This window comes from Grampus griseus, assembly GCF_964374135.1.
Source record: "Grampus griseus genome assembly, chromosome: 4".
Classification (NCBI taxonomy): domain Eukaryota; kingdom Metazoa; phylum Chordata; class Mammalia; order Artiodactyla; family Delphinidae; genus Grampus; species Grampus griseus.
This window is the reverse complement of record NC_138997.1, coordinates 56,745,141-56,889,319: the sequence shown is the minus strand read 5'-3', so window position 1 is coordinate 56,889,319 and position 144,179 is coordinate 56,745,141.

The following is a 144,179-nucleotide window of genomic DNA, read 5'->3' as shown; positions in this document are numbered from 1 at the left end:
AGCCACAGGCCTACACTCACACACTGAAGCAGCCGTTTGGTACGATGGGACCTTGGCTCCTGGACACCAGACTTACGTGGAGTCCATCTGAATCCCACGAAGGGACTTCTCGGTCTACTTTTCATGCATTCAAACACACGCACCCAAACAAACTCTACTTCTTCGAATAGCTGCCTAAATGGATACGAGAATAGTGGTGAGAAACGGTTGCTTTGCAGTTTTGGCAAGTAGTAGCAAGAGCCTGGAAAGACCAGGACGGGTGAGTGTCGTTAGCGTACGTGTTCGGATTCATGGGCGGGTTACCGTAAGGCTTCGGGTAAGTGTGTGGGCTAGGGTGAGGCTGAGGGGACGGGGACTGTGGAGGGTCCAGGTCAGGGCACGACAGAGCTGGAGGGTTCGAGGCCCTGTCGGGGGACGGGGACTGTGGAGGGTGCAGGTCAGGGCACGACAGAGGTGGAGGGTTCGAGGCCCTGTCGGGGGACGGGGACTGTGCAGGGTGCAGGTCAGGGCACGACAGAGGTGGAGGGTTCGAGGCCCTGTCACGGGACGGCTTAGGACTGGGAACGGGGACTGTGGAGGGTGCAGGGTAGGGCACGACGACAACGGGACAGGGTTACGGTCCAGGTTACGGATAAGGCTTAGTGTGAGGGTGGGTGTACGGTCGGTGAAGGGTTCTGCTTAGGGAAGAGAGATGGTTTCGGGTCCAGGTACAGGTTAGGAGTAGTTCAAGGATCAGGGTCCGGGTTAGGGTCCGGGTTAGTGTACAGATTAGGATTAGGGTACGGTTTGGGTACGAGTTAGGGGAAGGGCTTTTGGGTGGGTTTAGGGTTCAGGCACAGGTAAGGTTTCGGGTCCAGGTACGGGTACGACAACGAGTTAGGCGACGGGTACGGGAATGGGTACGCTTGCTTCAGGGTACGTGTTAGTTAGGGTACAGATGAGTGTTCGTGTCTGGGTTAGCGTAAGGTTGAGGGTTCTGCTTAGGATTAGGGAACAGGGACGGTTCAGTGGACAGTTTAGGGTCCAACAAGGGATTTGGGCTAGGGGACGGGTTAGGGTCTGGGGTAGTATTAAGTCTATTGGTTAGGGTAAGGCCTAGGGTTAGCGTTAGGGTACGAAAACGGAGTACGGTGAGGGTAAGTGTTTGTTTGTTAGTGGAGGGTTTCGGCTTAGGGGACGGGTTAGGGTCCGACAATGTGTCAGGTGTAGGGTACTGTCAGACTACGGGTTACTGTTAGCTAGTGTACGAATTCGTATTAGGGTACGTGTTAGTGGACGGCTGAGGAGTATGTGACATGTTAGGGTAAGGGTTAGGAGTAGGGTTAGGGAACGGGTATGGGGTAGGGTCCAGGTTCGGGGACGTTTTAGGCTACGGGTTAGGGTTAGTGTGTGGGTTAGGATGAGGGTTACGGTTAGGGAATGGGTACGGTTGAAGGTACAGATTAGGATCCAAGTTAGGGGAAGGGTTAGGGGATGGGTTAGTGTGAGTGTACGGGTTAGGAGTAGGGTATGGTTCGGGGAAGGGGAAGGGTTAGAGTTAGGGGACGTGTTAGGGTACGGGTTCGGGATCAGGCTTGCTTTAGGGTACATGTTAGTGTTAGTGTATGAATTAGGGTTAGGGTAAGGGTTCTGCTTAGGGTTAGGGTTAGGGTAAGGGAACGGGTATGGGGTAGGGTCCAGGTTCGGGTACGACAATGGGTTAGGCTTACGTTGCGTTTTAGGGTACGGGTTCGGGTAGGGTTGAGGGTACAGCTCAGGGTATGACAACGGGTTAGGGGACGTGTTTGTTTGTTAGGGGACGGCTTAGTGTTAGTTAGTGTACGGGAGAGGACGAGAGTAGGGGGTTAGCGTACGGTTTGGGCGGGGGGGCGGCCCTTTGCTGAACATGCAAAGAACACATTGAAATCACACTTTGGGCCTCGTGTTCTCTTCCAGGTGTGTGACCGACCAGAGTGCACTTTCAACTGAAGCTAAAGAAGAAATGTCCAAACTGTATCCTACTGCCCGGAGGGCTCGCCTGAAAGCAGGAGGCGATTTCCCTTACCTGTGCAGCAGTGCAGACGTGAATCTCTATGTACAGGTAGGTCCTAGGCTGGATCCCAGAGCACTTTGCACACAGAATCTGGTGGGAAACAGAAAGGGTTTTCTGATTTTCTGGTCGTCGAGGAAGAGAACTACAGAATTCTCTGTAGGAATGAAGCATTGACTTGATCAAGTGCTCCACATTAGGAGCTCACAGGAGAATTCAAGCATATGAGAGCCACCTGAGGGACTCTATGCCCACTATCCCTTTTCTAAGAGCCACAGGCCTACACTCACACACTGAAGCAGCCGTTTGGTACGATGGGACCTTGGCTCCTGGACACCAGACTTACGTGGAGTCCATCTGAATCCCACGAAGGGACTTCTCGGTCTACTTTTCATGCATTCAAACACACGCACCCAAACAAACTCTACTTCTTCGAATAGCTGCCTAAATGGATACGAGAATAGTGGTGAGAAACGGTTGCTTTGCAGTTTTGGCAAGTAGTAGCAAGAGCCTGGAAAGACCAGGACGGGTGAGTGTCGTTAGCGTACGTGTTCGGATTCATGGGCGGGTTACCGTAAGGCTTCGGGTAAGTGTGTGGGCTAGGGTGAGGCTGAGGGGACGGGGACTGTGGAGGGTCCAGGTCAGGGCACGACAGAGCTGGAGGGTTCGAGGCCCTGTCGGGGGACGGGGACTGTGGAGGGTGCAGGTCAGGGCACGACAGAGGTGGAGGGTTCGAGGCCCTGTCGGGGGACGGGGACTGTGCAGGGTGCAGGTCAGGGCACGACAGAGGTGGAGGGTTCGAGGCCCTGTCACGGGACGGCTTAGGACTGGGAACGGGGACTGTGGAGGGTGCAGGGTAGGGCACGACGACAACGGGACAGGGTTACGGTCCAGGTTACGGATAAGGCTTAGTGTGAGGGTGGGTGTACGGTCGGTGAAGGGTTCTGCTTAGGGAAGAGAGATGGTTTCGGGTCCAGGTACAGGTTAGGAGTAGTTCAAGGATCAGGGTCCGGGTTAGGGTCCGGGTTAGTGTACAGATTAGGATTAGGGTACGGTTTGGGTACGAGTTAGGGGAAGGGCTTTTGGGTGGGTTTAGGGTTCAGGCACAGGTAAGGTTTCGGGTCCAGGTACGGGTACGACAACGAGTTAGGCGACGGGTACGGGAATGGGTACGCTTGCTTCAGGGTACGTGTTAGTTAGGGTACAGATGAGTGTTCGTGTCTGGGTTAGCGTAAGGTTGAGGGTTCTGCTTAGGATTAGGGAACAGGGACGGTTCAGTGGACAGTTTAGGGTCCAACAAGGGATTTGGGCTAGGGGACGGGTTAGGGTCTGGGGTAGTATTAAGTCTATTGGTTAGGGTAAGGCCTAGGGTTAGCGTTAGGGTACGAAAACGGAGTACGGTGAGGGTAAGTGTTTGTTTGTTAGTGGAGGGTTTCGGCTTAGGGGACGGGTTAGGGTCCGACAATGTGTCAGGTGTAGGGTACTGTCAGACTACGGGTTACTGTTAGCTAGTGTACGAATTCGTATTAGGGTACGTGTTAGTGGACGGCTGAGGAGTATGTGACATGTTAGGGTAAGGGTTAGGAGTAGGGTTAGGGAACGGGTATGGGGTAGGGTCCAGGTTCGGGGACGTTTTAGGCTACGGGTTAGGGTTAGTGTGTGGGTTAGGATGAGGGTTACGGTTAGGGAATGGGTACGGTTGAAGGTACAGATTAGGATCCAAGTTAGGGGAAGGGTTAGGGGATGGGTTAGTGTGAGTGTACGGGTTAGGAGTAGGGTATGGTTCGGGGAAGGGGAAGGGTTAGAGTTAGGGGACGTGTTAGGGTACGGGTTCGGGATCAGGCTTGCTTTAGGGTACATGTTAGTGTTAGTGTATGAATTAGGGTTAGGGTAAGGGTTCTGCTTAGGGTTAGGGTTAGGGTAAGGGAACGGGTATGGGGTAGGGTCCAGGTTCGGGTACGACAATGGGTTAGGCTTACGTTGCGTTTTAGGGTACGGGTTCGGGTAGGGTTGAGGGTACAGCTCAGGGTATGACAACGGGTTAGGGGACGTGTTTGTTTGTTAGGGGACGGCTTAGTGTTAGTTAGTGTACGGGAGAGGACGAGAGTAGGGGGTTAGCGTACGGTTTGGGCGGGGGGGCGGCCCTTTGCTGAACATGCAAAGAACACATTGAAATCACACTTTGGGCCTCGTGTTCTCTTCCAGGTGTGTGACCGACCAGAGTGCACTTTCAACTGAAGCTAAAGAAGAAATGTCCAAACTGTATCCTACTGCCCGGAGGGCTCGCCTGAAAGCAGGAGGCGATTTCCCTTACCTGTGCAGCAGTGCAGACGTGAATCTCTATGTACAGGTAGGTCCTAGGCTGGATCCCAGAGCACTTTGCACACAGAATCTGGTGGGAAACAGAAAGGGTTTTCTGATTTTCTGGTCGTCGAGGAAGAGAACTACAGAATTCTCTGTAGGAATGAAGCATTGACTTGATCAAGTGCTCCACATTAGGAGCTCACAGGAGAATTCAAGCATATGAGAGCCACCTGAGGGACTCTATGCCCACTATCCCTTTTCTAAGAGCCACAGGCCTACACTCACACACTGAAGCAGCCGTTTGGTACGATGGGACCTTGGCTCCTGGACACCAGACTTACGTGGAGTCCATCTGAATCCCACGAAGGGACTTCTCGGTCTACTTTTCATGCATTCAAACACACGCACCCAAACAAACTCTACTTCTTCGAATAGCTGCCTAAATGGATACGAGAATAGTGGTGAGAAACGGTTGCTTTGCAGTTTTGGCAAGTAGTAGCAAGAGCCTGGAAAGACCAGGACGGGTGAGTGTCGTTAGCGTACGTGTTCGGATTCATGGGCGGGTTACCGTAAGGCTTCGGGTAAGTGTGTGGGCTAGGGTGAGGCTGAGGGGACGGGGACTGTGGAGGGTCCAGGTCAGGGCACGACAGAGCTGGAGGGTTCGAGGCCCTGTCGGGGGACGGGGACTGTGGAGGGTGCAGGTCAGGGCACGACAGAGGTGGAGGGTTCGAGGCCCTGTCGGGGGACGGGGACTGTGCAGGGTGCAGGTCAGGGCACGACAGAGGTGGAGGGTTCGAGGCCCTGTCACGGGACGGCTTAGGACTGGGAACGGGGACTGTGGAGGGTGCAGGGTAGGGCACGACGACAACGGGACAGGGTTACGGTCCAGGTTACGGGTAAGGCTTAGTGTGAGGGTGGGTGTACGGTCGGTGAAGGGTTCTGCTTAGGGAAGAGAGATGGTTTCGGGTCCAGGTACAGGTTAGGAGTAGTTCAAGGATCAGGGTCCGGGTTAGGGTCCGGGTTAGTGTACAGATTAGGATTAGGGTACGGTTTGGGTACGAGTTAGGGGAAGGGCTTTTGGGTGGGTTTAGGGTTCAGGCACAGGTAAGGTTTCGGGTCCAGGTACGGGTACGACAACGAGTTAGGCGACGGGTACGGGAATGGGTACGCTTGCTTCAGGGTACGTGTTAGTTAGGGTACAGATGAGTGTTCGTGTCTGGGTTAGCGTAAGGTTGAGGGTTCTGCTTAGGATTAGGGAACAGGGACGGTTCAGTGGACAGTTTAGGGTCCAACAAGGGATTTGGGCTAGGGGACGGGTTAGGGTCTGGGGTAGTATTAAGTCTATTGGTTAGGGTAAGGCCTAGGGTTAGCGTTAGGGTACGAAAACGGAGTACGGTGAGGGTAAGTGTTTGTTTGTTAGTGGAGGGTTTCGGCTTAGGGGACGGGTTAGGGTCCGACAATGTGTCAGGTGTAGGGTACTGTCAGACTACGGGTTACTGTTAGCTAGTGTACGAATTCGTATTAGGGTACGTGTTAGTGGACGGCTGAGGAGTATGTGACATGTTAGGGTAAGGGTTAGGAGTAGGGTTAGGGAACGGGTATGGGGTAGGGTCCAGGTTCGGGGACGTTTTAGGCTACGGGTTAGGGTTAGTGTGTGGGTTAGGATGAGGGTTACGGTTAGGGAATGGGTACGGTTGAAGGTACAGATTAGGATCCAAGTTAGGGGAAGGGTTAGGGGATGGGTTAGTGTGAGTGTACGGGTTAGGAGTAGGGTATGGTTCGGGGAAGGGGAAGGGTTAGAGTTAGGGGACGTGTTAGGGTACGGGTTCGGGATCAGGCTTGCTTTAGGGTACATGTTAGTGTTTGTTAGTGTATGAATTAGGGTTAGGGTAAGGGTTCTGCTTAGGGTTAGGGTTAGGGTAAGGGAACGGGTATGGGGTAGGGTCCAGGTTCGGGTACGACAATGGGTTAGGCTTACGTTGCGTTTTAGGGTACGGGTTCGGGTAGGGTTGAGGGTACAGCTCAGGGTATGACAACGGGTTAGGGGACGTGTTTGTTTGTTAGGGGACGGCTTAGTGTTAGTTAGTGTACGGGAGAGGACGAGAGTAGGGGGTTAGCGTACGGTTTGGGCGGGGGGGCGGCCCTTTGCTGAACATGCAAAGAACACATTGAAATCACACTTTGGGCCTCGTGTTCTCTTCCAGGTGTGTGACCGACCAGAGTGCACTTTCAACTGAAGCTAAAGAAGAAATGTCCAAACTGTATCCTACTGCCCGGAGGGCTCGCCTGAAAGCAGGAGGCGATTTCCCTTACCTGTGCAGCAGTGCAGACGTGAATCTCTATGTACAGGTAGGTCCTAGGCTGGATCCCAGAGCACTTTGCACACAGAATCTGGTGGGAAACAGAAAGGGTTTTCTGATTTTCTGGTCGTCGAGGAAGAGAACTACAGAATTCTCTGTAGGAATGAAGCATTGACTTGATCAAGTGCTCCACATTAGGAGCTCACAGGAGAATTCAAGCATATGAGAGCCACCTGAGGGACTCTATGCCCACTATCCCTTTTCTAAGAGCCACAGGCCTACACTCACACACTGAAGCAGCCGTTTGGTACGATGGGACCTTGGCTCCTGGACACCAGACTTACGTGGAGTCCATCTGAATCCCACGAAGGGACTTCTCGGTCTACTTTTCATGCATTCAAACACACGCACCCAAACAAACTCTACTTCTTCGAATAGCTGCCTAAATGGATACGAGAATAGTGGTGAGAAACGGTTGCTTTGCAGTTTTGGCAAGTAGTAGCAAGAGCCTGGAAAGACCAGGACGGGTGAGTGTCGTTAGCGTACGTGTTCGGATTCATGGGCGGGTTACCGTAAGGCTTCGGGTAAGTGTGTGGGCTAGGGTGAGGCTGAGGGGACGGGGACTGTGGAGGGTCCAGGTCAGGGCACGACAGAGCTGGAGGGTTCGAGGCCCTGTCGGGGGACGGGGACTGTGGAGGGTGCAGGTCAGGGCACGACAGAGGTGGAGGGTTCGAGGCCCTGTCGGGGGACGGGGACTGTGCAGGGTGCAGGTCAGGGCACGACAGAGGTGGAGGGTTCGAGGCCCTGTCACGGGACGGCTTAGGACTGGGAACGGGGACTGTGGAGGGTGCAGGGTAGGGCACGACGACAACGGGACAGGGTTACGGTCCAGGTTACGGATAAGGCTTAGTGTGAGGGTGGGTGTACGGTCGGTGAAGGGTTCTGCTTAGGGAAGAGAGATGGTTTCGGGTCCAGGTACAGGTTAGGAGTAGTTCAAGGATCAGGGTCCGGGTTAGGGTCCGGGTTAGTGTACAGATTAGGATTAGGGTACGGTTTGGGTACGAGTTAGGGGAAGGGCTTTTGGGTGGGTTTAGGGTTCAGGCACAGGTAAGGTTTCGGGTCCAGGTACGGGTACGACAACGAGTTAGGCGACGGGTACGGGAATGGGTACGCTTGCTTCAGGGTACGTGTTAGTTAGGGTACAGATGAGTGTTCGTGTCTGGGTTAGCGTAAGGTTGAGGGTTCTGCTTAGGATTAGGGAACAGGGACGGTTCAGTGGACAGTTTAGGGTCCAACAAGGGATTTGGGCTAGGGGACGGGTTAGGGTCTGGGGTAGTATTAAGTCTATTGGTTAGGGTAAGGCCTAGGGTTAGCGTTAGGGTACGAAAACGGAGTACGGTGAGGGTAAGTGTTTGTTTGTTAGTGGAGGGTTTCGGCTTAGGGGACGGGTTAGGGTCCGACAATGTGTCAGGTGTAGGGTACTGTCAGACTACGGGTTACTGTTAGCTAGTGTACGAATTCGTATTAGGGTACGTGTTAGTGGACGGCTGAGGAGTATGTGACATGTTAGGGTAAGGGTTAGGAGTAGGGTTAGGGAACGGGTATGGGGTAGGGTCCAGGTTCGGGGACGTTTTAGGCTACGGGTTAGGGTTAGTGTGTGGGTTAGGATGAGGGTTACGGTTAGGGAATGGGTACGGTTGAAGGTACAGATTAGGATCCAAGTTAGGGGAAGGGTTAGGGGATGGGTTAGTGTGAGTGTACGGGTTAGGAGTAGGGTATGGTTCGGGGAAGGGGAAGGGTTAGAGTTAGGGGACGTGTTAGGGTACGGGTTCGGGATCAGGCTTGCTTTAGGGTACATGTTAGTGTTTGTTAGTGTATGAATTAGGGTTAGGGTAAGGGTTCTGCTTAGGGTTAGGGTTAGGGTAAGGGAACGGGTATGGGGTAGGGTCCAGGTTCGGGTACGACAATGGGTTAGGCTTACGTTGCGTTTTAGGGTACGGGTTCGGGTAGGGTTGAGGGTACAGCTCAGGGTATGACAACGGGTTAGGGGACGTGTTTGTTTGTTAGGGGACGGCTTAGTGTTAGTTAGTGTACGGGAGAGGACGAGAGTAGGGGGTTAGCGTACGGTTTGGGCGGGGGGGCGGCCCTTTGCTGAACATGCAAAGAACACATTGAAATCACACTTTGGGCCTCGTGTTCTCTTCCAGGTGTGTGACCGACCAGAGTGCACTTTCAACTGAAGCTAAAGAAGAAATGTCCAAACTGTATCCTACTGCCCGGAGGGCTCGCCTGAAAGCAGGAGGCGATTTCCCTTACCTGTGCAGCAGTGCAGACGTGAATCTCTATGTACAGGTAGGTCCTAGGCTGGATCCCAGAGCACTTTGCACACAGAATCTGGTGGGAAACAGAAAGGGTTTTCTGATTTTCTGGTCGTCGAGGAAGAGAACTACAGAATTCTCTGTAGGAATGAAGCATTGACTTGATCAAGTGCTCCACATTAGGAGCTCACAGGAGAATTCAAGCATATGAGAGCCACCTGAGGGACTCTATGCCCACTATCCCTTTTCTAAGAGCCACAGGCCTACACTCACACACTGAAGCAGCCGTTTGGTACGATGGGACCTTGGCTCCTGGACACCAGACTTACGTGGAGTCCATCTGAATCCCACGAAGGGACTTCTCGGTCTACTTTTCATGCATTCAAACACACGCACCCAAACAAACTCTACTTCTTCGAATAGCTGCCTAAATGGATACGAGAATAGTGGTGAGAAACGGTTGCTTTGCAGTTTTGGCAAGTAGTAGCAAGAGCCTGGAAAGACCAGGACGGGTGAGTGTCGTTAGCGTACGTGTTCGGATTCATGGGCGGGTTACCGTAAGGCTTCGGGTAAGTGTGTGGGCTAGGGTGAGGCTGAGGGGACGGGGACTGTGGAGGGTCCAGGTCAGGGCACGACAGAGCTGGAGGGTTCGAGGCCCTGTCGGGGGACGGGGACTGTGGAGGGTGCAGGTCAGGGCACGACAGAGGTGGAGGGTTCGAGGCCCTGTCGGGGGACGGGGACTGTGCAGGGTGCAGGTCAGGGCACGACAGAGGTGGAGGGTTCGAGGCCCTGTCACGGGACGGCTTAGGACTGGGAACGGGGACTGTGGAGGGTGCAGGGTAGGGCACGACGACAACGGGACAGGGTTACGGTCCAGGTTACGGATAAGGCTTAGTGTGAGGGTGGGTGTACGGTCGGTGAAGGGTTCTGCTTAGGGAAGAGAGATGGTTTCGGGTCCAGGTACAGGTTAGGAGTAGTTCAAGGATCAGGGTCCGGGTTAGGGTCCGGGTTAGTGTACAGATTAGGATTAGGGTACGGTTTGGGTACGAGTTAGGGGAAGGGCTTTTGGGTGGGTTTAGGGTTCAGGCACAGGTAAGGTTTCGGGTCCAGGTACGGGTACGACAACGAGTTAGGCGACGGGTACGGGAATGGGTACGCTTGCTTCAGGGTACGTGTTAGTTAGGGTACAGATGAGTGTTCGTGTCTGGGTTAGCGTAAGGTTGAGGGTTCTGCTTAGGATTAGGGAACAGGGACGGTTCAGTGGACAGTTTAGGGTCCAACAAGGGATTTGGGCTAGGGGACGGGTTAGGGTCTGGGGTAGTATTAAGTCTATTGGTTAGGGTAAGGCCTAGGGTTAGCGTTAGGGTACGAAAACGGAGTACGGTGAGGGTAAGTGTTTGTTTGTTAGTGGAGGGTTTCGGCTTAGGGGACGGGTTAGGGTCCGACAATGTGTCAGGTGTAGGGTACTGTCAGACTACGGGTTACTGTTAGCTAGTGTACGAATTCGTATTAGGGTACGTGTTAGTGGACGGCTGAGGAGTATGTGACATGTTAGGGTAAGGGTTAGGAGTAGGGTTAGGGAACGGGTATGGGGTAGGGTCCAGGTTCGGGGACGTTTTAGGCTACGGGTTAGGGTTAGTGTGTGGGTTAGGATGAGGGTTACGGTTAGGGAATGGGTACGGTTGAAGGTACAGATTAGGATCCAAGTTAGGGGAAGGGTTAGGGGATGGGTTAGTGTGAGTGTACGGGTTAGGAGTAGGGTATGGTTCGGGGAAGGGGAAGGGTTAGAGTTAGGGGACGTGTTAGGGTACGGGTTCGGGATCAGGCTTGCTTTAGGGTACATGTTAGTGTTTGTTAGTGTATGAATTAGGGTTAGGGTAAGGGTTCTGCTTAGGGTTAGGGTTAGGGTAAGGGAACGGGTATGGGGTAGGGTCCAGGTTCGGGTACGACAATGGGTTAGGCTTACGTTGCGTTTTAGGGTACGGGTTCGGGTAGGGTTGAGGGTACAGCTCAGGGTATGACAACGGGTTAGGGGACGTGTTTGTTTGTTAGGGGACGGCTTAGTGTTAGTTAGTGTACGGGAGAGGACGAGAGTAGGGGGTTAGCGTACGGTTTGGGCGGGGGGGCGGCCCTTTGCTGAACATGCAAAGAACACATTGAAATCACACTTTGGGCCTCGTGTTCTCTTCCAGGTGTGTGACCGACCAGAGTGCACTTTCAACTGAAGCTAAAGAAGAAATGTCCAAACTGTATCCTACTGCCCGGAGGGCTCGCCTGAAAGCAGGAGGCGATTTCCCTTACCTGTGCAGCAGTGCAGACGTGAATCTCTATGTACAGGTAGGTCCTAGGCTGGATCCCAGAGCACTTTGCACACAGAATCTGGTGGGAAACAGAAAGGGTTTTCTGATTTTCTGGTCGTCGAGGAAGAGAACTACAGAATTCTCTGTAGGAATGAAGCATTGACTTGATCAAGTGCTCCACATTAGGAGCTCACAGGAGAATTCAAGCATATGAGAGCCACCTGAGGGACTCTATGCCCACTATCCCTTTTCTAAGAGCCACAGGCCTACACTCACACACTGAAGCAGCCGTTTGGTACGATGGGACCTTGGCTCCTGGACACCAGACTTACGTGGAGTCCATCTGAATCCCACGAAGGGACTTCTCGGTCTACTTTTCATGCATTCAAACACACGCACCCAAACAAACTCTACTTCTTCGAATAGCTGCCTAAATGGATACGAGAATAGTGGTGAGAAACGGTTGCTTTGCAGTTTTGGCAAGTAGTAGCAAGAGCCTGGAAAGACCAGGACGGGTGAGTGTCGTTAGCGTACGTGTTCGGATTCATGGGCGGGTTACCGTAAGGCTTCGGGTAAGTGTGTGGGCTAGGGTGAGGCTGAGGGGACGGGGACTGTGGAGGGTCCAGGTCAGGGCACGACAGAGCTGGAGGGTTCGAGGCCCTGTCGGGGGACGGGGACTGTGGAGGGTGCAGGTCAGGGCACGACAGAGGTGGAGGGTTCGAGGCCCTGTCGGGGGACGGGGACTGTGCAGGGTGCAGGTCAGGGCACGACAGAGGTGGAGGGTTCGAGGCCCTGTCGGGGGACTGCATAGGATTGTTCTCACTAATGAGAACAGAATGGAGACACCTTTACAAGGTAAACATTTTGCTACCATATGATCCAACAGGCCCTCTCCTGGACCTATAACCGAAGAAGACATAGTTGAAAGACACAGGCAGGCAAATGTGCATTTCAGCAGTGTTACAATAACCAAGACATGGAAGCAACCAAAAAATCCATCAACAGGTGAGTGGACAAAGAAAAACTGGTCCACGTACAGATGGAATATTAGCCAAGGAATAAAATGACACAATGCCATTTGCATCACCACAGATGAGTCTAGAAGTAATCACGCAACTTGTAGTAAGTCAGAAAGCGAAAGACACGTATCCTATGATATCACTTATAGGTGTTACCTAAAAATTGATACCAGTGAAGATATTTCCACAGGGAAAGGCAATCACAGATTCATTAAACAAACTTATGGTTCACCAATGGAAAGATGTGAGGATTGCATACATTAGGACGTCAGAGTTAACAGAGATCTACAAACAAACACAGGTGAAGTATATAATCACCAAAGACCTACTGAATACCAAGAGAAGACTACTCAACATTGTGTCATAACCTAAAATGGGAAAAGGATCCAAAGAAGAAAAGAGATATGTATATGTGAAAAACAACCACATCTTGCACACCTAAAACAAGCAAACATTGTAATCACACTTGCTGTGATAAACAATGAAAATTAAATTTAAAAAAAGAACAATATTTAGTGAGATATAAACATAAGGGGCTTTTTCCTGGCCCATTCCATTCTAATTTGCAACCTAGAACAGGACTTCCATGGAGGCTCTGTTTCCCTAGTAACCAGATTTGGTTAATGAGAACTGCTACCGCCTTGTGGCCGTTTCACACAACAGCAGCTCTAACTGCAGCTGTAATGGTTACTTGATAGTCAAAATAATTGCAGGCCTGTAAATGACACCTGTCCTCAAAATAATCCTTCGGTCGTAAATCGAGCAAAAATCTTAAAAGTCATCCATATTTCAAAACGACAATTTCAAGAGACATATTTTATGCACATTTTATATTCTGTCTCTTTTTTTTGTTATAGAAAAAGGCATGGAAAACCGCTCAACGTCAGGAATTCATAAAGCCATGCAAATCCAGTCTAGAAACACGTTCACCTCACAGCCGTCAGAAGGATCATCAGCAAAAAAGTCTACATAGTATAAATGCTGAAGGGGTTTTAGAGAACTGTGTACCCTCTAGCTGCTGATGGGATGTAACCTGGTAACAGCCAGTACAGAGAACAAAATGGAGGTGTGTTTAAAGGTAAATGTTGAGCTACTATGTGATCAGGTAGCCCCACTGATGGGCCTATCCACTCAGTAAAGCTGAACCAAAAAGACACAGGCTGGGAATCCTTCACTGCAGCAACATGTACCATAGCCAAGAGCTGGAAGAAACCAAAATGTCCATCAACAGAAAAATGCACCAAGAAGAAGTGGTCCATGTACACAATGGAATATTAGCCATGGAAAAGCATGGAAGAGTGCCATTGGCACCACCATAGAAGGATCTAGAGATATTCACCCTACCTGAAGTAAGAAAGAAACCGAAAGACAGATATCCTATTACATCACTTATAGGTGTTACCTAAAAATAGATACCCATGAAATAATTTCCAAGAGAAGGACACTCATAGATTCAGAAAACCGAATTATGTTTAACCAAATGGAAAGGTGTAAGGAATGTATGAATTAGGATATGGGGGTTAACAGACATGTACTAATATATATGAAATATATAATCACAAAATACCTATGGAATACCAAGAGAGGTCTTCTCAACATTCTGTAATAACCTACATGGGAAAGGATCCAAAGATGAATAGATCTATACATAGATATAATGAAGCAGATTCTGTTCAGCTGGAACACACACAACAGTTTTCTGAAATTTGCTCTTTTAATTAATAAAAATTAAATTTAAAAAAAGCAAGCAAGTATTTTATGCAGATATAAGCTCTTGGGCATTTGCCCTGACACATTCCACTCTAAATTGCAGCCTAGAAATACGATTTCCAGGAAAGATCTCTTGCCCAAAAACCCAGAATTGGAAACGTAGGAATGCTGTCGCCTTGTGCCATTTCCCGCAAGAGTGGCTTTAAAACCACAGGTAACCATCACTTAACATTCACAAGGACTCACTCTGGGCTGTAAAGCACACCTGCCATCAAAACTTGTGCTGAGATATGGAATGGCCAAAAAAATTCAAACCTGGCAAAATTTTCAAGGAGATAGTATGAAGAGGTAAGTTTTACTCACTATTTTTCAAATAAAAAAAGATAATGGATAAAAGCTCAACATCAGGAATTATTAGACTCATGCAAATCTAGCCTACAAAAAGGTTTCAACTCACGCAACTCAACTACCATCAGCCAACAGTCTACAAACAATAAACGCTGAAGGTGTTTTAGAGAACTGTGTATCCTCTAGCTGCTTGTGAGATGTAAAGTGGTAAGATCCGGTAATGAGAACAGAAAGGAGGTGCGTTTAAAAGTAAAAATTGAGATGTCATTCGATCCAACACGCCCACCACTGGGCCTATCACCGAAGCGCCGAATCGAGAAGACACACACTGACAAACCTCCACTGAAGTAATACTGAAAATAGCCAGGACATGGAAGCAGCAAAAATGTCAGTTGACAGATGAATGGACAAAGAAGAAGTGGTACATGTACCTAATGGAAGATTAGCCTTCAAAAAAATGAACAATGTCATTTTCATGACTGCAAGTGGGTCTAGAAATAATCATATTATGTGAAGTCAAAAGTGTATGATATGTATCCTATCATGTAATTTATAGATGTTATCTTAAGATTCCTACCAATGAACATATTTCCAAAGGAAAAGACACTCAGAAACGTATAAAACAAACTAATGGTTAACCAAAATGAAAGGTGAGAGGATGAGTAAATTAGGATTATGGGGTTAACATACATACACTAATATATGTTATAAGCATATAAACTTATAATATATAAAATATACAAATTATATAATCATTAATATATATAAATTATATAATCACCAAACACCTACCAAATACCAAGGGAGCTCTACTCAACACTCTATAATAACCTACATGGTAACAGGAGCCAATGATGAACAGATATATGTATGAAAAATTGATCCTAATTGGTACATCCAGAGAATCACAACACTCTAATAAAATTTACTCCAACAGGGGCTTCCCTAGTGACGCAGTGGTTGAGAATCTGCCTGCCAATGCAGGGGACATGGATTCGAGGCCTGGTCTGGGAGGATCCCACATGCCGTGGAGCAACTATGCTCATGAGCCACAACTACTGAGCTTGCATGTCTGCAGCCTGTGCTCCACAACAAGAGAGGCCACAATAGTGAGAGGCCCACGGACCTCGATGAAGAGTGCTCCCTGCTTGCTGCAACTAGAGAAAGCCCTCTCACAGAAATGAAGACGCAACGCAGCCAAAAATAAGTAAGTAAGAATCTTAAAACCTATGGATTTAAATGTCTCCGTAAGTGAATCAAGCGTGTGTACAGTGGCATAAGCGCAGCAGTGAAAATCAGCTAAATCCCATTATAAAAATAAATTTCTTAAACAAAACACAATGACAGTGAATTAGACAGCAATTCTTAAATAATTCACTCAGGGCTTGTGATGTAACCTGGATTTACCACATCTACTCCCAGAGCTGGGTGACACATAAGGCTGGACACTTGGGGCTCATAGGATTGGTGAGGTTCGGTGAGCAAATGCAGACCCTTTGAAGTCATATTTCATGGTACCCATTCCATGTGTCCAAACTCTCCAGGTTTAAGGGATTCTTCTTTCCACTAAAACATGCATAGGGAACCCACAGTATGGTCCATGGTGTGAATGGGAAACGTTCTTAATGCATCTCAGTTTTCATACCCTGGTACTCGGGTTCAATATTCCAGACGCTTTACTAACACTCTCACCACTGGGAGAGTAAGCGCCTTTAACATCCTGTTAGGCCCAGTTTGCAATTTCTGCGGAAGATCAAAAGGAATAGGGAGAACAAATGAGAGACTAGCTGGAGGTGTCTGGACGGATAAATTTAAAACTCATTTCCCACCAGGAAGTGGAATTAACCAAAGGCTCAGCGTGCCATGCCAGAACCAGATTAGGGATTGAAGCAATCCTGCGGTGTTGTGGCCAGCTCACAAGAAAGCGAGTTGAAGAAAGGAGCTCAGTGGCACTGTAATTCACAAACCTGCAGAGTTATAAATGACAGCTATCGTCCAAAAATATATTGAAGTAAGGCTGCCAAGAGGACTTGAAAGCGGGGCAGAATTGCAGGAAACTGATTTCAGGAGGTAGACTGGAATTGCATATAAAGCATAGGAAAAGAGGCAGAATGTCCACAATGATGCACTTGGCCAAAAAAGGCGTCTGCGTTTTTTCCTGAATATATTCAAGAAAAAACTCATACGCCCTTTTTGGCCAAGCACGCAAGCTTGCAAAGGAAATCTGCACTACAATGAAGTCTCACTGCCCCCCGGTCAAAAGGGACATCTGAAAAAAGTGTAAAATCCAGAAAGGCAGGACAGGCCATGGAGAACTGGGAGCCTTGTTATGCTGATGGACGGAATGTAAATTGCCAACAGCCACTCTGGAGAAGTGTATGGTGTTTCCTGAAACATCTAAAAAACAAAGCAACAGAGCCTAGGGCACTTCCACTTATGGTCCTATAGCTTAGGGAAATTAAAATCAAAACGACACAGCCACCACAAAGTTTGGGATGGTTCTGTTAACAAGAACCTCATTTACCGTACAAGTTCAATATCACAGAAAGCGAAAAATGGATAAAGAATTTGTGGTACTTACGTACAATGCAATATCACTCAGCAATGAAATCTATGTCATCAGGTCCGTAGCAGCATAATGAGTGGATTCAGGTACGATGATTCTAAGTGAAATAAGTCACACAGAAAAAGAAACATCATAAGATATCACCAATACACGGAATGGAAACTTGGCTACACAGGAACTGAATTACAAAACAGAACAGGGTCTCAAATGTAGAAAACCAACTTATGCTTTCTTAAGGGGAAAGGTTAGTTGGGGTGCTGCATAAAACCAGAGATTGAAATTAGCACAGATACCGCTCCATAAGCCAAATATGTAATAGACAAGAGCTACTCCTTGCTCAACGAAGTGGACTCAACACCCCATATTAAACATCTAAGAATATACCTGACTAGTAAGAATCTTAAAACCTATGGATTTATATGTCTCCGAAAGAGAATCAAGTGTGTATACAGCGGCATAAACGGAGCAGTGACAGGACTGGTGAGGTTCGGTGAGCAAATGCAGATCCTTAGAAGTCATATTGCATGGTACCCATTCCATAGGTCTCAACTCTCCAGGTTTAAGGGATTCTTCCTTCAGCTAAAACATGCATGTGGAACCCAGAGTATGATCCACCATGTGATCGGGAAACGTGTTCAAATGTGTCTCAGTTTTTGTCCCCTGGTAGTTGGGTGCAACATTCCAGACGCTTTACTAAAACTCTCCCGACTTGGAGAGTCAGTGCCTTTAACCTCCTGTTTGGCCCAGTTTGCAATTTCTTCATAAGATGAATAGGAATAGGGAGAACAAATGAGAGACTAGCTGGAGGTGTCTGGACGTGCAAATTTAACTCTCATTTCCCACCAGGAAGAGGAATTAACCAAGGCTCAGTGTGCCATGTCGGAAACACACTAGGGCCTGAAGCAATCCTGCGGTGTTGCGGCCAGCTCACAAGAAAGCGAGTTGAAGAAAGGAGCTCAGGGGCACTGTAATTCACAAACCTGCAGAGTTATAAATGACAGCTATCGTCCAAAAATATATTGAAGTAAGGCTGCCAAGAGGACTTGAAAGCGGGGCAGAATTGCAGGAAACTGATTTCAGGAGGTAGACTGGAATTGCATATAAAGCATAGGAAAAGAGGCAGAATGTCCACAATGATGCACTTGGCCAAAAAGGGCGTATGCGTTTTTTCCTCAATATATTCAGGAAAAAACGCATACGCCCTTTTTGGCCAACCAAGCAAGCTTGCAAAGGAAATCTGCACTACAATGAAGTCTCACTGCCCCCCGGTCAAAAGGGCCATCTGAAAAAAGTGTAAAATCCAGAAAGGCAGGACAGGCCATGGAGAACTGGGAGCCTTGTTATGCTGATGGGCAGAATGTAAATTGCCAACAGCCACTCTGGAGAAGTGTATGGTGTTTCCTGAAACATCTAAAAAACAAAGCAACAGAGCCTAGGGCACTTCCACTTATGGTCCTATAGCTTAGGGAAATTAAAATCAAAACGACACAGCCACCTCAAAGTTTGGGCCGGCTCTGCTAACAAGAAACTCGTTTACGGTACAAGTTTAATATCGCAGAAAGGGAAAAATGGATAAAGAAGTTGTGGTACTTACGTACAATGCAATATCACTCAGCAATGAAATCTATGTCATCAGGCCTGTAGCAGCATAATGAGTGGATTCAGGTATGATGATTCTAAGTGAAATAAGTCACACAGAAAAAGAAATATCATAAGATTTCACCAATACACGGAATGTATACTTGGCTACACAGGAAGTGAATTACAAAACAGAACAGGGTCTCAAATGTAGAAAACCAACTTATGCTTGCTTAAGGGGAAAGGTGAGTTGGGTGCTGCATAAAACCAGAGATTGAAATTAGCACAGATACCGTTCCATAAGCCAAATATGTAATAGACAAGAGCTACTCCTTGCTCAACGAAGTGGACTCAACACCCCATATTAAACGCCTAAGAATATACCTGACTAGTAAGAATCTTAAAACTTATGGATTTATATGTCTCCGAAAGAGAATCAAGCATGTGTACAGCGGCATAAATGCAGCAGTGATAGGATTGGTGAGCAAATGCAGACCCTTTGAAGTCATATTGCATGGTACCCATTCCATGGGTCTCAACTCTCCAGGTTTAAGGGATACTTCTTTCAGCTAAAACATGCATGTGGAACCCAGAGTATGATCCACCGAGTCCTCGGGAAACGTGTTCAAATCTGTCTCAGTTTTCGTCCCCTGGTACTAGGGTGCAACATTCCAGATGCTTTACTAACACTCTCCCCACTTGGAGAGTCAGTGCCTTTAACCTCCTGTTTGGCCCAGTTTGCAATTTCTGCGGAAAATGTAGAGGAATAGGGAGAACCAATGAGAGACTAGCTGGAGGTGTCTGGATGGGCAAATTTAACTCTCATTTCCCACCAGGAAGAGGAATTAACCAAAGGCTCAGTGTGACGTGCTGGAACAGATTACAGCCTGAAGCAATCCTGCGGTGTTGCGGGCAGCTCACAAGAAAGCGAGTTGAAGAAAGGAGCTCAGGGGCACTGTAATTCACAAACCTGCGGAGTTATAAATGACAGCTATCATCCAAAATTATACTGAAGTAAGGCTGCCAAGAGGACTTGAATGTGGGGCAGAATTGCTGGCAACCGATTTCAGAAGGTACACGGGAGTCGCTCTTAAAGCATAGGAAAAGAGACAGAACTTGGAAAATAATGCACTTGGCAAAAAAGGGCATATGTGTTTTATCCAGAGCTCTCATAACCGAGGGGAGGAGATTCCCAGCAGGCTCCAACTGCCACCTGAGGGTTCACATTGCCAAGGCAACGTGAGCAAGCTAGGCAGCAGTTACCTCACAGCAGAGGTCCCACCTCACAGAAGGGTGAGAAACCCAGCCAACATCAGACTCTCACCAGAGGGCCCACATCACCAAGGGGATGGGAACCAGGCAGGAGTGTCTTCACACCAGTGTGGTCACATCATCGAAAGGTGAGGTACTCAGCACATGTGTCCTCAAACCGGAGGACCCACATCACCAAGGGCCTCGGGGTGAGGCAGGCAGGAGTGGCCTCACAACACTGGGCCCATAGAATAAAAAAGTGAGGAATCCAGCAGTTGGAACCTCCCAGCAGGCGGCCCAGAGCACCGAGGCTATGGGATTCAGGCCACAGTGAACTCACAGAAGAGGGCCCATGTCATGAAACTGAGCAACCCAGCCATTGGGACCTCAGAGCAGGAGGCCCACATCCCCATGGGGATGGAAATCTGGTAGGAGTGTCCTTGCACCACTGAGAACGTATCAGAAAATTTTGGGCGACCAGCAGTTAGGGCCTGACGCCAGAGGACCCTCATCACCAAGGGAAGGAGGCTCCCAGCAGGCTCCAACTGCCACCAGAGGGCTGACGTCACCAAGGCGATGTGTGCCAACCAGGCACGAATGACCTCACAGCAGAGGGCCCACCTCAGAGAAGTGTGACGAACCCAGTCAGGATCAGACTCGCACCAGAGGGCCCACATCACCAAATGGATTGGAACCAGGCAGGAGTGTCCTCACATGAGTAGGGCCACATCATCTAAAGGTGAGGAACCCAGAACATGTGGCTTCAAACCATAGGACACCCATCACCAAGGGGCTGGGAGTGAGGCAGGCAGGAGGAGCCTCATAACAGAGGGCCCAAAAATAAGAAAGGTGAGGAATCCAGCAGTTGGAACCTCCCAGCAGGCAGCCCAGAGCACAGAGGCTAGGGGATCCAGGCTGGAGTGAACTAACACCAGACAGCCCACATCATGAAACTGTGAGCAACCCAGACATTGGGACCTCAGAGCAGAAGGCCCACATCCCCATGGTGATGGGAACATGACAGGAGTGTCCTGGCATCACTGGGCTCACATCACAAAACGTGGGGTGCTCAGAAGTTAGGGCCTGACGCTAGAGGGTACTCATCACCTAGGGGAGGAGGCTCCCAGCAGGCTCCAGCTACCACCAGAGGGCCAACGTCGCCAAGGCGATGTGTGCCATCCCGGCAGGAGTGACCTCACAGCAGAGGGCCCACCTCACAGAAGGGTGAGTAACACAGCCAGGATCAGACTCTCACCAGAGGGCCCACATCACCAAGGGGATGGGAACCAGGCAGGAGTGTCCCCACACCAGTGGGACAACATCATCGAAAGGTGAGGATCCCAGCACATGTAGCCTCAAACCAGAGGAACCACATCACCAAGGGGTTCGGAATGAGGCTGACAGGACCGGCCTCACAACACAGGGTCCATAGAATATAAAAGTTGAGGAATCCAGCAGTTGGAAACTCCCAGCAAGTGGCCCAGAGAACCGAGGCTATGGGATCCAGGCCACAGTGAACTCACAGCAGAGGGCCCACATCATGAACCTGTGAGCAGCCCAGCCGTTGGGACCTCAGAACAGAAGGCCCACATCCCCATTGGGATGGGAACCTGGCAGGAGTGGCTTCGCACCACTTAGCACATATCAGAAAATGTTAGGAGCCCAGCAGTTAGGGCCTGACGCCAGGGGGCCCTCCTAACTGAGGGGAGAAGACTCCCAGCAGGTTCCAACTGCCAACAGAGGGCCCACGTCTACAAGGTGGCATGCGCCAGCCAGGCAGTAGTGACCTCACAGCAGAGGGCCTATCTCACAGAAGGGTGAGGAACCGAGGCAGGATGAGACTCTTGCCAGAGGGCCCACAACACCAAGGGGATGGGAACCAGTCAGGACTGTCCTCCCACCTGTGGGGCCACATTATCGAAAGGTGAGGAACCCAGCACATGTGGCCTCATATCAGAGGACATACATCACAAAGGGAATGGGAGTGAGGCAGGAAGGAGGATCCTCACAACAGTGGGCCTAAAAAATTAAAAACGTGAGCAATCCAGTAGTTGGAACCTCCCAGCAGGGGGCCGAGAGCACAGAAGCTATGGGATGCAGGCAGGAGTGAACTAACACCAGAGAGCCCACATCATGAAACTGTGAGCAACCCAGGCGTTGGGACCTCAGAGCAGAAAACCCACATCTCCATGGGGATGGGAACCTAACAGGAGTGTCCTGGCATCACTGGGCTCACATCAGAAAACGTGGGGAGCCCAGCAGTTAGGGCCTGATGCTAGAGGGCCGTCATCACCGAGGGCAGGAGGCTCCCAGCAGGTTCCATGTGCCAACAGAGGGCCCACATCGCCAAGGTGATGTGTGCAAGTCAGGCAGGATTGACCTCACAGCAGAGGGCCTACCTCACAGAAGAGTGAGGAACCCAGCCAGGATAAGACTGTCACCAGAAGGCCCACATCACCAAGGGGATGGGAACCAGGCAGGAGTGTCCTCACACAAGTGGGGCCACATCATCGAAAGGTGAGGAACCCAGCACATGTGGCCTCAAACCAGAAGACCCACATCATGAAGGGGTTGCGAGTGAGGCAGGCAGGAGGAGCATCACAACACAGGACCCATAGAATACAAAAGTTGAGGAATCGAGCAGTTGGAACCTCCCAGCAGGCGGCCAAGAGCACAGAGGCTATGGGATCCAGGCCACAGTGAACTAACACCAGAGAGCCCACATCATGAAATTGTGATCAACCCAGCCGTTGGAACCTCAGAGCAGAAGGCCCACATCCCCATGGAGATGGGAACCTAAGAGGAGTTCCCGAGCATCACTGGGCTCACTAAGAAAAGTTGGGGAGCCCAGCAGTTAGGGCCTGACATCAGAGGGCCCTCATCACAGAGGTGAGGAGGCTCCCAGCAGGGTCCAAGTGCCACCAGAGGGCTCATGTCAACAAGGCGAGGTGAGCAAGCCAGGCAAGAGTTACCTGATAGTAGAGGGCCCATCTCACATATGGGTGAGGAACCCAGCCAGGATCAGACTCTCACCAGAGGGCCCACATCACAAAGGGGATGGGAACCAGTCAGGATTATCCTCACACCAGTGGGGCCTCATGCTTTTAAGGTGAGGAACCCAGCACATGTCCTCAAACCAGAGGACCCACATCACCAAGGGCCTTGGAGTGAGGCAGGCAGGAGTAGCCTCACAACACAGGGCAAATAATGTAAAAAACGTGAGGATTCCTGCATTTAGTCCTTCCAGCAGGCGGCCCAGAACACCGAGGCTATGGGATCCAGGCCAGAGTGAACTCACAGCAGAGGGCCCACATCATAAAACTGTGAGCAACCCAGGCGTTGGGACCTCAGCACAGAAGGCCCACATCCCCATGGGAATGGGAACCTGGCTGGAGTGTCCTCGCACCACTGGGCGCACATCAGAAAATGTGGGGAGCCCACCATTTAGGGCCTGACGCCAGAGGGCCATCATCACCGAGAGGAGGAGGCACCCTGCATGCTCCAACTGCCACCAGAGGGCTCACGTCTCCAAGTTGACGTATGCCAGCCAGGCAGGAGTGACCTCACAGCAGAGGGTCTACCTCACAGAACGTTGAGGAACCCAGCCAGGATTAGACTCTCACCAGAGGGCCCACCTCACCAAGGGGATGGGAACCAGGCAGGAGTGTCCTCACACGAGTGGGGCCACATCATCGAAAGGTGAGGAACGCAGCACATGTGGCCTCAAGCCATAGGACAGTCATCACCAAGGGGCTGGCAGTGAGGCAGGCAGGAGGAGCCTCACAACAGAGGGCACATAGAATAAAAAAGTTGAGGAATCCAGCAGTTGGAACCTCCCAGCAGGCGGCTCAGAGCACCGATGATAAGGGATCCTTGCCGGAGTGAACTCACAGCAGAGGGCCCACATCATGGTACTGTGAGCAAGCCAGCCGTTTTGACCTCAGAGCAGAAGGCCCATATCCCCATGGGGATGGGAACCTGGCAAGAGTGTCCTCACTCACTTGGCGCACATCAGAAAATGTGGGGAGCCCAGCAGTTATGGCCTAAGGCAAGAGGGCCCTCATCACCGAGGGGAGGAGGATCCCAGTACACTCCAACTGCCACCAGAGGGCCCACGTCGCCAAGGTGACGTGTGCCAGACAGGCATGATTGACCTCACAGCAGAGGGCCCACCTCACAGAAGGGTGAGGAACCCAGCCAGGATCAGACTCTCACCTGAGGGCCCACATCAGCAAGGGGATGGGAACCAGTCCGGACTGTCTTCCCTCCAGTGGGGCCACATCATCGAAAGGTGCGGAACCCAGCACATGTGGCCTCAAATCAGAGGACACATATCACAAAGGGAATGGGAGTGAGGCAGGCAGGAGTAGCCTAAAAACAGAGGGCCCAAAGAATAAGAAAGGTGAGGAATCCAGCAGTTGGAACCTCCCAGCAGGCGGCCGAGAGCACAGAAGCTATGGGATGCAGGCAGGAGTGAACTAACAGCAGAGAGCCCACATCATGAAACTGTGAGCAACCCAGGCGTTGGGACCTCAGAGCAGAAGGCCCACATCCCAATGGGGATGTGAACCTGGATGGAGTGTCCTCGCACCACTGGGCGCACATCACAAAATGTGGGGAGCCCAGCAGTTAGGGCCTGACGCCAGAAGGCCCTCATCACCGAGGGGAGGAGGCTCCCAGCAGGCTCCAAGTGCCACCAGAGGGCTCATGTCCACAAGGCGAGGTGAGCAAGCCAGGCAGGAGTGACCTCACAACAGACGGCCCACCTCACAGATGGGTGAGGAACCCAGCCAGGATCAGACTCTCAACAGAGGGCCCACATCACCAAGGGGATGTGAACCAGGCAGGAGTCTCCTACGACCATTGGTCCCACATCATCGAAAGGTGAGGAACCCAGCACATGTGACCTCAAACCAGACAACACACATCACGAAGGGGCTGGGAGTGAGGCAGGCAGGAGAATCCTCACAACAGAGGGCCCAAAAAATTAAAAAAGTGAGGAATCCAGCAGTTGGAACCTCCCAGCAGGCGGCCAAGAGCACAGAGGCTATGGGATCCAGGCCTCTGTGAACTAACACCAGAGAGCCCACATCATGAAAATGTGAACAACCCAGCCGTTGGGACCTCAGAGCAGAAGGCCCACATCCCCATGGAGATGGGATCCTAAGAGGAGTGCCAAAGCATCACTGGGCTCACTAAGAAAAGTTGGTGAGCCCAGCAGTTAGGGCCTGACGCAAGAGGGCTCTCATCACCGGGGGGAGGAGATTCCCAGCACGCTCCAACTGCCACCACACGGCTGACTTCACCAAGGCCATGTGTGCCAGCCATGCAGGAGTGACCTATCAGCAGAGGGTCTTCCTCACAGAAGGGTGAGGAACACAGCCAGGAACAGACTCTCACCAGGGGGTCCACATAACCACGTGGATGAGAACCAGGCAGGAGTGTCCTCACACTAGTGGGGCCACATCATTGAAAGGTGAGGAACCCAGCAAAGGTGGCCACAAATCAGAGGACCCACATCACCAAGGGGTTGAGAGTGAGGTAGGTGTCTGGACGGGCATATTTAACACTCATTTCCCACCAGGAAGAGGAATTAACCAAAGGCTCAGCGTGCCATGCCGGAACCACACTAGGGCCTGAAGCAATCCTGCGGTGTTGCGGCCAGCTCACAAGAAAGCGAGTTGAAGAAAGGAGCTCAGGGGCACTGTCATTCACAAACCTGCAGAGTTATAAATGACAGCTATCGTCCAAAAATATATTGAAGTAAGGCTGCCAAGAGGACTTGAAAGCGGGGCAGAATTGCAGGAAACCGATTTCAGGAGGTAGACTGGAATTGCATGTAAAGCATAGCAAAAGAGGCAGAAAGTCCACAATGATGCACTTGGCCAAAAAGGGCGTATGCGTTTTTTCCTGAATATATTCAGGAAAAAACGCATACGCCCTTTTTGGCCAACCAAGCAAGCTTGCAAAGGAAATCTGCACTACAATGAAGTCTCACTGCCCCCCAGTCAAAAGGGCCCTCTGAAAAAAGTGTAAAATCCAGAAAGGCAGGACAGGCCATGGAGAACTGGGAGCCTTGTTATGCTCATGGGCGGGATGTAAATTGCCAACAGCCACTCTGGAGAAGTGTATGGTGTTTCCTGAAACATCTAAAAAACAAAGCAACAGAGCCTAGGGCAATTCCACTTATGGTCCTATAGCTTAGGGAAATTAAAATCAAAAAGACACAGCCACCCCAAAGTTTGGGATGGCTCTGTTTACAAGAACCTCGTTTACGGTACAAGTTCAATATCGCAGAAAGCGAAAATTGGATAAAGAAGTTGTGGTACTTACGTACAATGCAATATCACTCAGCAATGAAATCTATGTCATCAGGCCCGTAGCAGCATAACGAGTGGATTCAGGTACGATGATTCTAAGTGAAATAAGTCACAGAGAAAAAGAAACATCATAAGATATCACTACTACACAGAATGTAAACTTGGCTACACAGGAACTGAATTACAAAACAGAACAGGGTCTCAAATGTAGAAAACCAACTTATGCTTCCTTAAGGGGAAAGGTGAGTTGGGGTGCTGCATAAAACCAGAGATTGAAATTAGCACAGATACCGTTCCATAAGCCAAATATGTAATAGACAAGAGCTACTCCTTGCTCAACGAAGTGGACTCAACACCCCATATTAAACGCCTAAGAATATACCTGACTAGTAAGAATCTTAAAACCTATGGATATAAATGTCTCCGAAAGAGAATCAAGCGTGTGTACAGCGGCATAAACACAGCAGTGATAGGATTGGTGAGGTTCGGTGAGCAAATGCAGACCCTTTGAAGTCATATTGCATGGTACCCATTCCATGGGTCTCAACTCTCCAGGTTTAAGGGATTCTTCCTTCAGCTAAAACATGCAGGTGGAACCCAGAGTATGATCCACCGTGTGATCGGGAAACGTGTTCAAAGGTGTCTCAGTTTTCGTCCCCTGGTACTCGGGTGCAACATTCCAGACGCTTTACTAACACTCTCTCCACTTGCAGAGTCAGTGCCTTTAACCTCCTGTTTGGCCCAGTTTGCAATTTCTGCGGAAAATGAACAGGAATAGGGAGAACCAATGAGAGACTAGCTGGAGGTGTCTGGACGGGCAAATTTAACTCTCATTTCCCACCAGGAAGACGAATGAACCAAAGGCTCCGCGTGCCATGCTGGGACCAGATTAGGACCTGAAGAGATCCTGCAGTTTTGCAGCCAGCTCACAAGAAAGCGAGGCACTGTAATTACAGGGGCACTGTAATTCACAAACCTGCAGAGTTATAAATGACAGCTATCATCCAAAATTATACTGAAGTAAGGCTGCGAAGAGGACTTGAATGCGGGGCAGAACTGCTGGAAACCGATTTCAGAAGGTACACGGGAGTCGCTGTTAAAGTATATGAAAAGAGACAGAACTTGGAAGATAATGCACTTGGCAAAAAAGGGCATATGTGTTTTATCCAGAGCTCTCATAACCGAGGGGAGGAGATTCACAGCAGGCCCCAACTGCCACCTGAGTGCTCACGTTGCCAAGGCAACGTGAGCAACCCAGGCATGAGTTACCTCACAGCAGAGGTCCCACCTCACAGAAGGGTGAGAAACCCAGCCAACATCAGACTCTCACCAGAGGGCCCACATCACCAAGGGGATGGGAACCAGGCAGGAGTGTCTTCACACCAGTGGGGCCACATCAGCGAAAGGTGACGTACTCAGCACATGTGTCCTCAAACCAGAGGACCCACATCGCCAAGGGCCTCGGAGTGAGACAGGCAGGAGTAGCCTCACAACACTGGGCCCATAGAATAAAAAAGTGAGGAATCCAGCAGTTGGAACCTCCCAGCAGGCGGCCCAGAGCACCGAGGGTATGGGATCCAGGCCACAGTGAACTCACAGAAGAGGGCCCATGTCATGAAACTGAGCAACCCAGCCATTGGGACCTCAGAGCAGGAGGCCCACATCCCCATGGGGATATAAATCTGGTAGGAGTGTCCTCGCACCACTGAGAACGTGTCAGAAAATTTTGGGAGACCTGCAGTTAGGGCCTGACGCCAGAGGACCCTCATCACCAAGGGAAGGAGGCTCCCAGCAGGCTCCAACAGCCACCAGAGGGCTGACGTCACCAAGGCGATGTGTGCCAACCAGGCACGAATGACCTCACAGCAGAGGGCCCACCTCAGAGAAGTGTGACGAACCCAGTCAGGATCAGACTCGCACCAGAGGGCCCACATCACCAAATGGATTGGAACCAGGCAGGAGTGTCCTCACATGAGTAGGGCCACATCATCTAAAGGTGAGGAACCCAGAACATGTGGCTTCAAACCATAGGACACCCATCACCAAGGGGCTGGGAGTGAGGCAGGCAGGAGGAGCCTCGCAACAGAGGGCCCAAAAATAAGAAAGGTGAGTAATCCAGCAGTTGGAACCTCCCAGCAGGCGGCCCAGAACACAGAGGCTAGGGGATCCAAGCCAGAGTGAACTAACACCAGACAGCCCACATCATGAAACAGTGAGCAACCCAGACATTGGGACCTCAGAGCAGAAGGCCCACATCCCCATGGTGATGGGAACATGACAGGAGTGTCCTGGCATCACTGGGCTCACATCACAAAACGTGGGGTGCTCAGAAGTTAGGGCCTGACGCTAGAGGGCACTCATCACCAAGGGGAGGAGGCTCCCAGCAGGCTCCAGCTGCCACCAGAGGACCAACATCACCAAGGCGATGTGTGCCAGCCTGGCAGGAGTGACCTCACAGCAGAAGGCCCACCTCACAGAAGGGTGAGGAACACAGCCAGGATCAGACTCTCACCAGAGGGCCCACATCGCCAAGGGGATGGGAACCAGGCAGGAGTGTCCCCACACCAGTGGGACAACATCATCGAAAGGTGAGGATTCCAGCACATGTAGCCTCAAACCAGAGGAACCACATCACCAAGAGGTTCGGAATGAGGCTGGCAGGACTGGCCTCACAACACAGGGTCCATAGAATATAAAAGTTGAGGAATCCAGCAGTTGGAACCTCCCAGCAAGTGGACCAGAACACCGAGGCTATGGGATCCAGGCCACAGTGAACTCACAGCAGAGGGCCCACATCATGAACCTGTGAGCAGCCCAGCCGTTGGGACCTCAGAACAGAAGGCCCACATCCCCATTGGGATGGGAACCTGGCAGGAGTGGCTTCGCACCACTTAGCACATATCAGAAAATGTTAGGAGCCCAGCAGTTAGGGCCCGACGCCAGGGGGCCCTCATAACTGAGGGGAGGAGACTCCCAGCAGGTTCCAACTGCCAACAGAGGGCCCACGTCTACAAGGTGGCATGCGCCAGCCAGGCAGTAGTGACCTCACAGCAGAGGGCCTATCTCACAGAAGGGTGAGGAACCGAGGTAGGATGAGACTCTTGCCAGAGGGCCCACAACACCAAGGGGATGGGAACCAGTCAGGACTGTCCTCCTACCAGTGGGGCCACATCATCGAAAGGTGGAGAACCCAGCACATGCGGCCTCATATCAGAGGAGATATATCACAAAGGGGATGGGAGTGAGGCAGGTAGGAGTAGCCTAAAAACAGAGGGCCCAAAGAATAAAAAAGGTGAGGAATCCAGCATTTGGAACCTCCCAGCAGGCGGCCGAGAGCACAGAAGCTATGGGATGCAGGCAGGAGTGAACTAACACCAGAGAGCCCACATCATGAAACTGTGAGCCACCCAGGCGTTGGGACCTCAGAGCAGAAAGTCCACATCCCCATGGGGATGGGAACCTGACAGGAGTGTCCTGGCATCACTGGGCTCACATCAGAAAACGTGGGGAGCCCAGCAGTTAGGGCCTGATCCTAGAGGGCCGTCATCACCGAGGGCAGGAGGCTCCCAGCAGGTTCCATGTGCCAACAGAGGGCCCACGTCGCCAAGGTGATGTGTGCAAGTCAGGCAGGATTGACCTCACAACAGAGGGTCTACCTCACAGAAGAGTGAGGAACCCAGCCAGGATAAGACTGTCACCAGAAGGCCCACATCACCAAGGGGATGGGAACCAGGCAGGAGTGTCCTCACACCAGTGGGGCCACATCATTGAAAGTTGCGGAACCCAGCACATGTGGCCTCAAACCAGAGGACCCACATCAAGAAGGTGTTGCGAGTGAGGCAGGCAGGAGGAGCATCGCAACACAGTGCCCATAGAATACAAAAGTTGAGGAATCGAGCAGTTGGAACCTTCCAGCAGGTGGCCCAGAGCACAGAGGCTATGGCATCCAGGCCAGAGTGAACTAACAGCAGAGAGCCCACATCATGAAACTGTGAACAACCCAGCCGTTGGGACCTCAGAGCAGAAGGCCCACATCCCAATGGGGATGTGAACCTGGATGGAGTGTCTTCGAACCACTGGGCGCACATCACAAAAGGTGGGGAAACCAGCGGTTAGGGCCTGACGCCAGAGGGCCCTCATCACTGAGGGGAGGAGACTCCCAGCAGGCTCCAAGTGCCACCAGAGGGCTCATGTCCACAAGACGAGGTGAGCAAGCCAGGCAGGAGTGACCTCACAGCAGACGGCCCACCTCACAGAAGGGTGAGGAACCCAGCCAGGATCAGACTCTCAACAGAGGGCCCACATCACCAAGGGGATGTGAACCAGGCAGGAGTCTCCTAAGACCATTGGTCCCACATCATCGAAAGGTGAGGAACCCAGCACATGTGGCCTCAAACCAGAGGACACACATCACGAAAGGGCTGGGAGTGAGGCAGGCAGGAGGATCCTCACAACAGAGGGCCTAAAAAATTAAAGAAGTGAGGAATCCAGCCGTTGGAACCTCCCAGCAGGCGGCCCAGAGCACAGAGGCTATGGGATCCAGGCCACAGTGAACTAACACCAGAGAGCCCACATCATGAAACTGTGATCAACCCAGCCGTTGGAACCTCAGAGCAGAAGGCCCACATCCCCATGGAGATGGGAACCTAAGAGGAGTGCCCGAGCATCACTGGGCTCACTAAGAAAAGTTGGGGAGCCCAGCAGTTAGGGCCTGACGTCAGAGGGCCCTCATCACAGAGGTGAGGAGGCTCCCAGCAGGGTCCAAGTGCCACCAGAGGGCTCATGTCAACAAGGCGAGGTGAGCAAGCCAGGCAAGAGTTACCTGATAGTAGAGGGCCCACCTCACAGAAGGGTGAGGAACCCAGCCAGGATCAGACTCTCACCAGAGGGCCCACAGCACCAAGGGGATGTGAACCAGACAGGAGTCTCCTAAGACCATTGGTCCCACATCATCGAAAGGTGAGGAACCCAGCACATGTGACCTCAAACCAGAGGACACACATCACGAAGGGGCTGGGAGTGAGGCAGGCAGGAGGATCCTCACAACAGAGGGCCTAAAAAATTAAAAAAGTGAGGAATCCAGCAGTTGGAACCTCCCAGCAGCCGGCCAAGAGCACAGAGGCTATGGGATCCAGGCCTCTGTGAACTAACACCAGAGAGCCCACATCATGAAAATGTGAACAACCCAGCCGTTGGGACCTGAGAGCAGAAGGCCCACATCCCCATGGAGATGGGGTCCTAAGAGGAGTGCCCAAGCATCATTGGGCTCACTAAGAAAAGTTGGTGAGCCCAGCAGTTAGGGCCTGACGCAAGAGGTCCCTCATCACAGGGGGCAGGAGATTCCCAGCACGCTCCAACTGCCACCACACAGCTGACTTCACCAAGGCAATGTGTGCCAGCAATGCAGGAGTGACCTATCAGCAGAGGGTCTCCCTCACAGAAGGGTGAGGAACACAGCCAGGAACAGACTCTCACCAGGGTGTCCACATAACCACGTGGATGAGAACCAGGCAGGAGTGTCCTCACACTAGTGGGGCCACATCATCGAAAGGTGAGGAACCCAGCAAAGGTGGCCACAAACCAGAGGACCCACATCACCAAGGGGTTGAGAGTGAGGTAGGTGTCTGGACGGGCATATTTAACACTCATTTCCCACCAGGAAGGGGAATTAACCAAAGGCTCAGCATGCCCTGCCAGAAGCAGATTAGGGCCTGAAGCAGTCTTGTGGGTTTGCGGCCAGCTCAAAAGAAAACGAGTTGAAGAAAGGAGCTCAGGGGCCCTGTAATTCACAAACCTGCAGAGTTATAAATGACAGATAATGTCCAAAAATATACTGAAGTAAGGCTGCGAAGAGGACTTGAAAGCGGGGCAGAATTTCAGGAAACCGATTTCAGGAGGTAGACTGGATTTACATTTAAAGCATAGGAAAAGAGGCAGAACATCGACAATGATGCACGTGACAAAAAAGGGCATATGAGTTTGTTCCTGAATATATTCAGGAAAAAACACATACGCCCTTTTTGGCAAATCAAGCAAGCTTGCAATGGAAATCCGAACTACTATGAAGTGTCACTTCCCCCCGGTCTAAAGGGCCATCTGAAAAAAGTGTAAAATCCAGAAAGGCAAGACAGGCCATGGGGAAAAAGGAGCCTTGTTATGCTGATGGGCGGGATGTAAATTGCCAACAGCCACTCTGGAGAAGTGTATGGTGTTTCCTGATACATCTGAAAAACAAAGCAACAGAGTCTAGGGCATTTCCACTTATGGTCCTATAGCTTAGGGAAATTAAAATCAAAAAGACACAGCCACCCCAAAATTTGGGATGGCTCTGTTTACAGGAACCTCTTCTACGGTACAAGTTAAATATCCCAGAGAACAAATAATTGATAAAGAAGTTGCGGTACTTACGTACAACAGAATACCACTCAGCAATGAAACCTGTGTCACCAGGCCTGTACCAGCATAATGAGTGGATTGAGGCACGATGATTCTAAGTGAAATAAGTCACACAGAAAAAGAAACATCATAAGATATCACTAATGCACGGAATGTAAACTTGGCTACACAGGAACTGAATTACAAAACAGAACAGGGTCTCAAATGTAGAAAACCAACTTATGCTTGCTTAAGGGGAAAGGTGAGTTGGGGTGCTGCATAAAACCAGAGTTTGAAATTAGCAGAGATACCGTTCCATAAGCCAAATATGTAATAGACAAGACCTACCCCTTGCTCAACGAAATGGACTCAACAATGAGGTATCATCTCACACCTGTTAGAATGGGCATCATCTGAAAATCTACAAACAACAAATGCTGGAAAGGGTGTGGAGAAAAGGAAGCCTCTTCCACTATTGTTGGGAATATAAATTGATACAGTCACTATGGAGAACAATATGGAGTTTCTTAAGAAACTAATAATAGAATTACCATATGATACAGCAATCCCAGTACTGGACATATACCCAGACAAAACCATAAATCAAAAAGAGACATTCACCGCAATGTTCATTGCATCACTATTTACAATATCGAGGTAATGGAAGCAACCTAAATGCCCACAGACAGACGAATGCATAAAGATGTGGTACATATATAAAATGGAATATTACTAAGCCATGAAAGGAATGAAATTGGGTCATTTGTAGAGACGTCGATGGATCTAGAGACTGTCATACAGAGTGAAGTAAGTCAGAAAGAGAAAAACAAATCTTGTATATTCATGCATATATGTGGAACCTAGAAAAACTGTACAGATTAACCGTTTTGCAAGGCATAAATAGAGCAACAGATGTAGACAACAATCGTATGGACAACAAGGGGGGAAAGCTCTTGGGGGGGGTGGTGGTGGGAGGAGTTGAGAGATTGGGATTGGCATGTAAACATTTATATGTATAAAATAGATAACCAATAAGAACCTGCTGTATAAAAATATAAAATAAAATTCAAAATTAAAAAGAAATAAAATTTAAAAAACAAAACAGAAAAAACAATTATTCCCTTCACATACATGTATTTATATGAATAAATTATTTCCATGCTTATATCTGTAAATACAAAGAAGAGGAATAAATTCTACCTCGAACCAAAAACGAAAACGAGAAAAAAAAAAAACAGAACCCACCAGTTACTCAGAGGAAAACCGTATCAGGGCACTTGCTCCAGTTGTAAACAATTCTGAAGTTGGTCAGTGGTGGGGAATCGTCTCCCATTCAGCCAGCAGCCCCCACACAACAAGCGTCCTCATTGCAAAGCTGGGGCACCGTGCCGAGGCATCTGTGAGTGAACGTGAGCTGAGCCCCAGGCCAGTTGCTGCTGAACTGTTCCCACCCTTCCCAGGTAAAACACCTGAATATATACAAGGACTTGAAAGCCTAGAGGAAGGGCCATGGAGCCACATGAGTGACAGCATGCCAGCTGACTTGGTGCCTGCAGGCCAGCCAGGATGGCCCTGGCCCTGGGTGCTCTTCTGGAAGATTTCCATTTCCCTGCCTGAGATACCCGTCCTGTCCCTGCCCCCACTGCTTTTTTCCTTCCTCACCTCTGCCCAGGGAGAAATTCCAGCAGCAGGTATGGGTGACACATCCTCTTCTTTAGCAGGTGGCAGCCTGGCAACTGCTGCAGAAAGTCCAGCAGAGCCCCACTCACACTGGGCCACCCACAAAGCCGTGGCCTCTCACTCCCTCCCACCAGCCCAGCCCCGAGACTGCTGACAGGGCAGAGAAAATGGCGTCAGGCACAGCTGCAGGGGCTCTTGCTGCCTGGAGTGGTATTTATATTGATCTCAACCCAGGCACACCTGGGGAGGGCTGGCCTGCACGGTAAGGCTGCCCAGGTCAGCCAATCATCACCCCTCAGGGGCTCACAGTTGCAGAAAATGGAACTTGCTGAACCGGCCAGGTCCAAGGAACAGGTGTGGGCTCCAGAGAGTCAGGATAGACAAGGGGCTGCAGCTTTGGCTTGTTTTCTAATCATTTTATCTGGCCCATGAGTGGGAGACAACTTCAAGAAAAGCCTCTCCTAATGAGAGGAACCCAGGAGGCAGGGAGAGGAGGGGTGGGTGGTGGTTGGAGACAGAGGCCTGGTGCCCCGGGTGCAGTGGAAGTCTCTGGAAGACCAGGTGGAGGGAGGCCACACAGAGTGATGCCCAGGGTCACAGACCTGTCGGAGCTGCTGTTTGTTAGTTCAAGTCCTGCTCTGAAGTGCTCTGTGTCAGCTCTGAGCGACAGGTGAGATGGGGGTGCTCTTCAGTGAGGGCTATGTGCATGGTTCCTGTGTGCCCAGCCCTGCCACGGTACCTGCAAGGGTAGCTCTGTATCCTGGGAGAGGCCTGACCACGAGAGCCCCGTGGGCTGGGTTGGGGGTGGGGTACCTGCCCAGGAGAGCTCCATATCCTGGGATTGGCCTGACCACAAGAGCCCCATGGGCTGCTGGGGACCTGGTAAAGGATGTCAGGACAGTCAGTGAAGCCACCGAGGATATACCTCCAGTTGCTCCTAATTCCTACACCCTGCTGGTCATTCTACCAACCACCAGGACATGGTATTCTGTATTAGTCTCAATGATGCCTTCTTTTGTATTCCATTAGTCCCAGAGTCACAAGAAATTTTGGCTTGTGAGTGGCAGGACTCAACATACAACTAAAACAATACTTCCGGGCCGTCTTGCCCCAAGGGTTCAAACATTCCCACACCATCTTTGGGGAAAGCTTAGCTAAAGACTGAAAAGTTCTACCTCTGGAAAAGGAAACCCTCCTTCAATATGCAGACGACATTCTGATCGCCAGCCCTACTAAGGAGGCCTCTGAACTACCAAGCCAATAAAGGATAGAAGTTGTCCAAGAAAAAGCTCAAATATCACAGACTGCGGTGACCTGCCTGGGCTTCATTCTCACAGAAGGTCGGAGAAGTCCATCCCAGGAAAGGGAAGAAACCATTTGCAGCCTTACCCCTTTCTAAAACTAGAAGACAGCTTAGGGGTTCCTGGGGAGGCCAGGGTTTGCTGCTTCTGGATCCCTAACTACAGTCTACTAGTTGGGCCTCTATATGAAACACTGAAAGGAAAAGATGATGATCCTTTTGAACAGAATCCAGAAGTGGCCTTTCAAGAATGGAAAGAGCAGTCAATTCAGACCCTTGCCCTGGAACTCCCTAATTGAGCTAAACCCTTTGACCTTTCCATTCCCGGTGAAAGGTGAATCGCCATTGGAGAATTAGTGCAAAAACTGGGACCACTTGAAATGGAACAACGCAAGAATGCCATCCAGGTAGGATAAACTACAGTCACCAAGGGGCTTGGCCCACTGCCACATCTCGCCAAGATACTGGCAGTATCTAAAAACCTGGAAATCAGCAGCCCAAAAGGCCACCTCCCTCCTAAGGGAAAAGGACCCCACGTGGTGATCCTAATCACCAACCATGCCCTGAAGTTGCAGGGTTCGCTCCATGGGCACACTGACCTCGAGTGAGGAGGCCCTCCAACTCCAACATCCAGAGAGATAACCGGGGGCAACAGGGCACCATGACGACTCGTGTGAACATCACTTGACCTGGAGTTTCTCTCATAAAACAACAATAGTGTGTCCCGAAGGAGTAGACTACTGCTTGCAGGACTTACTGCACCCGGAGGGGAGCTAATAATCTTGGCGGGGGAAACGTATATCACACTGTCACCATAGAAAAGCCTACAGACACCGTGATGATGGTGGCCAATAAGACCGGCTGGACTCCTGTTTACTTCAAAAGGCTGTTGACTCAGTGGCCATCATGGTCCTTGATCACCACTGACCCTGGACTGTCTGGGAGTTGAGCGGGCAGGGCTCTGACACCTGGTGCTGTTTTTACGTTAATTCAGGGGCCTAATTGAAGAAAGAGCAGACTACTGGTCAGAGCATCTAGGCTGGCAGAAACGGTCAGCCTAAGGTGGCCGAACAAATGTGGGGCGGGGTGAAACCAGCCCCCACAGCGTCTCTGCACATCTCTTTCCTGGACCCTTAAAGGTCATTAGAATCTATAACACTTCCAATGCTGGTGCTCAGGCGGACGAGCAGGGAGGCAGGGGTCCTGGGGCCAATCAACGTCACCTGGAGGCTGCTGGGGAGAAGTTCTGACCCTCGTCCCCTGGTATGAGGGCTCCCAACTCAGCACTCAGCAGTTACAGAAGAAGGGTCTGCACCCTCAGCACTCCAAGAATGAGGAACGGGACAAAAGGCAGAGGAGGGGTTTGTCCCCAGCAAAGCCCATTAAAAATCCCTGGGAGATAAAAATAGAATCTGGGCAATAAAGTCAAGTCTGACCTTTTTTATCCTTTGTGCTTTGTCTAATTTCACGTGCTCCTAGGGTCCCGCATGCAGAGGTTCCACACTCGGCACTTCAGACCAGATTTCCTAGTGCAGAATGGCTGGGTCGACACCTCAGCTCCTGGGGCCCAGTAAAGACTCCGAGATATAGAGCCTGAGCTGCAGCCAACCCGGCCCTCGAGTGCTCCGCCCCCTCCCTCCCACTGACTCTGACAGGATCTCTACACAGCAGCCCAGCCCACAGCCCATGGGGTAGTGCATGCTCTCACCTCTCCATTCTCTGTTTAAAATATAAAGTTTCCTTTGCTTGTGAACCAAACTCAGTCTCGATCTGTTGGCCCCAATGACACTGGGCAGGGGGACACTTGTTGGGGTCCACTCTGGAGGATCAGTAACAGAAATTGAGACTATTGTAACTTCAATGAACAGATGTGTGAGCCAAACTGTAGTTAACATAGAACAGTTTATAAGGCTCGGGTAAAATAAGATGTTTCTAACACTTCCATTTGATATTTCCATCACTTTATTATAAGCAAGTTCAGTGAAAAGGTTTGTCTTATTTGTCAGGTCAATATTAGAGAAATGAAGTGATTTCTTTCCAAGGATGTACATCTAATAATCTTGGTTAAAGCTTCAATCTTGTTTTAAATGCTTTTCCATTGAAAATGATACCTCTCTTTCAGCTCCCCCATTTCTGAGAAGTATAAAATCTTATAATTTATTATTACCAAAGGGGAAAGGTGGGAGGAGGGATAAATTAACAGTTTGGAATTAACACATACACACTGCTATGTATAAAATAGATCATCAACAAGAAACTACTGTATAGCAGAGGGAACTACACTCAATATTTTGCAATAACCTATAAGGGGAAATAATCGGAAAAAGAATAGATATTTTTATTGACATCATCTATCAATGACAGTTAAAGTGTAACCTAAGGGAAGCTGGTGGTGAGTGCTTCTGACCCTGAAGATTTCAATCATCTAAAGTTTGGACTCTGCCTACTCCCCAAGGCCCTTAATGAACATATGTGTAGCCGTAGCTTAAAAAATTCCCCAGTTTGGGTTTCGGGGAGACACTGATTTTGAAAAAGCCCTGGTGTTCTCCTTACATGAATGGGACTCTTCCTACTGCTAAAACATGTCTGTCACACCCAGAGGATGGTATACCGTCTGATCGGGAAGAGTTTGGAAAAGGCATCTCATCTCCTCATCTCCTGGTGCTCGGGTTCACACCTCCAGCGTCTTTACTAACAGTCTCCCCACTTGGAGATGTCAGCACTGTCAACATCCTGTTGCGTACAGTTTGGAATTTGTCCAGAGGATGAAGTGGAAGGATGAGGAACAATGAGAGACAAGTCCTAGTTGTTCAGACAGGCACATGTCACTCTAATTTCCAATCAGGAAGACGAATTGACCAAAGGCTAGGGTTACCCATGGAAACAGTATAGGGCTTGAGGAAATCCCACTGCTTTGTGGCCAGTTCCCATAAACACAAGTTGAACAATGGAACTCAGGGGTAGTAAAATTCACGAAACTGCAGAGTTGAAAATATCTATCACTTTAAAATGTCTTGAGGAAAGTCAGAGAAAAGGATTGGTAAGCAAGGGAGAATGGCAGGAAAGGGATTTGAGGAGGTAGAAAGGACTCGCCATTAAGCACAAGAAAAGGGGCTGAACATTGCCAACATTGCAGTTGGCCAAAAAGGCTGTATGCGTTTTTTTCTGTATGTATTCAAGAAAAGGGCATACACTTTTTTAGCCAACCAAACAGGTGGGCACTGGAAATCAATACTACAAAAGATATCACTTCGCATCAGTCAGAAGAGCCATCCTCATAAAGTGTAAACACCAGAAATGCAGGACAGGGCAAGGAGAAGAGGGAGCCCTGTGAGGCTTATAGTGGAAATGTATATTGCCAACGGCCATTCTGGAGAAGTGTATTGTGTTTACTAAAGCATCTAAGAAATGAGCTACAGAGCATAGGGCACTTGCACTCATGGGCGTATGTCTTGGGAAAAACAAAAATCGAGAGGACACAGGCACCCCAATGTTTACTGCCTCTCTGTTTAAAAGATCCTCGACTAGGATATAACTTAAATGTCTCTGGAGGGAAAAAATGGATAGAGATGTGGTACTTATGTAGAGTGGAATATTACTCAGCCTGGAAATCAATGAAATATGGCCAGTTGTAACAACTCCGGAGGAGTTACGTATGATCATTCTAAGTGACATAATTCAAAAAGAAAAAGACACATATCATAAGATATCACTTAAAGGTGGAATCCAAAATGTCTACACATGAAATAAATTACAAAACAAAAACATAGTCAAATATGTAGAAAACACGTGTAAGGCTGCTAAACGCGAAAGGTGGGGAGGGGTGAGGCATCATCCAGTAGGTTGAAATTAGCAAAGATATCATTCCAAATACCAAACTGATAATCAATAAGGCCTACACGGTAGCTAAAAGAACTGCACTCAGCACACTCAAGTCACCGGAAAAGAATATCTATGACTGGTAAGAATCTGAAAAAGAATTTATTGATGTCTCTCTGTATGTGAATCAAGTGGATGTACAGCAGCAAGAAACAGAGCTTTGAAAATCAGCTGTAACCAATATAGTAATAAATTGAAAAAAATAAACGACAGAGAGAAAGAGAAAACCTCTTACAACTTTTCCTCAGGGACGGTGATGCAACATGGATTGAACACATCTAGACCCACAGCAGGATGAGACATAAGGCTGGAAACTGTTCGTGCTAAGAGAAATGTGAGGTTGGGTGAGGAAATGCACACCCTTTAAAGTAATACGACCTGGTACCCATTCAATGGGTCCCAAATCTGCAGGTTCAAGGGATCTTCCTACAGCTAAAACATGCATGGAAAACCCAGAGGACTGTACACCATGTGATCGGGAGATGTGTCTAAAATGCACCTCATTTATCCTCTCCTGGTGCTCCTGTTCATCATTCCAGCCACGTTACTTAGAATCTCCCCACTTAGAGAATCAGCACATTTAAACTTCTGTTTCACACATTTTGCAAATTGTGAGGAGGATGAACGGGAAGAGGGGGAACCAATGAGAGAATAGTTGTAGGGGTTTGGACGGGCATATGTCACTCTAATTTCCCATTAAGAATAAGAATTAAAAAAAGGCTCAGCCCGCCTTGCCAGAGCCAAAATAGGGCCTGAAGCAATCCTGCGGCTTTGAGTCCAGCTCACAAAAGAGCAACTTAAAAAATGGAGCTCAGGGTCACTGCAATTCAAAAACCTGCAGAGTTATAAATGAAAACTAACATCCAAAACTATGTTGAGGTAAGGCAAAGAAGAGGATCTGAATGCAAGACAGAATTGCAAGAAACAGATTTCAAGAGATAGATTGGACTCGTCTTTAAAGCACATGAAAAGCGGCAGAATTTCGACAATGATGCAGTTGGCCCAAAAGGGAGTATGCATTTTTTCCTGAATATATCCAGGAAAAAACGCATACGCACTTTATGGGCAACCAAGCAAACAAGCAATGCAAATGTGCACAACAAAGAAGTCTCATTTCCCACCGGTCAAAAGGGCCATCCGAAAAAATTGTAAAAACCAGAAATGCAGGACAGGCCATGGAGAACATGGAGCCTTTATACGCTGATGGACAGTGTGTGAACTGCCGAGAGCCACTCTGGAGAAGTGTATGGTGGTTCCTAAATCATCTAAAAAACAGAGCTACAGAGCATAGGGCACTTCCAATCATGGAAGTATATCTAGGGAAGTCTAAAAATCAACAAGACACAAGCACACCACAGTTTAGGGCTACTCTGTTTACAAGAACCTCAACTTCAGTACACCTTAAATATCCCAGGAAAGAGAACAATGGATAAAGAAAATGTGGTACTTATGTACAATGGAATATCTCTTCACCATGAAATCAATGTAATAAGGCTAGTAGAAGGATAAAGAGTGGATTTAGGTCCGATAATACTACTTGAAATAAGTCAAACAGAAAAAGAAACATATCATAAGATATCACTTATAGAGGGAGGATAAATATGGCTGCACAAAAAATGAATTACAAAACAGAACAGTGTCTCACATTTAGAAAACACACTTATGTCAGCTTAAGGGGAAAGGAGAGGTGGGGTGATGCATAAAACCAGAGTTTGAAATTAGCACAGATACCGTTCAATAAACCAAATAGGTATTAGACAAGATCTACACCTTGCTCAATGAACTGGCCTCAACACACCCTATACACCGCAGAGAAATATATCTGAGTAATAAGAATCTTAAAACCCATGTATTGATATATCTCCATAAGGGAATCAAGTGTGTGCAGAGCGGCCAAACACAGCAGTGAAAATGAGCTAAACCCCATTATAGAAATAAATTTTAAAACCAAAACACAGAAACAATGAAAGAGAGAAAAATTCTTACAAAATTCGCTCAGGGGCTGTGATGCAACCTGGAATGACCACATATAAACCCACAGCTGGATAAGACATAAGGCTGGACACTTGGGGCTGAGAGGATTGGTGAGCTTTGGTGAGCAACTGCCGAAAGTTTAATGCAATACTACATGCTACTCATTCCAAGGGTCCCAACACTCCAGGTTGAAGGGAATCTTCCTACAGCTAAACCATGCATGGGAAATCCAGCGGATGGTATACCATATGATCGGGAAAGGTTTCTAAAACGCACCTCATTTTCCTCTCCTGGGGCTCCGGATCAACATTCCAGCCACTTTACTAATAACATCCCCACATGGAGAGTCAATGCCTTTAAGTTCCGGTATCGCACAGTCTGCAGTTAGTGCGGAGGATGAATGGGAATAGGGGGAACCAGTGAGAAAATAGCTGTAGCGGTTTCAATGGGCACATGTCACTCTAATTTCACAACAGGAAGAAGAATTAACCAAAGGCAGAGCAAGGCACCCCAGAAGAAAAACAGGGCCTGAAGAAATCCTGTGGATATGAGGCAAGATCACAAAAATAAGAGCTGAAAAATGGAGCTAAGGGCCACTGCAATTCAAAAACCTGCAGAGTTATAAAGGCCAATTATTTTCCAAAAGTATATTGAGGTAAGGCTATGAAGAGGCACTGACAGCAAGGCAGAATTGTAGAAAACCGATTTCAAGAGGTAGACTAGAATTGCATTGACAACATATGAAAAGACTCAGAACGTCGACAATGATGCACTTGGCCAAAAAGGGCATATGCGTTTTTTCCTGAATATATTCAGGAAGAAACGCATATGCGCTTTCTGGCCAACCAAGCAAGCTTGCAAAGGAAATCTGCACTACAATGAAGTCTCACTGCCCCCCGGTCAAAAGGGCCATCTGAAAAAAGTGTAAAATCCAGAAAGGCAGGACAGGCCATGGAGAACTGGGAGCCTTGTTATGCTGATGGGCGGGATGTAAATTGCCAACAGCCACTCTGGAGAAGTGTATGGTGTTTCCTGAAACATCCAAAAAACAAAACAACAGAGCCTAGGGCACTTCCACTTATGGTCCTATAGCTTAGGGAAATTAAAATGAAAAAGACACAGCCACCCCAAAGTTTGGGCCGGATCTGTTTAGAAGAATCTCGTTTACGGTACAAGTTCAATATCGCAGAAAGCGAAAAATGAATAAAGAAGTTGTGGTACTTACGTACAATGCAATATCACTCAGCAATGAAATCTATGTCATCAGGCCCATAGCAGCATGATGAGTGGATTCAGGTACGATGATTCTAAGTGAAATAAGTCACACAGAAAAAGAAACATCATAAGATATCACTACTACACGGAATGTAAACTTGGCTAAACAGGAACTGAATTACAAAACAGAACAGGGTCTCAAATGTAGGAAACCAACTTATGCTTGCTAAGGGGAAAGGTGAGTTGGGGTGCTGCATAAAACCAGAGATTGAAATTAGCACAGACACCGTTCCATAAGCCAAATACGTAATAGACAAGAGCTACTCCTTGCGCACCGAAGTGGACTCAACACACCATATTACACGCCAGGAATATACCTGACTAGTAAGAATCTTAAAACCTATGGATTTATATGTCTCCGAAAGAGAATCAAGCGTGGGTACAGCGGCATAAACGCAGCAGTGATAGGATTGGTGAGGTTCGGTGAGCAAATGCAGACCCTTTGAAGTCATATTGCATGGTACCCATTCCATGGGTCTCAACTCTCCAGGTTTAAGGGATTCTTCCTTCAGCTAAAACATGCAGGTGGAACCCAGAGTATGATCCACCGTGTGATTGGGAAACGTGTTCAAAGGTGTCTCAGTTTTCGTCCCCTGGTACTCGGGTGCAACATTCCAGACGCTTTACTAACACTCTCTCCACTTGCAGAGTCAGTGCCTTTAAACTCCTGTTTGGCCCAGTTTGCAATTTCTGCGGAAAATGAACAGGAATAGGGAGAACCAAAGAGAGACTAGCTGGAGGTGTCTGGACGGGCAAATTTAACTCTCATTTCCCACCAGGAAGAGGAATTAACCAAAGGCTCAGCGTGCCGTGCCGGAACCACACTAGGGCCTGAAGCAATCCTGCGGTGTTGCGGCCAGCTCACAAGAAAGCGAGTTGAAGAAAGGAGCTCAGGGGCACTGTCATTCACTAACCTGCAGAGTTATAAATGACAGCTATCGTCCAAAAATATATTGAAGTAAGGTTGCCAAGAGGACATGAAAGCGGGACAGAATTGCAGGAAACCGATTTCAGGAGGTAGACTAGAATTGCATTTAAAGCATAGGAAAAGAGGCAGAACGTCCACAATGATGCAATTGGCCAAAAAGGGCGTATGCGTTTTTTCCTGAATATATTCAGGAAAAAACGCATACGCCCTTTTTGGCCAACCAAGCAAGCTTGCAAAGGAAATCTGCACTACAATGAAGTCTCACTGCCCCCCGGTCAAAAGGGCCATCTGAAAAAAGTGTAAAATCCAGAAAGGCAGGACAGGCCATGGAGAACTGGGAGCCTTGTTATGCTCATGGGCGGGATTTAAATTGCCAACAGTCACTCTGGAGAAGTGTATGGTGTTTCCTGAAACATCTAAAAAACAAAGCAACAGAGCCTAGGACACTTCCACTTATGGTCCTATGGCTTAGGGAAATTAAAATCAAAAAGACACAGCCACCCCAAAGTTTGGGATGGCTCTGTTTACAAGAACCTCGTTTACGGTACAAGTTCAATATCGCAGAAAGCGAAAAATGGATAAAGAAGTTGTGGTACTTACGTACAATGCAATATCACTCAGCAATGAAATCTATGTCATCAGGCCCGTAGCAGCATAACGAGTGGATTCAGGTACGATGATTCTAAGTGAAATAAGTCACAGAGAAAAAGAAACATCATAAGATATCACTACTACACGGAATGTAAACTTGGCTACACAGGAACTGAATTACAAAATAGAACAGGGTCTCAAATGTAGAAAACCAACGTATGCTTCCTTAAGGGGAAAGGTGAGTTAGGGTGCTGCATAAAACCAGAGATTGAAATTAGCACAGATACCGTTCCATAAGCCAAATATGTAATAGACAAGAGCTACTCCTTGCTCAACGAAGTGGACTCAACACCCCATATTAAACGCCTAAGAATATACCTGACTAGTAAGAATCTTAAAACCTATGGATTTATATGTCTCCGAAAGAGAATCAAGCGTGTGTACAGCGGCATAAACGCAGCAGTGATAGGATTGGTGAGGTTCGGTGAGCAAATGCAGACCCTTTGAAGTCATATTTCATGGTACCCATTCCATGGGTCTCAACTCTCCAGGTTTAAGGGATTCTTCCTTCAGCTAAAACATGCAGGTGGAACCCAGAGTATGATCCACCGTGTGATCGGGAAACGTGTTCAATGGTGTCTCAGTTTTCGTCCCCTGGTACTCGGGTGCAACATTCCAGACGCTTTACTAACACTCTCTCCACTTGCAAAGTCAGTGCCTTTAACCTCCTGTTTGGCCCAGTTTGCAATTTCTGCGGAAAATGAACAGCAATAGGCAGAACCATTGAGAGACTAGCTGGAGGTGTCTGGACGGGCAAATTTAACTCTCATTTCCCACCAGGAAGAGGAATTAACCAAAGGCTCAGCGTGCCGTGCCGGAACCACACTAGGGCCTGAAGCAATCCTGCGGTGTTGCGGCCAGCTCACAAGAAAGTGAGATGAAGAAAGGAGCTCAGGGGCACTGTCATTCACAAACCTGCAGAGATATAAATGAAAGCTATCGTCCAAAAATATATTGAAGTAAGGCTGCCAAGAGGACTTGAAAGCGGGGCAGAATTGCAGGAAACCGATTTCAGGAGGTAGACTGGAATTGCATGTAAAGCATAGGAAAAGAGGCAGAACGTCCACAATGATGCACTTGGCCAAAAAGGGCGTATGCGTTTTTTCCTGAATATATTCAGGAAAAAACGCATACGCCCTTTTTGGCCAACCAAGCAAGCTTGCAAAGGAAATCTGCACTACAATGAAGTCTCACTGCCCCCTGGTCAAAAGGGCCATCTGAAAAAAGTGTAAAATCCAGAAAGGCAGGACAGGCCATGGAGAACTGGGAGCCTTGTTATGCTGATGGGCGGGATGTAAATTGCCAACAGTCACTCTGGAGAAGTGTATGGTGTTTCCTGAAACATCTAAAAAACAAAGCAACAGAGCCTAGGGCACTTCCACTTATGGTCCTATAGCTTAGGGAAATTAAAATCAAAAAGACACAGCCACCCCAAAGTTTGGGATGGCTCTGTTTACAAGAACCTCGTTTACGGTACAAGTTCAATATCGCAGAAAGCGAAAAATGGATAAAGAAGTTGTGGTAGTTACGTACAATGCAATATCACTCAGCAATGAAATCTATGTCATCAGGCCCGTAGCAGCATAACGAGTGGATTCAGGTACGATGATTCTAAGTGAAATAAGTCACAGAGAAAAAGAAACATCATAAGATATCACTACTACACGCAATGTAAACTTGGCTACACAGAACTGAATTACAAAACAGAACAGGGTCTCAAATGTAGAAAACCAACTTATGCTTCCTTAAGGGGAAAGGTGAGTTGGGGTGCTGCATAAAACCAGAGATTGAAATTAGCACAGATACCGTTCCATAAGCCAAATATGTAATAGACAAGAGCTACTCCTTGCTCAACGAAGTGGACTCAACACCCCATATTAAACGCCTAAGAATATACCTGACTAGTAAGAATCTTAAAACCTATGGATTTATATGTCTCCGAAAGAGAATCAAGCGTGTGTACAGCGGCATAAACGCAGCAGTGATAGGATTGGTGAGGTTCGGTGAGCAAATGCAGACCCTTTGAAGTCATATTTCATGGTACCCATTTCATGGGTCTCAACTCTCCAGGTTTAAGGGATTCTTCCTTCAGCTAAAACATGCAGGTGGAACCCAGAGTATGATCCACCGTGTGATCGGGAAACGTGTTCAATGGTGTCTCAGTTTTCGTCCCCTGGTACTCGGGTGCAACATTCCAGACGCTTTACTAACACTCTCTCCACTTGCAAAGTCAGTGCCTTTAACCTCCTGTTTGGCCCAGTTTGCAATTTCTGCGGAAAATGAACAGCAATAGGCAGAACCAATGAGAGACTAGCTGGAGGTGTCTGGACGGGCAAATTTAACTCTCATTTCCCACCAGGAAGAGGAATTAACCAAAGGCTCAGCGTGCCGTGCCGGAACCACACTAGGGCCTGAAGCAATCCTGCGGTGTTGCGGCCAGCTCACAAGAAAGCGAGTTGAAGAAAGGAGCTCAGGGGCACTGTCATTCACAAACCTGCAGAGTTATAAATGAAAGCTATCGTCCAAAAATATATTGAAGTAAGGCTGCCAAGAGGACTTGAAAGCGGGGCAAAATTGCAGGAAACCGATTTCAGGAGGTAGACTGGAATTGCATGTAAAGCATAGGAAAAGAGGCAGAACGTCCACAATGATGCACTTGGCCAAAAAGTGCGTATGCGTTTTTTCCTGAATATATTCAGGAAAAAACGCATACGCACTTCTTGGCCAACCAAGCAAGCTTGCAAAGAAAATCTGCACTACAATGAAGTCTCACTGCCCCCCGGTCAAAAGGGCCATCTGAAAAAAGTGTAAAATCCAGAAAGGCAGGACAGGCCATGGAGAACTGGGAGCCTTGTTATGCTCATGGGCGGGATGTAAATTGCCAACAGTCACTCTGGAGAAGTGTATGGTGTTTCCTGAAACATCTAAAAAACAAAGCAACAGAGCCTAGGGCACTTCCACTTATGGTCCTATAGCTTAGGGAAATTAAAATCAAAAAGACACAGCCACCCCAAAGTTTGGGATGGCTCTGTTTACAAGAACCTCGTTTACGGTACAAGTTCAATATCGCAGAAAGCGAAAAATGGATAAAGAAGTTGTGGTACTTACGTACAATGCAATATCACTGAGCAATGAAATCTATGTCATCAGGCCCGTAGCAGCATAACGAGTGGATTCAGGTACGATGATTCTAAGTGAAATAAGTCACAGAGAAAAAGAAACATCATAAGATATCACTACTACACGGAATGCAAACTTGGCTACACAGGAACTGAATTACAAAACAAAACACGGTCTCAAATGTAGAAAACCAACTTATGCTTGCTTAAGGGGAAAGGTGAGTTGGGGTGCTGCATAAAACCAGAGATTGAAATTAGCACAGATACCGTTCCATAAGCCAAATATATAATAGATAAGAGCTACTCCTTGCTCAACGAAGTGGACTCAACACCCCATATTAAATGCCTAAGAATATACCTGACTAGTAAGAATCTTAAAACCTATGGATTTATACGTCTCCGAAAGTGAATCAAGCGTGTGTACAGCAGCATAAACGCAGCAGTGATAGGATTGGTGAGGTTCGGTGAGCAAATGCAGACCCTTTGAAGTCATATTGCATGGTACCCATTCCATGGGTCTCAACTCTCCAGGTTTAAGGGATTCTTCCTTCAGCTAAAACATGCAGGTGGAACCCAGAGTATGATCCACCATGTGATCGGGAAACGTGTTCACATGTGTCTCAGTTTTTGTCCCCTGGTACTCGGGTGCAACATTCCACATGCTTTACTAACACTCTCCCCACTTGGAGAGTCAGTGCCTTTAACCTCCTGTTTGGCCCGGTTTGCAATTTCTGCAGAAAATGAACAGGAATAGGGAGAACCAATGAGAGACTAGCTGGAGGTGTCTGGACGGGCAAATGTAACTCTCATTTCCCACCAGGAAGAGGAATTAACCAAAGGCTCAGCGTGCCGTGCCGGAACCACACTAGGGCCTGAAGCAATCCTGCGGTGTTGCGGCCAGCTCACAAGAAAGCGAGTTGAAGAAAGGAGCTCAGGGGCACTGTCATTCACAAACTTTCAGAGTTATAAATGAGAGCTATCGTCCAAAAATATATTGAAGTAAGGCTGCCAAGAGGACTTGAAAGCGGGGCAGAATTGCAGGAAACCGATTTCAGGAGGTAGACTGGAATTGCATGTAAAGCATAGCAAAAGAGGCAGAACGTCCACAATGTTGCACTTGGCCAAAAAGGGCGTATGCGTTTTTTCCTGAATATATTCAGGAAAAAACGCATACGCCCTTTTTGGCCAACCAAGCAAGCTTGCAAAGGAAATCTGCACTACAATGAAGTCTCACTGCCCCGCAGTCAAAAGGGCCATCTGAAAAAAGTGTAAAATCCAGAAAGGCAGGACAGGCCATGGAGAACTGGGAGCCTTGTTATGCTCATGGGCGGGATGTAAATTGCCAACAGCCACTCTGGAGAAGTGTATGGTGTTTCCTGAAACATCTAAAAAACAAAGCAACAGAGCCTAGGGCACTTCCACTTATGGTCCTATAGCTTAGGGAAATTAAAATCAAAAAGACACAGCCACCCCAAAGTTTGGGATGGCTCTGTTTACAAGAACCTCGTTTACGGTACAAGTTCAATATCGCAGAAAGCGAAAAATGGATAAAGAAGTTGTGGTACTTACGTACAATGCAATATCACTCAGCAATGAAATCTATGTCATCAGGCCCGTAGCAGCATAACGAGTGGATTCAGGTACGATGATTCTAAGTGAAATAAGTCACAGAGAAAAAGAAACATCATAAGATATCACTACTACACGGAATGTAAACTTGGCTACACAGAACTGAATTACAAAACAGAACAGGGTCTCAAATGTAGAAAACCAACTTATGCTTCCTTAAGGGGAAAGGTGAGTTGGGGTGCTGCATAAAACCAGAGATTGAAATTAGCACAGATACCGTTCCATAAGCCAAATATGTAATAGACAAGAGCTACTCCTTGCTCAACGAAGTGGACTCAACACCCCATATTAAACGCCTAAGAATATACCTGACTAGTAAAAATCTTAAAACCTATGGATTTATATGTCTCCGAAAGAGAATCAAGCGTGTGTACAGCGGCATAAACGCAGCAGTGATAGGATTGGTGAGGTTCGGTGAGCAAATGCAGACCCTTTGAAGTCATATTTCATGGTACCCATTCCATGGGTCTCAACGCTCCAGGTTTAAGGGATTCTTCCTTCAGCTAAAACATGCAGGTGGAACCCAGAGTATGATCCACCGTGTGATCGGGAAACGTGTTCAATGGTGTCTCAGTTTTCGTCCCCTGGTACTCGGGTGCAACATTCCAGACGCTTTACTAACACTCTCTCCACTTGCAAAGTCAGTGCCTTTAACCTCCTGTTTGGCCCAGTTTGCAATTTCTGCGGAAAATGAACAGCAATAGGCAGAACCAATGAGAGACTAGCTGGAGGTGTCTGGACGGGCAAATTTAACTCTCATTTCCCACCAGGAAGAGGAATTAACCAAAGGCTCAGCGTGCCGTGCCGGAACCACACTAGGGCCTGAAGCAATCCTGCGGTGTTGCGGCCAGCTCACAAGAAAGCGAGTTGAAGAAAGGAGCTCAGGGGCACTGTCATTCACAAACCTGCAGAGTTATAAATGAAAGCTATCGTCCAAAAATATATTGAAGTAAGGCTGCCAAGAGGACTTGAAAGCGGGGCAGAATTGCAGGAAACCGATTTCAGGAGGTAGACTGGAATTGCATGTAAAGCATAGCAAAAGAGGCAGAACGTCCACAATGATGCACTTGGCCAAAAAGGGCGTATGCGTTTTTTCCTGAATATATTCAGGAAAAAACGCATACGCCCTTTTTGGCCAACCAAGCAAGCTTGCAAAGGAAATCTGCACTACAATGAAGTCTCACTGCCCCGCGGTCAAAAGGGCCATCTGAAAAAAGTGTAAAATCCAGAAAGGCAGGACAGGCCATGGAGAACTGGGAGCCTTGTTATGCTCATGGGCGGGATGTAAATTGCCAACAGTCACTCTGGAGAAGTGTATGGTGTTTCCTGAAACATCTAAAAAACAAAGCAACAGAGCCTAGGGCACTTCCACTTATGGTCCTATAGCTTAGGGAAATTAAAATCAAAAAGACACAGCCACCCCAAAGTTTGGGATGGCTCTGTTTACAAGAACCTCGTTTACGGTACATGTTCAATATCGCAGAAAGCGAAAAATGGATAAAGAAGTTGTGGTACTTACGTACAATGCAATATCACTCAGCAATGAAATCTATGTCATCAGGCCCGTAGCAGCATAACGAGTGGATTCAGGTACGATGATTCTAAGTGAAATAAGTCACAGAGAAAAAGAAACATCATAAGATATCACTACTACACGGAATGCAAACTTGGCTACACAGGAACTGAATTACAAAACAAAACACGGTCTCAAATGTAGAAAACCAACTTATGCTTCCTTAAGGGGAAAGGTGAGTTGGGGTGCTGCATAAAACCAGAGATTGAAATTAGCACAGATACCGTTCCATAAGCCAAATATGTAATAGATAAGAGCTACTCCTTGCTCAACGAAGTGGACTCAACACCCCATATTAAATGCCTAAGAATATACCTGACTAGTAAGAATCTTAAAACCTATGGATTTATACGTCTCCGAAAGTGAATCAAGCGTGTGTACAGCAGCATAAATGCAGCAGTGATAGGATTGGTGAGGTTCGGTGAGCAAATGCAGACCCTTTGAAGTCATATTGCATGGTACCCATTCCATGGGTCTCAACTCTCCAGGTTTAAGGGATTCTTCCTTCAGCTAAAACATGCAGGTGGAACCCAGAGTATGATCCACCGTGTGATCGGGAAACGTGTTCACATGTGTCTCAGTTTTTGTCCCCTGGTACACGGGTGCAACATTCCACATGCTTTACTAACACTCTCCCCACTTGGAGAGTCAGTGCCTTTAACCTCCTGTTTGGCCCAGTTTGCAATTTCTGCAGAAAATGAACAGGAATAGGGAGAACCAATGAGAGACTAGCTGGAGGTGTCTGGACGGGCAAATTTAACTCTCATTTCCCACCAGGAAGAGGAATTAACCAAAGGCTCAGCGTGCCGTGCCGGAACCACACTAGGGCCTGAAGCAATCCTGCGGTGTTGCGGCCAGCTCACAAGAAAGCGAGTTGAAGAAAGGAGCTCAGGGGCACTGTCATTCACAAACTTTCAGAGTTATAAATGACAGCTATCGTCCAAAAATATATTGAAGTAAGGCTGCCAAGAGGACTTGAAAGCGGGGCAGAATTGCAGGAAACCGATTTCAGGAGGTAGACTGGAATTGCATGTAAAGCATAGCAAAAGAGGCAGAACGTCCACAATGATGCACTTGGCCAAAAAGGGCGTATGCGTTTTTTCCTGAATATATTCAGGAAAAAACGCATACGCCCTTTTTGGCCAACCAAGCAAGCTTGCAAAGGAAATCTGCACTACAATGAAGTCTGACTGCCCCCCGGTCAAAAGGGCCATCTGAAAAAAGTGTAAAATCCAGAAAGGCAGGACCGGCCATGGAGAACTGTGAGCCTTGTTATGCTCATGGGCGGGATGTAAATTGCCAACAGCCACTCTGGAGAAGTGTATGGTGTTTCCTGAAACATCTAAAAAACAAAGCAACAGAGCCTAGGGCACTTCCACTTATGGTCCTATAGCTTAGGGAAATTAAAAACAAAAAGACACAGCCACCCCAAAGTTTGGGACGGCTCTGTTTACAAGAACCTCGTTTACGGTACAAGTTCAATATCGCAGAAAGTGAAAAATGGATAAAGAAGTTGTGGTACTTACGTACAATGCATTATCACTCAGCAATGAAATCTATGTCATCAGGCCCGTAGCAGCATAATGAGTGGATTCAGGTACGATGATTCTAAGTGAAATAAGTCACACAGAAAAAGAAACATCATAAGATATCACTACTACACGGAATGTAAACTTGGCTACACAGGAACTGAATTACAAAACAGAACAGGGTCTCAAATGTAGAAAACCAACATATGCTTGCTTACGGGGAAAGGTGAGTTGGGGTGCTGCATAAAACCAGAGATTGAAATTAGCACAGATACCGTTCCATAAGCCAAATATGTAATAGACAAGAGCTACTCCTTGCTCAACGAAGTGGACACAACACCCCATATTAAACGCCTAAGAATATAACTGACAAGTAAGAATCTTAAAACCTATGGATTTATATGTCTCCGAAAGAGAAACAAGCGTGTGTACAGTGGCATAAACGCAGCAGTGATAGGATGGGTGATGTTCGGTGAGCAAATGCAGACCCTTTGAAGTCATGTTGCATGGTACCCATTCCATGGGTCTCAACTCTCCAGGTTTAAGGGATTCTTCCTTCAGCTAAAACATGCAGGTGGAACCCAGAGTATGATCCACCGTGTGATTGGGAAACGTGTTCAAAGGTGTCTCAGTTTTCGTCCCCTGGTACTCTGGTGCAACATTCCAGACGCTTTACTAACACTCTCTCCACTTGCAGAGTCAGTGCCTTTAACCTCCTGTTTGGCCCAGTTTGCAATTTCTGCGGAAAATGAACAGGAATAGGGAGAACCAATGAGAGACTAGCTGGAGGTGTCTGGATGGGCAAATTTAACTCTCATTTCCCTCTAGGAAGAGGAATTAACCAAAGGCTCAACGTGCCGTGCCGGAACCAAAGTAGGGCCTGAAGCAATCCTACGGTGTTGCAGCCAGCTCACAAGAAAGCGAGTTGAAGAAAGGAGCTCAGGGGCACTGTCATTCACAAACCTGCAGAGTTATAAATGACAGCTATCGTCCAAAAATATATTGAAGTAAGGCTGCCAAGAGGACTTGAAAGCGGGGCAGAATTGCTGGAAACCGATTTCAGAAGGTACACGGGAGTCACTGTTAAAGCATATGAAAAGAGACAGAATTTGGAAAATAATGCACTAGGCAAAAAAGGGCATATGTGTTTTATCCAGAGCTCTCATAACCAAGGGGAGGAGATTCACAGCAGGCTCCAACTGCCACCTGAGTGCTCACGTTGCCAAGGCAACGTGAGCAACCCAGGCATGAGTTACCTCACAGCAGAGGTCCCACCTCACAGAGGGGTGAGAAACCCAGCCAACATCAGACTCTCACCAGAGGGCCCACATCACCAAGGGGATGGGAACCAGACAGGAGTGTCTTCACACCTGTGGGGCCACATCAGCGAAAGGTGACGTACTCAGCACATGTGTCCTCAAACCAGAGGACCCATATCACCAAGGGTCTCGGAGTGAGGCAGGCAGGAGTAGCCTCACAACACTGGGCCCATAGAATAAAAAAGTGAGGAATCCAGCAGTTGGAACCTCCCAGCAGGCGGCCCAGAGCACCGAGGCTATGGGATCCAGGCCACAGTGAACTCACAGAAGAGGGCCCATGTCATGAAACTGAGCAACCTAGCCATTGAGACCTCAGAGCAGGAGGCCCACATCCCCATGGGGATATAAATCTGGTAGGAGTGTCCTCGCACCACTGAGAACGTGTCAGAAAATTTTGGGAGACCTGCAGTTAGGGCCTGACGCCAGAGGACCCTCATCACCAAGGGAAGGAGGCTCCCAGCAGGCTCCAACAGCCACCAGAGGGCTGACGTCACCAAGGCGATGTGTGCCAACCAGGCACGAATGACCTCACAGCAGAGGGCCCACCTCAGAGAAGTGTGACGAACCCAGTCAGGATCAGACTCACACCAGAGGGCCCACATCACCAAATGGATTGGAACCAGGCAGGAGTGTCCTCACCTGAGTAGGGCCACATCATCTAAAGGTGAGGAACCCAGAACATGTGGCTTCAAACCATAGGACACCCATCACCAAGGGGCTGGGAGTGAGGCAGGCAGGAGGAGCCTCACAACAGAGGGCCCCAAAATAAGAAAGGTGAGGAATCCAGCAGTTGGAACCTCCCAGCAGGCGGCCCAGAGCACAGAGGCTAGGGGATCCAAGCCAGACTGAACTAACACCAGACAGCCCACATCATGAAACTGTGAGCAACCCAGACATTGGGACCTCAGAGCAGAAGGCCCACATCCCCATGGTGATGGGAACATGACAGGAGTATCCTGGCATCACTGGGCTCACATCAGAAAACGTGGGGTGCTCAGAAGTTAGGGTCTGACGCTAGAGGGCACTCATCACCAAGGGGAGGAGGCTCCCAGCAGGCTCCAGCTGCCACCAGAGGGCCAACATCACCAAGGCAATGTGTGCCAGCCTGGCAGGAGTGACCTCACAGCAGAGGGCCCACCTCACAGAAGGGTGAGGAACACAGCCAGGATCAGACTCTCACCAGAGGGCCCACATCGCCAAGGGGATGGGAACCAGGCAGGAGTGTCCCCACACCAGTGGGACAACATCATCGAAAGGTGAGGATCCCAGCACATGTAGCCTCAAACCAGAGGAACCACATCACCAAGGGATTCGGAATGAGGCTGGCAGGACTGGCCTCACAACACAGGGTCCATAGAATATAAAAGTTGAGGAATCCAGCAGTTGGAACCTCCCAGCAAGTGTCCCAGAGCACCGAGGCTATGGGATCCAGGCCACAGTGAACTCACAGCAGAGGGCCCACATCATGAACCTGTGAGCAGCCCAGACATTGGGACCTCAGAACAGAAGGCCCACATCCCCATTGGGATGGGAACCTGGCAGGAGTGGCTTCGCACCACTTAGCACATATCAGAAAATGATAGGAGCCCAGCAGTTAGGGCCCGACGCAAGGGAGCCCTCGTAACTGAGGGGAGGAGACTCCCAGCAGGTTCCAACTGACAACAGAGGGCCCACGTCTACAAGGTGGCATGCGCCAGCCAGGCAGTAGTGACCTCACAGCAGAGGGCCTATCTCACAGAAGGGTGAGGAACTGAGGTAGGATGAGACTCTTGCCAGAGGGCCCACAACACCAAGGGGATGGGAACCAGTCAGGACTGTCCTCCCACCAGTGGGGCCACATCATCGAAAGGTGAAGAACCCAGCACATGCGGCCTCATATCAGAGGACATACATCACAAAGGGGATGGGAGTGAGGCAGGTAGGAGTAGCCTAAAAACAGAAGGCCCAAAGAATAAAAAAGGTGAGGAATCCAGCATTTGAACCTCCCAGCAGGCGGCCGAGAGCACAGAAGCTATGGGATGCAGGCAGGAGTGAACTAACAGCAGAGAGCCCACATCATGAAACTGTGAGCCACCCAGGCGTTGGGACCTCAGAGCAGAAAGCCCACATCCCCATGGGGATTGGAACCTGACAGGAGTGTCCTGGCATCACTGGGCTCACATCAGAAAACGTGGGGAGCCCAGCAGTTAGGGCCTGATGCTAGAGGGCCGTCATCACCGAGGGCAGGAGGCTCCCAGCAGGTTCCATGTGCCAACAGAGGGCCCACGTCGCCAAGGTGATGTGTGCAAGTCAGGCAGGATTGACCTCACAGAAGAGGGTCTACCTCACAGAAGAGTGAGGAACCCAGCCAGGATAAGACTGTCACCAGAAGGCCCACATCACCAAGGGGATGGGAACCAGGCAGGAGTGTCCTCACACCAGTGGGGCCACATCATTGAAAGTTGTGGAACCCAGCACATGTGGCCTCAAACCAGAGGACCCACATCAAGAAGGGGCTGCGAGTGAGGCAGGCAAGAGGAGCATCGCAACACGGTACCCATAGAATACAAAAGTTGAGGAATCGAGCAGTTGGAACCTTCCAGCAGGCGGCCCAGAGCACAGAGGCTATGGCATCCAGGCCAGAGTGAACTAACAGCAGAGAGCCCACATCATGAAACTGTGAACAACCGAGCCGTTGGGACCTCAGAGCAGAAGGCCCACATACCAATGGGGATGTGAACCTGGATGGAGTGTCTTCGAACTACTGGGCGCACATCACAAAATGTGGGGAGCCCAGCCGTTAGGGCCTGACGCCAGAGGGCCCTCATCACTGAGGGGAGGAGACTCCCAGCAGGCTCCAAGTGCCACCAGAGGGCTCATGTCAACAAGGCGAGGTGAGCAAGCCAGGCAAGAGTTACCTGATAGTAGAGGGCCCACCTCACAGATGGGTGAGGAACCCAGCCAGGATCAGACTCTCACCAGAGGGCCCACATCACCAAGGGGATGTGAACCAGGCAGGAGTCTCCTAAGACCATTGGTCCCACATCATCGAAAGGTGAGGAACCCAGCACATGTGATCTCAAACCAGAGGACACACATCACGAAGGGGCTGGGAGTGAGGCAGGCAGGAGGATCCTCACAACAGAGGGCCTAAAAAATTAAAAAAGTGAGGAATCCAGCAGTTGGAACCTCCCAGCAGGCGGCCAAGAGCACAGAGGCTATGGGATACAGGCCTCTGTGAACTAACACCAGAGAGTCCACATCATGAAAATGTGAACAACCCAGCCGTTGGGACCTCAGAGCAGAAGGCCCACATCCCCATGGAGATGGGGTCCTAAGAGGAGTGCCCAAGCATCATTGGGCTCACTAAGAAAAGTTGGTGAGCCCAGCAGTTAGGGTCTGATGCAAGAGGGCCCTCATCACCGGGGGGAGGAGATTCCCAGCACGCTCCAACTGCCACCACACAGCTGACTTCACCAAGGCAATGTGTGCCAGCCATGCAGGAGTGACCTATCAGCAGAGGGTCTCCCTCACAGAAGGGTGAGGAACACAGCCAGGAACAGACTCTCACCAGGGGGTCCACATAACCACGTGGATGAGAACCAGGCAGGAGTGTCCTCACACTAGTGGGGCCACATCATCGAAAGGTGAGGAACCCAGCAAAGGTGGCCACAAACCAGAGGACCCACATCACCAAGGGGTTGAGAGTGAGGTAGGTGTCTGGACGGGCATATTTAACACTCATTTCCCACCAGGAAGAGGAATTAACCAAAGGCTCAGCATGCCCTGCCAGAAGCAGATTAGGGCCTGAAGCAGTCTTGCGGGTTTGCGGCCAGCTCACAAGAAAGCGAGTTGAAGAAAGGAGTTCAGGGGCTCTGTAATTCACAAACCTGCAGAGTTATAAATGACAGATAATGTCCAAAAATATATTGAAGTAAAGCTGCGAAGAGGACTTGAAAGCGGGGCAGAATTTCAGGAAACCGATTTCAGGAGGTAGACTGGATTTGCATTTAAAGCATAGGAAAAGAGGCAGAACATCGACAATGATGCACGTGACATAAAAGGGCATATGAGTTTGTTCCTGAATATATTAAGGAAAAAACACATACGCCCTTTTTGGCAAACCAAGCAAGCTTGCAATGGAAATCCGAACTACTATGAAGTGTCACTTCCCCCCGGTCTAAAGGGCCATCTGAAAAAAGTGTAAAATCCAGAAAGGCAAGACAGGCCATGGGGAAAAAGGAGCCTTGTTATGCTTATGGGCGGGATGTAAATTGCCAACAGCCACTCTGGAGAAGTGTATGGTGTTTCCTGATACATCTGAAAAACAAAGCAACAGAGTCTAGAGCATTTCCACTTATGGTCCTATAGCTTAGGGAAATTAAAATCAAAACGACACATCCACCCCAAAATTTGGGATGGCTCTGTTTACAGGAACCTCTTCTACAGTACAAGTTAAATATCCCAGAGAACAAATAATTGATAAAGAAGTTGCGGTACTTACGTACAACAGAATACCACTCAGCAATGAAATCTGTGTCACCAGGCCTGTACCAGCATAATGAGTGGATTGAGGCACGATGATTCTAAGTGAAATAAGTCACACAGAAAAAGAAACATCATAAGGTATCACTAATGCACGGAATGTAAACTTGGCTACACAGGAACTGAATTACAAAACAGAACAGGGTCTCAAGTTTAGAAAACCAACTTATGCTTGCTTAAGGGGAAAGGTGAGTTGGGGTGCTGCATAAAACCAGAATTTGAAATTAGCACAGATACCGTTCCATAAGCCAAATATGTAATAGACAAGACCTACCCCTTGCTCAACGAAATGGACTCAACAATGAGGTATCACCTCACACCTGTTAGAATGGACATCATCTGAAAATCTACAAACAACAAATGCTGGAAAGGGTGTGGAGAAAAGGAAGCCTCTTCCACTATTGTTGGGAATATAAATTGATACAGTCACTATGGAGAACAATATGGAGTTTCTTAAGAAACTAATAATAGAATTACCATATGATACAGCAATCCCAGTACTGGACATATACCCAGACAAAACCATAAGTCAAAAAGAGACATTCACCGCAATGTTCATTGCATCACTATTTACAATATCGAGGTAATGGAAGCAACCTAAATGCCCACAGACAGACGAATGCATAAAGATGTGGTACATATATAAAATGGAATATTACTAAGCCATGAAAGGAATGAAATTGGGTCATTTGTAGAGACGTCGATGGATCTAGAGACTGTCATACAGAGTGAAGTAAGTCAGAAAGAGAAAAACAAATCTTGTATATTCATGCATATATGTGGAACCTAGAAAAACTGTACAGATTAACCGTTTTGCAAGGCATAAATAGAGCAACAGATGTAGACAACAATCGTATGGACAACAAGGGGGGAAAGCTCTTGGGGGGGGTGGTGGTGGGAGGAGTTGAGAGATTGGGATTGGCATGTAAACATTTATATGTATAAAATAGATAACCAATAAGAACCTGCTGTATAAAAATATAAAATAAAATTCAAAATTAAAAAGAAATAAAATTTAAAAAACAAAACAGAAAAAACAATTATTCCCTTCACATACATGTATTTATATGAATAAATTATTTCCATGCTTATATCTGTAAATACAAAAAAGAGGAATAAAATCTACCTTGAACCAAAAACGAAAAAGAGAAAAAAAAAACAGAACCCACCAGTTACTCAGAGGAAAACCGTATCAGGGCACTTGCTCCAGTTGTAAACAATTCTGAAGTTGGTCAGTGGTGGGGAATCGTCTCCCATTCAGCCAGCAGCCCCCACACAACAAGCGTCCTCATTGCAAAGCTGGGGCACCGTGCCGAGGCATCTGTGAGTGAACGTGAGCTGAGCCCCAGGCCAGTTGCTGCTGAACTGTTCCCACCCTTCCCAGGTAAAACACCTGAATATATACAAGGACTTGAAAGCCTAGAGGAAGGGCCATGGAGCCACATGAGTGACAGCATGCCAGCTGACTTGGTGCCTGCAGGCCAGCCAGGATGGCCCTGGCCCTGGGTGCTCTTCTGGAAGATTTCCATTTCCCTGCCTGAGATACCCGTCCTGTCCCTGCCCCCACTGCTTTTTTCCTTCCTCACCTCTGCCCAGGGAGAAATTCCAGCAGCAGGTATGGGTGACACATCCTCTTCTTTAGCAGGTGGCAGCCTGGCAACTGCTGCAGAAAGTCCAGCAGAGCCCCACTCACACTGGGCCACCCACAAAGCCGTGGTCTCTCACTCCCTCCCACCAGCCCAGCCCCGAGACTGCTGACAGGGCAGAGAAAATGGCGTCAGGCACAGCTGCAGGGGCTCTTGCTGCCTGGAGTGGTATTTATATTGATCTCAACCCAGGCACACCTGGGGAGGGCTGGCCGGCACCGTAAGGCTGCCCAGGTCAGCCAATCATCACCCCTCAGGGGCTCACAGTTGCAGAAAATGGAACTTGCTGAACCGGCCAGGTCCAAGGAACAGGTGTGGGCTCCTGAGAGTCAGGATAGACAAGGGGCTGCAGCTTTGGCTTCTTTTCTAATCATTTTATCTGGCCCATGAGTGGGAGACAACTTCAAGAAAACCCTCTCCTAATGAGAGGAACCCAGGAGGCAGGGAGAGGAGGGGTGGGTGGTGGTTGGAGACAGAGGCCTGGTGCCCCGGGTGCAGTGGAAGTCTCTGGAAGACCAGGTGGAGGGAGGCCACACAGAGTGATGCCCAGGGTCACAGACCTGTCGGAGCTGCTGTTTGTTAGTTCAAGTCCTGCTCTGAAGTGCTCTGTGTCAGCTCTGAGCGACAGGTGAGATGGGGGTGCTCTTCAGTGAGGGCTATGTGCACGGTTCCTGTGTGCCCAGCCCTGCCACGCAAGGGTAGCTCTGTATCCTGGGAGAGGCCTGACCACGAGAGCCCCGTGGGCTGGGTTGGGGGTGGGGTACCTGCCCAGGAGAGCTCCATATCCTGGGATTGGCCTGACCACGAGAGCCCCATGGGCTGCTGGGGACCTGGTAAAGGATGTCAGGACAGTCAGTGAAGCCACCGAGGATATACCTCCAGTTGCTCCTAATTCCTACACCCTGCTGGTCATTCTACCAACCACCAGGACATGGTATTCTGTATTAGTCTCAATGATGCCTTCTTTTGTATTCCATTAGTCCCAGAGTCACAAGAAATTTTGGCTTGTGAGTGGCAGGACTCAACATACAACTAAAACAATACTTCCGGGCCGTCTTGCACCAAGGGTTCAAAAATTCCCACACCATCTTTGGGGAAAGCTTAGCTAAAGACCGAAAAGTTCTACCTCTGGAAAAGGAAACCCTCCTTCAATATGCAGACGACATTCTGATCGCCAGCCCTACTAAGGAGGCCTCTGAACTACCAAGCCAATAAAGGATAGAAGTTGTCCAAGAAAAAGCTCAAATATCACAGACTGCGGTGACCTGCCTGGGCTTCATTCTCACAGAAGGTCGGAGAAGTCCATCCCAGGAAAGGGAAGAAACCATTTGCAGCCTTACCCCTTTCTAAAACTAGAAGACAGCTTAGGGGTTCCTGGGGAGGCCAGGGTTTGCTGCTTCTGGATCCCTAACTACAGTCTACTAGCTGGGCCTCTATATGAAACACTGAAAGGAAAAGATGATGATCCTTTTGAACAGAATCCAGAAGTGGCCTTTCAAGAATGGAAAGAGCAGTCAATTCAGACCCTTGCCCTGGAACTCCCTAATTGAGCTAAACCCTTTGACCTTTCCATTCCCGGTGAAAGGTGAGTCGCCATTGGAGAATTAGTACAAAAACTGGGACCACTTGAAATGGAACAACACAAGAATGCCATCCAGGTAGGATAAACTACAGTCACCAAGGGGCTTGGCCCACTGCCACATCTCGCCAAGATACTGGCGGTATCTAAAAACCTGGAAATCAGCAGCCCAAAAGGCCACCTCCCTCCTAAGGGAAAAGGACCCCACGTGGTGATCCTAATCACCAACCATGCCCTGAAGTTGCAGGGTTCGCTCCGTGGGCACACCGACCTCGAGTGAGGAGGCCCTCCAACTCCAACATCCAGAGAGATAACCGGGGGCAACAGGGCACCATGACGACTCGTGTGAACATCACTTGACCTGGAGTTTCTCTCATAAAACAACAATAGTGTGTCCCGAAGGAGTAGACTACTGCTTGCAGGACTTACTGCACCCGGAGGGGAGCTAATAATCTTGGCGGGGGAAACGTATATCACACTGTCACCATAGAAAAGCCTACAGACACCGTGATGATGGTGGCCAATAAGACCGGCTGGACTCCTGTTTACTTCAAAAGGCTGTTGACTCAGTGGCCATCATGGTCCTTGATCACCATTGACCCTGGACTGTCTGGGAGTTGAGCGGGCAGGGCTCTGACACCTGGTGCTGTTTTTACGTTAATTCAGGGGCCTAATTGAAGAAAGAGCAGACTACTGGTCAGAGCATCTAGGCTGGCAGAAACGGTCAGCCTAAGGTGGCCGAACAAATGTGGGGCGGGGTGAAACCGGCCCCCACAGCGTCTCTGCACATCTCTTTCCTGGACCCTTAAAGGTCATTAGAATCTATAACACTTCCAATGCTGGTGCTCAGGCGGACGAGCAGGGAGGCAGGGGTCCTGGGGCCAATCAACGTCACCTGGAGGCTGCTGGGGAGAAGTTCTGACCCTCGTCCCCTGGTATGAGGGCTCCCAACTCAGCACTCAGCAGTTACAGAAGAAGGGTCTGCACCCCCAGCACTCCAAGAATGAGGAACGGGACAAAAGGCAGAGGAGGGGTTTGTCCCCAGCAAAGCCCATTAAAAATCCCTGGGAGATAAAAATAGAATCTGGGCAATAAAGTCAAGTCTGACTTTTTTATCCTTTGTGCTTTGTCTAATTTCACGTGCTCCTAGGGTCCCGCATGCAGAGGTTCCACACCCGGCACTTCAGACCAGATTTCCTAGTGCAGAATGGCTGGGTCGACACCTCAGCTCCTGGGGCCCAGTGCAGACTCCGAGATATAGAGCCTGAGCTGCAGCCAACCCGGCCCTCGAGTGCTCCGCCCCCTCCCTCCCACTGACTCTGACAGGATCTCTACACAGCAGCCCAGCCCACAGCCCACGGGGTAGTGCATGCTCTCACCTCTCCATTCTCTGTTTAAAATATAAAGTTTCCTTTGCTTGTGAACCAAACTCAGTCTCGATCTGTTGGCCCCAATGACACTGGGCAGGGGGACACTTGTTGGGGTCCACTCTGGAGGATCAGTAACAGAAATTGAGACTATTGTAACTTCAATGAACAGATGTGTGAGCCAAACTGTAGTTAACATAGAACAGTTTATAAGGCTCGGGTAAAATAAGATGTTTCTAACACTTCCATTTGATATTTCCATCACTTTATTATAAGCAAGTTCAGTGAAAAGGTTTGTCTTATTTGTCAGGTCAATATTAGAGAAATGAAGTGATTTCTTTCCAAGGATGTACATCTAATAATCTTGGTTAAAGCTTCAATCTTGTTTTAAATGCTTTTCCATTGAAAATGATACCTCTCTTTCAGCTCCCCCATTTCTGAGAAGTATAAAATCTTATAATTTATTATTACCAAAGGGGAAAGGTGGGAGGAGGGATAAATTAACAGTTTGGAATTAACACATACACACTGCTATGTATAAAATAGATCATCAGCAAGGAACTACTGTATAGCAGAGGGAACTACACTCAATATTTTGCAATAACCTATAAGGGGAAATAATCGGAAAAAGAATAGATATTTTTATTGACATCATCTATCAATGACAGTTAAAGTGTAACCTAAGGGAAGCCGGTGGTGAGTGCTTCTGACCCTGAAGACTTCAATCATCTAAAGTTTGGACTCTGCCTACTTCCCAAGGCCCTTAATGAACATATGTGTAGCCGTAGCTTAAAAAATTCCCCAGTTTGGGTTTCGGGGAGACACAGATTTTGAAAAAGCCCTGGTGTTCTCCTTACATGAATGGGACTCTTCCTACTGCTAAAACATGTCTGTCACACCCAGAGGATGGTATACCGTCTGATTGGGAAGAGTTTGGAAAAGGCATCTCATCTCCTCATCTCCTGGTGCTCGGGTTCACCCCTCCAGCGTCTTTACTAACAGTCTCCCCACTTGGAGATGTCAGCACTGTCAACATCCTGTTGCGTACAGTTTGGAATTTGTCCAGAGGATGAAGCGGAAGGATGAGGAACAATGAGAGACAAGTCCTAGGTGTTCAGACAGGCACATGTCACTCTAATTTCCAATCAGGAAGACGAATTGACCAAAGGCTAAGGTTGCCCATGGAAACAGTATAGGGCTTGAGGAAATCCCACTGCTTTGTGGCCAGTTCCCATAAACACAAGTTGAACAATGGAACTCAGGGACAGTAAAATTCACGAAACTGCAGAGTTGAAAATATCTATCACTGAAAAATGTCTTGAGGAAAGTCAGAGAAAAGGATTGGTAAGCAAGGGAGAATGGCAGGAAAGGGATTTGAGGAGGTAGAAAGGACTCGCCATTAAGCACAAGAAAAGGGGCTGAACATTGCCAACATTGCAGTTGGCCAAAAAGGCTGTATGCGTTTTTTTCTGTATGTATTCAAGAAAAGGGCATACACTTTTTTAGCCAACCAAACAGGTGGGCACTGGAAATCAATACTACAAAAGATATCACTTCGCATCAGTCAGAAGAGCCATCCTCATAAAGTGTAAACACCAGAAATGCAGGACAGGGCAAGGAGAAGAGGGAGCCCTGTGAGGCTTATAGTGGAAATGTATATTGCCAACGGCCATTCTGGAGAAGTGTATTGTGTTTACTAAAGCATCTAAGAAATGAGCTACAGAGCATAGGGCACTTGCACTCATGGGCGTATGTCTTGGGAAAAACAAAAATCGAGAGGACACAGGCACCCCAATGTTTACTGCCTCTTTGTTTAAAAGATCCTCGACTAGGATATAACTTAAATGTCTCTGGAGGGAAAAAATGGATAGAGATGTGGTACTTATGTAGAGTGGAATATTACTCAGCCTGGAAATCAATGAAATATGGCCAGTTGTAACAACTCCGGAGGAGTTACGTATGATCATTCTAAGTGACATAATTCAAAAAGAAAAAGACACATATCATAAGATATCACTTAAAGGTGGAATCCAAAATGGCTACACATGAAATAAATTACAAAACAAAAACATAGTCAAGTATGTAGAAAACACGCGTAAGGCTGCTAAACGGGAAAGGTGGGGAGGGGTGAGGCATCATCCAGGAGGTTGAAATTAGCAAAGATACCATTCCAAATACCAAACTGATAATCAACAAGGCCTACACGGTAGCTAAAAGAACTGCACTCAGCACACTCAAGTCACCGGAAAAGAATATCTATGACTGGTAAGAATCTGAAAAAGAATTTATTGATGTCTCTCTGTATGTGAATCAAGTGGATGTACAGCAGCAAGAAACAGAGCTTTGAAAATCAGCTGTAACCAATATAGTAATAAATTGAAAAAAATAAACGACAGAGAGAAAGAGAAAACCTCTTACAACTTTTCCTCAGGGACGGTGATGCAACATGGATTGAACACATCTAGACCCACAGCAGGATGAGACATAAGGCTGGAAACTGTTCGTGCTAAGAGAAATGTGAGGTTGGGTGAGGAAATGCACACCCTTTAAAGTAATACTACCTGGTACCCATTCAATGGGTCCCAAATCTGCAGGTTCAAGGGATCTTCCTACAGCTAAAACATGCATGGAAAACACAGAGGACTGTACACCATGTGATCGGGAGATGTGTCTAAAATGCACCTCATTTATCCTCTCCTGGTGCTCCTGTTCATCATTCCAGCCACGTTACTTAGAATCTCCCCACTTAGAGAATCAGCACATTTAAACTTCTGTTTCACACATTTTGCAAATTGTGAGGAGGATGAACGGGAAGAGGGGGAACCAATGAGAGAATAGTTGTAGGGGTTTGGACGGGCACATGTCACTCTAATTTCCCATTAAGAATAAGAATTAAAAGAAGGCTCAGCCCGCCTCGCCGGAGCCAAAATAGGGCCTGAAGCAATCCTGCGGCTTTGAGTCCAGCTCACAAAAGAGCAACTTAAAAAATGGAGCTCAGGGGCTTCCCTGGAGGCGCAGTGGTTGTGAGTTCGCCTGGCGATGCAGGGGACGCAGGTTCGTGCCCCGGTCCGGGAAGATCCCACATGCCGCGGAACGGCTGGGCCCGTAAGCCATGGCTGCTGAGCCTGCGCGTCCGGAGCCTGTGTTCCGCAACAGGAGAAGCCACAACAGAGAAGCCCGCGTACCACAAAAAACAAAACAAACAAAAAAAAAAAATGGAGCTCAGGGTCACTGCAATTCACAAACCTGCAGAGTTATAAATGAAAACTAACGTCCAAAAATATGTTGAGGTAAGGCAAAGAAGAGGATCTGAATGCAAGACAGAATTGCAAGAAACAGATTTCAAGAGATAGATTGGACTCGTCTTTAAAGCACATGAAAAGCGGCAGAATTTCGACAATGATGCAGTTGGCCCAAAAGGGAGTATGCATTTTTTCCTGAATATATCCAGGAAAAAACGCATACACACTTTATGGGCAACCAAGCAAGTAAGCAATGCAAATGTGCACAACAAAGAAGTCTCATTTCCCACCGGTCAAAAGGGCCATCCGAAAAAATTGTAAAAACCAGAAATGCAGGACAGGCCATGGAGAACAGGGAGCCTTTATACGCTGATGGACAGTGTGTGAACTGCCGAGAGCCACTCTGGAGAAGTGTATGGTGGTTCCTAAATCATCTAAAAAACAGAGCTACAGAGCATAGGGCACTTCCAATCATAGAAGTATATCTAGGGAAGTCTAAAAATCAACAAGACACAAGCACACCACAGTTTAGGGCTACTCTGTTTACAAGAACCTCAACTTCAGTACACCTTAAATATCCCAGGAAAGAGAACAATGGATAAAGAAAATGTGGTACTTATGTACAATGGAATATCTCTTCACCATGAAATCAATGTAATAAGGCTAGTAGAAGGATAAAGAGTGGATTTAGGTCCGATAATACTACTTGAAATAAGTCAAACAGAAAAAGAAACATATCATAAGATATCACTTATAGAGGGAGGATAAATATGGCTGCACAAAAAATGAATTACAAAACAGAACAGTGTCTCACATTTAGAAAACACACTTATGTCAGCTTAAGGGGAAAGGAGAGGTGGGGTGATGCATAAAACCAGAGTTTGAAATTAGCACAGATACCGTTCAATAAACCAAATAGGTATTAGACAAGATCTACACCTTGCTCAATGAACTGGCCTCAACACACCCTATACACCGCAGAGAAATATATCTGAGTAATAAGAATCTTAAAACCCATGTATTGATATATCTCCATAAGGGAATCAAGTGTGTGCAGAGCGGCCAAACACAGCAGTGAAAATGAGCTAAACCCCATTATAGAAATAAATTTTAAAACCAAAACGCAGAAACAATGAAAGAGAGAAAAATTCTTACAAAATTCGCTCAGGGGCTGTGATGCAACCTGGAATGACCACATATAAACCCACAGCTGGATAAGACATAAGGCTGGACACTTGGGGCTGAGAGGATTGGTGAGCTTTGGTGAGCAACTGCCGAAAGTTTAATGCAATACTTCATGCTACTCATTCCAAGGGTCCCAACACTCCAGGTTGAAGGGAATCTTCCTACAGCTAAACCATGCATGGGAAATCCAGCGGATGGTATACCATATGATCGGGAAAGGTTTCTAAAACGCACCTCATTTTGCTCTCCTGGGGCGCCGGATCAACATTCCAGCCACTTTACTAACAACATCCCCACATGGAGAGTCAATGCCTTTAAGTTCAGGTATCGCACAGTCTGCAGTTAGTGCGGAGGATGAATGGGAATAGGGGGAACCAGTGAGAAAATAGCTGTAGCGGTTGCAATGGGCACATGTCACTCTAATTTCACATCAGGAAGAAGAATTAACCAAAGGCAGAGCAAGGCGCCCCAGAAGAAGAATAGGGCATGAAAAAATCCTGTGGATATGAGGCAAGATCACAAAAATAAGAGCTGAAAAATGGAGCTAAGGGCCACTGCAATTCAAAAACCTGCAGAGTTATAAAGGCCAACTATTTTCCAAAAGTATATTGAGGTAAGGCTATGAAGAGGCACTAACAGCAAGCCAGAATTACAGGAAACCGATTTCAGGAGGTAGACTGGAATTGCATGTAAAGCATAGGAAAAGAGGCAGAACGTCCACAATGATGCACTTGGCCAAAAAGGGCGTATGCGTTTTTTCCTGAATATATTCAGGAAAAAACGCATACGCCCTTTTTGGCCAATCAAGCAAGCTTCCAAAGAAATCTGCACTACAATGAAGTCTCACTGCCCCCCGGTCAAAAGGGCCATCTGAAAAAATTGTAAAATCCAGAAAGGCAGGACAGGCCATGGAGAACTGGGAGCCTTGTTATGCTCATGGGCGGGATATAAATTGCCAACAGCCACTCTGGAGAAGTGTATGGTGTTTCCTGAAACATCTAAAAAACAAAGCAACAGAGCCTAGGGCACTTCCACTTCTGGTCCTATAGCTTAGGGAAATTAAAATCAAAAAGACACAGCCACCCCAAAGTTTAGGACGCCTCTGTTTACAAGAACTTCGTTTACGGTACAAGTTCAATATCACAGAAAGTGAAAAATGGATAAAGAATTTGTGGTACTTACGTACAATGCAATATCACTCAGCAATGAAATCTATCTCATCAGGCCCATAGCAGCATAATGAGTGGATTCAGGTACGATGATTCTAAGTGAAATAAGTCACACAGAAAAAGAAACATCATAAGATATCACTACTACATGGAATGTAAACTTGGCTACACAGAAACTTAAATACAAAACAGAACAGGGTCTCAAATGTAGAAAACCAACTTATGCTTGCTTAAGGGGAAAGGTGAGTTGGGGTGCTGCATAAAACCAGAGATTGAAATTAGCACAGATACCGTTCCATAAGCCAAATATGTAATAGACATGAGCAAATCCTTGCTCAACGAAGTGGACTCAACGCCCCATATTAAACGCCTAAGAATATACCTGACAAGTAAGAATCTTAAAACCTATGGATTTATATGTCTCCGAAAGAGAATCAAACGTGTGTACAGCGGCATAAATGCAGCAGTGATAGGATTGGTGAGGTTCGGTGAGCAAATGCAGACCCTTTGAAGTCATATTGCATGGTACTCATTCCATGGGTCTCAACTCTCCAGTTTTAAGGGATTCTTTCTTCAGCTAAAACATGCATGTGGAACCCAGAGTATGATCCACCGTGTGATCGGGAAACGTGTTCAAATGTGTCAGTTTTTGTCGCCTGGTAATCGGGTGCAACATTCCAGATGCTTTACTAACACTCTCCCCACTTGGAGAGTCAGTGCCTTTAACCTCCTGTTTGGCCCAGTTTGCAATTTCTATGGAAAATGAACAGGAATAGGGAGAACCAATGAGAGACTAGCTGGAGGTGTCTGGACGGGCAAATTTAACTCTCATTTCCCACCAGGAAGAGGAATTAACCAAAGGCTCAGCGTGCCATGCCGGAACCACACTAGGGCCTGAAGCAATGCTGTGGTGTTGCGGCCAGCTCACAAGAAAGCGAGTTGAAGAAAGGAGCTCAGGGGCACCGTCATTCACAGACCTGCAGAGTTATAAATGACAGCTATCGTCCAAAAATATATTGAAGTAAGGCTGACAAGAGGACTTGAAAGCGGGGCAGAATTGCAGGAAACCAATTTCAGGAGGTAGACGCAATTGCATATAAAGCATAGGAAAAGAGGCAGAACGTCCACAATGATGCACTTGGCCAAAAAGGGCGTATGCGTTTTTTCCTGAATATATTCAGGAAAAAACGCATACGCACTTTTTGGCCAACCAAGCTAGCTTGCAAAGGAAATCTGCACTACAATGAAGTCTCACTGCCCCCCGGTCAAAAGGGCCATCTGAAAAAAGTGTAAAATCCAGAAAGGCAGGACAGGCCATGGAGAACTGGGAGCCTTGTTATGCTCATGGGCGGGATGTAAATTGCCAACAGCCACTCTGGAGAAGTGTATGGTGTTTCCTGAAACATCTAAAAAACAAAGCAACAGAGCCTAGGGCACTTCCACTTATGGTCCTATAGCTTAGGGAAATTAAAATCAAAAAGACACAGCCACCCCAAAGTTTGGGATGGCTCTGTTTACAAGAACCTCGTTTACAGTACAAATTCAATATCACAGAATGTGAAAAATGGATAAAGAAGTTGTGGTACTTATATACAATGCAATATCACTCAGCAATGAAATCTATGTCATCAGGCCCGTAGCAGCATAATGAGTGGATTCAGCTACGATGATTCTAAGTGAAATAAGTCACCCAGAAAAAGAAACATCATAAGATATCACTACTACACGGAATGTAAACTTGGCTACACAGGAACTGAATTACAAAACAGAACAGGGTCTCAAATGTAGAAAACCAACTTATGCTTGCTTAAGGGGAAAGGTGAGTTGGGGTGCTGCATAAAACCAGGGATTGAAATTAGCACAGATACCGTTCCATAAGCCAAATATGTAATAGACAAGAGCTACTCCTTGCTCAACGAAGTGGACTCAAAACCCCATATTAAAGGCCTAAGAATATACCTGACTAGAAAGAATCTTAAAACCTATGGATTTATATGTCTCCTAAAGAGAATCAACCATGTGTACAGCGGCATAAATGCAGCAGAGATAGGTTTGCTGAGGTTCGGTGAACACATGCAGACCCTATGAAGTGATATTGCATGGTACCGATTCCATGGGTCTCAACTCTCCAGGTTTAAGGGATTCTTCCTTCAGCTAAAACATGCATGTGGAACCCAGAGTATGATCCACCGTGTGATCGGGAAACGTGTTCAAATGTGTCTCAGGTTTCGTCCCCTGGTACTCGGGTGCAATATTCCAGACGCTTTACTAACACTCTCCCCACTTGGAGAGTCAGTGCCTTTAACCTCCTGTTTGGCTCAGTTTTCAATTTCTGCGGAAAATGAACAGGAATAGGGAGAACCAATGAGAGACTAGCTGGAGGTGTCTGGACGGGCAAATTTAACTCTCATTTCCCACCAGGAAGAGGAATTAACCAAAGGCTCAGCGTGCCATGCCAGAACCACACTAGGGCCTGAAGCAAGGCTGCGGTGTTGCGGCCAGCTCACAAGAAAGCGAGTTGAAGAAAGGAGCTCAGGGGCACTGTCATTCACAAACCTGCAGAGTTATAAATGACAGCTATCGTCCAAAAATATAGTGAAGTAAGGCTGCCAAGAGGACTTGAAAGCGGGGCAGAATTGTAGGAAACCGATTTCAGGAAGTAGACTTTAATTGCATGTAAAGAATAGGAAAATAGGCAGAACGTCCACAATGATGCACTTGGCCAAAAAGGACGTATGCGTTTTTTCCTGAATATATTCAGGAAAAAACGCATACGCACTTTTTGGCCAACCAAGCAAGCTTGCAAAGGAAATCTGCACTACAATGAAGTCTCACTGCCCCCCGGTCAAAAGGGCCATCTGAAAAAAGTGTAAAATCCAGAAAGGCAGGACAGGCCATGGAGAACTGGGAGCCTTGTTATGCTGATGGGCGGGATGTAAATTGCCAACAGCCACTCTGGAGAAGTGTATGGTGTTTCCTGAAATATCTAAAAAACAAAGCAACAGAGCCTAGGGCACTTCCATTTATGGTTCTATAGCTTAGGGAAATTAAAATCAAAAAGACACAGCTACCCCAAAGTTTGGGACGGCTCTGTTTACAAGAACTTCGTTTAAGGTACAAGTTCAATATCACAGAAAGGGAAAAATGGATAAAGAAGTTGTGGTACTTACGTACAATGCAATATCATTCAGCAATGAAATCTATGTCATCAGACCCATAGCAGCATAATGAGTGGATTCAGGTACGATGATTCTAAGTGAAATAAGTCACACAGAAAAAGAAACATCATACTATATCACTACTACACGGAATGTAAAGTTGGCTACACAGGAACTGAATTACAAAACAGAACAGGGTCTCAAATGTAGAAAACCAACTTATGCTTGCTTAAGGGGAAAGGTGAGTTGGGGTGCTGCATAAAACCAGAGATTGAAATTAGCACAGATACCATTCCATAAGCCAAATATGTAATAGACATGAGCTACTCCTTGCTCAACGAAGTGGACTCAACGCCCCATATTAAACGCCTAAGAATATACCTGACATGTAAGAATCTTAAAACCTATGGATTTATATGTCTCCAAAAGAGAATCAAGCGTGTGTACAGCGGCATAAATGCAGCAGTGATAGGATTGGTGAGGATCGGTGAGCAAATGCAGAACCTTTGAAGTCATATTGCATGGTACCCATTCCATGGATCTCAACTCTCCAGGTTTAAGGGATTCTTCCTTCAGCTAAAACATGCATGTGGAACCCAGAGTATGATCCACCGTGTGATTGGGAAACGTGTTCAAATGTGTCAGTTTTCGTCCCCTTGTATTCGGGTGCAACATTCCAGACGCTTTACTAACACTCTCCCCACTTGGAGAGTCAGTGCCTTTAACCTCCTGTTTGACCCAGTTTGCAATTTCTGCGGAAAATGAACAGGAATAGGGAGAACCAATGAGAGACAAGCTGGAGGTGTCTGGACGGGCAAATTTAACTCTCATTTCCCACCAGGAAGAGGAATTAATCAAAGGCTCAGCGTGCCGTGCCGGAACACCACTAGGGCCTGAAGCAAGGCTGCGGTGTTGCGGCCAGCTCACAAGAAAGCGAGTTGAAGAAAGGAGCTCAGGGGCACTGTCATTCACAGACCTGCAGAGTTATAAATGACAGCTATCGTCCAAAATATATTGAAGTAAGGCTGCCAAGAGGACTTGAAAGCGGGGCAGAATTGCAGGAACCCGATTTCAGGAGGTAGACTGGAATTGCATGGAAAGCATAGGAAAAAGGCAGAACGTCCACAATGATGCACTTGGCCAAAAAGGGCGTATACGTATTTTCCTGAATATATTCAGGAAAAAACTCATACGAACTTTTTGGTCAACCAAGCAAGCTTGCAAAGGAAATCTGCACTACAATGAAGTCTCACTGCCCCCTGGTCAAAAGGGCCATCTGAAAAAAGTGTAAAATCCAGAAAGGCAGGACAGGCCATGGAGAACTGGGAGCCTTGTTATGCTGATGGGCGGGATGTAAATTGCCAACAGCCACTCTGGAGAAGTGTATGGTGTTTCCTGAAACATCTAAAAAACAAAGCAACAGAGCCTAGCGCACTTCCACTTATGGTCCTATAGCTTAGGGAAATTAAAATCAAAAAGACACAGCCACCCCAAAGTTTGGGACGGCTCTGTTTACAAGAACTTCTTTTACGGTACATGTTCAATATCACAGAAAGTGAAAAATGGATAAAGAATTTGTGGTACTTACGTACAATGCAATATCACTCAGCAATGAAATCTATGTCATCAGGCCCATAGCAGCACAATGAGTGGATTCAGGTACGATGATTCTAAGTGAAATAAGTCACACAGAAAAAGAAACATCATAAGTTATCACTACTACACGGAATGTAAACTTGGCTACCCAGGAACTGAATTACAAAACAGAACAGGGTCTCATATGTAGAAAACCAACTTATGCTTGCTTAAGGGGAAAGGTGAGTTGGGGTGCTGCATAAAACCAGAGATTGAAATTAGCACAGATACCATTCCATAAGCCAAATATGTAATAGACAAGAGCCACTCCTTGCTGAACCAAGTGGACACAACACCCCATATTAAACGCGTAAGAATATACCTGCCTAGTAAGAATCTTAAAACCTATGGATTTATATGTCTCCGAAAGAGAATCAAGCGTGTGTACAGCGGCATAAACGCAGCAGTGATAGGATTGGTGAGGTTCGGTGAGCAAATGCAGACCCTTTGAAGTCATATTGCATGGTACCCATTCCATGGGTCTCAACTCTCCAGGTTTAAGGGATTCTTCCTTCAGCTAAAACATGCATGTGGAACCCAGAGCATGATCCACCGTGTGCTCGGGAAACGTGTTCAAATGTGTCTCAGGTTTCGTCCCCTGGTACTCGGGTGCAACATTCCAGACGCTTTACTAACACTGTCCCCACTTGGAGAGTCAGTGCCTTTAACCTCCTGTTTGGCCCAGTTTGCAATTTCTGCGGAAAATGAACTGGAATAGGGAGAACCAATGAGAAACTAGCTGGATGTGTCTGGACGGGCAAATTTAACTCTCATTTCCCACCAGGAAGAGGAATTAACCAAAGGCTCAGCGTGCCGTGCCGGAACGACACTAGGGCCTGAAGCAATCCTGCGGTGTTGCGGCCAACTCACAAGAAAGTGAGTTGAAGAAAGGAGCTCAGGGGCACTGTCATTCACAGACCTGCAGAGTTATAAATGACAGCTATCGTCCAAAAATATATTGAAGTAAGGCTGCCAAGAGGACTTGAAAACGGGGCAGAATTGCGGGAAACCGATTTCAGGAGGTAGAATGGAATTGCATGGAAAGCATAGGAAAAGAGGCAGAACGTCCACAATGATGCACTTGGCCAAAAAGGGCGTATGCGTTTTTTCCTGAATATATTCAGGAAAAAACGCATACGCCCTTTTTGGCCAACCAAGCAAGCTTGCAAAGGAAATCTGCACTACAATGAAGTCTCACTGCCCCCCGGTCAAATGGGCCATCTAAAAAAAGTGTAAAATCCAGAAAGGCAGGACAGGCCATGGAGAACTGGGAGCCTTGTTATGCTGATGGGCGGAATGTAAATTGCCAACAGCCACTCTGGAGAAGTGTATGGTGTTTCCTGAAACATCTAAAAAACAAACAACAGAGCCTAGAGCACTTCCACTTATGGTCCTATATCTTAGGGAAATTAAAATCAAAAAGACCCAGTCACCGCAAAGTTTGGGACGGCTCTGTTTACAAGAACCTCGTTTACAATACAAATTCAATATCACAGAAAGTGAAAAATGGATAAAGAAGTTGTGGTACTTACATACAATGCAATATCACTCAGCAATGAAATCTATGTCATCAGGCCCATAGCAGCATAATGAGTGGATTCAGGTACGATGATTCTAAGTGAAATAAGTCACACAGAAAAAGAAACATCATAAGATATCACTACTACACGGAATGTAAACTTGGCTACACAGGAACTGAATTACAAAACAGAACAGGGTCTCAAATGTAGAAAACCAACTTATGCTTGCTTAAGGGGAAAGGTGAGCTGGGGTGCTGCATAAAACCAGAGATTGAAATTAGCACAGATACCGTTCCGTAAGCCAAATATGTAATAGACAAGAGCTACTCCTTGCTCAACCAAGTGGACTCTACACCCCATATTAAACGCCAAAGAATATAGCTGACTAGAAAGAATCTTAAAACCTATGGATTTATATGTCTCCGAAAGAGAATCAACCATGTGTACAGCGGCATAAATGCAGCAGAGATAGGTTTGCTGAGGTTCGGTGAACACATGCAGACCCTATGAAGTGATATTGCATGGTACCGATTCCATGGGTCTCAACTCTCCAGGTTTAAGGGATTCTTCCTTCAGCTAAAACATGCATGTGGAACCCAGAGTATGATCCACCGTGTGATCGGGAAACGTGTTCAAATGTGTCTCAGGTTTCGTCCCCTGGTACTCGGGTGCAATATTCCAGACGCTTTACTAACACTCTCCCCACTTGGAGAGTCAGTGCCTTTAACCTCCTGTTTGGCCCAGTTTTCAATTTCTGCGGAAAATGAACAGGAATAGGGAGAACCAATGAGAGACTAGCTGGAGGTGTCTGGACGGGCAAATTTAACTCTCATTTCCCACCAGGAAGAGGAATTAACCAAAGGCTCAGCGTGCCATGCCGGAACCACACTAGGGCCTGAAGCAAGGCTGCAGTGTTGCGGCCAGCTCACAAGAAAGCGAATTGAAGAAAGGAGCTCAGGGGCACTGTAATTCACAAACCTGCAGAGTTATAAATGACAGCTATCGTCCAAAAATATATTGAAGTAAGGCTGCCAAGAGGACTTGAAAGCGGGCAGAATTGTAGGAAACCGATTTCAGGAAGTAGACTTTAATTGCATGTAAAGAATAGGAAAATAGGCAGAACGTCCACAATGATGCACTTGGCCAAAAAGGACGTATGCGTTTTTTCCTGAATATATTCAGGAAAAAACGCATACGCACTTTTTGGCCAACCAAGCAAGCTTGCAAAGGAAATCTGCAGTACAATGAAGTCTCACTGCCCCCCGGTCAAAAGGGCCATCTGAAAAAAGTGTAAAATCCAGAAAGACATGACAGGCCATGGAGAACTGGGAGCCTTGTTATGCTGATGGGCGGGATGTAAATTGCCAACAGCCACTCTGGAGAAGTGTATGGTGTTTCCTGAAACATCTAAAAAACAAAGCAACAGAGCCTAGGGCACTTCCCCTTATGGTCCTATAGCTTAGGGAAATTAAAATCAAAAAGACACAGCCACCCCAAAGTTTGGGACGGCTCTGTTTATAAGAACCTCGTTTACGGTACAAGTACAATATCACAGAACGCAAAAAATGGATAAAGAAGTTGTGGTACTTACGTACAATGCAATATCACTCAGCAATGAAATCTATGTCATCAGGCCCGTAGCAGCATAACGAGTAGATTCAGGTACGATGATTCTAAGTGAAATAAGTCACACAGAAAAAGAAACATCATAAGATATCACTACTACACGGAATGTAAACTTGGCTACACAGGAACTGAATTACAAAACAGAACAGGGTCTCAAATGTAGAAAACCAACTTATGCTTGCTTAAGGGGAAAGGTGAGTTGGGGTGCTGCATAAAACCAGGGATTGTAATTAGCACAGATACTGTTCCATAAGCCAAATATGTAATAGAAAAGAGCTACTCCTTGCTCAACGAAGTGGACTCAAAACCCCATATTAAAGGCCTAAGAATATACCTGACTAGTAAGAATCTTAAAACCTATGGATTTATATGTCTCCGAAAGAGAATCAAGTGTGTGTACAGCGGCATAAATGCAGCAGTGATAGGTTTGGTGAGGTTTGGTGAACACATGCAGACCCTATGAAGTGATACTGCATGGTACCCATTCCATGGGTCTCAATTCTCCAGGTTTAGGGGATTCTTCCTTCAGCTAAAACATGCATGTGGAACCCAGAGTATGATCCACCGTGTGATCGGGAAACGTGTTCAAATGTGTCAGTTTTTGTCCCCTGGTACTCGGGTGCAACATTTCAGACGCTTTACTAACTCTCTCCCCACTTGGAGAGTCAGTGAATTTAACCTCCTCTTTGGCCCAGTTTGCAATTTCTGCGGAAAATGAACAGGAATAGGGAGAACCAATGAGAGACTAGCTGGAGGTGTCTGGATGGGCAAATTTAACTCTCATTTCCCACCAGGAAGAGGAATTAACCAAAGGCTCAGCGTGCCATGCCGGAACCACACTAGGGCCTGAAGCAATCCTGCGGTGTTGCGGCCAGCTCACAAGAAAGCGAGTTGAAGAAAGGAGCTCAGGGGCACTGTCATTCACAAACCTGCAGAGTTATAAATGACAGCTATCGTCCAAAAATATATTGAAGTAAGGCTGCCAAGAGGACTTGAAAGCGGGGCAGAATTGCAGGAAACCGATTTCAGGAGGTAGACTGGAATTGCATGTAAAGCATAGGAAAAGAGGCAGAACGTCCACAATGATGCACTTGGCCAAAAAGGGCGTATGCGTTTTTTCCTCAGGAAAAAACGCATACGCCCTTTTTGGCCAACCAAGCAAGCTTGCAAAGGAAATCTGCACTACAATGAAGTCTCACTGCCCCCCGGTCAAAAGGGCCATCTGAAAAAAGTGAAAAATCCAGAAAGGCAGGACAGGCCATGGAGAACTGGGAGCCTTGTTATGCTGATGGGCGGGATGTAAATTGCCAACAGCCACTCTGGAGAAGTGTATGGTGTTTCCTGAAACATCTAAAAAACAAAGCAACAGAGCCTAGGGCACTTCCCCTTATGGTCCTATAGCTTAGGGAAATTAAAATCAAAAAGACACAGCCACCCCAAAGTTTGGGACAGCTCTGTTTACAAGAACCTCGTTTACAGTACAAGTTCATTATCACAGAAAGCGAAAAATGGATAAAGAATTTGTGGTACTTACGTACAATGCAATATCACTCAGCAATGAAATCTATGTCATCAGGCTCATAGCAGCATAATGAGTGGATTCAGGTACGATGATTCTAAGTGAAATAAGTCACACAGAAAAAGAAACATCATAAGATATCACTACTACACGGAATGTAAACTTGGCTACACAGGAACTGAATTACAAAACAGAACAGGGTCTCAAATGTAGAAAACCAACTTATGCTTGCTTAAGGGGAAAGGTGAGTCGGGGTGCTGCATAAAACCAGAGATTGAAATTAGCACAGATACCGTTCCATAAGCCAAATATGTAATAGACAAGAGCTACTCCTTGCTCAACGAAGTGGACACTACACCCCATATTAAACGCCTAAGAATATACCTGACCAGTAAGAATCTTAAAACCTATGGATTTATATGTCTCCGAAAGAGAATCAAGCGTGTGTACAGTGGCATAAACGCAGCAGTGATAGGATTGGTGAGGTTCGGTGAACACATGCAGACCCTTTGAAGTCATATTGCATGGTACCCATTCCATGGGTCTCAACTCTCCAGGTTTAAGGGATTCTTCCTTCAGCTAAAACATGCATGTGGAACCCAGAGTAGGATCCACCATGTGATAGGGAAAAGTGTTCAAATGTGTCTCAGGTTTCGTCCCCTGGTACTCGGGTGCAACATTCCAGACGCTTTACTAACACTGTCCCCACTTGGAGAGTCAGTGCCTTTAACCTCCTGTTTGGCCCTGTTTGCAATTTCTGTGGAAAATAAACAGGAATAGGGAGAACCAATGAGAGACTAGCTGGAGGTGTCTGGACGGGCAAATTTAACTCTCATTTCCCACCAGGAAGAGGAATTAACCAAAGGCTCAGCGTGCCATGCCTGAACCACACTAGGGCCTGAAGCAATCCTGCGGTGTTGCGGCCAGCTCACAAGAAAGCGAGTTGAAGAAAGGAGCTCAGGGGCACTGTCATTCACAAACCTGCAGAGTTATAAATGACAGCTATCGTCCAAAAATATATTGAAGTAAGGCTGCCAAGAGGACTTGAAAGCGGGGCAGAATTGCAGGAAACCGATTTCAGGAGGTAGACTGGAATTGCATGTAAAGCATAGGAAAAGAGGCAGAACGTCCACAATGATGCACTTGGCCAAAAAGGGCGTATGCGTTTTTTCCTCAGGAAAAACCGCATACGCCCTTTTTGGCCAACCAAGCAAGCTTGCAAAGGAAATCTGCCCTACAATGAAGTCTCACTGCCCCCCGGTCAAAAGGGCCATCTGAAAAAAGTGAAAAATCCAGAAAGGCAGGACAGGCCATGGAGAACTGGGAGCCTTGTTATGCTGATGGGCGGGATGTAAATTGCCAACAGCCACTCTGGAGAAGTGTATGGTGTTTCCTGAAACATCTAAAAAACAAAGCAACAGAGCCTAGGGCACTTCCACTTATGGTCCTATAGCTTAGGGAAATTAAAATCAAAAAGACACAGCCACCCCAAAGTTTGGGACAGCTCTGTTTACAAGAACCTTGTTTACGGTACAAGTTCAATATCACAGAAAGCGAAAAATGGATAAAGAATTTGTGGTACTTACGTACAATGCAATATCACTCAGCAATGAAATCTATGTCATCAGGCTCATAGCAGCATAATGAGTGGATTCAGGTACGATGATTCTAAGTGAAATAAGTCACACAGAAAAAGAAACATCATAAGATATCACTACTACACGGAATGTAAACTTGGCTACACAGGAACTGAATTACAAAACAGAACAGGGTCTCAAATGGAGAAAACCAACTTATGCTTGCTTAAGGGGAAAGGTGAGTTGGGGTGCTGCATAAAACCAGAGATTGAAATTAGCACAGATACCGTTCCATAAGCCAAATATGTAATAGACAAGAGCTACTCCTTGCTCAACGAAGTGGACACTACACACCATATTAAACGCCTAAGAATATACCTGACTAGTAAGAATCTTAAAACCTATGGATTTATATGTCTCCGAAAGAGAATCAAGCGTGTGTACAGTGGCATAAACGCAGCAGTGATAGGATTGGTGAGGTTCGGTGAACACATGCAGACCCTTTGAAGTCATATTGCATGGTACCCATTCCATGGGTCTCAACTCTCCAGGTTTAAGGGATTCTTCCTTCAGCTAAAACATGCATGTGGAACCCAGAGTAGGATCCACCATGTGATAGGGAAAAGTGTTCAAATGTGTCTCAGGTTTCGTCCCCTGGTACTCGGGTGCAACATTCCAGACGCTTTACTAACACTGTCCCCACTTGGAGAGTCAGTGCCTTTAACCTCCTGTTTGGCCCAGTTTGCAATTTCTGTGGAAAATGAACAGGAATAGGGAGAACCAATGAGAGACTAGCTGGAGGTGTCTGGACGGGCAAATTTAACTCTCATTTCCCACCAGGAAGAGGAATTAACCAAAGGCTCAGCGTGTCATGCCTGAACCACACTAGGGCCTGAAGCAATCCTGCGGTGTTGCGGCCAGCTCACAAGAAAGCGAGTTGAAGAAAGGAGCTCAGGGGCACTGTCATTCACAAACCTGTAGAGTTATAAATGACAGCTATCGTCCAAAAATATATTGAAGTAAGGCTGCCAAGAGGACTTGAAAGCGGGGCAGAATTGCAGGAAACCGATTTCAGGAGGTAGACTGGAATTGCATGTAAAGCATAGGAAAAGAGGCAGAACGTCCACAATGATGCACTTGGCCAAAAAGGGCGTATGCGTTTTTTCCTCAGGAAAAACCGCATACGCCCTTTTTGGCCAACCAAGCAAGCTTGCAAAGGAAATCTGCCCTACAATGAAGTCTCACTGCCCCCCGGTCAAAAGGGCCATCTGAAAAAAGTGAAAAATCCAGAAAGGCAGGACAGGCCATGGAGAACCGGGAGCCTTGTTATGCTGATGGGCGGGATGTAAATTGCCAACAGCCACTCTGGAGAAGTGTATGGTGTTTCCTGAAACATCTAAAAAACAAAGCAACAGAGCCTAGGGCACTTCCCCTTATGGTCCTATAGCTTAGGGAAATTAAAATCAAAAAGACACAGCCACCCCAAAGTTTGGGACAGCTCTGTTTACAAGAACCTCGTTTATGGTACAAGTTCAATATCACAGAAAGCGAAAAATGGATAAAGAATTTGTGGTACTTACGTACAATGCAATATCACTCAGCAATGAAATCTATGTCATCAGGCTCATAGCAGCATAATGAGTGGATTCAGGTACGATGATTCTAAGTGAAATAAGTCACACAGAAAAAGAAACATCATAAGATATCACTACTACACGGAATGTAAACTTGGCTACACAGGAACTGAATTACAAAACAGAACAGGGTCTCAAATGGAGAAAACCAACTTATGCTTGCTTAAGGGGAAAGGTGAGTCGGGGTGCTGCATAAAACCAGAGATTGAAATTAGCACAGATACCGTTCCATAAGCCAAATATGTAATAGACAAGAGCTACTCCTTGCTCAACGAAGTGGACACTACACCCCATATTAAACGCCTAAGAATATACCTGACCAGTAAGAATCTTAAAACCTATGGATTTATATGTCTCCGAAAGAGAATCAAGCGTGTGTACAGTGGCATAAACGCAGCAGTGATAGGATTGGTGAGGTTCGGTGAACACATGCAGACCCTTTGAAGTCATATTGCATGGTACCCATTCCATGGGTCTCAACTCTCCAGGTTTAAGGGATTCTTCCTTCAGCTAAAACATGCATGTGGAACCCAGAGTAGGATCCACCATGTGATAGGGAAAAGTGTTCAAATGTGTCTCAGGTTTCGTCCCCTGGTACTCGGGTGCAACATTCCAGACGCTTTACTAACACTGTCCCCACTTGGAGAGTCAGTGCCTTTAACCTCCTGTTTGGCCCTGTTTGCAATTTCTGTGGAAAATAAACAGGAATAGGGAGAACCAATGAGAGACTAGCTGGAGGTGTCTGGACGGGCAAATTTAACTCTCATTTCCCACCAGGAAGAGGAATTAACCAAAGGCTCAGCGTGCCATGCCTGAACCACACTAGGGCCTGAAGCAATCCTGCGGTGTTGCGGCCAGCTCACAAGAAAGCGAGTTGAAGAAAGGAGCTCAGGGGCACTGTCATTCACAAACCTGCAGAGTTATAAATGACAGCTATCGTCCAAAAATATATTGAAGTAAGGCTGCCAAGAGGACTTGAAAGCGGGGCAGAATTGCAGGAAACCGATTTCAGGAGGTAGACTGGAATTGCATGTAAAGCATAGGAAAAGAGGCAGAACGTCCACAATGATGCACTTGGCCAAAAAGGGCGTATGCGTTTTTTCCTCAGGAAAAACCGCATACGCCCTTTTTGGCCAACCAAGCAAGCTTGCAAAGGAAATCTGCCCTACAATGAAGTCTCACTGCCCCCCGGTCAAAAGGGCCATCTGAAAAAAGTGAAAAATCCAGAAAGGCAGGACAGGCCATGGAGAACTGGGAGCCTTGTTATGCTGATGGGCGGGATGTAAATTGCCAACAGCCACTCTGGAGAAGTGTATGGTGTTTCCTGAAACATCTAAAAAACAAAGCAACAGAGCCTAGGGCACTTCCACTTATGGTCCTATAGCTTAGGGAAATTAAAATCAAAAAGACACAGCCACCCCAAAGTTTGGGACAGCTCTGTTTACAAGAACCTTGTTTACGGTACAAGTTCAATATCACAGAAAGCGAAAAATGGATAAAGAATTTGTGGTACTTACGTACAATGCAATATCACTCAGCAATGAAATCTATGTCATCAGGCTCATAGCAGCATAATGAGTGGATTCAGGTACGATGATTCTAAGTGAAATAAGTCACACAGAAAAAGAAACATCATAAGATATCACTACTACACGGAATGTAAACTTGGCTACACAGGAACTGAATTACAAAACAGAACAGGGTCTCAAATGGAGAAAACCAACTTATGCTTGCTTAAGGGGAAAGGTGAGTTGGGGTGCTGCATAAAACCAGAGATTGAAATTAGCACAGATACCGTTCCATAAGCCAAATATGTAATAGACAAGAGCTACTCCTTGCTCAACGAAGTGGACACTACACACCATATTAAACGCCTAAGAATATACCTGACTAGTAAGAATCTTAAAACCTATGGATTTATATGTCTCCGAAAGAGAATCAAGCGTGTGTACAGTGGCATAAACGCAGCAGTGATAGGATTGGTGAGGTTCGGTGAACACATGCAGACCCTTTGAAGTCATATTGCATGGTACCCATTCCATGGGTCTCAACTCTCCAGGTTTAAGGGATTCTTCCTTCAGCTAAAACATGCATGTGGAACCCAGAGTAGGATCCACCATGTGATAGGGAAAAGTGTTCAAATGTGTCTCAGGTTTCGTCCCCTGGTACTCGGGTGCAACATTCCAGACGCTTTACTAACACTGTCCCCACTTGGAGAGTCAGTGCCTTTAACCTCCTGTTTGGCCCAGTTTGCAATTTCTGTGGAAAATGAACAGGAATAGGGAGAACCAATGAGAGACTAGCTGGAGGTGTCTGGACGGGCAAATTTAACTCTCATTTCCCACCAGGAAGAGGAATTAACCAAAGGCTCAGCGTGTCATGCCTGAACCACACTAGGGCCTGAAGCAATCCTGCGGTGTTGCGGCCAGCTCACAAGAAAGCGAGTTGAAGAAAGGAGCTCAGGGGCACTGTCATTCACAAACCTGTAGAGTTATAAATGACAGCTATCGTCCAAAAATATATTGAAGTAAGGCTGCCAAGAGGACTTGAAAGCGGGGCAGAATTGCAGGAAACCGATTTCAGGAGGTAGACTGGAATTGCATGTAAAGCATAGGAAAAGAGGCAGAACGTCCACAATGATGCACTTGGCCAAAAAGGGCGTATGCGTTTTTTCCTCAGGAAAAACCGCATACGCCCTTTTTGGCCAACCAAGCAAGCTTGCAAAGGAAATCTGCCCTACAATGAAGTCTCACTGCCCCCCGGTCAAAAGGGCCATCTGAAAAAAGTGAAAAATCCAGAAAGGCAGGACAGGCCATGGAGAACCGGGAGCCTTGTTATGCTGATGGGCGGGATGTAAATTGCCAACAGCCACTCTGGAGAAGTGTATGGTGTTTCCTGAAACATCTAAAAAACAAAGCAACAGAGCCTAGGGCACTTCCCCTTATGGTCCTATAGCTTAGGGAAATTAAAATCAAAAAGACACAGCCACCCCAAAGTTTGGGACAGCTCTGTTTACAAGAACCTCGTTTATGGTACAAGTTCAATATCACAGAAAGCGAAAAATGGATAAAGAATTTGTGGTACTTACGTACAATGCAATATCACTCAGCAATGAAATCTATGTCATCAGGCTCATAGCAGCATAATGAGTGGATTCAGGTACGATGATTCTAAGTGAAATAAGTCACACAGAAAAAGAAACATCATAAGATATCACTACTACACGGAATGTAAACTTGGCTACACAGGAACTGAATTACAAAACAGAACAGGGTCTCAAATGGAGAAAACCAACTTATGCTTGCTTAAGGGGAAAGGTGAGTTGGGGTGCTGCATAAAACCAGAGATTGAAATTAGCACAGATACCGTTCCATAAGCCAAATATGTAATAGACAAGAGCTACTCCTTGCTCAACGAAGTGGACACTACACACCATATTAAACGCCTAAGAATATACCTGACTAGTAAGAATCTTAAAACCTATGGATTTATATGTCTCCGAAAGAGAATCAAGCGTGTGTACAGTGGCATAAACGCAGCAGTGATAGGATTGGTGAGGTTCGGTGAACACATGCAGACCCTTTGAAGCCATATTGCATGGTACCCATTCCATGGGTCTCAACTCTCCAGGTTTAAGGGATTCTTCCTTCAGCTAAAACATGCATGTGGAACCCAGAGTAGGATCCACCATGTGATAGGGAAAAGTGTTCAAAAGCGTCTCAGGTTTCGTCCCCTGGTACTCGGGTGCAACATTCCAGACGCTTTACTAACACTGTCCCCACTTGGAGAGTCAGTGCCTTTAACCTCCTGTTTGGCCCAGTTTGCAATTTCTGTGGAAAATGAACAGGAATAGGGAGAACCAATGAGAGACTAGCTGGAGGTGTCTGGACGGGCAAATTTAACTCTCATTTCCCACCAGGAAGAGGAATTAACCAAAGGCTCAGCGTGCCATGCCTGAACCACACTAGGGCCTGAAGCAATCCTGCGGTGTTGCGGCCAGCTCACAAGAAAGCGAGTTGAAGAAAGGAGCTCAGGGGCACTGTCATTCACAAACCTGCAGAGTTATAAATGACAGCTATCGTCCAAAAATATATTGAAGTAAGGCTGCCAAGAGGACTTGAAAGCGGGGCAGAATTGCAGGAAACCGATTTCAGGAGGTAGACTGGAATTGCATGGAAAGCATAGGAAAAGAGGCAGAACGTCCACAATGATGCACTTGGCCAAAAAGGGCGTATACGTTTTTTCCTGAGGAAAAAACGCATACGCCCTCTTTGGCCAACAAAGCAAGCTTGCAAAGGAAATCTGCACTACAATGAAGTGTCACTGCCCCCCAGTCAAAAGGGCCATCTGAAAAAAGTGTAAAATCCAGAAAGGCAGGTCAGGCCATGGAGAACTGGGAGCCTTGTTATGCTGATGGGCGGGATGTAAATTGCCAACAGCCACTCTGGAGAAGTGTATGGTGTTTCCTGAAACATCTAAAAAACAAAGCAACAGAGCCTAGGGCACTTCCACTTATGGTCCTATAACTTAGAGAAATTAAAATCAAAAAGACACAGCCACCCCAAAGTTTGGGACAGCTCTGTTTACAAGAACCTCCTTTAAGGTACAAGTTCAATATCACAGAAAGCGAAAAATGGATAAAGAAATTGTGGTACCTACGTACAATGCAATATCACTCAGCAATGAAATCTATGTCATCAGGCCCATAGCAGCACAATGAGTGGATTCAGGTACGATGATTCTAAGTGAAATAAGTCACACAGAAAACAAAACATCATAAGTTATCACTACTACACGGAATGTAAACTTGGCTACACAGGAACTGAATTACAAAACAGAACAGGGTCTCAAATGGAGAAAACCAACTTATGCTTGCTTAAGGGGAAAGGTGAGTTGGGGTGCTGCATAAAACCAGAGATTGAAATTAGCACATATACCGTTCCATAAGCCAAATATGTAATAGACAAGAGCTACTCCTTCCTCAACGACGTGGACTCAACACCCCATATTAAACACCTAAGAATATACCTGACTAGTAAGAATCTTAAAACCTATGGATTTATATGTCTCCGAAAGAGAATCAAGCGTGTGTACAGCAGCATAAACACAGCAGTGATAGGATTGGTGAGGATCGGTGAGCAAATACAGACCCTTTAAGTCATAATGCATGGTACCCATTCCATGCGTCTCAACTCTCCAGTTTTAAGGGATTCTTCCTTCAGCTAAAACATGCATGTGGAACCCAGAGTATGATCCACCATGTGATCGGGAAACGTGTTCAAATGTGTCTCAGTTTTCGTCCCCTGGTACTCGGGTGCAACATTCCAGACGCTTTACTAACACTCTCTCCACTTGGAGAGTCAGTGCCTTTAACCTCCTGTTTGGCCCGGTTTGCAACTTCTGCGTAAGATGAACAGGAATAGGGAGAACCAATGAGAGACTAGATGGAGGTGTCTGGATGGGCAAATTTAACTCTCATTTCCCACCAGGAAGAGGAATTAACCAAAGGCTCAGCGTGCCGTGCCGGAACCACACTAAGTCCTGAAGCAATCTTGCGGTGTTGCGGCCAGCTCACAAGAAAGCGAGTTGAAGAAAGGAGCTCAGGGGCACTGTCATTCACGAACCTGCAGAGTTATAAATGACAGCTATCATCCAAAATTATACTGAAGTAAGGCTGCGAAGAGGACTTGAATGCGGGGCACAATTGCTGGAAACCCATTTCAGAAGGTACACGGGAGTCGCTCTTAAAGCATAGGAAAAGAGACAGAACTTGGAAAATAATGCACTTGGCAAAAAAGGGCATATGTGTTTTATCCAGAGCTCTCATAACCGAGGGGAGGAGATTCCCAGCAGGCTCCAACTGCCACCTGAGGCCTCACGTTGCCAAGGCAACGTGAGCAAGCCAGGCAGGAGTTACCTCACAGCAGAGGTCCCACCTCACAGAAGGGTGAGAAACCCAGCCAATATCAGACTCTCACCAGAGGGCCCACATCACCAAGAGGATGGGAACCAGGCAGGAGTGTCTTCACACCAGTGGGGCCACATCATCGAAAGGTGAGCTACTCAGCACATGTGTCCTCAAACCAGAGGACCCACATCACCAAGGGCCTCGGAGTGAGGCAGGCAGGAGTAGCCTCACAACACTGGGCCCATAGAATAAAAAAGTGAGGAATCCAGCAGTTGGAACCTCCCAGCAGGCGGCCCAGAGCACTGAGGCTATGGGATCTAGGCCACAGTGAACTTACAGAAGAGGGCCCATGTCATGAAACTGAGCAACCCAGCCACTGGGACCTCAGAGCAGGAGGCCCACATCCCCATGGGGATATAAATCTGGTAGGAGTGTCCTCGCACCACTGAGAACGTATCAGAAAATTTTGGGAGACCAGCAGTTAGGGCCTGACGCCAGAGGACCCTCATCACCAAGGGAAGGAGGCTCCCAGCAGGCTCCAACTGCCACCAGAGGGCTGACGTCGCCAAGGCGATGTGTGCCAACCAGGCACGAATGACCTCACAGCAGAGGGCCCACCTCAGAGAAGTGTGACGAACCCAGTTAGGATCAGACTCGCACCAGAGGGCCCACATCACCAAATGGATTGGAACCAAACAGGAGTGTCCTCACATGAGTAGGGCTACATCATCTAAAGGTGAGGAACCCAGAACATGTGGCTTCAAACCATAGGACACCCATCACTAAGGGGCTGAGAGTGAGGCAGGCAGGAGGAGCCTCACAACAGAGGGCCCCAAAATAAGAAAGGTGAGGAATCCAGCAGTTGGAACCTCCCAGCAGGCGGCCCAGAGCACAGAGGCTAGGGGATCCAAGCCAGAGTGAACTAACACCAGACAGCCCACATCATGAAACTGTGAGCAACCCAGACATTGGGACCTCAGAGCAGAAGGCCCACATCCCCATGGTGATGGGAACATGACAGGAGTGTCCTGGCATCACTGGGCTCACATCAGAAAACGTGGGGTGCTCAGAAGTTAGGGCCTGATGCTAGAGGGCACTCATCACCGAGGGGAGGAGGCTCCCAGCAGGCTCCAGCTGCCACCAGAGGGCCAACGTCACCAAGGCGATGTGTGCCAGCCCGGCAGGAGTGACCTCACAGCAGAGGGCCCACCTCACAGAAGGGTGAGGAACACAGCCAGGATCAGACTCTCACCAGAGGGCCCACATCACCAAGGGGATGGGAACCAGGCAGGCGTGTCCCCACACCAGTTGGACAACATCATCGAAAGGTGAGGATCCCAGCACATGTAGCCTCAAACCAGAGGAACCACATCACCAAGGGGTTCGGAATGAGTCTGGCAGGACCGGCCTCACAACACAGGGTCCATAGAATATAAAAGTTGAGGAATCCAGCAGTTGGAACCTCCCAGCAAGCGGCCCAGAGCACCGAGGCTATGGGATCTAGGCCGCAGTGAACTCACAGCAGAGGGCCCACATCATGAACCTGTGAGCAGCCCAGCCGTTGGGACCTCAGAACAGAAGGCCCACATCCCCATTGGGATGGGAACCTGGCAGGAGTGGCTTCGCACCACTTAGCACATATCAGAAAATGTTAGGAGCCCAGCAGTTAGGGCCTTACGCCAGGGGGCCCTCATAACTGAGGGGAGGAGACTCCCAGCAGGTTCCAACTGCCAACAGAGGGCCCACGTCTACAAGGTGGCATGCGCCAGCCAGGCAGTAGCGACCTCACAGCAGAGGGCCTATCTCACAGAAGGGTGAGGAACCGAGGTAGGATGAGACTCTTGCCAGAGGGCCCACAACACCAAGGGGATGGGAACCAGTCAGGACTGTCCTCCCACCAGTGGGGCCACATCATCGAAAGGTGAGGAACCCAGCACATGCGGCCTCATATCAGAGGACATACATCACAAAGGGGATGGGAGTGAGGCAGGTAGGAGTAGCCTAAAAACAGAGGGCCCAAAGAATAAAAAAGGTGAGGAATCCAGCATTTGGAACCTCCCAGCAGGCGGCCGAGAGCACAGAAGCTATGGGATGCAGGCAGGAGTGAACTAACAGCAGAGAGCCCACATCATGAAACTGTGAGCAACCCAGGCGTTGGGACCTCAGAGCAGAAAGCCCACATCCCCATGGGGATGGGAACCTGACAGGAGTGTCCTGGCATCACTGGGCTCACATCAGAAAACGTGGGGAGCCCAGCAGTTAGGGCCTGATGCCAGAGGGCCGTCATCACCGAGGGCAGGAGGCTCCCAGCAGGTTCCATGTGCCAACAGAGGGCCCACGTCGCCAAGGTGATGTGTGCAAGTCAGGCAGGATTGACCTCACAGCAGAGGGCTTACCTCACAGAAGAGTGTGGAACCCAGCCAGGATAAGACTGTCACCAGAAGGCCCACATCACCAAGGGGATGGGAACCAGGCAGGAGTGTCCTCACACCAGTGGGGCCACATCATTGAAAGTTGCGGAACCCAGCACATGTGGCCTCAAACCAGAGGACCCACATCACGAAGGGGTTGCGAGTGAGGCAGGCAGGAGGAACATCGCAACACGGGACCCATAGAATACAAAAGTTGAGGAATCGAGCAGTTGGAACCTTCCAGCAGGCGGCCCAGAGCACAGAGGCTATGGCATCCAGGCCAGAGTGAACTAACAGCAGAGAGCCCACATCATGAAACTGTGAACAACTCAGCCGTTGGGACCTCAGAGCAGAAGGCCCACATCCCAATGGGGATGTGAACCTGGATGGAGTGTCTTCGAACCACTGGGCGCACATCACAAAATGTGGGGAGCCCAGCCGTTAGGGTCTGATGCCAGAGGGCCCTCATCACCGAGGGGAGGAGGCTCCCAGCAGGCTCCAAGTGCCACCAGAGGGCTCATGTCCACAAGACGAGGTGAGCAAGCCAGGCAGGAGTGACCTCACAGCAGACGGCCCACCGCACAGAAGGGTGAGGAACCCAGCCAGGATCAGACTCTCAACAGAGGGCCCACATCACCAAGGGGATGTGAACCAGGCAGGAGTCTCCTAAGACCATTGGTCCCACATCATCGAAAGGTGAGGAACCCAGCACATGTGGCCTCAAACCAGAGGACACACACCACGAAGGGGCTGGGAGTGAGGCAGGCAGGAGGATCCTCACAACAGAGGGCCTAAAAAATTAAAAAAGTGAGGAATCCAGCCGTTGGAACCTCCCAGCAGGCGGCCAAGAGCACAGAGGCTATGGGATCCAGGCCACAGTGAACTAACACCAGAGAGCCCACATCATGAAACTGTGATCAACGCAGCCGTTGGAACCTCAGAGCAGAAGGCCCACATCCCCATGGAGATGGGAACCTAAGAGGAGTGCCTGAGCGTCACTGGGCTCACTAAGAAAAGTTGGGGAGCCCAGCAGTTACGGCCTGACGCAAGAGGGCCATCATCACAGAGGTGAGGAGGCTCCCAGCAGGGTCCAAGTGCCACCAGAGGGCTCATGTCAACAAGGCGAGGTGAGCAAGCCAGGCAAGAGTGACCTGATAATAGAGGGCCCACCTCACAGATGGGTGAGGAACCCAGCCAGGATCAGACTCTCACCAGAGGGCCCACATCACAAAGGGGATGGGAACCAGTCAGGATTATCCTCACACCAGTGGGGCCTCATCATCTTAAGGTGAGGAAGCCAGCACATGTGTCCTCAAACCAGAGGACCCACATCACCAAGGGCCTTGGAGTGAGGCAGGCAGGAGTAGCCTCACAACACAGGGCACATAATATAAAAAACGTGAGGATTCCAGCATTTAGACCTTCCAGCAGGCGGCTCAGAACACCGAGGCTATGGGATCCAGGCCACAGTGAACTCACAGCAGAGGGCCCACATCATAAAACTGTGAGCAACACAGGCGTTGGGACCTCAGCGCAGAAGGCCCACATCCCCATGGGAATGGGAACCTGGCTGGAGTGTCCTCGCACCACTGGGCGCACATCAGAAAATGTGGGGAGCCCACCATTTAGGGCCTGACGCCAGAGGGCCGTCATCACCGAGAGGAGGAGGCACCCTGCATACTCCAACTGCCACCAGAGGGCTCACGTCTCCAAGGTGACGTGTGCCAGCCAGGCAGGAGTGACCTCACAGAAGAGGGCCTACCTCACAGAACGTTGAGGAACCCAGCCAGGATTAGACTCTTGCCAGAGGGCCCACCTCACCAAGGGGATGGGAACCAGGCAGGAGTGTCCTCACACGAGTGGGGCCACATCATCGAAAGGTGAGGAACGCAGCACATGTGGCCTCAAGCCATAGGACAGTCATCACCAAGGGGCTGGCAGTGAGGCAGGCAGGAGGAGCCTCACAACAGAGGGCACATAGAATAAAAAAGTTGAGGAATCCAGCAGTTGGAACCTCCCAGCAGGCGGCTCAGAGCACCGATGATAAGGGATCCTTGCCGGAGTGAACTCACAGCAGAGGGCCCACATCATGGTACTGTGAGCAAGCCAGCCGTTTTGACCTCAGAGCAGAAGGCCCATATCCCCATGGGGATGGGAACCTGGCAAGAGTGTCCTCACTCACTTGGCGCACATCAGAAAATGTGGGGAGCCCAGCAGTTATGGCCTAAGGCAAGAGGGCCCTCATCACCGAGGGGAGGAGGCTCCCAGCACACTCCAACTGCCACCAGAGGGCCCACGTCGCCAAGGTGACGTGTGCCAGACAGGCATGATTGACCTCACAGCAGAGGGCCCACCTCACAGAAGGGTGAGGAACCCAGCCAGGATCAGACTCACACCTGAGGGCCCACATCAGCAAGGGGATGGGAACCAGTCCGGACTGTCTTCCCTCCAGTGGGGCCACATCATCGAAAGGTGCGGAACCCAGCACATGTGGCCTCAAACCAGAGGACACACATCACGAAGGGGCTGGGAGTGAGGCAGGCAGGAGGATACTCACAACAGAGGGTCCAAAAAATTAAAAAAGTGAGGAATCCAGCCATTGGAACCTCCCAGCAGGCGGCCAAGAGTACAGAGGCTATGGGATCCAGGCCTCTGTGAACTAACACCAGAGAGCCCACATCATGAAAATGTGAACAACCCAGCCGTTGGGACCTCAGAGCAGAAGGCCCACATCCCCATGGAGATGGGATCCTAAGAGGAGTGCCCAAGCATCATTGGGCTCACTAAGAAAAGTTGGTGAGCCCAGCAGTTAGGGCCTGACGCAAGAGGGCCCTCATCACCGGGGGGAGGAGATTCCCAGCATGCTCCAACTGCCACCACACAGCTGACTTCACCAAGGCAATGTGTGCCAGCCATGCAGGAGTGACCTATCAGCAGAGGGTCTCCCTCACAGAAGAGTGAGGAGCACAGCCAGGAACAGACTCTCACCAGGGGGTCCACATAACCACGTGGATGAGAACCAGGCAGGAGTGTCCTCACACTAGTGGGGCCACATCATCGAAAGGTGAGGAACCCAGCAAAGGTGGCCACAAACCAGAGGACCCACATCACCAAGGGGTTGAGAGTGAGGTAGGTGTCTAGACGGGCATATTTAACACTCATTTCCCACCAGGAAGAGGAATTAACCAAAGGCTCAGCGTGCCCTGCCAGAAGCAGATTAGGGCCTGAAGCAGTCTTGCGGGTTTGTGGCCAGCTCACAAGAAAGCGAGTTGAAGAAAGGAGCTCAGGGGCCCTGTAATTCACAAACCTGCAGAGTTATAAATGACAGATAACGTCCAAAAATATATTGAAGTAAGGCTGCGTAGAGGACTTGAAAGCGGGGCAGAATTTCAGGAAAGCGATTTCAGGAGGTAGACTGGATTTGCATTTAAAGCATAGGAAAAGAGGCAGAACATCGACAATGATGCACGTGACATAAAAGGGCATATGAGTTTGTTCCTGAATATATTCAGGAAAAAACACATACGCCCTTTTTGGCAAACCAAGCAAGCTTGCAATGGAAATCCGAACTACTATGAAGTGTCACTTCCCCCTGGTCTAAAGGGCCATCTGAAAAAAGTGTAAAATCCAGAAAGGCAAGACAGGCCATGGGGAAAAAGGAGCCTTGTTATGCTGATGGGCGGGATGTAAATTACCAACAGCCACTCTGGAGAAGTGTATGGTGTTTCCTGATACATCTGAAAAACAAAGCAACAGAGTCTAGGGCATTTCCACTTATGGTTCTATAGCTTAGGGAAATTAAAATAAAAAAGACACAGCCACCCCAAAATTTGGGATGGCTCTGTTTACAGGAACCTCTTCTACGGTACAAGTTAAATATCCCAGAGAGCAAATAATTGATAAAGAAGTTGCGGTATTTACGTACAACAGAATACCACTCAGCAATGAAATCTGTGTCACCAGGCCTGTACCAGAATAATGAGTGGATTGAGGCACGATGATTCTAAGTGAAATAAGTCACACAGAAAAAGAAACATCATAAGGTATCACTAATGCACGGAATGTAAACTTGGCTACACAGGAACTGAATTACAAAACAGAACAGGGTCTCAAGTTTAGAAAACCAACTTATGCTTGCTTAAGGGGAAAGGTGAGTTGGGGTTCTGCATAAAACCAGAGTTTGAAATTAGCACAGATACCGTTCCATAAGCCAAATATGTAATAGACAAGACCTACCCCTTGCTCAACGAAATGGACTCAACAATGAAGTATCACCTCACACCTGTTAGAATGGGCATCATCTGAAAATCTACAAACAACAAATGCTGGAAAGGGTGTGGAGAAAAGGAAGCCTCTTCCACTATTGTTGGGAATATAAATTGATACAGTCACTATGGAGAACAATATGGAGTTTCTTAAGAAACTAATAATAGAATTACCATATGATACAGCAATCCCAGTACTGGACATATACCCAGACAAAACCATAAATCAAAAAGAGACATTCACCGCAATGTTCATTGCATCACTATTTACAATATCGAGGTAATGGAAGCAACCTAAATGCCCACAGACAGACGAATGCATAAAGATGTGGTACATATATAAAATGGAATATTACTAAGCCATGAAAGGAATGAAATTGGGTCATTTGTAGAGACGTCGATGGATCTAGAGACTGTCATACAGAGTGAAGTAAGTCAGAAAGAGAAAAACAAATCTTGTATATTCATGCATATATGTGGAACCTAGAAAAACTGTACAGATTAACCGTTTTGCAAGGCATAAATAGAGCAACAGATGTAGACAACAATCGTTTGGACAACAAGGGGGGAAAGCTCTTGGGGGGGGTGGTGGTGGGAGGAGTTGAGAGATTGGGATTGGCATGTAAACATTTATATGTATAAAATAGATAACCAAGAAGAACCTGCTGTATAAAAATATAAAATAAAATTCAAAATTAAAAAGAAATAAAATTTAAAAAACAAAACAGAAAAAACAATTATTCCCTTCACATACATGTATTTATATGAATAAATTATTTCCATGCTTATATCTGTAAATACAAAGAAGAGGAATAAATTCTACCTCGAACCAAAAACGAAAACGAGAAAAAAAAAAAACAGAACCCACCAGTTACTCAGAGGAAAACCGTATCAGGGCACTTGCTCCAGTTGTAAACAATTCTGAAGTTGGTCAGTGGTGGGGAATCGTCTCCCATTCAGCCAGCAGCCCCCACACAACAAGCGTCCTCATTGCAAAGCTGGGGCACCGTGCCGAGGCATCTGTGAGTGAACGTGAGCTGAGCCCCAGGCCAGTTGCTGCTGAACTGTTCCCACCCTTCCCAGGTAAAACACCTGAATATATACAAGGACTTGAAAGACTAGAGGAAGGGCCATGGAGCCACATGAGTGACAGCATGCCAGCTGACTTGGTGCCTGCAGGCCAGCCAGGATGGCCCTGGCCCTGGGTGCTCTTCTGGAAGATTTCCATTTCCCTGCCTGAGATACCCGTCCTGTCCCTGCCCCCACTGCTTCTTTCCTTCCTCACCTCTGCCCAGGGAGAAATTCCAGCAGCAGGTATGGGTGACACATCCTCTTCTTTAGCAGGTGGCAGCCTGGCAACTGCTGCAGAAAGTCCAGCAGAGCCCCACTCACACTGGGCCACCCACAAAGCCGTGGCCTCTCACTCCCTCCCACCAGCCCAGCCCCGAGACTGCTGACAGGGCAGAGAAAATGGCGTCAGGCACAGCTGCAGGGGCTCTTGCTGCCTGGAGTGGTATTTATATTGATCTCAACCCAGGCACACCTGGGGAGGGCTGGCCGGCACGGTAAGGCTGCCCAGGTCAGCCAATCATCACCCCTCAGGGGCTCACAGTTGCAGAAAATGGAACTTGCTGAACCGGCCAGGTCCAAGGAACAGGTGTGGGCTCCTGAGAGTCAGGATAGACAAGGGGCTGCAGCTTTGGCTTGTTTTCTAATCATTTTATCTGGCCCATGAGTGGGAGACAACTTCAAGAAAAGCCTCTCCTAATGAGAGGAACCCAGGAGTCAGGGAGAGGAGGGGTGGGTGGTGGTTGGAGACAGAGGCCTGGTGCCCCGGGTGCAGTGGAAGTCTCTGGAAGACCAGGTGGAGGGAGGCCACACAGAGTGATGCCCAGGGTCACAGACCTGTCGGAGCTGCTGTTTGTTAGTTCAAGCCCTGCTCTGAGGTGCTCTGTGTCAGCTCTGAGCGACAGGTGAGATGGGGGTGCTCTTCAGTGAGAGCTATGTGCACGGTTCCTGTGTGCCCAGCCCTGCCACGGTACCTGCAAGGGTAGCTCTGTATCCTGGGAGAGGCCTGACCACGAGAGCCCCGTGGGCTGGGTTGGGGGTGGGGTACCTGCCCAGGAGAGCTCCATATCCTGGGATTGGCCTGACCACGAGAGCCCCATGGGCTGCTGGGGACCTGGTAAAGGATGTCAGGACAGTCAGTGAAGCCACCGAGGATATACCTCCAGTTGCTCCTAATTCCTACACCCTGCTGGTCATTCTACCAACCACCAGGACATGGTATTCTGTATTAGTCTCAATGATGCCTTCTTTTGTATTCCATTAGTCCCAGAGTCACAAGAAATTTTGGCTTGTGAGTGGCAGGACTCAACATACAACTAAAACAATACTTCCGGGCCGTCTTGCCCCAAGGGTTCAAAAATTCCCACACCATCTTTGGGGAAAGCTTAGCTAAAGACCGAAAAGTTCTACCTCTGGAAAAGGAAACCCTCCTTCAATATGCAGACGACATTCTGATCGCCAGCCCTACTAAGGAGGCCTCTGAACTACCAAGCCAATAAAGGATAGAAGTTGTCCAAGAAAAAGCTCAAATATCACAGACTGCGGTGACCTGCCTGGGCTTCATTCTCACAGAAGGTCGGAGAAGTCCATCCCAGGAAAGGGAAGAAACCATTTGCAGCCTTACCCCTTTCTAAAACTAGAAGACAGCTTAGGGGTTCCTGGGGAGGCCAGGGTTTGCTGCTTCTGGATCCCTAACTACAGTCTACTAGCTGGGCCTCTATATGAAACACTGAAAGGAAAAGATGATGATCCTTTTGAACAGAATCCAGAAGTGGCCTTTCAAGAATGGAAAGAGCAGTCAATTCAGACCCTTGCCCTGGAACTCCCTAATTGAGCTAAACCCTTTGACCTTTCCATTCCCGGTGAAAGGTGAGTCGCCATTGGAGAATTAGTGCAAAAACTGGGACCACTTGAAATGGAACAACACAAGAATGCCATCCAGGTAGGATAAACTACAGTCACCAAGGGGCTTGGCCCACTGCCACATCTGGCCAAGATACTGGCGGTATCTAAAAACCTGGAAATCAGCAGCCCAAAAGGCCACCTCCCTCCTAAGGGAAAAGGACCCCACGTGGTGATCCTAATCACCAACCATGCCCTGAAGTTGCAGGGTTCGCTCCGTGGGCACACCGACCTCGAATGAGGAGGCCCTCCAACTCCAACATCCAGAGAGATAACCGGGGGCAACAGGGCACCATGACGACTCGTGTGAACATCACTTGACCTGGAGTTTCTCTCATAAAACAACAATAGTGTGTCCCGAAGGAGTAGACTACTGCTTGCAGGACTTACTGCACCCGGAGGGGAGCTAATAATCTTGGCGGGGGAAACGTATATCACACTGTCACCATAGAAAAGCCTACAGACACCGTGATGATGGTGGCCAATAAGACCGGCTGGACTCCTGTTTACTTCAAAAGGCTGTTGACTCAGTGGCCATCATGGTCCTTGATCACCATTGACCCTGGACTGTCTGGGAGTTGAGCGGGCAGGGCTCTGACACCTGGTGCTGTTTTTACGTTAATTCAGGGGCCTAACTGAAGAAAGAGCAGACTACTGGTCAGAGCATCTAGGCTGGCAGAAACGGTCAGCCTAAGGTGGCCGAACAAATGTGGGGCGGGGTGAAACCGGCCCCCACAGCGTCTCTGCACATCTCTTTCCTGGACCCTTAAAGGTCATTAGAATCTATAACACTTCCAATGCTGGTGCTCAGGCGGACGAGCAGGGAGGCAGGGGTCCTGGGGCCAATCAATGTCACCTGGAGCTGCTGGGGAGAAGTTCTGACCCTCGTCCCCTGGTATGAGGGCTCCCAACTCAGCACTCAGCAGTTACAGAAGAAGGGTCTGCACCCCCAGCACTCCAAGAATGAGGAACAGGACAAAAGGCAGAGGAGGGGTTTGTCCCCAGCAAAGCCCATTAAAAATCCCTGGGAGATAAAAATAGAATCTGGGCAATAAAGTCAAGTCTGACTTTTTTATCCTTTGTGCTTTGTCTAATTTCACGTGCTCCTAGGGTCCCGCATGCAGAGGTTCCACACCCGGCACTTCAGACCAGATTTCCTAGTGCAGAATGGCTGGGTCGACACCTCAGCTCCTGGGGCCCAGTGCAGACTCCGAGATATAGAGCCTGAGCTGCAGCCAACCCGGCCCTCGAGTGCTCCGCCCCCTCCCTCCCACTGACTCTGACAGGATCTCTACACAGCAGCCCAGCCCACAGCCCACGGGGTAGTGCATGCTCTCACCTCTCCATTCTCTGTTTAAAATATAAAGTTTCCTTTGCTTGTGAACCAAACTCAGTCTCGATCTGTTGGCCCCAATGACACTGGGCAGGGGGACACTTGTTGGGGTCCACTCTGGAGGATCAGTAACAGAAATTGAGACTATTGTAACTTCAATGAACAGATGTGTGAGCCAAACTGTAGTTAACATAGAACAGTTTATAAGGCTCGGGTAAAATAAGATGTTTCTAACACTTCCATTTGATATTTCCATCACTTTATTATAAGCAAGTTCAGTGAAAAGGTTTGTCTTATTTGTCAGGTCAATATTAGAGAAATGAAGTGATTTCTTTCCAAGGATGTACATCTAATAATCTTGGTTAAAGCTTCAATCTTGTTTTAAATGCTTTTCCATTGAAAATGATACCTCTCTTTCAGCTCCCCCATTTCTGAGAAGTATAAAATCTTATAATTTATTATTACCAAAGGGGAAAGGTGGGAGGAGGGATAAATTAACAGTTTGGAATTAACACATACACACTGCTATGTATAAAATAGATCATCAACAAGGAACTACTGTATAGCACAGGGAACTACACTCAATATTTTGCAATAACCTATAAGGGGAAATAATCGGAAAAAGAATAGATATTTTTATTGACATCATCTATCAATGACAGTTAAAGTGTAACCTAAGGGAAGCCGGTGGTGAGTGCTTCTGACCCTGAAGACTTCAATCATCTAAAGTTTGGACTCTGCCTACTTCCCAAGGCCCTTAATGAACATATGTGTAGCCGTAGCTTAAAAAATTCCCCAGTTTGGGTTTCGGGGAGACACAGATTTTGAAAAAGCCCTGGTGTTCTCCTTACATGAATGGGACTCTTCCTACTGCTAAAACATGTCTGTCACACCCAGAGGATGGTATACCGTCTGATTGGGAAGAGTTTGGAAAAGGCATCTCATCTCCTCATCTCCTGGTGCTCGGGTTCACCCTTCCAGCGTCTTTACTAACAGTCTCCCCACTTGGAGATGTCAGCACTGTCAACATCCTGTTGCGTACAGTTTGGAATTTGTCCAGAGGATGAAGCGGAAGGATGAGGAACAATGAGAGACAAGTCCTAGGTGTTCAGACAGGCACATGTCACTCTAATTTCCAATCAGGAAGACGAATTGACCAAAGGCTAAGGTTGCCCATGGAAACAGTATAGGGCTTGAGGAAATCCCACTGCTTTGTGGCCAGTTCCGATAAACACAAGTTGAACAATGGAACTCAGGGACAGTAAAATTCACGAAACTGCAGAGTTGAAAATATCTATCACTGAAAAATGTCTTGAGGAAAGTCAGAGAAAAGGATTGGTAAGCAAGGGAGAATGGCAGGAAAGGGATTTGAGGAGGTAGAAAGGACTCGCCATTAAGCACAAGAAAAGGGGCTGAACATTGCCAACATTGCAGTTGGCCAAAAAGGCTGTATGCGTTTTTTTCTGTATGTATTCAAGAAAAGGGCATACACTTTTTTAGCCAACCAAACAGGTGGGCACTGGAAATCAATACTACAAAAGATATCACTTCGCATCAGTCAGAAGAGCCATCCTCATAAAGTGTAAACACCAGAAATGCAGGACAGGGCAAGGAGAAGAGGGAGCCCTGTGAGGCTTATAGTGGAAATGTATATTGCCAACGGCCATTCTGGAGAAGTGTATTGTGTTTACTAAAGCATCTAAGAAATGAGCTACAGAGCATAGGGCACTTGCACTCATGGGCGTATGTCTTGGGAAAAACAAAAATCGAGAGGACACAGGCACCCCAATGTTTACTGCCTCTCTGTTTAAAAGATCCTCGACTAGGATATAACTTAAATGTCTCTGGAGGGAAAAAATGGATAGAGATGTGGTACTTATGTAGAGTGGAATATTACTCAGCCTGGAAATCAATGAAATATGGCCAGTTGTAACAACTCCGGAGGAGTTACGTATGATCATTCTAAGTGACATAATTCAAAAAGAAAAAGACACATATCATAAGATATCACTTAAAGGTGGAATCCAAAATGGCTACACATGAAATAAATTACAAAACAAAAACATAGTCAAGTATGTAGAAAACACGCGTAAGGCTGCTAAACGGGAAAGGTGGGGAGGGGTGAGGCATCATCCAGGAGGTTGAAATTAGCAAAGATACCATTCCAAATACCAAACTGATAATCAACAAGGCCTACACGGTAGCTAAAAGAACTGCACTCAGCACACTCAAGTCACCGGAAAAGAATATCTATGACTGGTAAGAATCTGAAAAAGAATTTATTGATGTCTCTCTGTATGTGAATCAAGTGGATGTACAGCAGCAAGAAACAGAGCTTTGAAAATCAGCTGTAACCAATATAGTAATAAATTGAAAAAAATAAACGACAGAGAGAAAGAGAAAACCTCTTACAACTTTTCCTCAGGGACGGTGATGCAACATGGATTGAACACATCTAGACCCACAGCAGGATGAGACATAAGGCTGGAAACTGTTCGTGCTAAGAGAAATGTGAGGTTGGGTGAGGAAATGCACACCCTTTAAAGTAATACTACCTGGTACCCATTCAATGGGTCCCAAATCTGCAGGTTCAAGGGATCTTCCTACAGCTAAAACATGCATGGAAAACACAGAGGACTGTACACCATGTGATCGGGAGATGTGTCTAAAATGCACCTCATTTATCCTCTCCTGGTGCTCCTGTTCATCATTCCAGCCACGTTACTTAGAATCTCCCCACTTAGAGAATCAGCACATTTAAACTTCTGTTTCACACATTTTGCAAATTGTGAGGAGGATGAACGGGAAGAGGGGGAACCAATGAGAGAATAGTTGTAGGGGTTTGGACGGGCACATGTCACTCTAATTTCCCATTAAGAATAAGAATTAAAAGAAGGCTCAGCCCGCCTCGCCGGAGCCAAAATAGGGCCTGAAGCAATCCTGCGGCTTTGAGTCCAGCTCACAAAAGAGCAACTTAAAAAATGGAGCTCAGGGGCTTCCCTGGTGGCGCAGTGGTTGTGAGTTCGCCTGGCGATGCAGGGGACGCAGGTTCGTGCCCCGGTCCGGGAAGATCCCACATGCCGCGGAACGGCTGGGCCCGTAAGCCATGGCTGCTGAGCCTGCGCGTCCGGAGCCTGTGTTCCGCAACAGGAGAAGCCACAACAGAGAAGCCCGCGTACCACAAAAAACAAAACAAACAAACAAAAAAAAAAATGGAGCTCAGGGTCACTGCAATTCACAAACCTGCAGAGTTATAAATGAAAACTAACGTCCAAAAATATGTTGAGGTAAGGCAAAGAAGAGGATCTGAATGCAAGACAGAATTGCAAGAAACAGATTTCAAGAGATAGATTGGACTCGTCTTTAAAGCACATGAAAAGCGGCAGAATTTCGACAATGATGCAGTTGGCCCAAAAGGGAGTATGCATTTTTTCCTGAATATATCCAGGAAAAAACGCATACACACTTTATGGGCAACCAAGCAAGTAAGCAATGCAAATGTGCACAACAAAGAAGTCTCATTTCCCACCGGTCAAAAGGGCCATCCGAAAAAATTGTAAAAACCAGAAATGCAGGACAGGCCATGGAGAACATGGAGCCTTTATACGCTGATGGACAGTGTGTGAACTGCCGAGAGCCACTCTGGAGAAGTGTATGGTGGTTCCTAAATCATCTAAAAAACAGAGCTACAGAGCATAGGGCACTTCCAATCATAGAAGTATATCTAGGGAAGTCTAAAAATCAACAAGACACAAGCACACCACAGTTTAGGGCTACTCTGTTTACAAGAACCTCAACTTCAGTACACCTTAAATATCCCAGGAAAGAGAACAATGGATAAAGAAAATGTGGTACTTATGTACAATGGAATATCTCTTCACCATGAAATCAATGTAATAAGGCTAGTAGAAGGATAAAGAGTGGATTTAGGTCCGATAATACTACTTGAAATAAGTCAAACAGAAAAAGAAACATATCATAAGATATCACTTATAGAGGGAGGATAAATATGGCTGCACAAAAAATGAATTACAAAACAGAACAGTGTCTCACATTTAGAAAACACACTTATGTCAGCTTAAGGGGAAAGGAGAGGTGGGGTGATGCATAAAACCAGAGTTTGAAATTAGCACAGATACCGTTCAATAAACCAAATAGGTATTAGACAAGATCTACACCTTGCTCAATGAACTGGCCTCAACACACCCTATACACCGCAGAGAAATATATCTGAGTAATAAGAATCTTAAAACCCATGTATTGATATATCTCCATAAGGGAATCAAGTGTGTGCAGAGCGGCCAAACACAGCAGTGAAAATGAGCTAAACCCCATTATAGAAATAAATTTTAAAACCAAAACGCAGAAACAATGAAAGAGAGAAAAATTCTTACAAAATTCGCTCAGGGGCTGTGATGCAACCTGGAATGACCACATATAAACCCACAGCTGGATAAGACATAAGGCTGGACACTTGGGGCTGAGAGGATTGGTGAGCTTTGGTGAGCAACTGCCGAAAGTTTAATGCAATACTTCATGCTACTCATTCCAAGGGTCCCAACACTCCAGGTTGAAGGGAATCTTCCTACAGCTAAACCATGCATGGGAAATCCAGCGGATGGTATACCATATGATCGGGAAAGGTTTCTAAAACGCACCTCATTTTGCTCTCCTGGGGCGCCGGATCAACATTCCAGCCACTTTACTAACAACATCCCCACATGGAGAGTCAATGCCTTTAAGTTCAGGTATCGCACAGTCTGCAGTTAGTGCGGAGGATGAATGGGAATAGGGGGAACCAGTGAGAAAATAGCTGTAGCGGTTGCAATGGGCACATGTCACTCTAATTTCACATCAGGAAGAAGAATTAACCAAAGGCAGAGCAAGGCGCCCCAGAAGAAGAATAGGGCATGAAAAAATCCTGTGGATATGAGGCAAGATCACAAAAATAAGAGCTGAAAAATGGAGCTAAGGGCCACTGCAATTCAAAAACCTGCAGAGTTATAAAGGCCAACTATTTTCCAAAAGTATATTGAGGTAAGGCTATGAAGAGGCACTAACAGCAAGCCAGAATTACAGGAAACCGATTTCAGGAGGTAGACTGGAATTGCATGTAAAGCATAGGAAAAGAGGCAGAACGTCCACAATGATGCACTTGGCCAAAAAGGGCGTATGCGTTTTTTCCTGAATATATTCAGGAAAAAACGCATACGCCCTTTTTGGCCAATCAAGCAAGCTTCCAAAGAAATCTGCACTACAATGAAGTCTCACTGCCCCCCGGTCAAAAGGGCCATCTGAAAAAATTGTAAAATCCAGAAAGGCAGGACAGGCCATGGAGAACTGGGAGCCTTGTTATGCTCATGGGCGGGATATAAATTGCCAACAGCCACTCTGGAGAAGTGTATGGTGTTTCCTGAAACATCTAAAAAACAAAGCAACAGAGCCTAGGGCACTTCCACTTCTGGTCCTATAGCTTAGGGAAATTAAAATCAAAAAGACACAGCCACCCCAAAGTTTAGGACGCCTCTGTTTACAAGAACTTCGTTTACGGTACAAGTTCAATATCACAGAAAGTGAAAAATGGATAAAGAAGTTGTGGTACTTACGTACAATGCAATATCACTCAGCAATGAAATCTATCTCATCAGGCCCATAGCAGCATAATGAGTGGATTCAGGTACGATGATTCTAAGTGAAATAAGTCACACAGAAAAAGAAACATCATAAGATATCACTACTACATGGAATGTAAACTTGGCTACACAGAAACTTAAATACAAAACAGAACAGGGTCTCAAATGTAGAAAACCAACTTATGCTTGCTTAAGGGGAAAGGTGAGTTGGGGTGCTGCATAAAACCAGAGATTGAAATTAGCACAGATACCGTTCCATAAGCCAAATATGTAATAGACATGAGCTAATCCTTGCTCAACGAAGTGGACTCAACGCCCCATATTAAACGCCTAAGAATATACCTGACAAATAAGAATCTTAAAACCTATGGATTTATATGTCTCCGAAAGAGAATCAAACGTGTGTACAGCGGCATAAATGCAGCAGTGATAGGATTGGTGAGGTTCGGTGAGCAAATGCAGACCCTTTGAAGTCATATTGCATGGTACTCATTCCATGGGTCTCAACTCTCCAGTTTTAGGGGATTCTTTCTTCAGCTAAAACATGCATGTGGAACCCAGAGTATGATCCACCGTGTGATCGGGAAACGTGTTCAAATGTGTCAGTTTTTGTCGCCTGGTAATCGGGTGCAACATTCCAGATGCTTTACTAACACTCTCCCCACTTGGAGAGTCAGTGCCTTTAACCTCCTGTTTGGCCCAGTTTGCAATTTCTATGGAAAATGAACAGGAATAGGGAGAACCAATGAGAGACTAGCTGGAGGTGTCTGGACGGGCAAATTTAACTCTCATTTCCCACCAGGAAGAGGAATTAACCAAAGGCTCAGCGTGCCATGCCGGAACCACACTAGGGCCTGAAGCAAGGCTGCGGTGTTGCGGCCAGCTCACAAGAAAGCAAGTTGAAGAAAGGAGCTCAGGGGCACTGTCATTCACAAACCTGCAGAGTTATAAATGACAACTATCGTCCAAAAATATATTGAAGTAAGGCTGCCAAGAGGACTTGAAAGCGGGGCAGAATTGTAGGAAACCGATTTCAGGAAGTAGACTTTAATTGCATGTAAAGAATAGGAAAATAGGCAGAACGTCCACAATGATGCACTTGGCCAAAAAGGACGTATGCGTTTTTTCCTGAATATATTCAGGAAAAAACTCATACGCACTTTTTGGCCAACCAAGCAAGCTTGCAAAGGAAATCTGCACTACAATGAAGTCTCACTGCCCCCCGGTCAAAAGGGCCATCTGAAAAAAGTGTAAAATCCAGAAAGGCAGGACAGGCCATGGAGAACTGGGAGCCTTGTTATGCTGATGGGCGGGATGTAAATTGCCAACAGCCACTCTGGAGAAGTGTATGGTGTTTCCTGAAATATCTAAAAAACAAAGCAACAGAGCCTAGGGCACTTCCATTTATGGTTCTATAGCTTAGGGAAATTAAAATCAAAAAGACACAGCCACCCCAAAGTTTGGGACGGCTCTGTTTACAAGAACTTCGTTTACGGTACAAGTTCAATATCACAGAAAGGGAAAAATGGATAAAGAAGTTGTGGTACTTATGTACAATGCAATATCATTCAGCAATGAAATCTATGTCATCAGACCCATAGCAGCATAATGAGTGGATTCAGGTACGATGATTCTAAGTGAAATAAGTCACACAGAAAAAGAAACATCATAATATATCACTACTACACGGAATGTAAAGTTGGCTACACAGGAACTGAATTACAAAACAGAACAGGGTCTCAAATGTAGAAAACCAACTTATGCTTGCTTAAGGGGAAAGGTGAGTTGGGGTGCTGCATAAAACCAGAGATTGAAATTAGCACAGATACCATTCCATAAGCCAAATATGTAATAGACATGAGCTAATCCTTGCTCAACGAAGTGGACTCAACGCCCCATATTAAACGCCTAAGAATATACCTGACAAGTAAGAATCTTAAAACCTATGGATTTATATGTCTCCAAAAGAGAATCAAGCGTGTGTACAGCGGCATAAATGCAGCAGTGATAGGATTGGTGAGGATCGGTGAGCAAATGCAGAACCTTTGAAGTCATATTGCATGGTACCCATTCCATGGATCTCAACTCTCCAGGTTTAAGGGATTCTTCCTTCAGCTAAAACATGCATGTGGAACCCAGAGTATGATCCACCGTGTGATTGGGAAACGTGTTCAAATGTGTCAGTTTTCGTCCCCTTGTATTCGGGTGCAACATTCCAGACGCTTTACTAACACTCTCCCCACTTGGAGAGTCAGTGCCTTTAACCTCCTGTTTGACCCAGTTTGCAATTTCTGCGGAAAATGAACAGGAATAGGGAGAACCAATGAGAGACTAGCTGGAGGTGTCTGGACGGGCAAATTTAACTCTCATTTCCCACCAGGAAGAGGAATTAATCAAAGGCTCAGCGTGCCGTGCCGGAACACCACTAGGGCCTGAAGCAAGGCTGCGGTGTTGCGGCCAGCTCACAAGAAAGCGAGTTGAAGAAAGGAGCTCAGGGGCACTGTCATTCACAGACCTGCAGAGTTATAAATGACAGCTATCGTCCAAAATATATTGAAGTAAGGCTGCCAAGAGGACTTGAAAGCGGGGCAGAATTGCAGGAACCCGATTTCAGGAGGTAGACTGGAATTGCATGGAAAGCATAGGAAAAAGGCAGAACGTCCACAATGATGCACTTGGCCAAAAAGGGCGTATACGTATTTTCCTGAATATATTCAGGAAAAAACTCATACGAACTTTTTGGTCAACCAAGCAAGCTTGCAAAGGAAATCTGCACTACAATGAAGTCTCACTGCCCCCTGGTCAAAAGGGCCATCTGAAAAAAGTGTAAAATCCAGAAAGGCAGGACAGGCCATGGAGAACTGGGAGCCTTGTTATGCTGATGGGCGGGATGTAAATTGCCAACAGCCACTCTGGAGAAGTGTATGGTGTTTCCTGAAACATCTAAAAAACAAAGCAACAGAGCGTAGCGCACTTCCACTTATGGTCCTATAGCTTAGGGAAATTAAAATCAAAAAGACACAGCCACCCCAAAGTTTGGGACGGCTCTGTTTACAAGAACTTCTTTTACGGTACATGTTCAATATCACAGAAAGTGAAAAATGGATAAAGAATTTGTGGTACTTACGTACAATGCAATATCACTCAGCAATGAAATCTATGTCATCAGGCCCATAGCAGCACAATGAGTGGATTCAGGTACGATGATTCTAAGTGAAATAAGTCACACAGAAAAAGAAACATCATAAGTTATCACTACTACACGGAATGTAAACTTGGCTACCCAGGAACTGAATTACAAAACAGAACAGGGTCTCATATGTAGAAAACCAACTTATGCTTGCTTAAGGGGAAAGGTGAGTTGGGGTGCTGCATAAAACCAGAGATTGAAATTAGCACAGATACCATTCCATAAGCCAAATATGTAATAGACAAGAGCCACTCCTTGCTGAACCAAGTGGACACAACACCCCATATTAAACGCGTAAGAATATACCTGCCTAGTAAGAATCTTAAAACCTATGGATTTATATGTCTCCGAAAGAGAATCAAGCGTGTGTACAGCGGCATAAACGCAGCAGTGATAGGATTGGTGAGGTTCGGTGAGCAAATGCAGACCCTTTGAAGTCATATTGCATGGTACCCATTCCATGGGTCTCAACTCTCCAGGTTTAAGGGATTCTTCCTTCAGCTAAAACATGCATGTGGAACCCAGAGTATGATCCACCGTGTGCTCGGGAAACGTGTTCAAATGTGTCTCAGGTTTCGTCCCCTGGTACTCGGATGCAACATTCCAGACGCTTTACTAACACTCTCCCCACTTTGAGAGTCAGTGCCTTTAACCTCCTGTTTGGCCCAGTTTGCAATTTCTGCGGAAAATGAACTGGAATAGGGAGAACCAATGAGAAACTAGCTGGAGGTGTCTGGACGGGCAAATTTAACTCTCATTTCCCACCAGGAAGAGGAATTAACCAAAGGCTCAGCGTGCCGTGCCGGAACGACACTAGGGCCTGAAGCAATCCTGCGGTGTTGCGGCCAACTCACAAGAAAGTGAGTTGAAGAAAGGAGCTCAGGGGCACTGTCATTCACAGACCTGCAGAGTTATAAATGACACCTATCGTCCAAAAATATATTGAAGTAAGGCTGCCAAGAGGACTTGAAAACGGGGCAGAATTGCGGGAAACCGATTTCAGGAGGTAGAATGGAATTGCATGGAAAGCATAGGAAAAGAGGCAGAACGTCCACAATGATGCACTTGGCCAAAAAGGGCGTATGCGTTTTTTCCTGAATATATTCAGGAAAAAACGCATACGCCCTTTTTGGCCAACCAAGCAAGCTTGCAAAGGAAATCTGCACTACAATGAAGTCTCACTGCCCCCCGGTCAAATGGGCCATCTAAAAAAAGTGTAAAATCCAGAAAGGCAGGACAGGCCATGGAGAACTGGGAGCCTTGTTATGCTGATGGGCGGAATGTAAATTGCCAACAGCCACTCTGGAGAAGTGTATGGTGTTTCCTGAAACATCTAAAAAACAAACAACAGAGCCTAGAGGACTTCCACTTATGGTCCTATATCTTAGGGAAATTAAAATCAAAAAGACCCAGTCACCGCAAAGTTTGGGACGGCTCTGTTTACAAGAACCTCGTTTACAATACAAATTCAATATCACAGAAAGTGAAAAATGGATAAAGAAGTTGTGGTACTTACATACAATGCAATATCACTCAGCAATGAAATCTATGTCATCAGGCCCATAGCAGCATAATGAGTGGATTCAGGTACGATGATTCTAAGTGAAATAAGTCACACAGAAAAAGAAACATCATAAGATATCACTACTACACGGAATGTAAACTTGGCTACACAGGAACTGAATTACAAAACAGAACAGGGTCTCAAATGTAGAAAACCAACTTATGCTTGCTTAAGGGGAAAGGTGAGCTGGGGTGCTGCATAAAACCAGAGATTGAAATTAGCACAGATACCGTTCCGTAGGCCAAATATGTAATAGACAAGAGCTACTCCTTGCTCAAACAAGTGGACTCTACACCCCATATTAAACGCCAAAGAATATAGCTGACTAGAAAGAATCTTAAAACCTATGGATTTATATGTCTCCGAAAGAGAATCAACCATGTGTACAGCGGCATAAATGCAGCAGAGATAGGTTTGCTGAGGTTCGGTGAACACATGCAGACCCTATGAAGTGATATTGCATGGTACCGATTCCATGGGTCTCAACTCTCCAGGTTTAAGGGATTCTTCCTTCAGCTAAAACATGCATGTGGAACCCAGAGTATGATCCACCGTGTGATCGGGAAACGTGTTCAAATGTGTCTCAGGTTTCGTCCCCTGGTACTCGGGTGCAATATTCCAGACGCTTTACTAACACTCTCCCCACTTGGAGAGTCAGTGCCTTTAACCTCCTGTTTGGCCCAGTTTGCAATTTCTGCGGAAAATGAACAGGAATAGGGAGAACCAATGAGAGACTAGCTGGAGGTGTCTGGACGGGCAAATTTAACTCTCATTTCCCACCAGGAAGAGGAATTAACCAAAGGCTCAGCGTGCCATGCCGGAACCACACTAGGGCCTGAAGCAAGGCTGCAGTGTTGCGGCCAGCTCACAAAAAAGCGAATTGAAGAAAGGAGCTCAGGGGCACTGTAATTCACAAACCTGCAGAGTTATAAATGACAGCTATCGTCCAAAAATATATTGAAGTAAGGCTGCCAAGAGGACTTGAAAGCGGGGCAGAATTGTAGGAAACCGATTTCAGGAAGTAGACTTTAATTGCATGTAAAGAATAGGAAAATAGGCAGAACGTCCACAATGATGCACTTGGCCAAAAAGGACGTATGCGTTTTTTCCTGAATATATTCAGGAAAAAACGCATACGCACTTTTTGGCCAACCAAGCAAGCTTGCAAAGGAAATCTGCACTACAATGAAGTCTCACTGCCCCCCGGTCAAAAGGGCCATCTGAAAAAAGTGTAAAATCCAGAAAGGCAGGACAGTCCATGGAGAACTGGGAGCCTTGTTATGCTCATGGGTGGGATGTAAATTGCCAACAGCCACTCTGGAGAAGTGTATGGTGTTTCCTGAAATATCTAAAAAACAAAGCAACAGAGCCTAGGGCACTTCCATTTATGGTTCTATAGCTTAGGGAAATTAAAATCAAAAAGACACAGCCACCCCAAAGTTTGGGACGGCTCTGTTTACAAGAACTTCATTTACGGTACAAGTTCAATATCACAGAAAGGGAAAAATGGATAAAGAAGTTGTGGTACTTACGTACAATGCAATATCACTCAGCAATGAAATCTATGTCATCAGGCCCGTAGCAGCATAACGAGTGGATTCAGGTACGATGATTCTAAGTGAAATAAGTCACACAGAAAAAGAAACATCATAAGATATCACTACTACACAGAATGTAAACTTGGCTACACAGGAACTGAATTACAAAACAGAACAGGGTCTCAAATGTAGAAAACCAACTTATGCTTGCTTAAGGGGAAAGGTGAGTTGGGGTGCTGCATAAAACCAGAGATTGAAATTAGCACAGATACCGTTTCATAAGCCAAATATGTAATAGACATGAGCTACTCCTTGCTCAACGAAGTGGACTCAACGCCCCATATTAAACGCCTAAGAATATACCTGACTAGTAAGAATCTTAAAACCTATGGATTTATATGTCACCGAAAGAGAATCAAGCATGTGTACAGCGGCATAAACGCAGCAGTGATAGGAATGGTGAGGTTCGGTAAGCAAATGCAGACCCTTTGAAGTCATATTGCATGGTACCCATTCCATGAGTCTCAACTCTCCAGGTTTAAGGGATTCTTCCTTCAGCTGAAACATGCATGTGGAACCCAGCGTATGATCCACCGTGTACTCGGGAAACGTGTTCAAATGTGTCAGTTTTCGGCCCCTGGTATTCGGGTGCAACCTTCCAGACGCTTTACTAACACTCTCCCCACTTGGAGAGTCAGTGCCTTTAACCTCCTGTTTGGCCCAGTTTGCAATTTCTGCGGAAAATGAACAGGAATAGGGAGAACCAATGAGAGACTTGCTGGAGGTGTCTGGACAGGCAAATTTAACTCTCATTTCCCACCAGGAAGAGGAATTAACCAAAGGCTCAGCGTGCCATGCCGGAACCACAGTAGGGCCTGAAGGAAGGCTGCGGTGTTGTGGCCAGCTCACAAGAAAGCGAGTTGAAGAAAGGAGCTCAGGGGCACTGTCATTCACAAACCTGCAGAGTTATAAATGACACCTATCATCCAAAAATATATTGAAGTAAGGCTGCCAAGAGGACTTGAAAGCGGGGCAGAATTGAAGGAAACCGATTTCAGGAGGTACACTGGAATTGCATGTAAAGCATAGGAAAATAGGCAGAACGTCCACAATGATGCACTTGGCCAAAAAGGGCGTATGCGTTTTTTCCTGAATATATTCAGGAAAAAACGCATACGCCCTTTTTGGCCATCCAAGCAAGCTTGCAAAGGAAATCTGCACTACAATGAAGTCTCACTGCCCCCCGGTCAAAAGGGCCATCTGAAAAAAGTGTAAAATCCAGAAATGCAAGACAGGCCATGGAGAACAGGGAGCCTTGTTATGCTGATGGGCGGGATGTAAATTGCCAACAGCCACTCTGGAGAAGTGTATGGTGTTTCCTGAAACATCTAAAAAACAAAGCAACAGAGCCTAGGGCACTTCCACTTATGGTCCTATAGCTTAGGGAAATTAAAATCAAAAAGACACAGCCACCCCAAAGTTTGGGACGGCTCTGTTTACAAGAACCTCGTTTATGGTACAAGTTCAATATGACAGAAAGCGAAAAATGGATAAAAAAGTTGTGGTACTTACGTACAATGCAATATCACTGAGCAATGAAATCTATGTCATCAGGCCCGTAGCAGCATAACGACTGGATTCAGGTACGATGATTCTAAGTGAAATAAGTCACAGAGAAAAAGAAACATCATAAGATATCACTACTACACGGAATGTAAACTTGGCTACACAGGAACTGAATTACAAAACAGAACAGGGTCTCAAATGTAGAAAACCAACTTATGCTTGCTTAAGGGGAAAGGTGAGTTGGGGTGCTGCATAAAACCAGAGATTGAAATTAGCACAGATACCGTTCCATAAGCCAAATATGTAATAGACAAGAGCTACTCCTTGCTCAACGAAGTGGACACTACACACCATATTAAACGCCTAAGAATATACCTGACTAGTAAGAATCTTAAAACCTATGGATTTATATGTCTCCGAAAGAGAATCAAGCGTGTGTACAGTGGCATAAACGCAGCAGTGATAGGATTGGTGAGGTTCGGTGAACACATGCAGACCCTTTGAAGTCATATTGCATGGTACCCATTCCATGGGTCTCAACTCTCCAGGTTTAAGGGATTCTTCCTTCAGCTAAAACATGCATGTGGAACCCAGAGTATGATCCACCATGTGATCGGGAAAAGTGTTCAAATGTGTCTCAGGTTTCGACCCCTGGTACTCGGGTGCAACATTCCAGACGCTTTACTAACACTGTCCCCACTTGGAGAGTCAGTGCCTTTAACCTCCTGTTTGGCCCAGTTTGCAATTTCTGCGGAAAATGAACAGGAATAGGGAGAACCAATGAGAGACTAGCTGGAGGTGTCTGGACGGGCAAATGTAACTCTCATTTCCCACCAGGAAGAGGAATTAACCAAAGGCTCAGCGTGCCATGCCGGAACCACACTAGGGCCTGAAGCAATCATGCGGTGTTGCGGCCAGCTCACAAGAAAGCGAGTTGAAGAAAGGAGCTCAGGGGCACTGTCATTCACAAAACTGCAGAGTTATAAATGACAGCTATCGTCCAAAAATATATTGAAGTAAGGCTGCCAAGAGGACTTGAAAGCGGGGCAAAATTACAGGAAACCGATTTCAGGAGGTAGACTGGAATTGCATGTAAAGCATAAGAAAAGAGGCAGAACGTCCACAATGATGCACTTGGCCAAAAAGGGCGTATGCGTTTTTTCCTGAATATATTCAGGAAAAAACGCATACGCCCTTTTTGGCCAACCAAGCAAGCTTGCAAAGGAAATCTGCACTACAATGAAGTCTCACTGCCCCCCGGTCAAAAGGGCCCTCTGAAAAAAGTGTAAAATCCAGAAAGACATGACAGGCCATGGAGAACTGGGAGCCTTGTTATGCTGATGGGCGGGATGTAAATTGCCAACAGCCACTCTGGAGAAGTGTATGGTGTTTCCTGAAACATCTAAAAAACAAAGCAACACAGCCTAGGGCACTTCCCCTTATGGTCCTATAGCTTAGGGAAATTAAAATCAAAAAGACACAGCCACCCCAAAGTTTGGGACGGCTCTGTTTATAAGAACCTCGTTTACGGTACAAGTACAATATCACAGAACGCAAAAAATGGATAAAGAAGTTGTGGTACTTACGTACAATGCAATATCACTCAGCAATGAAATCTATGTCATCAGGCCCGTAGCAGCATAACGAGTAGATTCAGGTACGATGATTCTAAGTGAAATAAGTCACACAGAAAAAGAAACATCATAAGATATCACTACTACACGGAATGTAAACTTGGCTACACAGGAACTGAATTACAAAACAGAACAGGGTCTCAAATGTAGAAAACCAACTTATGCTTGCTTAAGGGGAAAGGTGAGTTGGGGTGCTGCATAAAACCAGGGATTGTAATTAGCACAGATACCGTTCCATAAGCCAAATATGTAATAGAAAAGAGCTACTCCTTGCTCAACGAAGTGGACTCAAAACCCCATATTAAAGGCCTAAGAATATACCTGACTAGTAAGAATCTTAAAACCTATGGATTTATATGTCTCCGAAAGAGAATCAAGTGTGTGTACAGCGGCATAAATGCAGCAGTGATAGGTTTGGTGAGGTTTGGTGAACACATGCAGACCCTATGAAGTGATACTGCATGGTACCCATTCCATGGGTCTCAATTCTCCAGGTTTAGGGGATTCTTCCTTCAGCTAAAACATGCATGTGGAACCCAGAGTATGATCCACCGTGTGATCGGAAAACGTGTTCAAATGTGTCAGTTTTTGTCCCCTGGTACTCGGGTGCAACATTTCAGACGCTTTACTAACTCTCTCCCCACTTGGAGAGTCAGTGAATTTAACCTCCTCTTTGGCCCAGTTTGCAATTTCTGCGGAAAATGAACAGGAATAGGGAGAACCAATGAGAGACTAGCTGGAGGTGTCTGGATGGGCAAATTTAACTCTCATTTCCCACCAGGAAGAGGAATTAACCAAAGGCTCAGCGTGCCATGCCGGAACCACACTAGGGCCTGAAGCAATCCTGCGGTGTTGCGGCCAGCTCACAAGAAAGCGAGTTGAAGAAAGGAGCTCAGGGGCACTGTCATTCACAAACCTGCAGAGTTATAAATGACAGCTATCGTCCAAAAATATATTGAAGTAAGGCTGCCAAGAGGACTTGAAAGCGGGGCAGAATTGCAGGAAACCGATTTCAGGAGGTAGACTGGAATTGCATGTAAAGCATAGGAAAAGAGGCAGAACGTCCACAATGATGCACTTGGCCAAAAAGGGCGTATGCGTTTTTTCCTCAGGAAAAAACGCATACGCCCTTTTTGGCCAACCAAGCAAGCTTGCAAAGGAAATCTGCACTACAATGAAGTCTCACTGCCCCCCGGTCAAAAGGGCCATCTGAAAAAAGTGAAAAATCCAGAAAGGCAGGACAGGCCATGGAGAACTGGGAGCCTTGTTATGCTGATGGGCGGGATGTAAATTGCCAACAGCCACTCTGGAGAAGTGTATGGTGTTTCCTGAAACATCTAAAAAACAAAGCAACAGAGCCTAGGGCACTTCCCCTTATGGTCCTATAGCTTAGGGAAATTAAAATCAAAAAGACACAGCCACCCCAAAGTTTGGGACAGCTCTGTTTACAAGAACCTCGTTTACAGTACAAGTTCATTATCACAGAAAGTGAAAAATGGATAAAGAATTTGTGGTACTTACGTACAATGCAATATCACTCAGCAATGAAATCTATGTCATCAGGCTCATAGCAGCATAATGAGTGGATTCAGGTACGATGATTCTAAGTGAAATAAGTCACACAGAAAAAGAAACATCATAAGATATCACTACTACACGGAATGTAAACTTGGCTACACAGGAACTGAATTACAAAACAGAACAGGGTCTCAAATGTAGAAAACCAACTTATGCTTGCTTAAGGGGAAAGGTGAGTCGGGGTGCTGCATAAAACCAGAGATTGAAATTAGCACAGATACCGTTCCATAAGCCAAATATGTAATAGACAAGAGCTACTCCTTGCTCAACGAAGTGGACACTACACCCCATATTAAACGCCTAAGAATATACCTGACCAGTAAGAATCTTAAAACCTATGGATTTATATGTCTCCGAAAGAGAATCAAGCGTGTGTACAGTGGCATAAACGCAGCAGTGATAGGATTGGTGAGGTTCGGTGAACACATGCAGACCCTTTGAAGTCATATTGCATGGTACCCATTCCATGGGTCTCAACTCTCCATGTTTAAGGGATTCCTCCTTCAGCTAAAACATGCATGTGGAACCCAGAGTAGGATCCACCATGTGATAGGGAAAAGTGTTCAAATGTGTCTCAGGTTTCGTCCCCTGGTACTCGGGTGCAACATTCCAGACGCTTTACTAACACTGTCCCCACTTGGAGAGTCAGTGCCTTTAACCTCCTGTTTGGCCCTGTTTGCAATTTCTGTGGAAAATAAACAGGAATAGGGAGAACCAATGAGAGACTAGCTGGAGGTGTCTGGACGGGCAAATTTAACTCTCATTTCCCACCAGGAAGAGGAATTAACCAAAGGCTCAGCGTGCCATGCCTGAACCACACTAGGGCCTGAAGCAATCCTGCGGTGTTGCGGCCAGCTCACAAGAAAGCGAGTTGAAGAAAGGAGCTCAGGGGCACTGTCATTCACAAACCTGCAGAGTTATAAATGACAGCTATCGTCCAAAAATATATTGAAGTAAGGCTGCCAAGAGGACTTGAAAGCGGGGCAGAATTGCAGGAAACCGATTTCAGGAGGTAGACTGGAATTGCATGTAAAGCATAGCAAAAGAGGCAGAACGTCCACAATGATGCACTTGGCCAAAAAGGGCGTATGCGTTTTTTCCTCAGGAAAAACCGCATACGCCCTTTTTGGCCAACCAAGCAAGCTTGCAAAGGAAATCTGCCCTACAATGAAGTCTCACTGCCCCCCGGTCAAAAGGGCCATCTGAAAAAAGTGAAAAATCCAGAAAGGCAGGACAGGCCATGGAGAACTGGGAGCCTTGTTATGCTGATGGGCGGGATGTAAATTGCCAACAGCCACTCTGGAGAAGTGTATGGTGTTTCCTGAAACATCTAAAAAACAAAGCAACAGAGCCTAGGGCACTTCCCCTTATGGTCCTATAGCTTAGGGAAATTAAAATCAAGAAGACACAGCCACCCCAAAGTTTGGGACAGCTCTGTTTACAAGAACCTCGTTTACGGTACAAGTTCAATATCACAGAAAGCGAAAAATGGATAAAGAATTTGTGGTACTTACGTACAATGCAATATCACTCAGCAATGAAATCTATGTCATCAGGCTCATAGCAGCATAATGAGTGGATTCAGGTACGATGATTCTAAGTGAAATAAGTCACACAGAAAAAGAAACATCATAAGATATCACTACTACACGGAATGTAAACTTGGCTACACAGGAACTGAATTACAAAACAGAACAGGGTCTCAAATGGAGAAAACCAACTTATGCTTGCTTAAGGGGAAAGGTGAGTCGGGGTGCTGCATAAAACCAGAGATTGAAATTAGCACAGATACCGTTCCATAAGCCAAATATGTACTAGACAAGAGCTACTCCTTGCTCAACGAAGTGGACACTACACACCATATTAAACGCCTAAGAATATACCTGACTAGTAAGAATCTTAAAACCTATGGATTTATATGTCTCCGAAAGAGAATCAAGCGTGTGTACAGTGGCATAAACACAGCAGTGATAGAATTGGTGAGGTTCGGTGAACACATGCAGACCCTTTGAAGTCATATTGCATGGTACCCATTCCATGGGTCTCAACTCTCCAGGTTTAAGGGATTCTTCCTTCAGCTAAAACATGCATGTGGAACCCAGAGTAGGATCCACCATGTGATAGGGAAAAGTGTTCAAAAGCGTCTCAGGTTTCGTCCCCTGGTACTCGGGTGCAACATTCCAGACGCTTTACTAACACTGTCCCCACTTGGAGAGTCAGTGCCTTTAACCTCCTGTTTGGCCCAGTTTGCAATTTCTGTGGAAAATGAACAGGAATAGGGAGAACCAATGAGAGACTAGCTGGAGGTGTCTGGACGGGCAAATTTAACTCTCATTTCCCACCAGGAAGAGGAATTAACCAAAGGCTCAGCGTGCCATGCCTGAACCACACTAGGGCCTGAAGCAATCCTGCGGTGTTGCGGCCAGCTCACAAGAAAGCGAGTTGAAGAAAGGAGCTCAGGGGCACTGTCATTCACAAACCTGCAGAGTTATAAATGACAGCTATCGTCCAAAAATATATTGAAGTAAGGCTGCCAAGAGGACTTGAAAGCGGGGCAGAATTGCAGGAAACCGATTTCAGGAGGTAGACTGGAATTGCATGGAAAGCATAGGAAAAGAGGCAGAACGTCCACAATGATGCACTTGGCCAAAAAGGGCGTATACGTTTTTTCCTGAGGAAAAAACGCATACGCCCTCTTTGGCCAACAAAGCAAGCTTGCAAAGGAAATCTGCACTACAATGAAGTGTCACTGCCCCCCAGTCAAAAGGGCCATCTGAAAAAAGTGTAAAATCCAGAAAGGCAGGTCAGGCCATGGAGAACTGGGAGCCTTGTTATGCTGATGGGCGGGATGTAAATTGCCAACAGCCACTCTGGAGAAGTGTATGGTGTTTCCTGAAACATCTAAAAAACAAAGCAACAGAGCCTAGGGCACTTCCACTTATGGTCCTATAACTTAGAGAAATTAAAATCAAAAAGACACAGCCACCCCAAAGTTTGGGACAGCTCTGTTTACAAGAACCTCCTTTAAGGTACAAGTTCAATATCACAGAAAGCGAAAAATGGATAAAGAAATTGTGGTACCTACGTACAATGCAATATCACTCAGCAATGAAATCTATGTCATCAGGCCCATAGCAGCACAATGAGTGGATTCAGGTACGATGATTCTAAGTGAAATAAGTCACACAGAAAACCAAACATCATAAGTTATCACTACTACACGGAATGTAAACTTGGCTACACAGGAACTGAATTACAAAACAGAACAGGGTCTCAAATGGAGAAAACCAACTTATGCTTGCTTAAGGGGAAAGGTGAGTTGGGGTGCTGCATAAAACCAGAGATTGAAATTAGCACATATACCGTTCCATAAGCCAAATATGTAATAGACAAGAGCTACTCCTTCCTCAACGAAGTGGACTCAACACCCCATATTAAACACCTAAGAATATACCTGACTAGTAAGAATCTTAAAACCTATGGATTTATATGTCTCCGAAAGAGAATCAAGCGTGTGTACAGCAGCATAAACACAGCAGTGATAGGATTGGTGAGGATCGGTGAGCAAATACAGACCCTTTAATTCATAATGCATGGTACCCATTCCATGCGTCTCAACTCTCCAGTTTTAAGGGATTCTTCCTTCAGCTAAAACATGCATGTGGAACCCAGAGTATGATCCACCATGTGATCGGGAAACGTGTTCAAATGTGTCTCAGTTTTCGTCCCCTGGTACTCGGGTGCAACATTCCAGACGCTTTACTAACACTCTCTCCACTTGGAGAGTCAGTGCCTTTAACCTCCTGTTTGGCCCGGTTTGCAACTTCTGCGTAAGATGAACAGGAATAGGGAGAACCAATGAGAGACTAGATGGAGGTGTCGGGATGGGCAAATTTAACTCTCATTTCCCACCAGGAAGAGGAATTAACCAAAGGCTCAGCGTGCCGTGCCGGAACCACACTAAGTCCTGAAGCAATCTTGCGGTGTTGCGGCCAGCTCACAAGAAAGCGAGTTGAAGAAAGGAGCTCAGGGGCACTGTCATTCACGAACCTGCAGAGTTATAAATGACAGCTATCATCCAAAATTATACTGAAGTAAGGCTGCGAAGAGGACTTGAATGCGGGGCACAATTGCTGGAAACCCATTTCAGAAGGTACACGGGAGTCGCTCTTAAAGCATAGGAAAAGAGACAGAACTTGGAAAATAATGCACTTGGCAAAAAAGGGCATATGTGTTTTATCCAGAGCTCTCATAACCGAGGGGAGGAGATTCCCAGCAGGCTCCAACTGCCACCTGAGGCCTCACGTTGCCAAGGCAACGTGAGCAAGCCAGGCAGGAGTTACCTCACAGCAGAGGTCCCACCTCACAGAAGGATGAGAAACCCAGCCAATATCAGACTCTCACCAGAGGGCCCACATCACCAAGAGGATGGGAACCAGGCAGGAGTGTCTTCACACCAGTGGGGCCACATCATCGAAAGGTGAGCTACTCAGCACATGTGTCCTCAAACCAGAGGACCCACATCACCAAGGGCCTCGGAGTGAGGCAGGCAGGAGTAGCCTCACAACACTGGGCCCATAGAATAAAAAAGTGAGGAATCCAGCAGTTGGAACCTCCCAGCAGGCGGCCCAGAGCACCGAGGCTATGGGATCTAGGCCACAGTGAACTTACAGAAGAGGGCCCATGTCATGAAACTGAGCAACCCAGCCACTGGGACCTCAGAGCAGGAGGCCCACATCCCCATGGGGATATAAATCTGGTAGGAGTGTCCTCGCACCACTGAGAACGTATCAGAAAATTTTGGGAGACCAGCAGTTAGGGCCTGACGCCAGAGGACCCTCATCACCAAGGGAAGGAGGCTCCCAGCAGGCTCCAACTGCCACCAGAGGGCTGACGTCGCCAAGGCGATGTGTGCCAACCAGGCACGAATGACCTCACAGCAGAGGGCCCACCTCAGAGAAGTGTGACGAACCCAGTTAGGATCAGACTCGCACCAGAGGGCCCACATCACCAAATGGATTGGAACCAAACAGGAGTGTCCTCACATGAGTAGGGCTACATCATCTAAAGGTGAGGAACCCAGAACATGTGGCTTCAAACCATAGGACACCCATCACTAAGGGGCTGAGAGTGAGGCAGGCAGGAGGAGCCTCACAACAGAGGGCCCCAAAATAAGAAAGGTGAGGAATCCAGCAGTTGGAACCTCCCAGCAGGCGGCCCAGAGCACAGAGGCTAGGGGATCCAAGCCAGAGTGAACTAACACCAGACAGCCCACATCATGAAACTGTGAGCAACCCAGACATTGGGACCTCAGAGCAGAAGGCCCACATCCCCATGGTGATGGGAACATGACAGGAGTGTCCTGGCATCACTGGGCTCACATCAGAAAACGTGGGGTGCTCAGAAGTTAGGGCCTGACGCTAGAGGGCACTCATCACCGAGGGGAGGAGGCTCCCAGCAGGCTCCAGCTGCCACCAGAGGGCCAACGTCACCAAGGCGATGTGTGCCAGCCCGGCAGGAGTGACCTCACAGCAGAGGGCCCACCTCACAGAAGGGTGAGGAACACAGCCAGGATCAGACTCTCACCAGAGGGCCCACATCACCAAGGGGATGGGAACCAGGCAGGCGTGTCCCCACACCAGTTGGACAACATCATCGAAAGGTGAGGATCCCAGCACATGTAGCCTCAAACCAGAGGAACCACATCACCAAGGGGTTCGGAATGAGTCTGGCAGGACCGGCCTCACAACACAGGGTCCATAGAATATAAAAGTTGAGGAATCCAGCAGTTGGAACCTCCCAGCAAGCGGCCCAGAGCACCGAGGCTATGGGATCTAGGCCGCAGTGAACTCACAGCAGAGGGCCCACATCATGAACCTGTGAGCAGCCCAGCCGTTGGGACCTCAGAACAGAAGGCCCACATCCCCATTGGGATGGGAACCTGGCAGGAGTGGCTTCGCACCACTTAGCACATATCAGAAAATGTTAGGAGCCCAGCAGTTAGGGCCTTACGCCAGGGGGCCCTCATAACTGAGGGGAGGAGACTCCCAGCAGGTTCCAACTGCCAACAGAGGGCCCACGTCTACAAGGTGGCATGCGCCAGCCAGGCAGTAGCGACCTCACAGCAGAGGGCCTATCTCACAGAAGGGTGAGGAACCGAGGTAGGATGAGACTCTTGCCAGAGGGCCCACAACACCAAGGGGATGGGAACCAGTCAGGACTGTCCTCCCACCAGTGGGGCCACATCATCGAAAGGTGAGGAACCCAGCACATGCGGCCTCATATCAGAGGACATACATCACAAAGGGGATGGGAGTGAGGCAGGTAGGAGTAGCCTAAAAACAGAGGGCCCAAAGAATAAAAAAGGTGAGGAATCCAGCATTTGGAACCTCCCAGCAGGCGGCCGAGAGCACAGAAGCTATGGGATGCAGGCAGGAGTGAACTAACAGCAGAGAGCCCACATCATGAAACTGTGAGCAACCCAGGCGTTGGGACCTCAGAGCAGAAAGCCCACATCCCCATGGGGATGGGAACCTGACAGGAGTGTCCTGGCATCACTGGGCTCACATCAGAAAACGTGGGGAGCCCAGCAGTTAGGGCCTGATGCTAGAGGGCCGTCATCACCGAGGGCAGGAGGCTCCCAGCAGGTTCCATGTGCCAACAGAGGGCCCACGTCGCCAAGGTGATGTGTGCAAGTCAGGCAGGATTGACCTCACAGCAGAGGGCCTACCTCACAGAAGAGTGAGGAACCCAGCCAGGATAAGACTGTCACCAGAAGGCCCACATCACCAAGGGGATGGGAACCAGGCAGGAGTGTCCTCACACCAGTGGGGCCACATCATTGAAAGTTGCGGAACCCAGCACATGTGGCCTCAAACCAGAGGACCCACATCACGAAGGGGTTGCGAGTGAGGCAGGCAGGAGGAACATCGCAACACGGGACCCATAGAATACAAAAGTTGAGGAATCGAGCAGTTGGAACCTTCCAGCAGGCGGCCCAGAGCACAGAGGCTATGGCATCCAGGCCAGAGTGAACTAACAGCAGAGAGCCCACATCATGAAACTGTGAACAACCCAGCCGTTGGGACCTCAGAGCAGAAGGCCCACATCCCAATGGGGATGTGAACCTGGATGGAGTGTCTTCGAACCACTGGGCGCACATCACAAAATGTGGGGAGCCCAACCGTTAGGGTCTGATGCCAGAGGGCCCTCATCACCGAGGGGAGGAGGCTCCCAGCAGGCTCCAAGTGCCACCAGAGGGCTCATGTCCACAAGGCGAGGTGAGCAAGCCAGGCAGGAGTGACCTCACAGCAGACGGCCCACCTCACAGAAGGGTGAGGAACCCAGCCAGGATCAGACTCTCAACAGAGGGCCCACATCACCAAGGGGATGTGAACCAGGCAGGAGTCTCCTAAGACCATTGGTCCCACATCATCGAAAGGTGAGGAACCCAGCACATGTGGCCTCAAACCAGAGGACACACATCACGAAGGGGCTGGGAGTGAGGCAGGCAGGAGGATCCTCACAACAGAGGGCCTAAAAAATTAAAAAAGTGAGGAATCCAGCCGTTGGAACCTCCCAGCAGGCGGCCCAGAGCACAGAGGCTATGGGATCCATTCCACAGTGAACTAACACCAGAGAGCCCACATCATGAAACTGTGATCAACCCAGCCGTTGGAACCTCAGAGCAGAAGGCCCACATCCCCATGGAGATGGGAACCTAAGAGGAGTGCCCGAGCATCACTGGGCTCACTAAGAAAAGTTGGGGAGCCCAGCAGTTAGGGCCTGACGTCAGAGGGCCCTCATCACAGAGGTGAGGAGGCTCCCAGCAGGGTCCAAGTGCCACCAGAGGGCTCATGTCAACAAGGCGAGGTGAGCAAGCCAGGCAAGAGTTACCTGATAGTAGAGGGCCCACCTCACAGATGGGTGAGGAACCCAGCCAGGATCAGACTCTCACCAGAGGGCCCACATCACAAAGGGGATGGGAACCAGTCAGGATTATCCTCACACCAGTGGGGCCTCATCATCTTAAGGTGAGGAAGCCAGCACATGTGTCCTCAAACCAGAGGACCCACATCACCAAGGGCCTTGGAGTGAGGCAGACAGGAGTAGCCTCACAACACAGGGCACATAATATAAAAAACGTGAGGATTCCAGCATTTAGACCTTCCAGCAGGCGGCTCAGAACACCGAGGCTATGGGATCCAGGCCACAGTGAACTCACAGCAGAGGGCCCACATCATAAAACTGTGAGCAACACAGGCGTTGGGACCTCAGCGCAGAAGGCCCACATCCCCATGGGAATGGGAACCTGGCTGGAGTGTCCTCGCACCACTGGGCGCACATCAGAAAATGTGGGGAGCCCACCATTTAGGGCCTGACGCCAGAGGGCCGTCATCACCGAGAGGAGGAGGCACCCTGCATGCTCCAACTGCCACCAGAGGGCTCACGTCTCCAAGGTGACGTGTGCCAGCCAGGCAGGAGTGACCTCACAGAAGAGGGCCTACCTCACAGAACGTTGAGGAACCCAGCCAGGATTAGACTCTCGCCAGAGGGCCCACCTCACCAAGGGGATGGGAACCAGGCAGGAGTGTCCTCACACGAGTGGGGCCACATCATCGAAAGGTGAGGAACGCAGCACATGTGGCCTCAAGCCATAGGACAGTCATCACCAAGGGGCTGGCAGTGAGGCAGGCAGGAGGAGCCTCACAACAGAGGGCACATAGAATAAAAAAGTTGAGGAATCCAGCAGTTGGAACCTCCCAGCAGGCGGCTCAGAGCACCGATGATAAGGGATCCTTGCCGGAGTGAATTCACAGCAGAGGGCCCACATCATGGTACTGTGAGCAAGCCAGCCGTTTTGACCTCAGAGCAGAAGGCCCATATCCCCATGGGGATGGGAACCTGGCAAGAGTGTCCTCACTCACTTGGCGCACATCAGAAAATGTGGGGAGCCCAGCAGTTATGGCCTAAGGCAAGAGGGCCCTCATCACCGAGGGGAGGAGGCTCCCAGCACACTCCAACTGCCACCAGAGGGCCCACGTCGCCAAGGTGACGTGTGCCAGACAGGCATGATTGACCTCACAGCAGAGGGCCCACCTCACAGAAGGGTGAGGAACCCAGAAAGGATCAGACTCTCACCTGAGGGCCCACATCAGCAAGGGGATGGGAACAAGTCCGGACTGTCTTCCCTCCAGTGGGGCCACATCATCGAAAGGTGCGGAACCCAGCACATGTGGCCTCAAATCAGAGGACACATATCACAAAGGGAATGGGAGTGAGGCAGGCAGTAGTAGCCTAAAAACAGAGGGCCCAAAGAATAAGAAAGGTGAGGAATCCAGCAGTTAGAACCTCCCAGCAGGCGGCCGAGAGCACAGAAGCTATGGGATGCAGGCAGGAGTGAACTAACAGCAGAGAGCCCACATCATGAAACAGTGAGCAACCCAGGCATTGGGACCTCAGAGCAGAAGGCCCACATCCCAATGGGGATGTGAACCTGGCTGGAGTGTCCTCGCACCACTGGGCGCACATCACAAAATGTGGGGAGCCCAGCCGTTAGGGCCTGACGCCAGAGGGCCCTCATCACCGAGGGGAGGAGGCTCCCAGCAGGCTCCAAGTGCCACCAGAGGGCTCATGTCCACAAGGCGAGGTGAGCAAGCCAGGCAGGAGTGACCTCACAGCAGACGGCCCACCTCACAGATGGGTGAGGAACCCAGCCAGGATCAGACTCTCAACAGAGGGCCCACATCACCAAGGGGATGTGAACCAGGCAGGAGTCTCCTAAGACCATTGGTCCCACATCATCGAAAGGTGAGGAACCCAGCACATGTGGCCTCAAACCAGAGGACACACATCACGAAGGGGCTGGGAGTGAGGCAGGCAGGAGGATACTCACAACAGAGGGCCTAAAAAATTAAAAAAGTGAGGAATCCAGCCGTTGGAACCTCCCAGCAGGCGGCCAAGAGCACAGAGGCTATGGGATCCAGGCCTCTGTGAACTAACACCAGAGAGCCCACATCATGAAAATGTGAACAACCCAGCCGTTGGGACCTCAGAGCAGAAGGCCCACATCCCCATGGAGATAGGATCCTAAGAGGAGCGCCCAAGCATCATTGGGCTCACTAAGAAAAGTTGGTGAGCCCAGCAGTTAGGGCCTGACGCAAGAGGGCCCTCATCACCGGGGGGAGGAGATTCCCAGCACGCTCCAACTGCCACGACACAGCTGACTTCACCAAGGCAATGTGTGCCAGCCATGCAGGAGTGACCTATCAGCAGAGGGTCTCCCTCACAGAAGGGTGAGGAGCACAGCCAGGAACAGACTCTCACCAGGGGGTCCACATAACCACGTGGATGAGAACCAGGCAGGAGTGTCCTCACGCTAGTGGGGCCACATCATCGAAAGGTGAGGAACCCAGCAAAGGTGGCCACAAACCAGAGGACCCACATCACCAAGGGGTTGAGAGTGAGGTAGGTGTCTGGACGGGCATATTTAACACTCATTTCCCACCAGGAAGAGGAATTAACCAAAGGCTCAGCGTGCCCTGCCAGAAGCAGATTAGGGCCTGAAGCAGTCTTGAGGGTTTGCGGCCAGCTCACAAGAAAGCGAGTTGAAGAAAAGAGCTCAGGGGCCCTGTAATTCACAAACCTGCAGAGTTATAAATGACAGATAACGTCCAAAAATATATTGAAGTAAGGCTGCGAAGAGGACTTGAAAGCGGGGCAGAATTTCAGGAAAGCGATTTCAGGAGGTAGACTGGATTTGCATTTAAAGCATAGGAAAAGAGGCAGAACATCGACAATGATGCACGTGACATAAAAGGGCGTATGAGTTTGTTCCTGAATATATTCAGGAAAAAACACATACGCCCTTTTTGGCAAACCAAGCAAGCTTGCAATGGAAATCCGAACTACTATGAAGTGTCACTTCCCCCTGGTCTAAAGGGCCATCTGAAAAAAGTGTAAAATCCAGAAAGGCAAGACAGGCCATGGGGAAAAAGGAGCCTTGTTATGCTGATGGGCGGGATGTAAATTGCCAACAGCCACTCTGGAGAAGTGTATGGTGTTTCCTGATACATCTGAAAAACAAAGCCACTGAGCCTAGGGCATTTCCACTTATGGTCCTATAACTTAGGGAAATTAAAATCAAAAAGACACAGCCACCCCAAAATTTGGGATGGCTCTGTTTACAGGAACCTCTTCTACGGTAGAAGTTAAATATCCCAGAGAACAAATAATTGATAAATAAGTTGCGGTACTTACGTACAACAGAATACCGCTCAGCAATGAAATCTGTGTCACCAGGCCTGTACCAGCATAATGAGTGGATTGAGGCACGATGATTCTAAGTGAAATAAGTCACACAGAAAAAGAAACATCATAAGGTATCACTAATGCACGGAATGTAAACTTGGCTACACAGGAACTGAATTACAAAACAGAACAGGGTCTCAGTTTAGAAAACCAACTTATGCTTGCTTACGGGGAAAGGTGAGTTGGGGTTCTGCATAAAACCAGAGTTTGAAATTAGCACAGATACCGTTCCATAAGCCAAATATGTAATAGACAAGACCTACCCCTTGCTCAACGAAATGGACTCAACAATGAGGTATCACCTCACACCTGTTAGAATGGGCATCATCTGAAAATCTACAAACAACAAATGCTGGAAAGGGTGTGGAGAAAAGGAAGCCTCTTCCACTATTGTTGGGAATATAAATTGATACAGTCACTATGGAGAACAATATGGAGTTTCTTAAGAAACTAATAATAGAATTACCATATGATACAGCAATCCCAGTACTGGACATATACCCAGACAAAACCATAAATCAAAAAGAGACATTCACCGCAATGTTCATTGCATCACTATTTACAATATCGAGGTAATGGAAGCAACCTAAATGCCCACAGACAGACGAATGCATAAAGATGTGGTACATATATAAAATGGAATATTACTAAGCCATGAAAGGAATGAAATTGGGTCATTTGTAGAGACGTCGATGGATCTAGAGACTGTCATACAGAGTGAAGTAAGTCAGAAAGAGAAAAACAAATCTTGTATATTCATGCATATATGTGGAACCTAGAAAAACTGTACAGATTAACCGTTTTGCAAGGCATAAATAGAGCAACAGATGTAGACAACAATCGTTTGGACAACAAGGGGGGAAAGCTCTTGGGGGGGTGGTGGTGGGAGGAGTTGAGAGATTGGGATTGGCATGTAAACATTTATATGTATAAAATAGATAACCAAGAAGAACCTGCTGTATAAAAATATAAAATAAAATTCAAAATTAAAAAGAAATAAAATTTAAAAAACAAAACAGAAAAAACAATTATTCCCTTCACATACATGTATTTATATGAATAAATTATTTCCATGCTTATATCTGTAAATACAAAAAAGAGGAATAAATTCTACCTTGAACCAAAAACGAAAAAGAGAAAAAAAAAAAAACAGAACCCACCAGTTACTCAGAGGAAAACCGTATCAGGGCACTTGCTCCAGTTGTAAACAATTCTGAAGTTGGTCAGTGGTGGGGAATCGTCTCCCATTCAGCCAGCAGCCCCCACACAACAAGCGTCCTCATTGCAAAGCTGGGGCACCGTGCCGAGGCATCTGTGAGTGAACGTGAGCTGAGCCCCAGGCCAGTTGCTGCTGAACTGTTCCCACCCTTCCCAGGTAAAACACCTGAATATATACAAGGACTTGAAAGCCTAGAGGAAGGGCCATGGAGCCACATGAGTGACAGCATGCCAGCTGACTTGGTGCCTGCAGGCCAGCCAGGATGGCCCTGGCCCTGGGTGCTCTTCTGGAAGATTTCCATTTCCCTGCCTGAGATACCCGTCCTGTCCCTGCCCCCACTGCTTCTTTCCTTCCTCACCTCTGCCCAGGGAGAAATTCCAGCAGCAGGTATGGGTGACACATCCTCTTCTTTAGCAGGTGGCAGCCTGGCAACTGCTGCAGAAAGTCCAGCAGAGCCCCACTCACACTGGGCCACCCACAAAGCCGTGGCCTCTCACTCCCTCCCACCAGCCCAGCCCCGAGACTGCTGACAGGGCAGAGAAAATGGCGTCAGGCACAGCTGCAGGGGCTCTTGCTGCCTGGAGTGGTATTTATATTGATCTCAACCCAGGCACACCTGGGGAGGGCTGGCCGGCACGGTAAGGCTGCCCAGGTCAGCCAATCATCACCCCTCAGGGGCTCACAGTTGCAGAAAATGGAACTTGCTGAACCGGCCAGGTCCAAGGAACAGGTGTGGGCTCCTGAGAGTCAGGATAGACAAGGGGCTGCAGCTTTGGCTTGTTTTCTAATCATTTTATCTGGCCCATGAGTGGGAGACAACTTCAAGAAAAGCCTCTCCTAATGAGAGGAACCCAGGAGTCAGGGAGAGGAGGGGTGGGTGGTGGTTGGAGACAGAGGCCTGGTGCCCCGGGTGCAGTGGAAGTCTCTGGAAGACCAGGTGGAGGGAGGCCACACAGAGTGATGCCCAGGGTCACAGACCTGTCGGAGCTGCTGTTTGTTAGTTCAAGTCCTGCTCTGAGGTGCTCTGTGTCAGCTCTGAGCGACAGGTGAGATGGGGGTGCTCTTCAGTGAGAGCTATGTGCACGGTTCCTGTGTGCCCAGCCCTGCCACGGTACCTGCAAGGGTAGCTCTGTATCCTGGGAGAGGCCTGACCACGAGAGCCCCGTGGGCTGGGTTGGGGGTGGGGTACCTGCCCAGGAGAGCTCCATATCCTGGGATTGGCCTGACCACGAGAGCCCCATGGGCTGCTGGGGACCTGGTAAAGGATGTCAGGACAGTCAGTGAAGCCACCGAGGATATACCTCCAGTTGCTCCTAATTCCTACACCCTGCTGGTCATTCTACCAACCACCAGGACATGGTATTCTGTATTAGTCTCAATGATGCCTTCTTTTGTATTCCATTAGTCCCAGAGTCACAAGAAATTTTGGCTTGTGAGTGGCAGGACTCAACATACAACTAAAACAATACTTCCAGGCCGTCTTGCCCCAAGGGTTCAAAAATTCCCACACCATCTTTGGGGAAAGCTTAGCTAAAGACCGAAAAGTTCTACCTCTGGAAAAGGAAACCCTCCTTCAATATGCAGATGACATTCTGATCGCCAGCCCTACTAAGGAGGCCTCTGAACTACCAAGCCAATAAAGGATAGAAGTTGTCCAAGAAAAAGCTCAAATATCACAGACTGCGGTGACCTGCCTGGGCTTCATTCTCACAGAAGGTCGGAGAAGTCCATCCCAGGAAAGGGAAGAAACCATTTGCAGCCTTACCCCTTTCTAAAACTAGAAGACAGCTTAGGGGTTCCTGGGGAGGCCAGGGTTTGCTGCTTCTGGATCCCTAACTACAGTCTACTAGCTGGGCCTCTATATGAAACACTGAAAGGAAAAGATGATGATCCTTTTGAACAGAATCCAGAAGTGGCCTTTCAAGAATGGAAAGAGCAGTCAATTCAGACCCTTGCCCTGGAACTCCCTAATTGAGCTAAACCCTTTGACCTTTCCATTCCCGGTGAAAGGTGAGTCGCCATTGGAGAATTAGTGCAAAAACTGGGACCACTTGAAATGGAACAACGCAAGAATGCCATCCAGGTAGGATAAACTACAGTCACCAAGGGGCTTGGCCCACTGCCACATCTGGCCAAGATACTGGCGGTATCTAAAAACCTGGAAATCAGCAGCCCAAAAGGCCACCTCCCTCCTAAGGGAAAAGGATCCCACGTGGTGATCCTAATCACCAACCATGCCCTGAAGTTGCAGGGTTCGCTCCGTGGGCACACCGACCTCGAATGAGGAGGCCCTCCAACTCCAACATCCAGAGAGATAACCGGGGGCAACAGGGCACCATGACGACTCGTGTGAACATCACTTGACCTGGAGTTTCTCTCATAAAACAACAATAGTGTGTCCCGAAGGAGTAGACTACTGCTTGCAGGACTTACTGCACCCGGAGGGGAGCTAATAATCTTGGCGGGGGAAACGTATATCACACTGTCACCATAGAAAAGCCTACAGACACCGTGATGATGGTGGCCAATAAGACCGGCTGGACTCCTGTTTACTTCAAAAGGCTGTTGACTCAGTGGCCATCATGGTCCTTGATCACCATTGACCCTGGACTGTCTGGGAGTTGAGCGGGCAGGGCTCTGACACCTGGTGCTGTTTTTACGTTAATTCAGGGGCCTAATTGAAGAAAGAGCAGACTACTGGTCAGAGCATCTAGGCTGGCAGAAACGGTCAGCCTAAGGTGGCCGAACAAATGTGGGGCGGGGTGAAACCGGCCCCCACAGCGTCTCTGCACATCTCTTTCCTGGACCCTTAAAGGTCATTAGAATCTATAACACTTCCAATGCTGGTGCTCAGGCGGACGAGCAGGGAGGCAGGGGTCCTGGGGCCAATCAACGTCACCTGGAGGCTGCTGGGGAGAAGTTCTGACCCTCGTCCCCTGGTATGAGGGCTCCCAACTCAGCACTCAGCAGTTACAGAAGAAGGGTCTGCACCCCCAGCACTCCAAGAATGAGGAACGGGACAAAAGGCAGAGGAGGGGTTTGTCCCCAGCAAAGCCCATTAAAAATCCCTGGGAGATAAAAATAGAATCTGGGCAATAAAGTCAAGTCTGACTTTTTTATCCTTTGTGCTTTGTCTAATTTCACGTGCTCCTAGGGTCCCGCATGCAGAGGTTCCACACCCGGCACTTCAGACCAGATTTCCTAGTGCAGAATGGCTGGGTCGACACCTCAGCTCCTGGGGCCCAGTGCAGACTCCGAGATATAGAGCCTGAGCTGCAGCCAACCCGGCCCTCGAGTGCTCCGCCCCCTCCCTCCCACTGACTCTGACAGGATCTCTACACAGCAGCCCAGCCCACAGCCCACGGGGTAGTGCATGCTCTCACCTCTCCATTCTCTGTTTAAAATATAAAGTTTCCTTTGCTTGTGAACCAAACTCAGTCTCGATCTGTTGGCCCCAATGACACTGGGCAGGGGGACACTTGTTGGGGTCCACTCTGGAGGATCAGTAACAGAAATTGAGACTATTGTAACTTCAATGAACAGATGTGTGAGCCAAACTGTAGTTAACATAGAACAGTTTATAAGGCTCGGGTAAAATAAGATGTTTCTAACACTTCCATTTGATATTTCCATCACTTTATTATAAGCAAGTTCAGTGAAAAGGTTTGTCTTATTTGTCAGGTCAATATTAGAGAAATGAAGTGATTTCTTTCCAAGGATGTACATCTAATAATCTTGGTTAAAGCTTCAATCTTGTTTTAAATGCTTTTCCATTGAAAATGATACCTCTCTTTCAGCTCCCCCATTTCTGAGAAGTATAAAATCTTATAATTTATTATTACCAAAGGGGAAAGGTGGGAGGAGGGATAAATTAACAGTTTGGAATTAACACATACACACTGCTATGTATAAAATAGATCATCAACAAGGAACTACTGTATAGCACAGGGAATTACACTCAATATTTTGCAATAACCTATAAGGGGAAATAATCGGAAAAAGAATAGATATTTTTATTGACATCATCTATCAATGACAGTTAAAGTGTAACCTAAGGGAAGCCGGTGGTGAGTGCTTCTGACCCTGAAGACTTCAATCATCTAAAGTTTGGACTCTGCCTACTTCCCAAGGCCCTTAATGAACATATGTGTAGCCGTAGCTTAAAAAATTCCCCAGTTTGGGTTTCGGGGAGACACAGATTTTGAAAAAGCCCTGGTGTTCTCCTTACATGAATGGGACTCTTCCTACTGCTAAAACATGTCTGTCACACCCAGAGGATGGTATACCGTCTGATTGGGAAGAGTTTGGAAAAGGCATCTCATCTCCTCATCTCCTGGTGCTCGGGTTCACCCCTCCAGCGTCTTTACTAACAGTCTCCCCACTTGGAGATGTCAGCACTGTCAACATCCTGTTGCGTACAGTTTGGAATTTGTCCAGAGGATGAAGCGGAAGGATGAGGAACAATGAGAGACAAGTCCTAGGTGTTCAGACAGGCACATGTCACTCTAATTTCCAATCAGGAAGACGAATTGACCAAAGGCTAGGGTTGCCCATGGAAACAGTATAGGGCTTGAGGAAATCCCACTGCTTTGTGGCCAGTTCCCATAAACACAAGTTGAACAATGGAACTCAGGGACAGTAAAATTCACGAAACTGCAGAGTTGAAAATATCTATCACTGAAAAATGTCTTGAGGAAAGTCAGAGAAAAGGATTGGTAAGCAAGGGAGAATGGCAGGAAAGGGATTTGAGGAGGTAGAAAGGACTCGCCATTAAGCACAAGAAAAGGGGCTGAACATTGCCAACATTGCAGTTGGCCAAAAAGGCTGTATGCGTTTTTTTCTGTATGTATTCAAGAAAAGGGCATACACTTTTTTAGCCAACCAAACAGGTGGGCACTGGAAATCAATACTACAAAAGATATCACTTCGCATCAGTCAGAAGAGCCATCCTCATAAAGTGTAAACACCAGAAATGCAGGACAGGGCAAGGAGAAGAGGGAGCCCTGTGAGGCTTATAGTGGAAATGTATATTGCCAACGGCCATTCTGGAGAAGTGTATTGTGTTTACTAAAGCATCTAAGAAATGAGCTACAGAGCATAGGGCACTTGCACTCATGGGCGTATGTCTTGGGAAAAACAAAAATCGAGAGGACACAGGCACCCCAATGTTTACTGCCTCTCTGTTTAAAAGATCCTCGACTAGGATATAACTTAAATGTCTCTGGAGGGAAAAAATGGATAGAGATGTGGTACTTATGTAGAGTGGAATATTACTCAGCCTGGAAATCAATGAAATATGGCCAGTTGTAACAACTCCGGAGGAGTTACGTATGATCATTCTAAGTGACATAATTCAAAAAGAAAAAGACACATATCATAAGATATCACTTAAAGGTGGAATCCAAAATGGCTACACATGAAATAAATTACAAAACAAAAACATAGTCAAGTATGTAGAAAACACGCGTAAGGCTGCTAAACGGGAAAGGTGGGGAGGGGTGAGGCATCATCCAGGAGGTTGAAATTAGCAAAGATACCATTCCAAATACCAAACTGATAATCAACAAGGCCTACACGGTAGCTAAAAGAACTGCACTCAGCACACTCAAGTCACCGGAAAAGAATATCTATGACTGGTAAGAATCTGAAAAAGAATTTATTGATGTCTCTCTGTATGTGAATCAAGTGGATGTACAGCAGCAAGAAACAGAGCTTTGAAAATCAGCTGTAACCAATATAGTAATAAATTGAAAAAAATAAACGACAGAGAGAAAGAGAAAACCTCTTACAACTTTTCCTCAGGGACGGTGATGCAACATGGATTGAACACATCTAGACCCACAGCAGGATGAGACATAAGGCTGGAAACTGTTCGTGCTAAGAGAAATGTGAGGTTGGGTGAGGAAATGCACACCCTTTAAAGTAATACTACCTGGTACCCATTCAATGGGTCCCAAATCTGCAGGTTCAAGGGATCTTCCTACAGCTAAAACATGCATGGAAAACCCAGAGGACTGTACACCATGTGATCGGGAGATGTGTCTAAAATGCACCTCATTTATCCTCTCCTGGTGCTCCTGTTCATCATTCCAGCCACGTTACTTAGAATCTCCCCACTTAGAGAATCAGCACATTTAAACTTCTGTTTCACACATTTTGCAAATTGTGAGGAGGATGAACGGGAAGAGGGGGAACCAATGAGAGAATAGTTGTAGGGGTTTGGACGGGCACATGTCACTCTAATTTCCCATTAAGAATAAGAATTAAAAGAAGGCTCAGCCCGCCTCGCCGGAGCCAAAATAGGGCCTGAAGCAATCCTGCGGCTTTGAGTCCAGCTCACAAAAGAGCAACTTAAAAAATGGAGCTCAGGGGCTTCCCTGGTGGCGCAGTGGTTGTGAGTTCGCCTGGCGATGCAGGGGACGCAGGTTCGTGCCCCGGTCCGGGAAGATCCCACATGCCGCGGAACGGCTGGGCCCGTAAGCCATGGCTGCTGAGCCTGCGCGTCCGGAGCCTGTGTTCCGCAACAGGAGAAGCCACAACAGAGAAGCCCGCGTACCACAAAAAACAAAACAAACAAACAAAAAAAATGGAGCTCAGGGTCACTGCAATTCACAAACCTGCAGAGTTATAAATGAAAACTAACGTCCAAAAATATGTTGAGGTAAGGCAAAGAAGAGGATCTGAATGCAAGACAGAATTGCAAGAAACAGATTTCAAGAGATAGATTGGACTCGTCTTTAAAGCACATGAAAAGCGGCAGAATTTCGACAATGATGCAGTTGGCCCAAAAGGGAGTATGCATTTTTTCCTGACTATATCCAGGAAAAAACGCATACACACTTTATGGGCAACCAAGCAAGTAAGCAATGCAAATGTGCACAACAAAGAAGTCTCATTTCCCACCGGTCAAAAGGGCCATCCGAAAAAATTGTAAAAACCAGAAATGCAGGACAGGCCATGGAGAACAGGGAGCCTTTATACGCTGATGGACAGTGTGTGAACTGCCGAGAGCCACTCTGGAGAAGTGTATGGTGGTTCCTAAATCATCTAAAAAACAGAGCTACAGAGCATAGGGCACTTCCAATCATAGAAGTATATCTAGGGAAGTCTAAAAATCAACAAGACACAAGCACACCACAGTTTAGGGCTACTCTGTTTACAAGAACCTCAACTTCAGTACACCTTAAATATCCCAGGAAAGAGAACAATGGATAAAGAAAATGTGGTACTTATGTACAATGGAATATCTCTTCACCATGAAATCAATGTAATAAGGCTAGTAGAAGGATAAAGAGTGGATTTAGGTCCGATAATACTACTTGAAATAAGTCAAACAGAAAAAGAAACATATCATAAGATATCACTTATAGAGGGAGGATAAATATGGCTGCACAAAAAATGAATTACAAAACAGAACAGTGTCTCACATTTAGAAAACACACTTATGTCAGCTTAAGGGGAAAGGAGAGGTGGGGTGATGCATAAAACCAGAGTTTGAAATTAGCACAGATACCGTTCAATAAACCAAATAGGTATTAGACAAGATCTACACCTTGCTCAATGAACTGGCCTCAACACACCCTATACACCGCAGAGAAATATATCTGAGTAATAAGAATCTTAAAACCCATGTATTGATATATCTCCATAAGGGAATCAAGTGTGTGCAGAGCGGCCAAACACAGCAGTGAAAATGAGCTAAACCCCATTATAGAAATAAATTTTAAAACCAAAACGCAGAAACAATGAAAGAGAGAAAAATTCTTACAAAATTCGCTCAGGGGCTGTGATGCAACCTGGAATGACCACATATAAACCCACAGCTGGATAAGACATAAGGCTGGACACTTGGGGCTGAGAGGATTGGTGAGCTTTGGTGAGCAACTGCCGAAAGTTTAATGCAATACTTCATGCTACTCATTCCAAGGGTCCCAACACTCCAGGTTGAAGGGAATCTTCCTACAGCTAAACCATGCATGGGAAATCCAGCGGATGGTATACCATATGATCGGGAAAGGTTTCTAAAACGCACCTCATTTTGCTCTCCTGGGGCGCCGGATCAACATTCCAGCCACTTTACTAACAACATCCCCACATGGAGAGTCAATGCCTTTAAGTTCAGGTATCGCACAGTCTGCAGTTAGTGCGGAGGATGAATGGGAATAGGGGGAACCAGTGAGAAAATAGCTGTAGCGGTTGCAATGGGCACATGTCACTCTAATTTCACATCAGGAAGAAGAATTAACCAAAGGCAGAGCAAGGCGCCCCAGAAGAAGAATAGGGCATGAAAAAATCCTGTGGATATGAGGCAAGATAACAAAAATAAGAGCTGAAAAATGGAGCTAAGGGCCACTGCAATTCAAAAACCTGCAGAGTTATAAAGGCCAACTATTTTCCAAAAGTATATTGAGGTAAGGCTATGAAGAGGCACTAACAGCAAGCCAGAATTACAGGAAACCGATTTCAGGAGGTAGACTGGAATTGCATGTAAAGCATAGGAAAAGAGGCAGAACGTCCACAATGATGCACTTGGCCAAAAAGGGCGTATGCGTTTTTTCCTGAATATATTCAGGAAAAAACGCATACGCCCTTTTTGGCCAATCAAGCAAGCTTCCAAAGAAATCTGCACTACAATGAAGTCTCACTGCCCCCCGGTCAAAAGGGCCATCTGAAAAAATTGTAAAATCCAGAAAGGCAGGACAGGCCATGGAGAACTGGGAGCCTTGTTATGCTCATGGGCGGGATATAAATTGCCAACAGCCACTCTGGAGAAGTGTATGGTGTTTCCTGAAACATCTAAAAAACAAAGCAACAGAGCCTAGGGCACTTCCACTTCTGGTCCTATAGCTTAGGGAAATTAAAATCAAAAAGAAACAGCCACCCCAAAGTTTAGGACGCCTCTGTTTACAAGAACTTCGTTTACGGTACAAGTTCAATATCACAGAAAGTGAAAAATGGATAAAGAAGTTGTGGTACTTACGTACAATGCAATATCACTCAGCAATGAAATCTATCTCATCAGGCCCATAGCAGCATAATGAGTGGATTCAGGTACGATGATTCTAAGTGAAATAAGTCACACAGAAAAAGAAACATCATAAGATATCACTACTACATGGAATGTAAACTTGGCTACACAGAAACTTAAATACAAAACAGAACAGGGTCTCAAATGTAGAAAACCAACTTATGCTTGCTTAAGGGGAAAGGTGAGTTGGGGTGCTGCATAAAACCAGAGATTGAAATTAGCACAGATACCGTTCCATAAGCCAAATATGTAATAGACATGAGCTAATCCTTGCTCAACGAAGTGGACTCAACGCCCCATATTAAACGCCTAAGAATATACCTGACAAATAAGAATCTTAAAACCTATGGATTTATATGTCTCCGAAAGAGAATCAAACGTGTGTACAGCGGCATAAATGCAGCAGTGATAGGATTGGTGAGGTTCGGTGAGCAAATGCAGACCCTTTGAAGTCATATTGCATGGTACTCATTCCATGAGTCTCAACTCTCCAGTTTTAAGGGATTCTTTCTTCAGCTAAAACATGCATGTGGAACCCAGAGTATGATCCACCGTGTGATCGGGAAACGTGTTCAAATGTGTCAGTTTTTGTCGCCTGGTAATCGGGTGCAACATTCCAGATGCTTTACTAACACTCTCCCCACTTGGAGAGTCAGTGCCTTTAACCTCCTGTTTGGCCCAGTTTGCAATTTCTATGGAAAATGAACAGGAATAGGGAGAACCAATGAGAGACTAGCTGGAGGTGTCTGGACGGGCAAATTTAACTCTCATTTCCCACCAGGAAGAGGAATTAACCAAAGGCTCAGCGTGCCATGCCGGAACCACACTAGGGCCTGAAGTAATCCTGTGGTGTTGCGGCCAGCTCACAAGAAAGCAAGTTGAAGAAAGGAGCTCAGGGGCACTGTCATTCACAAACCTGCAGAGTTATAAATGACAACTATCATCCAAAAATATATTGAAGTAAGGCTGCCAAGAGGACTTGAAAGCGGGGCAGAATTGTAGGAAACCGATTTCAGGAAGTAGACTTTAATTGCATGTAAAGAATAGGAAAATAGGCAGAACGTCCACAATGATGCACTTGGCCAAAAAGGACGTATGCGTTTTTTCCTGAATATATTCAGGAAAAAACGCATACGCACTTTTTGGCCAACCAAGCAAGCTTGCAAAGGAAATCTGCACTACAATGAAGTCTCACTGCCCCCCGGTCAGAAGGGCCATCTGAAAAAAGTGTAAAATCCAGAAAGGCAGGACAGGCCATGGAGAACTGGGAGCCTTGTTATGCTGATGGGCGGGATGTAAATTGCCAACAGCCACTCTGGAGAAGTGTATGGTGTTTCCTGAAATATCTAAAAAACAAAGCAACAGAGCCTAGGGCACTTCCATTTATGGTTCTATAGCTTAGGGAAATTAAAATCAAAAAGACACAGCCACCCCAAAGTTTGGGACGGCTCTGTTTACAAGAACTTCGTTTTCGGTACAAGTTCAATATCACAGAAAGGGAAAAATGGATAAAGAAGTTGTGGTACTTACGTACAATGCAATATCATTCAGCAATGAAATCTATGTCATCAGACCCATAGCAGCATAATGAGTGGATTCAGGTACGATGATTCTAAGTGAAATAAGTCACACAGAAAAAGAAACATCATAATATATCACTACTACACGGAATGTAAAGTTGGCTACACAGGAACTGAATTACAAAACAGAACAGGGTCTCAAATGTAGAAAACCAACTTATGCTTGCTTAAGGGGAAAGGTGAGTTGGGGTGCTGCATAAAACCAGAGATTGAAATTAGCACAGATACCATTCCATAAGCCAAATATGTAATAGACATGAGCTAATCCTTGCTCAACGAAGTGGACTCAACGCCCCATATTAAACGCCTAAGAATATACCTGACAAGTAAGAATCTTAAAACCTATGGATTTATATGTCTCCAAAAGAGAATCAAGCGTGTGTACAGCGGCATAAATGCAGCAGTGATAGGATTGGTGAGGATCGATGAGCAAATGCAGAACCTTTGAAGTCATATTGCATGGTACCCATTCCATGGATCTCAACTCTCCAGGTTTAAGGGATTCTTCCTTCAGCTAAAACATGCATGTGGAACCCAGAGTATGATCCACCGTGTGATTGGGAAACGTGTTCAAATGTGTCAGTTTTCGTCCCCTTGTATTCGGGTGCAACATTCCAGACGCTTTACTAACACTCTCCCCACTTGGAGAGTCAGTGCCTTTAACCTCCTGTTTGACCCAGTTTGCAATTTCTGCGGAAAATGAACAGGAATAGGGAGAACCAATGAGAGACTAGCTGGAGGTGTCTGGACGGGCAAATTTAACTCTCATTTCCCACCAGGAAGAGGAATTAATCAAAGGCTCAGCGTGCCGTGCCGGAACACCACTAGGGCCTGAAGCAAGGCTGCGGTGTTGCGGCCAGCTCACAAGAAAGCGAGTTGAAGAAAGGAGCTCAGGGGCACTGTCATTCACAGACCTGCAGAGTTATAAATGACAGCTATCGTCCAAAATATATTGAAGTAAGGCTGCCAAGAGGACTTGAAAGCGGGGCAGAATTGCAGGAAACCGATTTCAGGAGGTAGACTGGAATTGCATGTAAAGCATAGGAAAAAGGCAGAACGTCCACAATGATGCACTTGGCCAAAAAGGGCGTATGCGTATTTTCCTGAATATATTCAGGAAAAAACTCATACGAACTTTTTGGTCAACCAAGCAAGCTTGCAAAGGAAATCTGCACTACAATGAAGTCTCACTGCCCCCTGGTCAAAAGGGCCATCTGAAAAAAGTGTAAAATCCAGAAAGGCAGGACAGGCCATGGAGAACTGGGAGCCTTGTTATGCTGATGGGCGGGATGTAAATTGCCAACAGCCACTCTGGAGAAGTGTATGGTATTTCCTGAAACATCTAAAAAACAAAGCAACAGAGCCTAGCGCACTTCCACTTATGGTCCTATAGCTTAGGGAAATTAAAATCAAAAAGACACAGCCACCCCAAAGTTTGGGACGGCTCTGTTTACAAGAACTTCATTTACGGTACATGTTCAATATCACAGAAAGTGAAAAATGGATAAAGAATTTGTGGTACTTACGTACAATGCAATATCACTCAGCAATGAAATCTATGTCATCAGGCCCATAGCAGCATAATGAGTGGATTCAGGTACGATGATTCTAAGTGAAATAAGTCACACAGAAAAAGAAACATCATAAGTTATCACTACTACACGGAATGTAAACTTGGCTACCCAGGAACTGAATTACAAAACAGAACAGGGTCTCATATGTAGAAAACCAACTTATGCTTGCTTAAGGGGAAAGGTGAGTTGGGGTGCTGCATAAAACCAGAGATTGAAATTAGCACAGATACCATTCCATAAGCCAAATATGTAATAGACAAGAGCCACTCCTTGCTGAACCAAGTGGACACAACACCCCATATTAAACGCGTAAGAATATACCTGCCTAGTAAGAATCTTAAAACCTATGGATTTATATGTCTCCGAAAGAGAATCAAGCGTGTGTACAGCGGCATAAACGCAGCAGTGATAGGATTGGTGAGGTTCGGTGAGCAAATGCAGACCCTTTGAAGTCATATTGCATGGTACCCATTCCATGGGTCTCAACTCTCCAGGTTTAAGGGATTCTTCCTTCAGCTAAAACATGCATGTGGAACCCAGAGTATGATCCACCGTGTGCTCGGGAAACGTGTTCAAATGTGTCTCAGGTTTCGCCCCTGGTACTCGGGTGCAACATTCCAGACGCTTTACGAACACTCTCCCCACTTGGAGAGTCAGTGCCTTTAACCTCCTGTTTGGCCCAGTTTGCAATTTCTGCGGAAAATGAACTGGAATAGGGAGAACCAATGAGAAACTAGCTGGAGGTGTCTGGACGGGCAAATTTAACTCTCATTTCCCACCAGGAAGAGGAATTAACCAAAGGCTCAGCGTGCCGTTCCGGAACGACACTAGGGCCTGAAGCAATCCTGCGGTGTTGCGGCCAACTCACAAGAAAGTGAGTTGAAGAAAGGAGCTCAGGGGCACTGTCATTCACAGACCTGCAGAGTTATAAATGACAGCTATCGTCCAAAAATATATTGAAGTAAGGCTGCCAAGAGGACTTGAAAACGGGGCAGAATTGCAGGAAACCGATTTCAGGAGGTAGACTGGAATTGCATGGAAAGCATAGGAAAAGAGGCAGAACGTCCAAAATGATGCACTTGGCCAAAAAGGGCGTATGCGTTTTTTCCTGAATATATTCAGGAAAAAACGCATACGCCCTTTTTGGCCAACCAAGCAAGCTTGCAAAGGAAATCTGCACTACAATGAAGTCTCACTGCCCCCCGGTCAAAAGGGCCATCTGAAAAAAGTGTAAAATCCAGAAAGGCAGGACAGGCCATGGAGAACTGGGAGCCTTGTTATGCTGATGGGCGGAATGTAAATTGCCAACAGCCACTCTGGAGAAGTGTATGGTGTTTCCTGAAACATCTAAAAAACAAACAACAGAGCCTAGAGCACTTCCACTTATGGTCCTATATCTTAGGGAAATTAAAATCAAAAAGACCCAGTCACCGCAAAGTTTGGGACGGCTCTGTTTACAAGAACCTCGTTTACAATACAAATTCAATATCACAGAAAGTGAAAAATGGATAAAGAAGTTGTGGTACTTACATACAATGCAATATCACTCAGCAATGAAATCTATGTCATCAGGCCCATAGCAGCATAATGAGTGGATTCAGGTATGATGATTCTAAGTGAAATAAGTCACACAGAAAAAGAAACATCATAAGATATCACTACTACACGGAATGTAAACTTGGCTACACAGGAACTGAATTACAAAACAGAACAGGGTCTCAAATGTAGAAAACCAACTTATGCTTGCTTAAGGGGAAAGGTGAGCTGGGGTGCTGCATAAAACCAGAGATTGAAATTAGCACAGATACCGTTCCATAAGCCAAATATGTAATAGACAAGAGCTACTCCTTGCTCAACCAAGTGGACTCTACACCCCATATTAAACGCCTAAGAATATAGCTGACTAGAAAGAATCTTAAAACCTATGGATTTATATGTCTCCGAAAGAGAATCAACCATGTGTACAGCGGCATAAATGCAGCAGAGATAGGTTTGGTGAGGTTCGGTGAACACATGCAGACCCTATGAAGTGATATTGCATGGTACCGATTCCATGGGTCTCAACTCTCCAGGTTTAAGGGATTCTTCCTTCAGCTAAAACATGCATGTGGAACCCAGAGTATGATCCACCGTGTGATCGGGAAACGTGTTCAAATGTGTCTCAGGTTTCGTCCCCTGGTACTCGGGTGCAATATTCCAGACGCTTTACTAACACTCTCCCCACTTGGAGAGTCAGTGCCTTTAACCTCCTGTTTGGCCCAGTTTTCAATTTCTGCGGAAAATGAACAGGAATAGGGAGAACCAATGAGAGACTAGCTGGAGGTGTCTGGACGGGCAAATTTAACTCTCATTTCCCACCAGGAAGAGGAATTAACCAAAGGCTCAGCGTGCCATGCCGGAACCACACTAGGGCCTGAAGCAAGGCTGCGGTGTTGCGGCCAGCTCACAAGAAAGCGAATTGAAGAAAGGAGCTCAGGGGCACTGTAATTCACAAACCTGCAGAGTTATAAATGACAGCTATCGTCCAAAAATATAGTGAAGTAAGGCTGCCAAGAGGACTTGAAAGCGGGGCAGAATTGTAGGAAACCGATTTCAGGAAGTAGACTTTAATTGCATGTAAAGAATAGGAAAATAGGCAGAACGTCCACAATGATGCACTTGGCCAAAAAGGACGTATGCGTTTTTTCCTGAATATATTCAGGAAAAAACGCATACGCACTTTTTGGCCAACCAAGCAAGCTTGCAAAGGAAATCTGCACTACAATGAAGTCTCACTGCCCCCCGGTCAAAAGGGCCATCTGAAAAAAGTGTAAAATCCAGAAAGGCAGGACAGGCCATGGAGAACTGGGAGCCTTGTTATGCTGATGGGCGGGATGTAAATTGCCAACAGCCACTCTGGAGAAGTGTATGGTGTTTCCTGAAATATCTAAAAAACAAAGCAACAGAGCCTAGGGCACTTCCATTTATGGTTCTATAGCTTAGGGAAATTAAAATCAAAAAGACACAGCCACCCCAAAGTTTGGGACGGCTCTGTTTACAAGAACTTCGTTTACGGTACAAGTTCAATATCACAGAAAGGGAAAAATGGATAAAGAAGTTGTGGTACTTACGTACAATGCAATATCACTCAGCAATGAAATCTATGTCATCAGGCCCGTAGCAGCATAACGAGTGGATTCAGGTACGATGATTCTAAGTGAAATAAGTCACACAGAAAAAGAAACATCATAAGATATCACTACTACACGGAATGTAAACTTGGCTACACAGGAACTGAATTACAAAACAGAACAGGGTCTCAAATGTAGAAAACCAACTTATGCTTGCTTAAGGGGAAAGGTGAGTTGGGGTGCTGCATAAAACCAGAGATTGAAATTAGCACAGATACCGTTCCATAAGCCAAATATGTAATAGACATGAGCTACTCCTTGCTCAACGAAGTGGACTCAACGCCCCATATTAAACGCCTAAGAATATACCTGACTAGTAAGAATCTTAAAACCTATGGATTTATATGTCACCGAAAGAGAATCAAGCATGTGTACAGCGGCATAAACGCAGCAGTGATAGGAATGGTGAGGTTCGGTGAGCAAATGCAGACCCTTTGAAGTCATATTGCATGGTACCCATTCCATGGGTCTCAACTCTCCAGGTTTAAGGGATTCTTCCTTCAGCTAAAACATGCATGTGGAACCCAGCGTATTATCCACCGTGTACTCGGGAAACGTGTTCAAATGTGTCAGTTTTCGTCCCCTGGTATTCGGGTGCAACCTTCCAGACGCTTTACTAACACTCTCCCCACTTGGAGAGTCAGTGCCTTTAACCTCCTGTTTGGCCCAGTTTGCAATTTCTGCGGAAAATCAACTGGAATAGGGAGAACCAATGAGAAACTAGCTGGAGGTGTCTGGACGGGCAAATTTAACTCTCATTTCCCACCAGGAAGAGGAATTAACCAAAGGCTCAGTGTGCCGTGCCGGAACGACACTAGGGCCTGAAGCAATCCTGCGGTGTTGCGGCCAACTCACAAGAAAGTGAGTTGAAGAAAGGAGCTCAGGGGCACTGTCATTCACAGACCTGCAGAGTTATAAATGACAGCTATCGTCCAAAAATATATTGAAGTAAGGCTGCCAAGAGGACTTGAAAGCGGGGCAGAATTGCAGGAAACCGATTTCAGGAGGTAGACTGGAATTGCATGGAAAGCATAGGAAAAGAGGCAGAACGTCCACAATGATGCACTTGGCCAAAAAGGGCGTATGCGTTTTTTCCTGAATATATTCAGGAAAAAACGCATACGCCCTTTTTGGCCAACCAAGCAAGCTTGCAAAGGAAATCTGCACTACAATGAAGTCTCACTGCCCCCCGGTCAAAAGGGCCATCTGAAAAAAGTGTAAAACCCAGAGAGGCAGGACAGGCCATGGAGAACTGGGAGCCTTGTTATGCTGATGGGCGGGATGTAAATTGCCAACAGCCACTCTGGAGAAGTGTATGGTGTTTCCTGAAACATCTAAAAAACAAAGCAACAGAGCCTAGGGCACTTCCACTTATGGTCCTATAGCTTAGGGAAATTAAAATCAAAAAGACACAGCCACCCCAAAGTTTGGGACGGCTCTGTTTACAAGAACTTCGTTTACGGTACAAGTTCAATATCACAGAAAGTGAAAAATGGATAAAGAAGTTGTGGTACTTACGTACAATGCAATATCACTCAGCAATGAAATCTATGTCATCAGGCCCATAGCAGCATAATGAGTGGATTCAGGTACGATGATTCTAAGTGAAATAAGTCACACAGAAAAAGAAATCTCATAAGATATCACTACTACACGGAATGTAAACTTGGCTACACAGGAACTGAATTACAAAACAGAACAGGGTCTCAAATGGAGAAAACCAACTTATGCTTGCTTAAGGGGAAAGGTGAGTTGGGGTGCTGCATAAAACCAGAGATTGAAATTAGCACAGATACCGCTCCATAAGCCAAATATGTAATAGACATGAGCTACTCCTTGCTCAACAAAGTGGACTCAACGCCCCATATTAAACGCCTAAGAATATACCTGACAAGTAAGAATCTTAAAACCTATGGATTTATACGTCTCCGAAAGTGAATCAAGCGTGTGTACAGCAGCATAAACGCAGCAGTGATAGGATTGGTGAGGTTCGGTGAGCAAATGCAGACCCTTTGAAGTCATATTGCATGGTACCCATTCCATGGGTCTCAAC